General features: G+C 32.2%; 9 protein-coding genes across 10 annotated transcripts; 4 read left to right on the top strand and 5 right to left on the bottom strand.

The window, feature by feature from the left end:
• The first annotated feature begins 18,028 nt into the window (after positions 1-18,028).
• LOC134706319 (uncharacterized) lies at positions 18,029-23,253 on the top strand. The gene is made up of 6 exons (XM_063565158.1): positions 18,029-18,881; positions 19,949-20,121; positions 20,310-20,395; positions 20,979-21,070; positions 21,998-22,107; positions 22,758-23,253. The coding sequence occupies exons 2-6, from the start codon at positions 20,035-20,037 to the stop codon at positions 23,070-23,072; spliced, it is 690 nt and encodes a 229-aa protein (XP_063421228.1). The 5' UTR covers positions 18,029-18,881; positions 19,949-20,034; the 3' UTR covers positions 23,073-23,253.
• Positions 23,254-42,351: 19,098 nt separating this feature from the next.
• Positions 42,352-43,399, bottom strand: LOC134712808 (M-phase inducer phosphatase-like). The gene has a single exon (XM_063574705.1). It carries the CDS (start codon positions 43,325-43,327, stop codon positions 42,452-42,454), a length of 876 nt encoding a protein of 291 aa, XP_063430775.1. The 5' UTR covers positions 43,328-43,399; the 3' UTR covers positions 42,352-42,451.
• Positions 43,400-45,712: 2,313 nt separating this feature from the next.
• On the bottom strand, positions 45,713-55,215 carry LOC134712799 (mesoderm-specific transcript protein-like). 2 transcript variants are annotated; one of them, XM_063574687.1, is made up of 12 exons: positions 55,181-55,215; positions 54,097-54,293; positions 53,038-53,117; positions 52,130-52,207; positions 51,681-51,811; positions 50,490-50,554; positions 49,727-49,767; positions 49,335-49,402; positions 48,584-48,685; positions 48,234-48,310; positions 47,170-47,230; positions 45,713-45,979 (listed from the first exon to the last, which is right to left on the bottom strand). In XM_063574687.1, exons 2-12 carry the CDS (start codon positions 54,245-54,247, stop codon positions 45,856-45,858), a joined length of 978 nt encoding a protein of 325 aa, XP_063430757.1. In that variant the 5' UTR covers positions 54,248-54,293; positions 55,181-55,215; the 3' UTR covers positions 45,713-45,855. The 2 variants fall into 2 exon arrangements, with proteins under 2 accessions (XP_063430757.1, XP_063430763.1); XM_063574693.1 differs by lacking the exon at positions 55,181-55,215 and adding an exon at positions 55,115-55,137.
• Positions 55,007-65,630, top strand: LOC134712788 (alpha-L-fucosidase-like). Its single transcript, XM_063574659.1, has 8 exons — positions 55,007-55,571; positions 56,460-56,566; positions 57,562-57,692; positions 59,532-59,665; positions 61,357-61,454; positions 62,031-62,163; positions 62,581-62,751; positions 63,084-65,630. The coding sequence occupies exons 1-8, from the start codon at positions 55,144-55,146 to the stop codon at positions 63,340-63,342; spliced, it is 1,461 nt and encodes a 486-aa protein (XP_063430729.1). The 5' UTR covers positions 55,007-55,143; the 3' UTR covers positions 63,343-65,630.
• Positions 65,631-72,774: 7,144 nt separating this feature from the next.
• On the bottom strand, positions 72,775-73,245 carry LOC134699019 (uncharacterized). The gene has a single exon (XM_063560713.1). The coding sequence runs from the start codon at positions 73,243-73,245 to the stop codon at positions 72,775-72,777; it is 471 nt and encodes a 156-aa protein (XP_063416783.1).
• Positions 73,246-76,587: 3,342 nt separating this feature from the next.
• LOC134712795 (alpha-L-fucosidase-like) lies at positions 76,588-83,958 on the top strand. Its single transcript, XM_063574671.1, has 8 exons — positions 76,588-77,090; positions 77,389-77,495; positions 78,102-78,232; positions 78,708-78,841; positions 79,209-79,306; positions 80,081-80,213; positions 80,725-80,895; positions 81,251-83,958. The coding sequence occupies exons 1-8, from the start codon at positions 76,753-76,755 to the stop codon at positions 81,507-81,509; spliced, it is 1,371 nt and encodes a 456-aa protein (XP_063430741.1). The 5' UTR covers positions 76,588-76,752; the 3' UTR covers positions 81,510-83,958.
• A 9,100-nt stretch (positions 83,959-93,058) lies between these two features.
• On the bottom strand, positions 93,059-100,142 carry LOC134712782 (alpha-L-fucosidase-like). The gene is made up of 8 exons (XM_063574644.1): positions 99,568-100,142; positions 98,932-99,038; positions 98,354-98,484; positions 97,318-97,454; positions 96,696-96,793; positions 95,820-95,952; positions 95,188-95,358; positions 93,059-94,083 (listed from the first exon to the last, which is right to left on the bottom strand). The coding sequence occupies exons 1-8, from the start codon at positions 99,903-99,905 to the stop codon at positions 93,822-93,824; spliced, it is 1,377 nt and encodes a 458-aa protein (XP_063430714.1). The 5' UTR covers positions 99,906-100,142; the 3' UTR covers positions 93,059-93,821.
• Positions 100,143-102,211: 2,069 nt separating this feature from the next.
• On the top strand, positions 102,212-117,621 carry LOC134712775 (alpha-L-fucosidase-like). The gene is made up of 8 exons (XM_063574632.1): positions 102,212-102,631; positions 108,965-109,071; positions 109,783-109,913; positions 110,675-110,811; positions 111,475-111,572; positions 113,539-113,671; positions 114,638-114,808; positions 115,432-117,621. Exons 1-8 carry the CDS (start codon positions 102,282-102,284, stop codon positions 115,691-115,693), a joined length of 1,389 nt encoding a protein of 462 aa, XP_063430702.1. The 5' UTR covers positions 102,212-102,281; the 3' UTR covers positions 115,694-117,621.
• A 2,203-nt stretch (positions 117,622-119,824) lies between these two features.
• Positions 119,825-126,116, bottom strand: LOC134712767 (alpha-L-fucosidase-like). Its single transcript, XM_063574622.1, has 8 exons — positions 125,761-126,116; positions 124,968-125,074; positions 124,580-124,710; positions 123,896-124,032; positions 122,873-122,970; positions 122,308-122,440; positions 121,063-121,233; positions 119,825-120,782 (listed from the first exon to the last, which is right to left on the bottom strand). Exons 1-8 carry the CDS (start codon positions 126,105-126,107, stop codon positions 120,521-120,523), a joined length of 1,386 nt encoding a protein of 461 aa, XP_063430692.1. The 5' UTR covers positions 126,108-126,116; the 3' UTR covers positions 119,825-120,520.
• Positions 126,117-126,929: the final 813 nt, after the last annotated feature.

Genomic DNA, 126,929 nt, shown 5'->3' with positions numbered 1-126,929 from the left:
TATAAATTTCCTGTTACAAAACTTTGAATTTTTGAAAAAAACCTAAGGATTTTCGTATCCCAGGAATAGATTACCTTAGCTGTATTTTGCACAACTTTTGGGAATTTTGGCTATTCAATGCTCTTCAACTTTGTACTTGTTTTACTTTTAACTATTTTGATCTGAGCGTCACTTATGAGTCTTATGTAGACGAAACGCGCGTCTGGCGTATTAAATTATAATCCTAGTACCTTTGATAACTATTTACACCACAGGGTCGATGCCACTGCTGGTGGACGTTTCGTCCCCGAGGGTATCACCAGCCCAGTAGTCAGCACTTCGGTGTTGACATGAATATCAATTATATGGTCATTTTTATAAATTTCCTGTTACAAAACTTTGAATTTTTGAAAAAAAAAACTAAGGATTTTCGTATCCCAGGAATAGATTACCTTAGGTGTATTTTGCACAACTTTTTGGAATTTTGGCTATTCAATGCTCTTCAACTTTGTACTTGTTTTACTTTTAACTATTTTGATCTGAGCGTCACTGATGAGTCTTATGTAGACGAAACGCGCGTCTGGCGTATTAAATTATAATCCTAGTACCTTTGATAACTATTTACACCACTGAGTCGATGCCACTGCTGGGGGACGTTTCGTCCCCGAGGGTATCACCAGCCCAGTAGTCAGCACTTCGGAGTTGACAGGAATATCAATTATATGGTCATTTTTATAAATTCCACTGCATGAAATGATACGTTTACAAAATTTATTCTCATATTAAATTTCTAGTTTTAAATTTAACTTCTGATTTACGAAGAATTATTTAAGTAGTTTATGAAAATTTAATGCTTTTGTTAAATTTCAAATTTTCTTGAGTTTAATTCCGATTTATGGGTTTTTAAATTTGTTAATTATTTGAAAAATAATACAAGTTTAAATTTGTTATTTAAAAGATTTAAATCTAGTTTACCCTCATTAAACTTTTAGTTTACAGATAGGTTTATATTTTAACAAAAGTACTAATATAAGACAATTTAATTGAATTTAAATTGGATTAAGTAACAAGATTATACGAATGTATTTTTTTCAATAAATTTGAAATTTAATGCCAGTTTTCGTAGAGTGTTTATATCTTGTTTTATTACACAGGACTACTTCTCCTTCTTCTTCTTTGTGCCAACAAGGCTTCAATACTGGCGAATACATGGTGTTCAAAGTAAAACCGAGCGTTATTAAGAAGAAGAAAAGACAACATTACAATCCGGCTTATAAAAATTGTCCAAACAGAAAAAAATAGAAAGTTTCGTTGCAAATATATCAACAACTTACGTAAGGAAATATTCAAATTTTGATATCCCAAACCTTTTCACAATGACAACCAATGAGGGGTATAGTTAAACCAAGATAAAGGTCGTTCTCGGATTTCCATAGATATTTCTGGTTATTTGTCTCTATAACAGAAAATACAAAACTGACAAAGCAAATGACAAGAGCTTAAATATTTGCTTGATTTCATCGTTTGTTTTTATCGTGTTTTTTTTTAGAAATTATTCAGTTCTGATAAGTTTCAACAAATAAATTTATTGAATTATATATGTACAATACAATACACAAATAGATTTTTTTTTTTTTGAAAACAAGCAGTTTTGATTATCCCCCTTGTAATAAACTAAATATATTTTGACATTTATGACATTTTAATTACAATTGATAATATTTATAAAAATCATATATATACTTTTTTTTCCCGCAACAGTGTACTGTCTCAAGTATTTCGTAAATGTCGTATTACTTTAGTAATATTTATAATGGGATACACTCTAATCTTTTTGTCAACAATATCTGTTTCAGAGGATTTTTTTTTTTTAAATTAAGTATCTCCCCTAACATTGCATTGTCAAAGCTTAAAACAATACATATGAAATCTGTCTTCCTCTTCATATTTAATACAAGTTTAAAAATGGTTGGATAATTCTTTATAAATTTAACAAAATTTGCCGCACACTAGTATAAAAGGACAAAAAAAAAAGTGAGAGCTGTTTTAAGCGCAAATTTTTGAATATTCACGAAGTAAACGGGATTTTTCTGTATTCCGGTTGTATTTGCTCCTGACTTTTTCGTAAATCATATTAGAGGTTTCTCAACATCTTACGAACGGACGAAACCGTTATGGAGCAGTCATTGTGTGGAGTAAACTATTTCCAACGATATTGTAGAATGTTTAAAGACAACAATAAACAATTATATACTCTTATTGCAACCTTGCATTTTATTGTTGTGGTTCATGATCAAGATAAGTGTTCTGATTGATTTTCTGTTGTTGAATGTTACGTATTCATACGTTGAGTTCGTTTGTTTTCATGTCAAATATATGCGTTTGATTTATCTCCCTTACCCATTTAAAAAGAAATTGTTTCTGGTTTCTCGTTTTTTTTATATAGATTAGACCGTTGGTTTTCCCATTTGAATGGTTCTACAGTAACACTTGTAATTTTGGGGCCCTTTATAGCTTGTTGTTCGGTGTGAGCCAAGGCTCCGTGTTGAAGGCCGTAAAATGTCGAAGTGTATGGAAATTTTTTTGTCTATGTAAAATGGTTCTAGTATGATTGATTAATACAAAATCTCTTTGTTTTGTTTTGTTTGTCCGCTTTTTAGATAAAAATAAATAGTAGGATCGTTTGTGAATGATGAATTTGTTTGAATTTATTAGGTGTTCAGTTTACACAGATTGAAGCAGTCAAGGTTTGAGTTGTATAAATTGAAAAAAATAGAAGATATGGTATGATTTTCAATGAGACAACTCTCCACAACAGACCAAATGACACAACAATTAACAACTAAAGGTCACTGTACGGCCTTCAAAAATGAGCAAAGTGCATACCGCATAGACTTTTAAAAGACCCCGAACTGGCTATTGTAAAACAATAGAAATAAGAAAATACCGGCTTCATCTATGAACAAAAAATGAACGAAAAAAGTTAACAAACCAACAAACGACAACCACTCACTTGTAACAGGTACAGTTTGAGACACTATAACATGAGAACAAACTACACAAATCATTTGATGAAGGCTTAACTGATCAGATGGATATAAATAAAAATACTAAATAATCTGACAAAAACACAGATATATATGATGTTAATTTTCAAGAGAGTGTAAGAGTAGCCCGATTCGGTATGAATTTTGGTGTCTTCTCTTTTCTGTAGTTAAATCTAAGGTCTATGTTCTGCTTTATTGAATAATGAAAATGTAAATATACAGGACTGATAATGATTAACCAAACAGAATAATTGATTGCCAAGAAGGTACATTAAGATTTGTTGTGACGTGAAAAAGGTTTTTATTTCAATGTTGAAGGATTTTTAAAATATATTTTATCTTTAAAAGGGATAACAAGATTCTTTCGGAAAGTATGAGACAAAAAATAGATTTTTCAAATTTCGGTTACAATCTTTGTTTCCAAAAATGAAAAACAACACGACCATTGTCACTGAACTAGCCCACTTTTTGGTTTAAATGAAGCACACATTCGGGTGCGAGATTTTCTCGCTGTGTTTAAGACCCATCAGCTGTTTTCTGTTCTTTGATAGGGTTGTTGTCTCCATCTTCATTTTCAATTTTATTCGTGATATTTTATTATAGTTTCTTGTTTTTATGGCTCGCGGCTGACAAGTTGATCAATGTGCCAACTATATTCTTTTATTGTAAACGTAATGAGCCCTGTTGGTCACATGCAGATACAGAGTTGATGTTTCCAGTGTAACAGATCTAACGCCAAGTGCTGTATATGTAATTTAAAACTGTCTCGCGCAGTAGATCTAAGGGCCAATCTCTGTAGATCTGACGTCTACCACTGTAGATGTACTCTCCAGCGCTAGAAATGTCCATTGCAGTGTATGCAGGAATAGATGAAAATGGTTTTAACACCGCTATATATATTTATTTGTTTAAAAAGGATTCATTTTTTTTTTTGGGGGGGGGGGGGGGGGTCTCAGTAATTATCACATAAAGTTGCACTGATAAATCGTAAATTTTAAAATAGTTGTGTGTATTCGAATTAAAAATATGAGTGATACAGCACTAACAAAACTAAAAGTAATAATTAAAGTTATTATAAATCATTTACATTTAAAAAAAAAAATACCTGCCTAAAATACAAAAAAATGTATATATATAGAAACAAGTAGAACATAAAAACAGAAATAAATTTAAAAAACATGTCATAAAAGCTCAACGGAAAAAAATAAATAAAAAACAATAGAAATATATCAATACTAAGTGTATACATACGCCTTTACTTTAATAAAATCATACAAAAAGAGAAATAAGAATGGCCGTGAAATCAAAACAAGCCAAAGGCAAAACAATATACATTACTAAACATCATTTGCAAGTCAACTGGCTTTGTTTATTCAAACATTTATTTCAACATTTTCCTTTATTAATTTTCTTGCAAATGTAGCTTGAAAATAAATCATTTAAGGCGAAGAAGTGCAAATTTGGATTTAAGAGGTTAACTTTGGGGCAACAAAGTTATCTCGGATGCAAGGATGTTTTTTTCAAATTAAAAACCGGCTTATTCATAGAGGCGTACAGTTAAAGATCTATTTTACCCTTTTTTGCCCTGGAATTTTCACCTTGAATTTGAGCTTAAATAAGTTTCAAAACATTTATTGCCTCTCCCATCCCAACAAAAATACACTCAAGTACAGATCTGAGACTATTTGCAGTCAAAAGAATATTTCTAAAACTCTGAATGGTTTTAAAAAAGACCTGCATGTATGTTTTTGTTTGGTTTTGTTTTGATTATGCGGAAGACATTTCTAACGGAATTTCACAGTCGTTAGTCCAAAATTAATGAATAAATTAATAAGCGCACCCTCTTTTTTCGTTACGGCAAGTTACGCCAAGTTAGGGCGATTTTCGTTTGTTCGTATGGTCTAGTTATGAGGGTGCATTACCCAGACGGGTTAAAGTACAAACATATTTTACACAAATATGCATACAACTATGACGATGTGGTATGTTACGGATGGATAATCGGGCAATAACGAAGCCGTACATTGTACAGAAACATACATGTATATTGTATATAGATACATTCTTGTTTGTGTTAACTAGATTAATACCCATGTATATTTCCAGACATTTATATACCAAAATGGAGACCTATACCTATCATAATGATTTAATCACCGTTCTCATTTTCATAATAAAGTAAAAGATGCGGCCGTTTGAGACCAACTAATAATTCCCATTACAATTAACAATGAGCAAAACCTTTACTTAATAGTCAGCTATAAAAGACCCCAAAATGACTAATGTAAAACAATTCAAACGAGAAAACTAACGGTCTGATTTATGAACTAAATGTAAAAATTCCTTCATAACATGAATTTTCTTAATTATTAGCCTTGTATAAAACAATCCAATTTAAAAATTATAATCAATGAAAGGCATTTTCTTTTTAAAAAATAATTTGGATCCCAACCAATTTTAATAATTGAAAAATGGTAACGGCAGCATAAGAGCACATATTTCTTTTTCAAACTTTATGCACTTTTTATAAAGTTTTTTGTTAAAGATTTTTGAAAATATGCTATTTTTTAACTTTTCCATAAAATCGGGATTGATGTTAAGATTGTGGACTTGCTTTATTACGTTAAAATAATTGATATGAATTGTAATGTAAGTATAAGTCACTGTTTAAGAAAAATCAAATAAAATCAAATTCTGGGACTAATATATTGAGTTAGAATAATAGTCCCAGTATTAAAGTGCTTATAAAGAAAGATTATGAAAAGAAAAATAGCTGGCGATATACTACCTACATCTTTCACATATCAAGAAGCATTTGAGCATTAACGAAAATTGAGGGAGCGAAATTACCAAATTACAACAAACATATAGATATATATATTTACGTGTAATTGGGGAAAAGAGACAGAAACAAGACACGAAATATTTACATTTTTACTAGCAAAGATAGGAGATGTCCTCTGGCAGAGAGAACACTACGGGGACCTATAGTTGTTAATGTCTGTGTCATTTTGGTATTTTTTTGTGGATAGTTGTCTCATTGGCGATCATACCACATCTTCTTTTTTATATTGCTTAATTTTAAGGTTATAAGCAAAGACAGTCAATGTGATATTTTAACTTGTAAGCACGCTCGTCTTAAGAGTAAAGAGGTAAGCCTCAGATTTGTCCTACATTTCTTTCACTCATAGTATCAAACTAAATTTTAAAGTTTAAAAACATTTCGAAGAAAAAAAAAGCCAAAATATATACAAACAAACTTTTGTTTCATTTTGTAACATAAATTGTACTAGGCATTTAGTTTTTTCGTCTGATTTGTTTTACATTGTCATTTCGGGGCCTTTTATCTTGAACGAACGTCAGCTCACCCATCATCGGTGTTCAATGGATTTATTACTGCGGAAATATTGCGTTTTATGAGATCATCAAATAACAAAAAAGATACACTAAAAGAAATTGAAACTTTTAAATCAAAACTTCTCCAAAGGGGATACTCGGAAAAAGATATCAACCCCATTATAACAAATGCACTTCATAAGGAAAGAAAAGATTGTCTAAGGTACAAGCTTAAAAACAAAAGAGCAATGCCTCCATTAGTTTTAGCCACCAAATTTAATCCTTCCTTCAATGGACTAAATAAAGAAATTAAAAAACATTGGCACCTAATTGAACAAAATGATAGCACAAAAACCATGTTTCCAAAACCTCCGATCATAGCATATAAAAGACACAAAAACTTGAAGGATCTACTTACATCCTCCAAGTTATAGGATAAACCAAGTTATAGGATAAATCACAACATAACAGACAATAGTTATATCAAATCATAAACTGATTTAATTTAGAATATTATACATCAATACAAAGTTACCAGGTGTCGTATCCCGGTATGCAGAATTTTTAAATTCTATGCGTATGGATGCTTTGAACTTTACTTTGAAACTGATTATTTTATTAGTTAGAGGCTTGGGATACCTGATGAGGAAAAGCCTTGGTAGTTAAACCTTAACCGAAACACCTTAAAAAACAACAAATATTTATGATAAAATATTGAATTGAACAAAATAGATTATGAAATAAAGTCAAATACTAAGAATATGTATTGGTATATATAGGATTGGTTCTGGACTCGTTATATCTCATCCACTTTTCCTGGATTGGCAATACGCGTTTGTCCTCTCAGCATCCAAGCCAATTGTATTTATATATAATTCATATCAGTTTACTACATTTCATATGAAAAATGTGTAATTTCACATAATTTTTGTGTCGACTATATATTTGTAAATTGAACTCTTTCTTAGAATATGTTTTATTGTATTGCATACCATTGCATTGTATTTTATCTAATTGAATCATTGTTTGTGTTTATTGCTTGACCCTTATGGGCCATGTGGGTGTAATTTTGCAATAAAGATTAAATTAATGAATTTGCAAAGAGGCATCAGGTTCACGTGTTGTTTTACTCTTTTTTTTCTTTTTTGTTTAAAAAGAAAATAACTTCTTTAATCAGTATAGTTTGAAGATTTGTCTACCGAAGACGTAAATCGTTTGTTTTGTTGTATATTTGTTTTGATTTTGATCCAATGACCTATTACTTTTACTATAAAGAAACCACATATTGTGCACATTATCAACGCTTCAGTGTAAAATATTTGTTAAAATCATAGTAAATTGAGTGTGATAATTGGTAAAGGCAACGATATCCGGTCATCTCTTTGTTAAAATAATAAAATGACCTGATAAGCCGAAATGATCAGTTGGAATTGATTTTTTGGAAATACGAGATTTCAGATGGGTCATTTAGGTTTACATTTCCTCGTTAGAATATTATAAAGTCTTTTCATAATACAAAGCACACAAAAATATAACACATTTTTTTTAATATATACAACAATTATAATAATATCCAATTTGTATGTTTTATTACAATTGCAATGCTTACTTAATTAGTTAATCTAAATGGCTCAGCATAAAATTGTAGCATGTTCATGGTTCTCATACAAAAAATACAAAATAAAACAGATATAAAGCCAAGGCTCTGTGTTGAAGGCCGTACATTGACCTATTTATAATGGTTTACCTTTATAAAATGTTATTTAGATGGAGATGTGTCTCATTGGCACTCACACCACAGCTTCCTATATCTATAAATAAAATACAGGGAACAAACTTTTAACTAGAGAAAAGTTCATTCTGAAAGTGTAAAAGGAAATTGGGAATGTGTCAAAAAGACAACAACCCGACCAAATAAAAAACAACAGCCAGAGGTCACCAACAGGTCTTCAATGAAGCGAGAAATTCCCGCACCCGGAGGCGTCCTTCAGCTGGCCCCTAAACAAATTTTTACTAGTCCAGTGATAATGAACGTCCATACTAATTTACAAATTGTACACAAGAAACTAAAATTAAAATAATGTAAGACTAACAAAGGCCAGAGGCTCCAGACTTTGGACAGGCGCAAAAATGCGGCGGAGGTTAAACATGTTTGTGAGATCTCAACCCTCCCACTATACCTCTAACCAATGTTAGAACCAATAAAAGACTAAAAAAACAACATTGAAAGTAAGTTAACATTAACTGATGAAAAAAATAAAATGTTCTTGAACAGCCGAATCAAAACAAAATATGAGCTCGAAATGCTATATTAAGTATTCATTTCTTAGAAGTTGAAAGACGTCAAAGAGAAAATAAATGTGTATCCATTGTATATATAAATCTAAGTTTGTTTGTGATTAAGAAAATTTGAGAATTCAATGAAATTATGCATTTGTTAAAATAAGTCTGTATGTCTATTACAAAGATTTTATAAAGACCAAGATTCTTCTGCAATATTTTATATAAAACGATCCAAGTACTATACATTTAAAAGAAAATAGTTTCCAAATGGATAATATTAAGATAAATGATACATGTATATACATGTATTTACATACGCAAGGTATCGAAAGAAGTTTATCTTCCCTTGGAAATACGGCAATTTTGTTGCACTGGAGTTGCCAGACAGACACCCCCTCTCCCCCCCCCCCCCAAACCGAAATGAAACTTGCTATTTAAATCTTTTATCTTTGTGAAACAATAAAAACAGAAATATCTGCAATTGAAAACGGGGCTCGAATGCAATAACTTAACATTTGAATTGACTCTTACTACCACAAGTGATTAAAGTAAACTTTATAGTTATGTACGTACTTATTTAAAAAAAAAAATGACGGCCCCAACGACAAAAAAATTCAAGAATCAATATTTCTTTCAACATATTCAAATCAATATCATATAATATGTGCCTTAAATTTTATACATTTTAATAATCAATAGTGAAATAATGTTTATATATTCGTTCCAGTATTTAATGGACAAATAAAGGAAACTTTCCTTCCTGAAAGCTCACCATCCGCTCGTACAAATTTACAATAAATTCATGCAACAGGTAAAAATGCAGATGGCCCAAAAGGTTCAAACATTTCTTGGCTCCACACTTCTACTGGTCTCCCACAGTGATACCTGTATCTAGCTGGTAGAGCACGTACATGTAACCACTTTACCCTTGCAAATAAGTGAATGTTGTTATCACCTCTGACCAACAGGCTATGTAAGTAATAAGTCTGGATAATGCCGGGTGTAAGATCCCCAGTGCCGGTCTCAGTAATTATTTCCCCGTCTTTTGTATGCCAATAAGCCATTACAAATGATGAACGCTTGTGTCTAGAGTCCCATGAACCATATACCTATTGCCTAAACTAACTGCTGTGCATTTTCTACAAGATTCTGGAATTACAGCTTCCGACAAATCTGGATACATGACACTGTAAGTACGAGAAATAATACGGTGTTCGTCATATGTAAGACAGTGTCGTGATGCCTTTGAGTATTGATATGCACCAATGTGTGACCAGTCCTGGTTTAAAATTGGGGCACTTCGTTTTGCTAAGTAGAGAAGATGTCTAACCTCTTCATCAGCTATGTCTGCTACTGCTCCAAGGGTATCCATCTGTTGAAAGTGTTTTATTAGAGTAATTTCGTATTTTTGTGGTAGTTTTACAGATTTTACAAAGGAATCTCGAGTAAAACGTCCCATCATCTGCAATTCAACCGATCGATTGTTTTTCGGCAGTGAACCAAGATGACCATTATATCGTTCGAAGCTAAAAAGCCAAAACGAATAAACTGGCCCATAGTCTCTTATACAATCGCTCAAATGATAGTGCAAATGCATGTTCGGTGTTACTCGATCCTTGCCATACTTAGCTTCAAAGTCTTTGCAAAACTGTAGGATGCTATCCTCATATTGCCTTATATCTGCCTCTGTAACATACTTAGAAGCGATTGTATGACTTGCAAGTACGAATTTCCGCCAAATATCCAAATCTGCATTAGGTAAGACATCCTTTAGTGAAAATATGGAAAAAACATTTGTCCAATTCTTCCATTGCTCTGCAGTAAATCCACCGAAAGAGGAGGATATTTTTCTTGGTATAGCACCGATGTTGCTAGCAGCATTTACAGAGTCTACCCTTTCCTGTACCGTTTTCAATTCTTCTGGTAGCAAAATTTTTAATTCCAACCAAATTTTAATTAATTTCTTCGCTGTTCCCTGGTACAGATTATGCATCGGGTCTATAATTGACATCCGGATTAGATCAAAGTACTCCAGATCCCAAAGAGGAGAATATCTGAGACCGTATTTGCTTTCTAGACTGTCTTTTTCTGTTTGTGTTTTTGCTTGTCTTATGAGATGAACCAACTGTCGCTGATGAATTAAATCCTGGGGTATCCAATTTTCAACGTCAAAACCACCATATATTTTCCTACCGATATCACCAGGAAATGTTTTCATGCATTTCGAGCATCCTAAGGTAGCGCCATGGCCCAAAAATCCACACAATTTCCTTGTTGCAGGAATATCGCAGCCGACACACATCAATGCTAACTTGAAATTCTGTTTATCCTTTTTACTTTGAAAAGAATTCGACGAAAAACCGTATGTCCATACACTTTTAAGTTCATCTATAAGAGGGTCAAGGAATGTTTGTAGACTTGGTTCTTTTCCCATATCCGGTATTATACCGATGAGAACGACATTTTTTAATTTAAAACGTTCGTTTCTTGGTAAATTTAAAATAACAGCGTACATAACACCTACAGAATACTGAACATGCTCATATGGTTGGAACCAGTCCAAGTTTATCATTAATCCATAATGTCTCTCGCTACACAAAAAGTTGTCTTTCTCTGTACCTTGGAATTCTTTCCAAATTCGTCCATCGTAAACATCTGCAAAAAAACCTTCTTCTTGTCGTCTTGATCTCCATTTTTCACAGTTCTTTTCAAATTCAGGAAGGTGGACAAGACTTGAAACTGAAGATTCCAAAGACTTATAACAAAATGTTTTATAAGGATACAGCTTTCTGTTCTTTTGCAGCTGAACAACTTTCAAAAGAAGTTCTCCACATACTTTTCTCCTTCCGATCTGTGGATGATTTGGGAAGCGAATATTCTGACAGGTTTTTGAGACTTGTTGACCCTCGATAATGTGCATACAGTCTTCGTAATCATATAATTTGTAACACTTCTTGCATATGACATATTTAGTAAAATTATCTTTCTTGAAACCGATATCTCTATATAATTTGTATACAGAAGCAGGAAAAGCAGCGGATATTGTTGCAATTGCAACATTTTCCGCAGACAAAGCATTGAAAAAATCGCTGAAAAATGAGAGCAAACGCTGGATTGCTATATCTGGAATAATGTGACAGGCCTGCCATGTACAAACAAAAATTAATAAGGACATTAAAAGGGAAGGCATATTTGAGCGGCTACTGTCATGATCACCGATTATAGTCTGAAATTGACGTGCATCGTCCCCTGTGTTGAAATCAGAATCAATGTCTGCGATCGTTACATTGTCCCAAATTTCTTCTTCTTCGCTGTCGGATTCATCTGAGTCGTGGTTAAGCGCCTGCAAATTGCTTTTTAATTTTGCCTTTATAATTGAAATTAATGGTCGGTCATTTTCATCAGCTGATGATGCCAAATAGGGGCTTGCTGTTTCTTGGTTGTCATCTATCGAAGTTTCCTGACTTTTCAATGTCTTACTACTACAGTGCCATATACTGTTATTATAATATTTAAGCCGATGATTTTCGAAATGCTGCTTCCCAAATATGTCATTACAACCAGGACATTCTTTCTTTCCTCGTTTCCTCTGAAATTCCAAATGAGCCGTTGACACAGGCTGGTCTCTTTTTGACATTCTCGCTGAAAAAATAAAGACAGCTTTACTTATACTATTTCTCAGTGTAAATATTAAGAAACAGAGTGATGTTATTATAAATGTACATTGGTTCTTTGTAAAATAATAAATAGGGAAATACACTTTTTATCAAAGCATTTTCAAATGATAATTGAATTCAGATGAAATCACTGCAAAAATTTTAAAGAAATGGAAAACTAAAGTCTCATATTTTCATTTATTTAAAGGTCTGTGTACCCTTCAATCGTGAATATAATGTTAGAGTACTTAAGTTGCTAAAGTACCCAGACCGACCAATGCGACCATCCCGTTTTGTTTTGTCATAGTAAATGTTGAACTACATGAACTAGAGGCCTTGGTAATCCTGTTTGACCCTAAGTAAGATGGAGAAAAAACATCAAAATTTGAGCTTAAACTGATTTTCTTTTATCTTTATCACCATGGATATTAACCTATATACAAGGCCATTTGTGTCAATGTCGAGAGAAGTGGTGAGGCTTGCTAGTGTTATTTTCATGTCGTATGCTTGCTTTTGCTGTTCAAAAGACAACTGATAAGTTGTGTGTTTAATGATACAACAAAGAAAACGAACTTATGTTGATTGTACTGTTACATCATTGTTCCAGGTTGGGGGAGGATTTATCCGCTAACATGTTTAACACCGCCACATTCTATATGAATGTGCCTGTCCCAAGTCAGGAGCCTGTAATTCAGTAGTGGTCGTTTGTTGATGTGTTACATATTTGTTTTTCAAATCTTTTTTTGTACAAAAATAAGGTCGTTAGTTTTCTCATTTGAATTTAGTGCATTTGTAATGTCGGGGCCTTTTATAGCTGATTAAGTGGTATAGGCTTTTCTCATTGTTGAAGGTCGCATGGTGACCCATAGCTCTTAGTTTCTGTCTCATTTGGTCTCTTGCGGAAAGTTTTCTCAATGGCAATTATATCGGATCCGTAATTTTTTTTGCATGAACCCCTCAGGGGGTTCATGCTTATAAATTGGCGAGTTTTGGATGTGTCTATGGGCCAATCAATATCTCTCGACCGGAAGTCAGAATAAAATTCTCGGAACGTCTCGAAATTTTTCTGTCGTTTTTACAGGTCTTAACAGGTTGTTGTATTAAATTTTTGTTTGTTTGTTTGTTTTAATAGTTTAATCGTATAGCATTTGTTTGTTTGTTTTAATAGTTTAATCGTATAGCATCTACATATTTGTACTATATGGTCTGGTTTTGAAAATTGCATTCATTGTGTTGACCAACGATACTACACCTCTTGATTCATTTACGTTATAGATCACATTTCAAAAGCACACTATCGGTTTGCGTTCTCAAAAATTCCGTATAAAATGTCAATGAATCATGAGTCACAACATTTAATGTAGACCGTTTGACATTCGAATTCAACTATATGTTTAAGATATGTGTTGATGCAAATGCGTATTCTTTTCCTGAGTATCAATGAGATGCTTTCTATTTACTATTTCGTGCGCTAAGATACTACTTGCATGCAATACTATTAAATTTACTCGTGAAAGCTTATTTTCGTTTTTGTTATCTAAATTCAGGACATGACAGAAAGAGCTTCACATGTGACTTTCAAGCACGGTCATCATTTCTATTCTGACCTTGAGTTGTTTCTTTTTTGTTTCTTTTGTGAGTCCTATTATTAACTTTGACCTTTTCGAAAAGCTACGGATTGTCTACCCAAGGAATAGATTCCTTAACTTTGTAATGTATTTAGACTTTTAACTTTTTTATTCGAGCGTCACTGCTGCTTTTTTGTATCTACTGAAGTCGTGTCTGGCGTACATCATTTTAATTCTTGTAAAGAAAAGACCAAAATGACACAAACATTAACAACTATAGGTCACCGTACGGCCTTCAACAATGAGCAAAGCCCATACCGCATAGTCAGATATAAAAGACCCCAGTAAGACAATGTAAAACCATTCATACGAGAAAACTAACGGCCTTATTTAGGTAAAAAATGTCCGAAAAACAAATATGTATAACACATAAACAAACGACGACCACTGAATTACAGGCTCCCGACTTGGGACAGGCACATAAATAAATAATGTGGCGGGGTTAAACATGTTAGCGGGGTTCCAACCCTCTCACTAACCTGGGTATAACAGTACAACATAAGAACGAACTATAAAAATTAGTTGAAAAAGGCTTAACTCATCAGATAGACAAAAATTACAAGTGGACGTGGCCGGGTACTTATACATCCCGACACAAAAAAGACACAATGAACAGAGCCGAGAGTACTCGCAGTTACCTGACAGCTATTTCAAAGACACTAACAACTAATAAAAATATCATGCCTCTAAGAATATGTCTATATACCATTTTATATAAATTGGTTATTTTGAAAGTGTGTACAGGTATTCATAAACTTCTGAATTAAGATATTCTTCAGCAAGACTAAGTTTCTCTGTAGAATTTTTGAATTGATTTAAGTAAAATCGGGAATCTCCTTAAAATCTGAGATGTTTTATGAGACCATAATAAGTCTCTTCATAAGGGGTCCCACTCAATTGCATGCCACAGGTTTCACCGCATATAACATCTACCATGAGTAAAGACAGCTTCAAATACGAGTTGAGAATATAAAGGCATGCATGTAGGAAAAAAAATATGAAGATATGATAGATAAAATAAATGCATTCAGAATTCCACATTATAAAGCAAACTGAGTAGGTTTGCACAATTTGCATAAGTCATCCGGTTAGTAGAAATTATGATTTGGGGGGGGGGTAAATTTTAATGTCTATATAAAGAAGGGACATGACGAAAAATCAGAAGTATTCCCCTGCTGCCTCCCATCCCCCGAATGGAAGAAAATGACCGTTCCGTTAGATTGTAGATGAGATCATTTTTGCCATACCGTAAATGTAATTATGCGATTGCATAAACATTTGGGATTGCATTTATATTAATGCGATCTCATATATAATTATGTTATTGCATAAATAAAATTGTGCAATTGAAAAATTAATCAGGCGATTGCATAAGACGCCATTTGTGCCATCGCATAATTATGTTTGTCATCGCATAAATATTTATGCAATCGCATACATGAATTATGCCATCGCATAAATGAATTATGCCATCGCATAAATAATTTATGCGATTGCATTCAAACACGATTTTGATACTAGTCCCCCGCTATACAAACTCAACATGGTCCGTAACATATAAATGCATACCTGGAAAGTACAGGAAATAAAATACTTTTTTTATGTTTTTCTAAATAATTTGAAGACCCTTTTTCCCATAAAATCATAATGCATATTGATAAAAAAAAATATTAAACTTTTGCAAGGGCATTAAAGCCAGTCAAGGTCGTTACAAAACTGTAATAGTCAGCATCTGCATTCCAACTGAATAAAATTAATGGGTGTAATTACTTAATCTGATAAGATTAGATAACATGCTGTGCATTTAATTAATTAATATGTTTACTTTTGATATCTATATAAAAGAACGAGGTCCAGTTTGTTAGCCGCCCTGAGTAAAAACGACAAATCTAGGAAGTCAACTTTACAGTTATAGGACAAACGCCAGATTTTGAGTGTCTTCAGCAAAATAGCCTATATTAACAGCTAATTGGCAAACCATTAATTCAAACACTTGTTTATTTGTCATCACAGCTGGAAATCTTCGGATTACCACAACATCTAAGATAAGACCAGAAATAACCACATGTGTATTATGTATTGTAAAAGTACTGTTCTACATAAATAAATTGTTATCAAAATCAGCTAGTGGCAAAATCTTCTGACGTTTGAATTTTATATACACAAGGTCCCCCCTTTAATTTCCTTTTAAAGTTTTTGCAATGCAAAAAATTAAAAACAAAAATATGTGTTTTTAGTATTTTATCTTTATATTTATATATTAAAATTTCTAATATGAATTTCAATAAGAAATGACTGATTTTTCTAAAAAAAAAATTGTATACTGGAAGTTATCAAATCAAATGTTCTCATACAACATCCACACTTTTTTTGGAAAATATTTTCTCTAAATAATAGTGTCAATGGTTCTGAGACTGAATTTTTTTTCGCGCGAAAGTTTATAATTAGTTATTGTTTTCGATGGTACCAATTCAATATTTTACACTATAATGTATGGGGAAACTTTGGATTCAGAATATTTGTTCATTCTTATCATCTGAATGATCCGATTTTTTTTAATCAAATTGTTGGCAAATTCATCCCCCCCTTTTTTAAAGATAAATGGTCGTTCCCTAAACGCTAGAAAAGTTGTTCGAAAATTTGAATTCGGTTCTAGGTAATGAACATCTAAATGACATATAGTTTACAAGTGTGAACAAATATTTTGTACATGTAGCTAAACAAGGTGTATAGATGTGAACAGATTTAATGTGAAACTAGTGTACATGACACGCCATTATTCCGACAGCGCCGATTAGTCCGACAGCCCATTGGTCCGACAACCCATTAGTCCGACAACCCAATAGTCCGACAACCCATTGATCCGACAGCCCAATACTCCGAGAACCCATAATTTAGACACTTATCAAGTCAAGTATCAGGGTATCATGATTAACTAATTTCTTGCCTGTCTGTTTTATTACGTTTATGTAATAACATATTTTAAGAAATAACTCCGTATATATATTACACTAGACTAAGGTATTTCCGGAATACTTTCTATATATATGTTCCAGACCGTATGAGTATTTGGACCGTACGCGTAAAGGGTTTTCGGAATAGTGGGCTTTCGGAGTATTAGGCTGTCGGAATAATGGACTGTCGGAATAATAGTTGTCGGACTAATGGGACGTCACCGTGTACATTACATTAAACCAAATGTGAACATGTTTACTGTACATAGCGTTTGATGTGAACACGGTCTTAGTTTACAAGTCATCATCATTACAAATGTGTCTCTAACCAACACAAACAGTTTTAATATTTACTGTACATGCAGTTTTACAAATTTGCTATTTGTTGACTGCAACTAAAGTCGCCAAAATCTAGATATAACAATCCTTCTTTGAGGAACGGATTTATATCAATTCTTATTAATTCCAAATCCCTCTGTATTTCTCATGTTTCTTTTGTATGATTGAAACTTAAAATTATAAAATAAAAATTATGTAACAAAACTAATCCTTATCTAGCATGTCTAGTGATGTCATAACCAGTAAGATTCATTTTTGGGGTTATTTTCTCTTTTTCAACGTCAGCATTTCTGTTAAACCTTCATAGAATTTATTTAACTGACAGACATACATGTATCTTCTATACAATACGGCGCAGGATATTTGCGCTTTTTCATAAGAAATTTGAGCTTTTTCAATTAGACATTTGCGAGTTTTATAAAGGACAAATGTGCTTTTATAATATTTGCTTCTTATGACTTCCCCGTGCTATTTTAATTGGGCTTAGGTCCGGTAACTTTGGCCTTAAAATAATGAAATTTAATTTATCAATTTTCATTATTGCTTATAATTGAATAAAATTGAGATGGAAATGGTTAATGTGTCAAAGAGACAACAACCCGACCATAGAGCAGACAATGCAGCGAGAAATTATCTGCTTGATCAGAATATTTTTTTAGGAAAAAACTCGGTCCCTTAAAAGTTTATTATTTTTTTTAACATCTGTTACAATTTTTATTGACTTGATAATTGTACATAATATAATCAAATGAATAAAGGGAGATGATTACGCACTTTTTAATATGCGACCTTAATTTACTGAAAGATAGAAAAAGGAAAATAATCATCAAATATCAAATGTAGTATATGAATGATAAAAACATGTATCATAATAAATCAGTCTCTTTTTTAACCGTCAAATATCTATACATGATAATATTGAAAGATTTCTTGAACTGGTAATTAAACAATATTGTTCATGCAATGTATACAAATACTTTGATCTGTAAATGAGTAGCACAATGTTAATTTTGAAGCTCCTTTCTGAACCATTATCACAATTGTTGCAAATAATTATTTTCTCCGTCCCATTCACTAACTATTGTATGACTAACTAGAAAGGAGGAGTGCTTTTGTTAATATGTCAAATACGGAAGCTTTGATCCCTTATACACATAGAGATGAAGAACTTTGATGTCATCGAGGATCACTGTAAATTGCATAGGATAAATCTGTTTCTGGTCATGTGGCATGCAGTTGTAACAACTGCAAGTTGGCTATAAAGATCAGAATATATACACATATTCATTTATATAAAAATTTACTCTCTAAACACGAACTCCGAATTCTAAGATTTGCACATACCTCAAAATGTCAACTTTCAACTCTTTGATGTCTTCTGATGAGGATCCGGATATTGGGGACAGCAGCATGCATTTGTTCCTTGAGTCATCACAGACTTCAGAAGTCCCAGAGCAAGGAAGAAGCCCAAGTCCAGCACAGATATGGAGGCCACATTTTGAGAGTCCAGGTATAGCAAATAGCCCAGTCACAGTTTCATCAGGTGCTTGTGGAGGGCCACTAGATACTCCTCGCTCGTATACCCGACAAACCAGTACCCCTTTACTGGGTAGAGTGCAACAAGAAAACACTTCACGTATATCCAGCTCGTGTATTAAGGTACTTCACTTTATAACTTATGAACATATGTGTGTAACCAATTGAAGTAATAAATTGACATACTTCCACGATATATAATGACGATTGGGAATTGATAGGCATGAATGAGGCGATATTATAATTTTATCATTTTGTGGCGTGGTCATTTCCATTTTAGATTTGATAAGGATACTTTTATCAGTTTAATGATATTTCATTTTGATTGATGTGACAGCTTTTACGGTTCCTTGAATGAATGCTTTGGTTAAGGTTGTACCTAATACTACAGGGAGATAACTCCGAAATTCAATTAAACGTTTTAATAACTTTTTTTTAAATATTAGGCTTCTTAGTCAAACTGCTTTATAACCAATGAAATTTTTCTTATAAAATGGTTGATTCAAATTTTTGATTTTTTAAAATTTTTTGTCAAAGGGTCAAAGTAAACATTTTGTCAAAATTTTAAGAAAATTTAACGAGCCAAATTAATATTTATATTAGTCAAGGTGTTGGGTACGTACAACCTGGAGATTAAAAATGTATTATCTTAAGTGCTAGTATAAACGCCAATATATATATATATATATATACATAAAGGTCTTTCGCTAAAAGGAAACTAAGCTGGAGAAAATCTATTTCTTTTATTTGAAGGCATTACACGTTCAATTTTAAATATAACCGCTTCATATATTATATTTAACAAGGTTATGTCGCACATTTAATTGATAATTTTTTCAAAAAAAAATAAGAATTATATATTAACTGCACAGCCACAGTTTGTTTGCCCTGTCTGAAAAAAAGCGAAGTGCATATTGTCATATGAATTATCTCTTCTTGTACGAAATTAAAATTGACAGTATTTCAAACAAACTAAAAAAACGCAATTTATACTTAAGTTTTGTAGGCAATAGGGTTATGTACATGGTTATTTTTAAGATCTCATGCTATTCTTTTTTTCAATAACTTTCAATCATCATATTTATGTTCAAGTCTAATCCACGGTGCAATACTATAAATTGACACATGATTGGTGAATTATTAATAATACCAATGAAAGTTTAAATATATCAACATATTTGTATTTTCAGACACTTGAGAAGTTATTTGACAATCAAGGACATTTCTCCAAGAACAGTTTGTCAAACAAAATGCTCTTGTTGGAGAATGCCTTTCCATGTTAAAAACTTTGGAAAAAAGACCAGAAAATGGAAAGCAGCTGAATAAAAGTAAAAATGAGATTCACGTGCCTGCATATATAAAGGTATTTCATTTCTTACTGTTGTTTTATTTAATGTCACTTGGAATCAACTAGTAGCCTTAACCAATCAAATATTCAGTTATCAATATACATGTATGCATACAGTCATGATGATACAGTGTAATCAATTAACATACTTGTTTTCATTTTTTTTTATACATTACTCATCATTCGAAATAAACTTTTTACAGCAATCTGTACGTGACGGATTTAAACATAATAAGAGAGCAAATGGGTTAAAGTGGACCACAAAAACTGCAGCCGGTACAGTACTTAAGTGAGTATAACATGTATCTTAAAACAGCAATCGAATACCTAGTCCGAGATGACTTTGACATCTGAAGACCTTTTAAGAACTTGCTTGGGCAGTGGGACGGAAGAGCACACTCCTTATAGAAAACAGAGAAATTGCTGGCTTAGACTTAACGCGGCATATTTATTAAAAATTAAAGCAATCATATACCATCCGATTCCTCATTCAATGATGTGGATTATGGTCGTTCTATTGCGTCCAAGGAGTCGCTGTACCTATATGTTGCCAAACAAAAGTATAGCAATGTACGGATGGATGTTATTTTTTTTATTTATTTATTTTTTTTTAAATATTTTGTTATCAAATCAAAACGTTTCTGCCTTTTATGAACTGTATAGCCCGCCTTTTAATTAAGTGTCCCCTGTATGCAACGTAAATGCACCTACATGTATAGTGACAATTCTTTTTTTTTAATATAAAGGACAAGGAAGGCTAGTCCACATTTTTTCCTTCTGTTACAAGTATGTTTAAAGTATCAATAAACGAACTATATGAGTTTAATTTCAAAATAAGGAAATTGATGATGAACATATTCTTATATTCAAAGATGCAATTCTGAAGAAAATAAAGCAATGACAGAGGCGATTTTGATCTATGTGAAGGGTCAGCATCAAACTGTTGAAGAGGGTGTGATCAGGAGTAAGTACATCTATAGCTGCAGCACTTATACTTATAATATTTTGTAACAGTCGTTATAGGCGATCAAAGTTACCTATCCAATGCGTTTTATCACTTGTTTCCTAAAGTTATGATTGTATGGTGGATTGGGAATTACTTTTTTCAAACGACCCCCCCCCCCCCCCCCAAAAAAAAAAAATCCAACCAAACACCAAAACAAACAAAACAACAAAAACAATATCAAATAAACGCGCTTAGTAAAAAGTGAAAAGAATGATTCGATCATCCCCAAATTCCTCCATGAATATCATATGGCCGTCAATTTACGACAGTATCCGATTTCTTTCTTTACCCTAATTTATTAATTGTCATTACTACATCGCTTTTTTTCCGACGTAGTCGGTATAGTTTCGGTTTGTGTCCTTTGAACTTAAGGACGCTTAACTATGGCAACAGAATACACATGCTCTAAAATCCCTCAACTTTTAACTTTTTATATAAAAAAGAAGATGTGGTAATGCAAATGAGACAACTTTCCACTAGAGACCAAAATTACGCAGATATTAACAACTATAGGTTACCGTACGGACTTAAACAATGAGCAAAGCCCATACCGCATAATCAGCTATAAAAGGCCTCGAAATGACAATGTATAACAATTCAAACGAGAAAACTAACAGCCTAATTTACGTACAGAAAATGAACGAAAAACAAAAATGTAACATATACACAAACGAAAACCAATGAATCACTGGCTCCTGAAATATTGGCGGGATCCCAACTCTCCTCAGTTTGTTTATCAATGCGTAACATGTATGGATCTTTAATTCAAACTGTACTGGTGTTCGAGGCGTTATTCTGGTTTTTTTTTATTATTTCATGTAGGCTTTGGCACTGAAGTATTAATTTTAGGTTTGATATTTTCACATAGTTATTTTTTTTCTGCAGGTGGGATTGAAACGTATTTCAATTCTGTTAAACAGAAGGAGATAATGGAGTTAACAGGGAAAAAGAAAGAACATAATAGAAAAATGGTTCTCTATGGCCGAAAACACAGGGTATGTACTAAATAAATACTTGAGACAGTTTTAGTCATCTGGATAAGGAATAAACATCGGCGATAATTATTCTTAAGATAGGAATTTCAATAAAGATTGATTAAAGACACATTGAAACTTATATAACAGTAAGGAGATGTTTGATGCTTTTGATGAGTTCAAATGAATTAAACGTAATCAATTTGTTGTAGGCAGTTTGATTTAGAGATTTGAAGGTTCATGTATCATTTCCGTATATTATGGTTAATTCATGGTTTTCATAGGTAAATATTTTTTTGTAAATGAGAAAATTACCATTTTAACAAATCGCTTACTCAGAGACGGGTCCGGATTTTTCTGAATAAAAGGAGAGCGCCTTGTTTAAAATCTGTAAAAGAGGGGGACCCATTTTACCCTAAAATCACACTGTTTAATTTAATCCGAGTTAAGTGTCCCCGATGATACGCCTATGCTATATACGAAAACAACTAGTGTACAAGGTACCAATACTTAATAATTCGTTATTTATAGCGATTTCAATTTCGTTTGTTGATAGTGATGCAAGGGAAATAATCCAAATTATACATCAAGTGGTATTTACTTAAATTTTCATTTCACCATCTTCTGAGTTTAACATTTAAGGTATACTGTACATATGTATCGTTTTTCAGAAACTTATCAACCGAAGAAGAACCCTAAAAGAAAGAAAAATTGATCCAAAGGAGGAGGAAAGGTTCATGAAAGCATTGGAGATTGAAACCATGTCCTCAGAAGATTCCGATTCTGAGGACGATTCTATCTTCGTTACACGTCCTCTGTCGTGGGTGTCGACAGAGTTTAAACAGCTGATACAGCGTTTGGATAGAAAATACGATCGTATGTTAAATGCTATGGGGAAGAGATTAAAATCCAAAAGAACAGTCGGGGAGCCTTCAGATAGACCGTGTCCCAAAAAGCCCAAGGGACTGGAGTGGATGTTTGGCTAAGGTGATATGGAGTTTTGACCATCAGTCATTTCAGATACATGTACATGTACTAATAAACATTTTGACATGCATACATGGTCTTGTTTAACTTATTACGACGAATTAATTTGAACTTATGTTGCCGTCTCGTTTCATTTTATTAAATTGTGTTTATATTCAGTTTTAGCTAAACATGAAAAGAACCACGGGTCATTCTCCCTTAACGTAAAACCATTTGATATGCTTGGTGGGAAAGGGAAGCGGCGGATTGACACACACGCGCTGCACACAAACATATTTTCACTTGTGTACACAATTGTTTATTTTTTGTAAATTTTTTTTCGCTTGGATCTATTCTTTCAATAATGTACATGTTTATTTTTAAATGAAATGTAGCATGTGTATGTCATTGATTATGATGTGTTATTCATTTGTTTTGTCTTATCATTTTTGTCCACTAAAACTTTTAATCAATTCACAAAATTCATTACATTTATTTTTATGGTTTTTATAAATACGCTGACTTCTCGAAAAAAAGAAATCATAAATTTAATGTAAAAAATGAATATAGAAATATAATGAACACGTTTTCAGGTTTGATCAGAATGTGATGCCAAATATGTAACACTTCTTCAAACATGTAGCCATTTGAATGTGTATAATAAAGAATATGACCACATAAAATGTATTTACTTTATTATTTATACTTGTAAATAGCTTGTTCCGGGGCTTCTTGTGTAAATAAGAAAAATATAATTTCAGAGTTTTATATTGCAAAATGTACTTCTTGAGTATCGGAACTTTGATATAGGTGTGCTGCTCGATTTTGGTGTTTATCGTTGCAATTTCGTGATTCTAATTGTTTGATGTGAAAATGTTCTCAGTGCAGTCTTTTCTAAGATTCATAGTCCAGAGTCTTCTGATTACTGATTGATCGAATTACCTTTGCTGAGTCAAAGTGTCGGTGTCTTTTTTTAACGTTTTTTAACGTTTACAACATGTAACGCAAAATGCAACTCTTTTTTTTTCTTTTTTACCTCATTCCTGAACAAAAAACGACAAATGACATAAAGGCGTTTAGCAAGTCAAGATACACCTGAAGCTTGAAACTTTTACAGCCATATAGTACAGCAAAGGAGTAAGTTCGGTAAGGGCCATATTTGGCCCCAATTATGAAGTTCATAGTTACGTGACAATACATGTTTTAAGTTGCCTTAAAGACATGTTAGAAAGTTAAACAGACCTGTTTTTGTCAAAATTTAATTCTTACACGTTGATTTTTACATCCAAACAAGGTCAAAATAAGGGATTTTGGTGAAATTTGACAAATCAGCTAGATTTCAACCCAATGAAGGACCAGGAAACATAGAGCGCAGGCGTCGACAAGCTTAAGATTCAAATAAGACATGTGAAATGTATTTACTAACATTATTTTAAAAGATTTTTGTTGTCGACGTATGCGCTCTATGTTTCCTGTCCAATAATCTATGAAAATTTACCCATTTTCATTGATTTTTCGGGAAAAATCAATATGAGTACAACTTGTGACGTCATAATGAAACAGAGAAACGTAAAATTTTCAACAAAATAGTTTATATCCTTGCTAGTCAATGTATTTGCTGTTATTTATCGTGATATTGGTCGATAAATCTGAATTTGAAATTTACGCTGAAAAAGGGGGCCATTTTAGGACCTTATCGAACATACTCCTTTGTGCAAGAGGTTATGGCCTAAGTCTCACTTAACCATCTTTATAAAAATACAAACACTCTTGTTAATTGTGAATCTTGTAGATTTGTAAATCATCAAACTATCAACATATTTACACACACCCCTTCCCCTTTTAAACGCTTATAACAATCGTAAAAAAAACAACAAACGAACAAACACACAAACAAACAAAAAAGGAAGAAAGAAGTTACTTAGAACATTTGAAACAGTTTATTGCGGGTAATAAATTGATATTAAATATTAAATTTACTGGCAATTACATATGAATAATTTTCAAATTTACGAAAATTTAACAATATTTAATTTAGTATATAATAAGTTTATTCTCATTATTGCATTTGTAAACTTGAAATTTAATTTACAGTAAATGGTTTAAATCAGAAAAATAAAGACATTTGTTCTGCTTTAAATTTCTAATTTTATTAAATTTACTTAAATTTTCCCTAATTTAAATTTCTCATTTAAATAGGTTTACTGCAATTTAAAAGAAAATAAATTTTAGATTTATACAACTTTAAAAATATATGTAAATTGGGTTTATTCTTAAAAGTTTATTGGTTATATTAAACTTAAAGTAAATACGGTGTAAATAAGATATTTTCAAATGGATTATACTAATGATATATTTTGAAATTTTAAATTTATGTTAGCTTTTATATGGATATAATTTTCTAATAAATGCATCATTTCATGACTTTTAATTTTTGAAAAAAACCTAAGGATTTTCGTATCCCAGGAATAGATTACCTTAGCTGTATTTTGCACAACTTTTTGGAATTTTGGCTATTCAATGCTCTTCAACTTTGTACTTGTTTGGCTTTTAACTTTTTTGATCTGAGCGTCACTGATGAGTCTTATGTAGACGAAACGCGCGTCTGGCGTATTAAATTATAATCCTTGTACCTTTGATAAAGATTAATACCACTGAGTCGATGCCACTGCTTGGGGACGTTTCGTCCCCGAGGGTATCACCAGCTCAGTAGTCAGCACTTCGGAGTTGACAGGAATATCAATTATATGGTCATTTTTATAAATTCCCTGTTACAAAACTTTGAATTTTTGAAAAAAAAACTAAGGATTTTCGTATCCCAGGAATAGATTACCTTAGCTGTATTTTGCACAACTTTTTGGAATTTTGGCTATTCAATGCTCTTCAACTTTGTACTTGTTTGGCTTTTAACTTTTTTGATCTGAGCGTCACTGATGAGTCTTATGTAGACGAAACGCGCGTCTGGCGTATTAAATTATAATCCTAGTACCTTTGATAAATATTAATACCACTGGGTCGATGCCACTGCTGGGGGACGTTTCGTCCCCGAGGGTATCACCAGCCCAGTAGTCAGCACTTCGGGGTTGACAGGAATATCAATTATATGGTCATTTTTATAAATTTCCTGTTACAAAACTTTGAATTTTTGAAAAAAACCTAAGGATTTTCGTATCCCAGGAATAGATTACCTTAGCTGTATTTTGCACAACTTTTGGGAATTTTGGCTATTCAATGCTCTTCAACTTTGTACTTGTTTTACTTTTAACTATTTTGATCTGAGCGTCACTTATGAGTCTTATGTAGACGAAACGCGCGTCTGGCGTATTAAATTATAATCCTAGTACCTTTGATAACTATTTACACCACAGGGTCGATGCCACTGCTGGTGGACGTTTCGTCCCCGAGGGTATCACCAGCCCAGTAGTCAGCACTTCGGTGTTGACATGAATATCAATTATATGGTCATTTTTATAAATTTCCTGTTACAAAACTTTGAATTTTTGAAAAAAAAAATAAGGATTTTCGTATCCCAGGAATAGATTACCTTAGGTGTATTTTGCACAACTTTTTGGAATTTTGGCTATTCAATGCTCTTCAACTTTGTACTTGTTTTACTTTTAACTATTTTGATCTGAGCGTCACTGATGAGTCTTATGTAGACGAAACGCGCGTCTGGCGTATTAAATTATAATCCTAGTACCTTTGATAACTATTTACACCACTGAGTCGATGCCACTGCTGGGGGACGTTTCGTCCCCGAGGGTATCACCAGCCCAGTAGTCAGCACTTCGGAGTTGACAGGAATATCAATTATATGGTCATTTTTATAAATTCCCTGTTACAAAACTTTTAATTTTTGAAAAAAACCTAAGGATTTTCGTATCCCAGGAATAGATTACCTTAGCTGTATTTTGCACAACTTTTTGGAATTTTGGCTATTCAATGCTCTTCAACTTTGTACTTGTTTGGCTTTTAACTTTTTTGATCTGAGCGTCACTGATGAGTCTTATGTAGACGAAACGCGCGTCTGGCGTATTAAATTATAATCCTTGTACCTTTGATAAAGATTAATACCACTGAGTCGATGCCACTGCTGGGGGACGTTTCGTCCCCGAGGGTATCACCAGCCCAGTAGTCAGCACTTCGGAGTTGACAGGAATATCAATTATATGGTCATTTTTATAAATTCCCTGTTACAAAACTTTGAATTTTTGAAAAAAAAACTAAGGATTTTCGTATCCCAGGAATAGATTACCTTAGCTGTATTTTGCACAACTTTTTGGAATTTTGGCTATTCAATGCTCTTCAACTTTGTACTTGTTTAGCTTTTAACTTTTTTGATCTGAGCGTCACTGATGAGTCTTATGTAGACGAAACGCGCGTCTGGCGTATTAAATTATAATCCTAGTACCTTTGATAAATATTAATACCACTGGGTCGATGCCACTGCTGGGGGACGTTTCGTCCCCGAGGGTATCACCAGCCCAGTAGTCAGCACTTCGGGGTTGACAGGAATATCAATTATATGGTCATTTTTATAAATTTCCTGTTACAAAACTTTGAATTTTTGAAAAAAACCTAAGGATTTTCGTATCCCAGGAATAGATTACCTTAGCTGTATTTTGCACAACTTTTTGGAATTTTGGCTATTCAATGCTCTTCAACTTTGTACTTGTTTTACTTTTAACTATTTTGATCTGAGCGTCACTTATGAGTCTTATGTAGACGAAACGCGCGTCTGGCGTATTAAATTATAATCCTAGTACCTTTGATAACTATTTACACCACAGGGTCGATGCCACTGCTGGTGGACGTTTCGTCCCCGAGGGTATCACCAGCCCAGTAGTCAGCACTTCGGTGTTGACATGAATATCAATTATATGGTCATTTTTATAAATTTCCTGTTACAAAACTTTGAAATTTAAAAAAAAAAACTAAGGATTTTCTTATCCCAGGAATAGATTACCTCAGCTGTATTTTGCACAACTTTTCGGAATTTGGGCTATTCAATGCTCTTCAACTCTGTACTTGTTTGGCTTTTAACTATTTTGATCTGAGCGTCACTGATAAGTCTTATGTAGACGAATCGCGCGTCTGGCGTATTAAATTATAATCCTAGTACCTTTGATTACTATTAGTGAGACACAGATAATGCCCAAGCTTTTATATAACGTTATAAAGAATCATTGCCCAAGAACGGTTACGCCACCAAATTCACACTTGATTTGTGTTTTATGGTATTACGTTTCATAAAATTTGGTTGAGGCAAATACAATAAGAGAACGGAAACTAATTATTAAGACGTACGTATACGTACTTATGGACGGACAAGGGTAACTTATAATGCTTCCTCCAATAAAGTGGGAAATTCAGACGTTTTAACATTGAAAGAGTACACATCCGACAAACGCCAGACTATTCCTACGACCCCTATGATATCAAGTCGATCTGGTCTTGCCAATTTCAGGCTAAGATTGAGTGTAGTTGATTAGATCTAGCTAGTCGAATATAGATCGTGTAGAGATCGTGTATTGGTCGGAGCAATCGAATATGTATTCAATTAGTGGTCGGGTTGGAGTCGTGATGGAGCCATCAAGGAGTAAAGAATGGTCGAGTTAAGATCATGTACAGTCGGGTCGGGTAAAAGTCGTTAACATGCCAGATCAAGAATTTGGTCACGCTTGGTGGCGAAAATTTGGACAATCGGGATCATCGAGTTGATCTGATAGGCAGTGTGAAAAGTACGTTTATATACGTCCTAACAAATAATTTTTTTTTGCGTCAACCAAATTTTATGAAAGGTAAACACAATTAATGGTTTTATCATTAAAAAACAGATCATGTGCGAATTTGGGTGGTGTCTCTTTTACCGTTCTTTGGTATTGACTCCCTATAATGTTATATGCATTATCTATGTCCCATTTGCACATTATCCGTTTATTTTGTTCGATTCCTTAGTTCATAGAAGGTGTGAGTAAAATATATAAATTTAAAATATCTACATGGAATTAAAGCAGTTCGATTATTTGTGTGACGGAGCTTGAAGAGCGCGTAGAAGACGAGCAGAAGGTGTACATAGCAAAGTGCGCCGAGAGGTCTAGGTGATGCAGTAGCTGACACGGCGACCACTGTGTGGGCAGTAAAATCACAAAAATACTTAGTTTAAACATATTTTATTGCTGAATTAAAGCAAAATGGATTAGACACAAGTAAATCATACATATAAAGTCTTCTCCACAAAAATACTTAACTCACAGACACATTTAACATGAAAAGTTCCTAATCAAATGGTAAAATCAAAAGGATGAGAGACTTGCAGGAGCTCAACAAAGAAGACCCTAATAGTTATAAAAACTCCCTGAAAGATAAGTGGGACGCTGATTTGTTATGGAAGTTTTACTGCTCTTTTCTTGAAAACGACACCACAAAAGGAGACTTGACACTGGATTGGTACTGGATGTTAGATAGCAATATACACAAACGTTACCATCCTCTTTTCATTGCTTTCTAAAAAATTAAGCCTACTGTTTGTGGAATATATCACGGGTGCCATTCGGTTTATCTAGAGAAATGATCGTGAAAGAATATCTAACGGCGATCAAGTATTGAGAGATGATCGTGAAAGTTCTGGTAACGGATCGTGAAAGACACAGGGAGCACCTGAGATCACCCCTAGTTTTTGGTGGGGTTCGTGTTGTTTATTCTTTAGTTTTCTATGTTGTGTCATGTGTACTATTGTTTTTCTGTTTGTCTTTTTCATTTTTAGCCATGGCGTTGTCAGTTTGTTTTAGATTTACGAGTTTGACTGTCCCTTTGGTATCTTTCGTCCCTCTTTTAATGTACTTTCTTGTTCAGAATCTTTGAAAAAATCGCTTAATTTTCAAAACGCGGAACAAATCCGAACAAAAAAATATGTCTGTCAAAATGGTTTAACTTCCTCAACATAACTGTAAAATAAGATAGATAAAATATGCAGTATTTTATGAAGAAGAAAAAACACAAAAGGCGCAATGCATGTCTATGAAATTAATTACAAATAACACGCTTTCTGTACCTATAATGGTCATATTTCAGTCTATCGAGATATATTTGAAATTTCATCTTTGGTGTATCTGATAGTACAGTAAAATTAAGGTATGTTCTTCTCTTAAAAGCATTAATTTGTATATGAAAACCTTGAATTTGTTGAATATCCATCAAACTTGATCGTGAAAGATCAGGCAACGCATTATTTTGATCGTGAAAGATAATGTGTGACCAGACTTATTACTAGTAATCAGAAATCAGTATTTCTTTTACCATTTGATAAACCCTCAACTGGTTTAAGCTTGTGACTATTTTAATAAGAATGAACATTAAAGCTATTTTTTTTTTATTCAACACTTTACCTAGAAAGTTAAAAAAAAAACAACAACTAAAAACGTCTCTAAATAAGTTTGAAAGATTCAGCTCTGAGAATCTGTCAAGTTCAATTCAGGCAGACCGACACTATTTAGCCAATAATATGGATATGCATCGTTTAAACCAAAATAATTTCCATAAAAAAAAATTACAGCAAAACAGCATCTTTCATGAGTAATTTGAGATTGAACTATAACCAACATTTTGTGCAACAGTACTTTCTTAAGTTCTGTATATATAACGCAGATGTGGATTGATTTAACTATATACTACAGACTATAGAATACCAGAGCGCAAATGCTGTAATGTCACGTTTGCTTTAATTTTTGGAACGTCTATAATATCAAGGGTGTACTAGAAGTGTCAATTGCGCTTAGTGTATTTTTGTCCATCTGATGAGCTTAGACATTTCAATTGAATTTTATAGTTCGTTCTTATGTTGAACTTTTATACCACTGTCTCAGTTTATGGGAGGGTTGGGATCCCGCCAACATGTTTAACCCCGTCACATTATTAATGTATGTGCCTGTCCAAAGTCAGGAGCCTGTAGTTCAGTGGTTGTTGTGTGTTTATGTGTTGCATATTTGTTTTTCGTTCATTCTTTTTATACAAATAAGGCCGTTAGTTTTCTCGTTCGAATTGTTTTACATTGTCATATCGGGACCTTTTATAGCTGACTATGCGGTATGTGCTTTGCTCATTGTTGAAGAACGTACGGTGACCTATAGTTGTTAATGTATGTGTCATTTTGGTCTCTTGTGGATAGTTGTCTCTATGGCAATCATACCACATCTCCTTTTTTTTAAAATTAGGATTGTCAATGATTCATACAAAGAGTGCAAGGTCAGATGAACCATGACATACAGATCTCTACAAATATTCCTTAGACCAAATAAATGTGTTCCGGTCCTTACAATGCATTAGAAACTGACAAATGTAAAAGTTATGCTTGGCCAATTAATTCGAAACATAAGGTCTAAAGTATATGAACCCTGACAGACAGCCAGACATAGACATCTGACTATCATTCAATATATCAAAAGCAATTGACGTCATCATGGTCATATATGAAACATGCAGACAGACATGTACACCATACACTAAATACCATGGCGCTATAACATACAGGTATATATTCAAAAAGCTAAACAACATAAAACGAACAATGCCGAATGATGCATGATAGTGAATTCGATGTTATTTGATACCTCTCAATCATAACAACAGACAGTTATCCTAAAGTTTAACGAATCTGCGATACGGACTTGACCACAAAAATGAATCTTCATCCATGCATGAAATAAGGCATCTTCGGGGTCAGGTTAATCCTGTCTGACGGACATGTATTTTATAGGATCCAATATACAAAATGTGGGTATCCTATAGCTCGTGATAAGTGAGTACTTCACATGACAATAAAAAGCTTCATCCTACAATCAAACAACTATTTTACATTTCATTTTCTGAAAATATTAATACTTTGAAAAGCTTAAACCTATTGAGGATGTTGACCTATATAGCTTTTCTCAATACCAATAACAAATATCAACTATGATATAATTGAAGAATAATTTGAACGTCTTTGTTTCATCAGATCTTTCACGATCCTTTTCACGATCTTCAAAAATGCGGTACGTGATCTTTCACGATCCGAAAAATCATTTTTTGTGTAAATAGTTCTTTATTTACCAAGTTTCAGATTATGTTTATACAAAATAACTATAACAACCATTTGATTAATTCAAATAGAATGCCCTTATTCGTATAAAAGTAGGTTTTCTAGTCGAATTTGTGAAAAAGTCATGTTTGTTTACATTTTTTATGTCATTGAAATGTCTAGAAGCATCTGCCTTTTGTTGTTTTGTAATAAACATGTACTTTTGAAACTGGATATTCTCACATATCGATCATAATGTTGAACCATTTTGACAGACAGTTTTATTTTGTCGTAAATTTGTCTGTGTAATGGATTAAATTAGAATATGTATTGACCTTTGATATGTCTTCTCGATTAAATGTCTTTCACGATCCGTTACCAGAACTTTCACGATCGTCTCTCCATACTTGACCGCCGTTAGATTCTCTTTCACGGTCATTTCTCTCGATAAACCGAATGACACCCGTTTATATGTGCATATGTATGTAATCAGTATTTTCAATAGATCTGGTATCTAGTAGTTGAATGGTTAAAGATATTTCTTGTTTTTGTACAAAAATCTATCACAACAACCTGCTTGGTATGCTAAAAAAGATATTGCAAAATATTGCAAAAAAGGGTATAAAGACGTCACATATTTTCCCAAATTTTTGCCATAAATAATATTTCAATCCCCTGATGTGTTACCTTCTTCTAAAATTGTTAACATACATGCATATATATCAAGAATTTGACAAAAAATCATTGTCTTTCGTCTCATTTTTGTATAAAATTGCGTTATATACGTTTTTGTAAACATTCGACCGTACGGTGACATATACTAGTACTAGTAGTTGTTAATTTCTGTGTCATTTGGTGTCCTGTGGAGAGTTGTCTCATTGGAAATTATACTGCATCTTCTTAACTTTTTATGATACAAAAGTTCCTAAACAAACAGAAAATACGGACAGTCAAACAAATAATAGCCCATAAAACAGGTAAAATATAATACTGGTGGTCTTAAAAACCAACAGAATTACTGTAAAGGCTTATTTAGTCATCATCTGTATATTCATGGATTTTTAATGCACAACTACTTTCATATTTGAAAAATCCACTCAGGGGCCAATGCAAAATGCAGGATCTACATCGCTTCCGGAACACCTGATATCATCAAAGGTTTATTTGGGTTTCGTTTTGCTAAGTTTTTAGTTTTAAATGCTGTGGTATGTGTCTCTCTTATAAAATTCTACATCTCCTTGCAAAAGTACAGACGCGTACTGTACATGGAGGAGTTTGTGTACAGTTAAAAATAAATAGTTACTGTATAATATTTTGCGGGAGCAAAGTTATGAGAGTTAATCGGATTTTTAAAGAATCATGTAGCGTTCATGTGTACTCGTGTATGGTCGATTAGAGATCGAAGAAAGGTCGAATGTGGTCGCTTATAGATCGAGTCTTTGTCGATTTGGTCTGGGATGAAAAATTTATAGAAATAGCAGTGATCATGAAGCGATCGGGCATTGGTTGAGTTAATCTGGACAACATATCAAACAGGTTGACATTGGTCGGGAAATGATCGGACTTCAGTCGAGTAAAGGTCGAGATGATCGAGAACTAATCGGTCAAATATTTGTTTTCCGAACAAACTCGATCTCTACACGATCCTTTCCCGATAAATTCGACTGCTGTTTTACGAGTTCTCGATCTCTTCTTGAGTGACTGGCTTCTCGATCCTTACTCGAATGTTTTTGACATGTCAAAAATTCTCGGGTGAAAAGTCAGATAGATGACGACCAAGGTAGACCACCCCGAACATTCTTGTCGATTGAGTCAGACCAGTCTCCCGATCGTTTAATCTGCTTTGATCGCTATAGATCGAGTTGGTCTGATCGGCAGTGTGAACCTAGCGTTTGACATGTCAAAAATTCTCGGGTGGAAAGTCAGATCGATGCCGACCTGTCGAATAAGTCAGATCAGTCTACCGATTGCTTAATTTGTCTTGATCGAGATTAATCGAGTTGGTCTAATCGGCAGTGTGAACCTAGATCATTAAAGGGAAACTGCGTTAGATGAGAGAAGACACAACGGGCTTCACCAGAGACGGACATTTCAGTGGACATCAAAACACAAGGAATGTAAATGGGAAAATGATGAAAACGTTTATACTTGAAACCATCAAAATCAATGTACTAACTGACATAAAAAAAATATGGATAAATGATAACATCAAGTGCATGGTAAAATGAAAGAAAAGAACACCCGTCACCTATAAATCAAAGTACTGAAGTACTTAACATCGGGAAACCGCAAGTTTTTGTGGGTGGTCACAGGCACTTGTCTCGCATCTCTATACCTGAAATGAGATTAATGTACAGAGATATATATTTGTTTCTAAGAAAGTACATACAGAAGACCTTTAATTTCTCGTTTAATTTTTTTTAATTTGTCATGACAGGACCTTTGGTAGCATGATATGCGGTATAGGTTTGGTCGTTGTTAAATGTTGGATTTGCAAATGTTCAAAAATTAAGATCAATTTGAACATTTCATATAAAATTTATCAAGAAAGATTACGGATACAGTGCAAAACAAAAAAAGTAGCTTGTCCAAATGAGACAAACAAAACTTAATTGCATCGTTTGATATGTTTTATCATTTGATTTGGCCATATGATTAGAGACTTTCCGTTTTGAATTTTCTCGGAGTTCAGTATTTTAGTGATTTTATTTTTTGCACCTAAATATTTACCTTCCAGCAATTACATTTCTAAACAACCTTTTTGAATAGTCTTACACTAGCCATTTTTGGCTCTTTAGACCATGCTCTTCGGGGGGGAACAAACGTAAAGGCTCCGTGTAAAAGGCCGTACTTTTAATTGTTTACTTTTTTTACATTGTGACATGGATGGAAAGTTGTTTCATTGGCAGTCATATCATATCTCCTTATTTACAACGTAATTCATTAGTCTATAAAATGTATAATAATGTAAAACCTAGTACTGGTAAATGGGTTAACATTGTAGAAGACTGGTTAAATAGATTAGACTTTTTTTATTTCATACTTTTGAGCACGTTAAAAGAAACTCTATAAATATTATCCAAAAAAAGGATAGTTGACGAGGCTTATCAAACTATGCACTGTTTTATTGTTGAATATGAAAAACTCAATTCCTTTTCTAAGACTGAAAGAAATGGAAAAATGGTCGATACATCAAAAACTGATAGATTTGTTAGTAAATTTAAACTCAGTGGTCATTCTCTAGCAATTGAAAGGGACGTTATTCCAATATTGAAAGAAAACAACGCATGTGCCTATTCTGTAATAGGCAAGACAATGAGTATGGATACCAATGTTTTCTCAGTCTGTCAGTATGTAAATGCTATAAATCATTTAGGAATACCTATATACAAAAATCGAATACTTATTTTCATTTCAATTTGTTTAAATTGAAATTAGCTAAAACACTAAGGCATTTGAAATATAAAATTATTTTGTCAGAACACTCAAACTTTTTAAAAAATTTCTAATCTGGATAAATTGTCTATTGTTCTAGCCAGTGACTGTGATAGTATTATTATTTATAGTGCCAAAATCTGCAAATTTATTTTAGTTAGAAGACGTCGATGTTTTACATCGTTAAACATTTTGTCTTAACTGTAAATTTAAGTATTTTAAGGATTTTTTTTTAATCTAGCTGTACAGTGATATTTATTATTATTAATTTTTAATATATACATAATAGATATATATATGTTTTAATCCCGTCTACCATAATTATTTTTAGAATGGCATTAATATTTTATATTATTGTATGTATTCGTGTATTATGTTATGTATTGTAATATTAATGGTGAGACGTAAATAAACTATCTTTTTGTAGAGAAAATTAGTATGGCGTTCATTATCACTGAACTAGAATATATTTGTTAAGGGGCCAGCTGAAGGACGCCTCCGGGTGCGGGAATTTCTCGCTACATTGAAGACCTGTTGGTGACCTTCTGCTGTTTTTTCTTCTATGGTCGGGTTGTTGTCTCTTTGACACATTCCCCATTTCCATTCATAATTTTATTTGTTGTATGACCACACTTTTGAATAGCATGTTGCCAGTCATTCTAATAATCACCACAAAATATATTGATGATTGTCTTTTATTGAGAAAATCGGTATATTTCTATTTTTTTATTATTTTTTTTCTATATGTTCGTGGACATTAATATTTATGCATCTGTCAATACATATTTGTAGTCTTCTTTTTCGTGTGAATACCACTGTTACTCTTAATTATTGTCAGTTTACTGCTAGTATTTCAATTGTACTGTATACAGTATGCCATAATTATGTAATGTCATTTTTTTTTGTGCTATTAACTGTTGTCTATTGTTATAGGCCGTAAGGTGACAATTAGTTGCTAACTTCTATGTCAAATATAAAAGAAGATGTGGTATGCATGATAGCCAATTGGACACTTCTCCATGCATAACAGATCAAATGACACAAACATTAACAGGTCCCGAAATTACAAATGTTAAGCAGTCGGTTTTTGGTTGAAGTTGTTTCATTGTCTATCATACCACATCCTCTGGTATTAACATTGTGTTAAAAACAACTAGCAAATCTGCATAAAAATCGTCAGTATGCTCTTCTTTCTGGGTTTGCTTGTTAGTTTTGATTTAACTGATTTTTAAATATATGATTTGTTATTTACGGCGAGCCTATAATCACTAGCCCTGGTTTGTTTCGGATAAAAAAAAAAGTTGCCAGTCCCTTGGAAACAAAAAAAGCTGACCTTTTGGCACAGCAAACATTATAATGTAGAATGTAAATGGAGGGATTGTGGTTGCATGACTTTCGTGACTTTCAAAAAGTAAAGACACACAATCAGCTCAGTTGAGGTCTGGGTCTAGCGTGTCAGTAAATCACTGCTAGTAAATTAATCCCTTGTTTAATTTATGTTGATCATTGTTATTTTGCTTTGATTCTTTTCTAACATTTTCTAACATCGGACTCTGACTTCTTTTAAATTGATTTTCACTGTGCGTTTTACGATGTGTTTATTTTTATTTTCACATTGGCTAGAGACAAAGAGGATGATTGTGATCTCACAACAAATTTTATATCGCCACAATTAGCGACTGTCGTTCTTGTAATAGTCTTGTGTGGTTATTAAATATTTTAGTTCAGTGTACAGTCCATTTTGATGAACTAGTATACATAATTGTATATGGACCAGCTGAAGCCTGCCTCCAATTGAAGGATGTTCCCACTACGTTGCAGACCCATTTAGGGGCCTCTAGCTGTATTCTGCTCTTTGGCGGAGTCGTTTAAAATAATACTTGGTTCCATTCTCTATTATATTCTCTATTTTGTAATCTAATAGAGGAACAAGAAACTCAGATAAACCATGGAGGAATAGTATTGTCAATCATCCGCACCATGTTCTAATTGTGAACAATAACTATTTTTGATTATAAGGTTATAAAGCTGATTTTGAGTTCACTTTCATGGTGAAATGTCAAACATTGCATGAAATCATATTCAGTTTACGATTTACAACAGATAAAAACCATTAGGAATAGTCTATTGAACTGAATGGATACAAAATGAACATTGCAGTTTTTGTCGAAACTGTCTGATTCTTAATGTATAGACAATAGGATCACATATTGCATTAATAAACAGAAACTGGTTTCCATATTTCATTGCTGTAGTGGTACTTGGTGTGTTTTCATTCAGAATAGCAACTAATGATGTACAACATCTGGGAAGAATAGAAACTAGACCCAGTACAATGATGAACCCCAGAGTAAACACATTTCGCTTCATTCGTTTGGTTGATTCCTTTCCATGACCAGTTTGACCTTGTGAACCTTGTTGACTTTGTGAACTAGAAGATGCCGGTGCAATTGCAATTTGATTTTTGTTATGTCTCCTTATGACACGTGCAATTGTTAGAGCATAAAAACCAACAGTAAGGATTGTTAATAGCATTGCAGGGATTTCAAATGCAAGTATTCTTACTGTAGATGATAAAACAACACAGGTATTTTCATTTCGTACGTGTTCTGTTATTGGCGCCATACTTGGATAGATGTGTGCAACAACGAAAATCAGTGTTATTGCTTTACCACTGGTTAATTGTTTCAACACTCTGTTAGACATTTGAAGCGTGGCATTAAATCGTTCCAAGCATATCGTCAATTTCTGATAAATTGAAAATAATACTGTTCCTGCACATAATACTTTCACTATTGTACATAAACTGGTATATGTGTTGACTGCAAGAGTGTTTTTTAAATATTCCTCAACAATTATAAACATGAGAAATTCTAAACCAATAACAGCATTACTAATGCTTAGATATAACGCCAGACAGTAAAATCGTTTCTTGCGCAAGGTCGTCGATCGCAGTAAAATTATAAAGGATAACACGTTCAGAACTACAGCCAACGTTGCCAGAAAGAAACCAAATGGTGCCATCATATCCATGATACGATCAAAGCAGTATTCTTGGTAGAAAAAATCTAATGCCACATTCTTCAGGTTAAATCTTTTCTGTTTTCCGTCAGCCTCAACATCTGTACAACACATGCAAGAAAAAGGAATCGATTAATAACCACACGACGTCAGCTTCAAAATCTGTACAACACATGAAAGAAATATGAATCGATTAATTACCACACGACCAATGGCCAGTGTATAACTTGTACTTTGTCAATTTAAGAGTGATAGCATTACCAATGTTTTATAATCAGTATGTTCAAGAATTAAAAAAAATCTAAAAGGATAAGTTTTAAACAATGAATAACAAAGTATTTTGTGTACACGTTGAGAAGATAAACGTTTGTGCATTTATTGTGTTACAAAAACGATATAAAACATTTATAGAAACATTATTAGATTACCATTAAGATTAACGTAAAGATTTTGTTTTGTTTTGCCTGAAACAGTTTTTTTTTGTCGTTCGGTCGTTATTCGTTTTCTCACCTAGAAGCGTTTTCAGTTTTCCGTTGACTTATGTTTTTGAATAACCATTTCCGGAATCTCTCGACTTTCTTTTGCAAACTTTAAAATAACAAGCAATAGGAAAATAGCTCTTATGTAAAAATAAGTGACTAAGAATTACAACACCATGACACGGTACCAACGTTTCAACATTGGAAAACTGAACGAAAATGTATGAATGTATTGTACATTTACCTTGTTTTAGCTCTTATGGCTTGAAAACTCTCAGAATTAGACATCAATGTGTGTACTATATGTATTTGTATATAATGATTTAAGGCTTAGTACATTGAAAATACTTTGACGATTAAAACCAAAATTTAATGAAAATAAATATTTTATGTATCATTATTTTTCAACAAATCGAAATCTCAAATTCCTTTTTTCTAAACTGAAGATCTTTTTGTTTAATCGAAGTATGTTCAACAAAAATAAATAAACAGCATACTCAAACTTTACAGATACCTTGTAAGAGTAATATTTCCACAGTAGCTTGGAACGTTAAGATAGAAGATATTTAAATGAATACTATCCAAAAGATCGGTGAACTTTGTGGTTTGTTTTCTAGATTCATATTTATCACATACTTATCATCATGTATTTGAATGTATAATGACAGGTTTAATGTATAGCATAACTAAATTATAGGAATGATCATATACAATTAAAGCTTTTCCCCTCTTTATTATTATAGTGTTTTCGCTATTATTATGTCCCGTCATAGCCATTATCAGTTATTAACCTTATTTTCATTATGACTAAGTAGTTTAAATCAATATTAGAGACGTTCATTTGATTTTCTGGGAGTGGATGCGTGTGAAGGGGGGTATATTTTTTTTCACGTCGCTTAGCCTGTTATATTAAAAGAGGACGAAAGATACCAAAGGGACAGTCACACTCATAAATCGAAAATAAACTGACAACGCCATGGCTAAAAATGAAAAAGACAAACAGACAAACAATAGTACACACGACACAACATAGAAAACTGAAGAATAAACAACACGAACCCCACGAATAACTTGGGGTGATCTCAGGTGCTCCAGAAGGGTAAGCAGATCCTGCTCCACATGTGGTACCCGTCGTGTTTACTCATGTTATAACAAATCCGATGGACATCATTTTTTCTTTTCATTTATCCTGTTTAAGGAAAGTTTTTCCGTGTAACAAGACCAGGATAATCATTTCAAAACTATTTCCTTTCCTTATAAAATTGAATGATCGAACTACTAATATACGAAATTCTGCAATATCAAGATTTGACGTATGTTGCCTACTGAAACTGTATCCTATGTATTAAGGTCAACCCTATACTTTTTAGCAGTATAATTTGTAATTTTATATTAAAGACCTGCATAGTCAGGCTAGCACACTAAGACAATATTAGAAATACATAAACCAGCTTCTCGGAAACCATTTGAAACAATAAAATCAAATGATGCACAAGGAATGGTTCTCTGTTAATTTTGAGTGTTTGACGCATATCTAAAAATCAAAGACGCCAGTGTAATATTCACAATTTGACTATGTATACACATTTATATTAGAAATACATACACATAAAATTTAGAATGGAATTTGGGGAATTTGTCAAAGAGGCAACAAACCGACCAAAGAGCAAAAAAGCTGAAGGCCACCAATGGGTTTCAAATACAGCAGGGAAATTCCGCACCTCTTAACAAAAATGTGTACTAGTTCAGTGTAATGGACGTCATACTAAACTGCATTAGTTCCTACTCGGACTTTGTAAAACGTCATCAGTGTCTTGAGTAGAAAGTTGGTGAACCAGGGGTATGTCAAAGAAAAGTTCATCGGAAGGTACCAAGACCTGGTTGATAAATATTCCGTATCAACTTCACAAATAATACATGATGGTTTTGATGTATATATTCTGCGTACTGGTGTTGTTTGTCACCTTAACAACGTGTTTTATCGCTCTTTCATTTGTATTTGTTCTATTAATAATATGACTTTTTTCTGTTGGATTGTTTTATGCAATATTTGACGTGGCTCGGTACTTATACATCCCGTCAATGTATTTGTATTGTCTTTCATTTTTTGGTGGTGTGTTTTGTATATGCAACTTTTTGTGTTTCTTTGGTTCTTATAACGTGACTCTGTACTTTATAAGATCCCGTCACTACGATATTGTTCTATTTCATGTCATTATGATATATTTCTATTATGAATTACAAAATGCGTTGAACCATAAACGTCAAAATCATTCAAGCGCGTAGTGGAATCAGTTATTTGTGGATTCTTATAAATTCTATATATAACTTTTGGACTATTTTAAATCTCGGTCTATTTCTGAAATTTTCTTGCATACTTTTGATTTTTTAACCCTGTATGCTAACTTTGCCTATGTGACATTTTAAAAATTGTTTGTATGTACATTTAACGACAAATATATGTGAAGTTTAAAATTTTCTGACGTCAGACACGCAAATCAATGAATGTGTTTGTAGATAAATATTTTTGTGTTAAACTTTCCTTTATAAATTGTTACACGATGATGACTGCTGTTCCCATATTGTGACTATTTTATTTATTGTGTCTGTTTAGTTAACGCATCATTGTAAATATAACGGAATTTGATGAGACTGTCATCAAAGTGAGAGGGTTAGCGCTTAGAACCAGGTTTAATCCACCATTTTCTACATTTGAAAATGCCTGTACCAAGTCAGGAATATGGCAGTTCTTGTCCATTCGTTTTGAATGCTTTTTGTATTTTAATTTTGCCATGTCATTATGGACTTTCCGAATTGATTTTCCTCTAAGTTCGGAATTTTTGTGATTTTACTTTTTGTATATCTGAAACCACCTCGTACATTTAAACCTTACAGAATATTGACTAAATGATACTACTTATTTTGAGGTGTCTTTGTCCATCAGATATCCAATATGGCTGTTATAGAAACATAATAGAAAACATTTAAAAACCTTTTCTCACAAATCTCCAGACTAGCTAATTAAAGAAAATGCATAAATGATACTAGGGTGGTGAACACTATGTACTAAATATTCATTGTAGTTTAGCCGAATAATTCAATCAAAAATTCGCTTAGTCGTGTAATTCCTGTTATATTATATTACGTGTTGTATTTTACACTTTTAGTATGTAAGTCCCAAAGAACCATGACTATTACTTACTATCCACACTGATCTGTGTCCACACTTGTTAGGAAAAAAATGAAACAGATAAATATATTATATAGATAACCTTTAATATATAAATAATATGTGTATATAAATAACAAGAACCATAAAACACGGTTTAAATAAAACAAAGCACAGACAGTATTGTATCACAGATTATTCATAGCACTATTTCTAATTCACCAGTTTATCACAGTTCTAAAATCTCATAGCTTTCCTGGCATATCTTCGTTTTTCTCCAGCTGTCCATGATTTTGACTTGACACGGAAATGGCGCAAATCTTCTGAGTGGTCAGAATGAAGCATTGGTCGATAGCTGACTGGATCACAGAGATCTGCTTGTTCGTTGAAGAATGCCTTGTAACCACTATCTAGTAAATAAACTTCAGGAAAGTTCAGTGATGGATAGTTTTCTTTATTCAGTTCTCTGTCTTTGCTTCTCAGGAATCGTAACATTTTTGGACCTCTTTCGGACGAAAACTCACAGTGGAAGATGATGATCTGTTTATCTTTGGTTGGTTGCTGAAGCAGAGTTAAAATGGTCTCGTGCAAATACATATTTTCTGCTCCTCTGACATGCCCTCCTTCAAATTCATACGGATATCGGCAGTCGATGATCTTGTAGTCACTGATGACGTCATCGTATTCCCCGTTAACAACATCAGCAAGTGTCTGTGGAGTGATGCTTTTCAAATCAGAATGCTTTCCAGTAATAGTTGGTAAAGTATGTAATCTACTACCATCGGCAATGAAGTCGTCGTTCTCCTCAAGTTTTGTTACCACATCTTTTATATCGGTACAAAGTTTTGGTCTTTTTGAACATGTTGAATTGTCATTTTCTGTACGCTGTCTCTTTGCAGATTTCGTCAAGCTTGGTGTTAAAGTAATATGATCATCCATACCGAGACCAGAATCCTCGTCATCATCAGGAAACCGACTTCGTTTGATGTTTGGAGTCATCACAGACATAATGTCATTAGCCTTTACTGGAGTAGAATCAAAACTCAGAGTTGATACAGAGGCTGAGATGGAATCAAAGTCACAATCTGTGTCGAATAATCTTTTGGATAGCATTGTTGTTGTTTCTGTGATTTCTGTCTGTCAGGTTCAACTATCTGAATGTTTTATGTTGAATTTTAAATATTGTGATTTTTTTATATTAAATTTTTGAATTGACAATAAGTGATTTCGGTCGCTAATTGGGAATCGTGCTCAGCTCATTACTCAAGCAATGTAAGCAGAGTTCAACTCTTGGTCCACCTTGCAAAGCTTTTGTTAATTATATAATTAATTGCCAATCAATGCCTTTGATTGAATATGTTAGATCTAAAAGATTTTTAAATCATTACGTAGATTGCAATCATGACACAAAGTAAAAAATGTACCGGGGTATGAAAAATGTTCACGTAATGATAGATTTTGTATTAAGAAGAATTAAAAGCGTAAATAAAGAAAAAATTAAAAAAAAAATCAATGAATGCCGTCAAAAGTTTGTAATCTTCAATATCACAATGAAGCTTTATACATTATAAGAAAAAATATGTACGTTTAAAATTTAAAGTAGTAAAATAGTATTGAACTTTTAAAAGAAAAAAATGAACAAGGGTAGATAAAATTGAAATAAAAAAAACACCAATAAAACCATGGCAATACTTTCAAAAAGACAATAACACCATTAGTAAGTAATATTGCACTATCCGGTAATACATTCAACATACTTTTTATAAGTAACGACCAGTAACACATATCAAAACCGTGGAATTCATTATTGCATGTTAACTTTTTCGTTTCATTCTACTCAAATTACGTTTCCAAAGAAAAGAAAGAACATATATATTAAATTTAACGAAAATTTGTCACTGTGATTAACTGTTTACTGGCAGGCCAGTGGCAAGTAGTTCATGAATTTTAATGACGACTGTAAATAAGAGGAGTTCAAATCACAAACTAGATGAAGATTGAATGATTTTAATAACACAAAAAAAAATATATTGAATATTTCATTTAACTTAAAACTTCACAAAAGAACACTGTATAAAACTCCGACAGGAATTAATTGTGTCATTGAGGGCACGACCACACAGAGGGATGATCGCACAGAGTTTCTATGACCTGTGATGGCCTCTTTAACTTTTTTAAAGGGATAATACCTTCAATCCTTTGTTAAAATGTAAAAAAAGACGATTTTTAGACCGTCAAATCCAAAAAACACTAACTACAAAACTAAAGAATTAGCAACATGAACCCTTCTAAAACACAGTTGCTCTGTATGGAGATATTCCATACTGAACAGTCAACCAACTGGTGATTTCATAGGTATATATCTAGTGGATCCCATCAGTCCTTGATTTAATTGCATCCTTATTAAGCAGCAACCCTCTATGATGGACATCATGTAAGAAAACACAAGCTCTGGAATATGACATCATGTGTATCAAGTAATTCTCCATCCTGCTGCTGATCTTTGAATTTTATTCAGTCTCTGAAGTGAGTAAGCATGGGCTGATCCAGAAATTTGCATTTCAAGGGGCATGAAAAATATGCAAGGAGTCTACGGACTACCAAAGATTCCAATGAGATATATTTTCCTTTGCAGGTGAGTGATGCTGGAATGTTGCTTCATAAAAAAGGAAAGTTAACAATTTGGAAGATCAAATCATCCCCTTTCTCTTAAACCTTTGTTGAAAACTGATCCTCATTTTCAGTTTTTTGATGTAATAGCCAAAATAGGAGGCAGATTAGACTGATTTTGTGGTATCCTTTTTTCAACTTCAATGAGATAAAATCAAACTTTGAATTATTTAGTGAGAGAACATCATCTGTTGACCACCAGAGACTCTCTTTGATTCCAATTGACTTTTTTTTTAGCAGAACATGAATTTCAAGGTTACTGCTACCTTCTTTACATTCTTCACAAGAAACTCCTCACATGAGGCTGCAAAATGTACATTTGGTTCCCATGAGAGTTGTTTCATGCATAACATGCCCTCCAAAAGTAACAAATTTCACAAAAAGTTTTGTTTTTACAATTATGATTATCCCTTCCTTGTACAATATATTTGCATCTATATTGGTCATTCTTGATTGAATCGAAATAAGACTAATCCTTAAACCTGTTTTAACACAATTTGTGCACAAAATCCAGCTATCTGGCATGGCATGTTGTACACCAATTATAGTTGGGAAGTCTAATGTTTGTAATTGGTATGCACATTTTGTACTGCTCAAATTATTTTGGTAATATCTATTATCCTTTTTTTTTATTATTATTATCAGTCTATAGTAAAACTGAATGAGAAACTAGCATGTAGGCAAAAATACCAATATTGGTAACTGTGAAAAGAGGTCAAGTTAAGTTGACCATTGTCAGATGTCCATGTTCACCTTACAATTTTTTAGGCCAAGATAAAGTAGATTTTATTGATGGAAGAACAGTAAAAACAAATAGATATACTTTATCACTTTATTATGAAATATAAAAAAACTAATTAATATCACAGTCCAATGTTTGAATGCATATATTTAAAATATTGCTGCATCATTTTGGCACAAAAGTTTTTAACACCATCTCATCATTTTACCCACAGAAATGATCAGGGTAGTCATGACTTGGTTTTTATAATAAATGTTGAATAAGCTTCAATAAATGCTGTAGGAGTCTCCCATTGTGGATAATGACCTATCTTACGGTCAAGAACAGAAATACTATGCTGTGGTACTAATTTCCTGAAAAAATAAAACGTTTAACTTTATATTAGGTAATGAACAATGCATTTTATATTGAATGCATTTATCATATTTGAGGGTTAAACACATAATTTAAAAATAATTATCAACTCCAGAAGAAACTTTTGTACAATGTCAGAATGTTTTCCATCAGAATTAAAATTTCTTTTGGTATCAATAGATTATACCATAACTCAATAAATATTGTCATACAGTTATAAACTTGTTTATTCCTACATTGCTGATACTTATATATTGTAAAAAATTTGTCATTGGCAGAATCATGTGTTTATCAGACTGTTTATGACATCTTGACATTAAATTCATTATATGTGTCTTGATTGATATTTTTGTTTGGGAAAAATAATATAACAGTATTTGTAAAATGTAATTGGCTTTGAACTTACTTTCAGCTACACATGTACTCATTCATTGGTGCTTTGTGTCCTTAAGTGTTTGTGCTTCTATTTCTATTTACTTGTATGGAACTAACTTATAACTTTTAAATAGCATTGCAAATGCCTATATCAGGTTCTTTTCAAAATCACTTTATATACATAATGAATAAGGTATATAAATCTTCATTCAAGCTATAAATCAGTTATGGTTTAAACGGCACAAAAGTTGATTTCCATACAGTATAAAAAAAAAAGGAGATGTGGTATGATTGCCAATGAGACAACTATCCACCAAAGTTCAAATGAAGTGGATGCAAGCAATTACAGTCATCCCTAGCATAAGGCCTTCAACAATCAGAAAAAACAAATTCTGTATAGTCAGCTAAAAAAGGCACATCTTTCCACACAAAACAAAATTTTTTTTTTTACATTGTTGAAAGCCATGTAAATATTTTAAAAGCAGTTTACTTAATGTGATAAACCAGTAATTATTTTTGAATTTTATAAAGAAATGTTCATTTTATTTTTTATACAAATGTACAGTTGTCTGTTGTGTTTTTTAAAAAGTGTCTCATAAGTCTATTCTAAGGCTGGATATTTGATCTCTGTTTGTATTATGATTTGTTGTATATATATATATTGTCTGATCAAATATGTGACACTATAATAAAATAATTATTTATTTATTATTTTATTCATGTAGTGGTTCTATTTTTGCGATCATACCCAATTTCCAAATAGTTATATATTATATGATCATTTAAAGTCTCAGAAAAACATATAAATACTTACTTGTAGAAGTCAATAAAAGTATCTGGATTAACTGGATCTGCAGGGCCATAAATCATATGAACTGAAAAATACAAATACATTAGAAAGATTGTTGCTTAAAAGCTTTACAAACATTGAAGCTTATTTTTGCAAATTTAGTTTGTGCAGGAAAGAACTTTTTTGTTTAAACTAGTACAAAAATGGTATGACTTCAATTATTATTATAATTTCATATAAATATTTTGTTTGATTTTTTTTCTGAAATTCTTTCCATTAATATTGACTTGTGAATTGTTCCTTTCATTTGTTTTTATAAAACAAGTCATTAAATGTTTGTTTCTGAGTGGTTTATAAAACAAGTCATTAAATGTTTGTTTCTGAGTGTTTATAAAACAAGTCATTAAATGTTTGTTTCTGAGTGGTTTATAAAACAAGTCATTAAATGTTTGTTTCTGAGTGGTTTATAAAACAAGTCATTAAATGTTTGTTTCTGAGTGGGTTTTTTATTGTTAAACCAAAAAATCAAAAGGAAGAAAACTGAAATATAATGGCAATGTAAAGTAATACCATGAGTATCTCCCTTTCATATCAGGAATCCTACTTTTTTAATAGAACTTTAACCTGTCAAACATTTTTTTTTTAATTTCTTATCTTGACACATTAGAAGTGGTTTAATAATAATCATTAAATTAATGTAAAGAACATATTAAATATTAAATGCCATTACATGTGCATCATCATTGAACTTTACATATTGAAGACTTAAAGTCATACTGTCTTACTGTCTTTATAATGGTGAGGTTGATAACCAGATGTTTTATGTTCCAAACATTTTGTAAACAGGCACCCAGTCATTTGAATTGGACGGTTAAAAATATTTTTTGAACGCTATTTCCAAAATTTTTTGATTAGACTGAAAATTGAATCAAAGTGCCTCTTATAACAAACAAAGATTATTTTTCTAGCAATCATGGTCTATAACTCTTTATGAATTCAAGCTGCTACTTCAAAGTGGTTTAGCTCTTAGAAAAGAACAGCAGATACATAATATCAAGGATTAATATACACTAATTTTTTACTCATACCTTTAACTGGTGTATTTTTTAAGGCACCAACCCATCTGTCCTTGAACTCTGTTCTTTGGGTAATATATTGCATTAATCTAGAAAAACACATAAATAAAATAAAAAATACTATTGGAATTTGTTGTTATCTTCTTGCTCTTCAAATTCATACTTTAAGGTGAAAGATGCATTTCATGAATATCTTTGACAAGATTTTTGTAAAAATTTATACATGGTACAATTTGATCCAAATGTGCAAAAAATATAAATAACGACTTTTCATTGCAAAAATACAAGACATAAAAATTACAAATACTTTAAAAGGAAAAACAATCTTTTACCATCATCAAGTCTATGAAAACTGTTATTACCTGTGACTAATAACATGACCATTTTTGTGCATTATAATCACAAAGAAGTCCCACAAGTCATCTTCTATAGGAACTGTTTCGGGTCCAAATATCTCACCAAAGCTAAAAAAGTAAAAAAAATGTAAGGATGATTACTTTATATGAGAATGGTTTGCAAGTATTGCTTCAAAATTACCACAGGATATACATATCCAGAGTGTTACTGTCAATTAGTCTCTTAATGTCACCTGTAAAGAAAAATACAGTTATTTCAACCCATTAATGAATCAACCTTTTAACTTTAATGGGGGAGGAGGGTATGGTTTTTTGTCAGAGTAGGATTTTTTTTTCACACAAAGCATGAACATTTTTAGTTTTTTGACACTATCAATGATTTTTTTTTTTAATTTAACATTATAAGTAATGTGAAATCTGAATTCAGAATCTTTTTGTCATCTGCTTGATCAGAATAATTTTTTTTCTCCATCAAATTGGTGGATCAGAATATTTTTTTTAAGATAAAAAATATAACCCATCCTTGCAGTTAGAGGGTTGTTCCCGAAAGGCACACAATTTACACCTTAGTGTAAGTATAAGTTTACTGTTGTCATTTCAGGAATATTTGCATACAGATATCAGATTAAGAGTTCTTGTTACTGCAATACTCATCCAATCACTGATTATGATCATTAGCATAAATATAAAAATGCAATAACTTTTGAATTTACAGTACTTTGAGATATGTATATTATCATATTAAAGATTAACTCACGTTTTTTTAAATATAAAGAAGAACATAAGTCTTGAGGCTATTGGTCCAGCATAAGGATTCAAAAGTAACTAAAAATATAGAAACACCATGTTGTCAGTGGAGAACATGGATAATATAAAAAAAGAAGATGTGGTATGATTGCCAATGACACAAATATCCACAAAAGACCAAAATGACACAAACATTAACAACTATAGGTCACCGTACGGCCTTCAACAATGAGCAAAGCCCATACCGCATAGTCAGCTATAAAAGGTATATAAGTTTATTTTAATTGTACAAATTTGAAGAGGAGATACTCCTCTACTTAACAACTTATTATTCTTCTTCTTTAAAAGTACATAAATCATTATTATGATAAAAAATTAGTGTTAATTAAACAATGTACTTACTTTCTGAACGGGTCTAGGGGAATTAGTTTCTGGAAAGATACCTTAAAAGTAAAATATATATATAAGAAATATACACCAAACTGGAAATTATAATACATTATAAGTAATAATGATCATTTATTTTCTGGAAAATGTTTCTTCTAAAGAATGTTTCCCCCTGACTCAATTTTCTAAGGGTATTTGGCTATTATAAATAATCAAAATTTCTTGAAGTTTGCAATGATTGTAAATATAATATTCAGCAAAAAATCTTTTTATTTGGGGAAAAACATTAAACATCTCTTTCTTAAATAATATTTTAATATTAATCATTTGATGTAAAGAAAAAAATTATTAATCATTTAAATTCTGCAGATCCCTTATACTGTGGATTCATTTATTTTTGTGGGTATCAATTTTTGTGGATCGCTTAAAGCTTGCCTATTCATGGATTTAAGATTTCGTTATTTTGATGATCTCTGTATACAAAGCCTATTGAAAATATGATATTCTTTGAACAGTTGAATTCATGGTTCATCTTTACCCACGAAACCCATGAAAATTGGTATGCAATGAATAATAATGAATCCACAGAATTTCTTCAGTTTCCATTTTTTTGTGGATTTTATGGGACTGTTGAAATACAAATTTAAATGTTTTAAGGAAGTTCAAAACCTGAAATCACATATCCACAAAGGTGCATGTCTTTGAAATCTTTGAGAAATAAGAAGCCATAAATAAAAAAATAATCATGATATCTTGATTAAACATAACTTTTCATTACCTCCATTAGACAGACAAAGTGACTGTATTTCGGGAATTCTGTCTTTGTTTTCTTTATTATTGTATCTAAAATTAAATATATAGGTAACAAAAAGAGAGCTGTATTCCCATGACATGTCCTACCATTACTTTTTGTAAAATTAGGTGCATCTTTATATTAACATTCTAGTCATTGTATCAAACTGCTGAACTTGAGCTAATAAAACTTGACAATACATGTAGTACCAAATGAAAAACATGTCACTAATTCAATTTGATTTGTGAAAATAGAGGTCTTCAACATAACAAATGTAATCAAATTAATTGTTTTTTCCAATTAATGTTTTTTTTTTTTTTTTATCTTTGACCCATGTCATTTGTGAAAAAAAATATTTAAGTCAATTAAACCATCAAAAACCACTGAGGAATTAAATATATTATAATACCCAAAACAAAAACTTTAAAAAACTTAAATTTTCTGTTAAAGCACAAGCAAATACTTGCAGAAGATCTAATAACTTTATGTCTGATCGAATTTCCATTTGGATCAATGCATATGTTTAAACTACATGGAAAGACTATAATTTCCAAGATCGCAGATATGCTAAACGGAGTTGTCTCCCCTCTACCAATTAATTTGCACAATGTATCTACAACAAACTGAGAGTAAGTTTCTATTGGTGTATAAGATAGCTTTAACCTTATTATGATCAGAGTGTTTTCCTTATCAATATTAAAAGATATAATGAAATTTTAAAAACTGTTATAAAAGTTATATGACTATATGTACAGGTTTGCTTTCAAATTGTGAAAATTTTCAGTTTCCAGGAAAAAGTATGGTAGATAAACACAATTCTGTTAAAAGATATAAAACTAAAAAGATAGAATTTTAAAATAAAGTAAGAGATGATAGCTTACATCTAATACTTTTGGAAAATTAACAAACTGCAGGATTACTATTTCTCATCTATTATATTTAAAAATTATCTTGAGTTATCTCCCCATACAATTTTTTTTTTTAAATTAAGAGTCGTGAACTGAAAGCTTATACTAAAGAAACGGTGCATTTTGGTTGATAATTTTAATTCTCTTTAGCACATGGCATCTTTAAATAAAATAAAAATATAGTTGAGCAGTTTCCCTGAGTTTAAGGAGCCTCAAATTTTAAATAATTTTATGCAAATTTAGCACCTTTGACCTTATATGTATATACCTTGCTAGTAATTCTAATGCAACTGTATCTCCATAGTCATGTGCTAAGATATGAACTTTATTGACCTTAAGTTCCTTTAGGATTCTCTCTCCTATATCTGCCTGTTCCATTATAGTATATGTATGGTTATCCTGAAAATCAAAAGTTCAAAAATTTATATAAAATTAATTTTATGGTTCATATTTTTTTGCCATTCATTATAGATAAATTTCTATCAAAAATAAGGCTCAAAGAACTTTTATTATACTATCTAAATTTAATAACAAATAACAACGTTCACACATGTTAGCGTATGAATACACAACATCAGAGTGGGCTTGTCCCCATAAAAATTGACAGCATTGAAAATAAAAGTAATATTTTTAACCAATCAGAAGACAGTAAATACACCAAGTTTATTTATTAGTGAATACATGTATTACAACTTTTAACCACAATGATATACTTACAGGTTTATCACTAAAACCAAATCCAATGTAGTCATACATGATGACTTTGGAAAATTGTTCTTTAAGACCATCCAATATCTGAAATTAGAGTTTACATATTGATTTATTTTGCATGAAAATTCTAACAAATATAGACTGTTTATAAAGTTATAAATTTCACTTTAGAAACAGGATATACCACCATAACTCTTATAATACATGGTAAATCTAGAATGTGTCCATATTACACGGATGCCCCATCAGTAATATCATGTTTTAAATGTGTTACTTAGAAAGTGGTTTACCCTTAGTTCTACATTTGAACCATGAAAGATTGTGCATAAGGTAACAGGGTGTGTCTATCAATGGAAGGTCTCATTTTGTTCATGACATATACACTGAAATATCTCATCTGCTTTACTGATTATGATTGAATCTATGTTGAAAAGTCTTTTGAGAAACAGTCTGAAATAAGATGAACATTACCAATGATCCACCTTGATCAATGTAAATGAGGTCTTAAAACTTCATATACCTTTTACAAAAGGTCAAGGCTAATGGAATTTTGCAAGCTCTGCAACTATTGATCTTGGTCCTTTTTTTACTCTTTTTTTGTGTGAACTGATTGATTAACCTTAGTAAAAGTTCTTCAACAAGAAAAAAATATTCTGTATATAGAAATTTTTATGTCCACTTCACACAAATCAGTTTAGTGGACCAAGTTATGGAATGTTTAGTCAGGAAAAAGTAAGAAGATCATACAGTGACCTTTATATGCTAACTTGTATTTTATTTAGTTCCGGGAGGAGGGTTGTCTAAATTGCATTGGTAATAATACCAACTTCTTCTTATTTTCTAAAAGTCAAGATGACTGATTTGTAGATATCAAATTATAATCAAATGTTTGACAGACAAATGTTTAAAGGTACCTTTATCCAATCGTAACTAGATGTAGGATAACCATGGAGACAAAGTAAGGTACTCCCATCCTTTGACACTCCATCTTCCACTGAAAAAAGTACATGACTTGTATAAATCATTATAAATCAATATTTTCTTAAGATTCCCATATTTTACGATCACACAAAAAAACATATTTTTCATCAATTCATAAAATTAACAATATCAAAATCTTAAGATATAATATTTTTTTTATGAACAAGATAATTAGATTAATCTGTTGTGAGTATTCAGTAATTCAGTACTTTTACTTTTTGTTTCCATTACAGAGAATTGAACTGACTTTTGGGTAATAATAATAATAAATCAAACAATATTATTTACAATATCTGCATAGTTTCTGTTGCATAATCATCCTGAATTTAGATGTCTATCGTTGGATGTCAAAAAGATTAAAAGTTAAAAAAAACAACATTGTATATAAATATAACTAATGATTGGCTAAATTAATGGAATGTGCTCATAAACAATAAAACATTTCCAAATTGGAAGGAAAGCCTTCTATTTATATTGAGAATTAAGATAACCTAACACTAAAATATGAATATTATCAAAATATTTTTTATCAAAGCACATGAAAAAGGATGAATTATCTCCCTTTTTTTAGACATTGTTGCAAATATTTCTAAATTCTTTTAAATTAGGCTTATGCACTACATGTATTATACAATCCAATTACAAACAATCATCCCTCACAGCTTGCTTGATGTTGTTTTTTATAGTTAGAACAAATTTACTTGGATTTCTAGCTACTTTGTTCTATTTTCAAAGGAGTTTTCACACATATCCCTGTCCATTTTCTTATAAATTCAAATAAAAAAATTCTTGTTATTCAAAGTCAGATAATAAGTTTATATTTCTGAGGTAACATTCACTTTTAAAAAAATATAAGAGATATAAAATTTACAATCAATCTAGATTGGGCACAGGAGGATTGGCGGCAATTTTGCATCTACTGTACATTTTGGATATACTTCTTTGAAATAATCAAGTTTTCAACTGAACAAAAGGCCAATAAGTGTTATTACCCCTGTAAAATATCTGGTAGCCTTTGTATTGAAAATACTTCCCTCCTTCTTTCCATGCTATCACCTTAGGAGTCAAGTCTGGTTCTGGATACATAATAAATATCACACTTATGATGACAATAATCACAGCTAGCCATGTTTTTAAACCCATTTTCTTTCTATTTCAACACTGTTGTTTTCAGAACTTTTTTGTATAACTGAAATACAAGTCAATGTCTTACATTATTATAAATGATTTTATTAGTAAGCAGGATATGGTAGAACAGCTTTACTCCCAAAGTCAGTGGTACATGAGAACTGGACAATAATTTACAGAATTAAGGTTACCTAGCTACTTGGAAAGACTGCTATGATTCTGAAAACAGAAATAGGTTGTCTCTTTGACATATTCCCCATTTCCATCTAAATTGTGTTATATTAGAGGGTAGTAATGCCCTTTGACTTCAGGTGTCAAACAGTCATGTTCGGCTATGGTTAGCGTCAAATTGTTATAGTTTTATTGTGATTTGTGAAAATATCCTTATTGTAATTTTGTCAGAGGTCTCAAATACTTATCATTACCGTCATTTTTGTCAAAATCAGTCGATGCCATTATCCTCTAAAAGAAAGAATTCCATTTTATGGTCATACACCAAAAATGTCATTTGGCAAATTTTTACCGTTTATATATGTTATGAAGGTACCCCTATACCGACCTCATATTAGGTTATACTGTAAAGGATATATATTCAGATACAAGTGCTTGTGATATAAGCTATTTGTGAAATGATCCATGCAAAGAAGGTCTTTTAACAAGATCGACAAAAAATGCAAAAAATGCAGATTTGTGCATTTGCCTCATTTCGGTGAACTCGATATATGTTTGAGGTCCGTTGTGGCATACTGCTATTGACTCCTTTGTGGTGTGCGGGTAAAGTGGTAGGAAAAGTTCAGCTGTTCACAAAAAAAATCTCTGCCACGGCATATTTATAATCAAATTATAAATCTGCGTTGTTCATATGTTTCAAATTATTTGTACAATATCTTTTGACATGACCCTCTTATTATATGACTTTCAGTGCAGCCTCTGAACTGCATACAGTACCTGAGTTTACATATCATGTGACATGGTCTTTGTTTTCATCACGTGAAAACAAAATGGCCACTTACCTGGTTTGTTTTGTTTTGCTGTTTTCGATTGTTAATTCATTGAAATACGACCCAACATGGGAATCTTTAGATGCAAGACCACTTCCAGGATGGTATGATGAAGCTAAGTTTGGTGTATTTGTTAACTGGGGTATATATTCAGTACCAGCTTTTTCGTCTGAGTGGTTTTGGTGGCAATGGAAAGGGCAAAAGATGCCGGCTGTTGTAGATTACATGCAGAAAAACTACCGTCCAGATTTTACTTATGCAGATTTTGCAGCTATGTTCACAACAGAGTTTTTTGTTCCAGAGGAATGGGCTGAAATGTTTCAGGATTCTGGTGCAAAGTAAGAATACTACATGAACAATGAACAGGGTGTAACCAGATGTGATGGGAATGCTTCCCTTACTAAATAGACCTAGTAAATGTGGTATATACTTAGTAAGCCCTAATCCGTTTAGCTACGGAAGATCTTCTATAGCTCAGTTGAGTTCCTGTCGAGATAAAGCCGATTTTGTAAGAAGAATATTGATGATGATCTTCGGCTACATTGGCAAAATGATTGGTGCCCAACTAAAAAACTCTCTGATTAAACTTAAAAACTCTCTGATTAATGATGCCTGATGTAAATATATCCCAGTTTGTGAACCTGTGAGACTCAAGGTTGATATTTAGTGACCAATGAATAACTGATGTCATCCAACAATTACTTTTTAGCTCACCTGGCCCGTATATTCATTGTCGTCTGTCATCATGGTCATAGTTAACTTTTACAAAAATCTTCTCCTCTGAAACTATTGGGCCAAATTCAACCAAACTTGTCCACCATCATCATTAAGGTATCTAGTTTAAAATATGTGTCTATCATGACCCGCCCACTAGTTCAATTCTCTGTCAGTGTCTGTAGTGCAGTACATTTATAGGTCAGTGTCTCAAATGGCCAATAAGAGCGTTTACCTTACTTACTGATGACTTAGTGAACATGTACTTCATCTGTTGTTATATTGATACATTTTTTGTACCTTGTAAATCATTTATGTATTATAAAATTGATAAATCCATCTCTAAATGGTTTTTTTACTGTGGGTTAGCTCATCATTTTGATAATTAACATTCAAATCAAATGTGCATTGCACATTCTAGATAAAAATCAAAATAAGAAGATGTGGTACATGTACATGTATATACATGTATGTTTCTAGGTTGATTTGAATTCATTGCTTTTATATTATAGATATGTTGTATTGAGCAGCAAACATCATGAAGGTTACACTATGTGGCCATCTAAGTATTCCTTTAACTGGAATTCTAATGCTACTGGTCCTAACAGAGATCTTGTTGGTAAGATTTTTTTTTAACACTATGTACTATGATTAGGTATCGATGTAGGATGAAGTCTGTGTACGTAGATGTCAATGAACCACCTTGCAATAAAATTTAGTTAGTAGAGATCAACACACAGTCTTCAACATGTATAACAATAGTTTAGAAAATTTCCAGGGTCATGGAATGCACATAATATATGAATGATTTATGTGATTGATATAATTAGAAAATTTCAAGAAAAAAGTTTTTTAAATTTCTATTCTTTGTTTCTTTATCTTGTCTTATTTACATATTACATTTGTATATGGTGCTTTAGATATTTGGTAATTGTTACTATATAATTCGTGAATTTTTGTTAAAAGTTGAATTTGCACTGGATGCAACTGGAGATTTAAGAAATAAACTCTATACTTTTTGAATTATTTTGGTTCTTTACATTGAGCCAATTTGTACACTTTATACAAGAGCAATTTGTCACATTTCAGTTTGAGGAAATTTTTTAAATCCATGATGGCATCCATTATTTGGTATTTTTCGTTTTTAACTCGTACTGTACTACATGTACATATGTATTAAGTAATCATTGGCTGAACACAATTGTCTTTCACCCAATCTGATTTTGAAATTTTTGTTGATAATGAAGTGGAGGTCAAGTTTCGTTAATATTAAAGCAATTTCACATTTGCCTTCTATGAGTTATGGTTATTGATTGAGAAATGGCACTTTGTGTTGTTTCTGCATGTGTATAAATTGAAAATATTGCAACTGGTGCTTATATTTTAAAATTTTATTTAAAATAAGTTGTTATGGATAACAAATGTGGGTAAAGTTCAATATTAATGATTTTGCCAGCTTTTCCTTGTTTGAATATATACCTGAGCCTAAGGTTTTTTCTTTACTTGTATTGTGTATACTAAAAGTAATATAAAGTATTGTGTATACTAAAAGTAAAATAAAGTATTGTATATAATGTACATGTACACAATTACAATGTGAGATTTTTGTTACAGGTGAGTTAGCAGCAGCAGTGAGAGCTAAAACACAGATGAAGTTTGGACTATATCACTCAATGTTTGAATGGTTTAATCCAGTATATTTGAACGATAAAGATTCAGGATTCAAGAAACAAGACTTTGTCAGGGTATTAGAAACTAATTTCTATTTGAACCAATGCATGCATACATTAACATGTATAATACTAAAATAGATCCTCTGTATATTTTTTTTTATATTTATGAATTTATTTATCTGTTAAGTATATAAATATTTCATTTATTGATTGTTTAGCTTGGGGGGGGGGGGTTCAGAAGAAAAACCCTGCAGCATTCTATTTCTCAAATAACACTCCCTTATAATCAAACTTCAAGTCAAAAGTTTAGGAAATCAAACTACATTTTTTAATTAAAATATGTATGTTCATTTCCTTACCAAACATTGCCAAAATTTCATAACAGTCAGGCTGTGTGCCTTCTAATGTCAGCTGTGCCTGAAATGTTTGCTTTTAGTACAATAATTGTATTCACAATTGTACTAAAATCATCAACTAAAAAATAACAAATGCATTAGATTAAGTTAAAAGGAGATGAAAGCATATGAGACAAATATGAATATGCTTTATATACCTATATTGAGTTATTTTCTTTCAGAACGTCAGGTCATTCTTTTTCAGAATCAACCCGGACAATACCATGTTTCAATGGTCTATGCTCCAAGGCATAAAATAATGACCTGTGTAAGGTCATTATTTTCCTTTATAAACATGCAATCTATGATTTACTTCAAAATTTTATTTGTCTAATAGTTTTTTGTTGTCGATTTGGAAATATATTTTCTAAAGTTCAATGATCATAGATGTAAAAGAAACCGGCATTGTAGTCTCGCAATTTAATTTTTATAGAAACAAATAAATTGAAGTTTTTGTTGATTTATCGCTATAATAAAGAAACATTATCATATATGTCAGATGAATTTTAATGTACACTTTCATAAAATAAATCCAGATTTAACATATTCGTGTGTAAGATTTTGAAAATCTTATTGAGTCAAACTGAATAGGTTGATTGTTTTTTGGTTACTTGCTTAACGTCCAGTGGCAAATATTTCATGCATGTTCAGAACGATACACACTGAATAGGAAATCATACTGTGACCTACATGTATCCATATTCGTCTTCATGTCAGTTCTTATCTTTTTAAAATATATGTATATACATTTTACTCTATCAAATGATCAACTAATAAAATAATCTTATATTCAATTGAATAACATTTACGTAACTCACGAAAGCGTCAGGTGCGGAGGGTATATTTATCCTGATTATCTTTTAATAAAATGTATTACTATTCGAAAGACAATCTTTCTGAATTTTTCGATCGATTCAAGTAAAATGGTTAAATAAATAACAACTTTTCCACGATAGAAATAACATAACAAATAGAGAAAAAAAACATACCCCCTCCCCCCTTTCTATAAGCTAAGTGGTACAATAAATAACTTACAATATGTCTTGTATGTGTCATACACCGTTATCGGATGGTAACAATACATTTGTGTCTTACTTCATGCAGTTACAGTAATATTTTTATTGTGTATGGATAACAATTTTTAAAAGGTTTATATCTATTTTATCTAGTGAGTTTTATTTCACATTTTAAATGAGCCGCAGGGCATATTAAAACCTGAACGCATTAGAAAGGAATATCCCACTTTAGTGTTGTCGGTAAAAAAGGATACTAAATTTTACAAATCTTTATAAAATTAATATTTTTTGACGGTATATAAGTCAGATAATGCATACTTTAAGGTTTTTCTTGTCGTAGTACACACCTCGGGGTGTCAGGATTGTTCAATTGATCAATCCTGACACCCCTCGGTGTGTTCTACGACAAGAAAAGTGTTCTACGACAAGAAAAACCTTAAACTATGCATTATCTATAACATAAGTACCAGAAACAGTATATGATATTTAATTTTTTTCAGACTAAGACTATGCCTGAATTATATGAGCTAGTGAATGCATACCAGCCTGAAGTTATTTGGTCTGATGGAGACTGGGAGGCTAATGATACCTACTGGAATTCAACCAACTTCCTGGCTTGGCTATATAATGAAAGGTCGGTATTCACTTCAATTATGAGAATAACTATAGAATAGTATGTCACTATTGTTCAAGTTTTTAAAGTAATCTGAATTTTTGTAGTACAGTTATTTTGTTAATCACAAAAAATCTGGTAGAAATCTCATAACTACTGGACCAGGATTTAAATTAAATTAAAAGTTAAAAATCATTTGTTTAAGACTTTGTTTAGCATCCATTTTGACAATGAAGTTAGTTCATATTTTTTTCAGAATTATATTGCCCCTATGGTATCTCTCCTTTATTTAAATAATTTTATGAGGAATTCTTAATCAGTTTATCAGTTATGCATATGTCACCACTAACAATTGAAAATAAACATTTGTTAAATAAACAATTTATGAATTTTGAACAGTGATACACTACTGTTTCCTTTATTTACATGTATCATTGGATAAACTAAAATTTTACCAGCAGGTTTACCCATAAAGATTATTTTAATTACAATAAAATGTTTCTGTAAGACTTCCATTAACCAATGCAAGTCAGAAATATGACAGTTGTTGTCCAAAATTTTCACACATCACTGGTTATAGGTTATATCTGCATCCTTGTTATTTGGTTGGTACTTTGGACCTGTGTAAATTTCACTTTTGTTGCAGAAAGCTCGACATAGGGATAGTGATCCAGCAGTGGTGGCGGCCTTAGCTCACTTCTTAAAAGCTTTATATTTTAGAAGGTGGAAGAACTGGATGCAGCATACTTTGTATATATATGCCTCATGTAACGAAGTTTCTGTCAGTCACATGTCCAATGTCCTTGACCTCATTTTCATGGTTCAGTGACCACTTAAAAAAAAGTTCAGATTTTTTGTAATGTTGAATTCTCTCTTATTATAAGTAATAAGATAACTAAATTTGATATGTGCGTACCTTGCAAGGTCCTCATGTCTGTCAGACAGTTTTCACTTGACCTCGACCTCATTTCATGGATCAGTGAACAAGGTTAAGTTTTGGTGGTCAAGTCCATATCTCAGATACTATAAGCAATAGGGCTAGTATATTCGGTGTATGGAAGGACTGTAAGGTGTACATGTCCAACTGGCAGGTGTCATCTGACCTTGACCTCATTTTCATGGTTCAGTGGTTACAGTTAAGTTTTTGTGTTTTGGTGTGTTTTTCTCATACTAAATGCAACAGGTCTACTATATTTGTTGTATGGGATGATTGTAAGGTGTACATGTCTAGCAGGCAGATGTCATGTGACCTTGACCTCATTTTCATGGTACAGTGGTCAAAGTTAAGTTTTTGAGTTTTGGTCTTTTTATCTAATACTGTATGCCATAGGTCAACTATATTTGGTGTATGGAAATATTTTATTATCTTTATGTCAGTTGCGCAGGTTTTATTTGACCGTGACCTCATTTTCACGGTTCATTGCACAGTGTTAAGTTTTTGTGTTTTGGTCTATTTTTCTTCAACTATAAGTAATAGGTCAACTATATATGTTGCATAGAAGCATTGTTAGCTGTACATGTCTGCCTGGCATGGCTCATCTGACCTTGACCTCATTTCAAGGTTCATTGGTCTTTGTTTTGTTATCTTAATTAATGTTAAGTTTATGTGACAGTTGTAATAAAGCTTTATATTTAGGACTATCAACATAATATCAATGATTAGTACAGAAGGCGAGACATTTCAGCGTGTGCACTCTTGTTCCTTTTTGCAGCCCAGTTAAAGATACTATAGTGGTCAATGACAGATGGGGACATGGATGTCCCTGTAAACATGGTGGATTTTTTTCATGTACTGATAGATATAATCCAGGTATATACAATATTAATGTGTTATATGCTTATTTTCTTTAGTTTTCAATATAGCATTTTGAAGCTTTGTTTGTTTTGTTTTTTTTCTTATCTTTTTTCCCCTTATTTTGCCATGGCATTGTGAATTACTCCTCAACTTTGTAGTTTTGAATGTGCCTTGGTATCTTCTGCCTCTTGTTTTCATTTACTGTGGATTCATTTATTTTCTTAATTGGTATCAATTTTCGTGGATTGAGGAAAATCTACTTTTTTGTGAGTATTTGATTACCTGCCCTGGTTTTGCCAATCTCTGTATACAAAGCTATATAAAATGTGTAATTTGTTGAACATTTTGATTTCTACTCACGAAAACCAGGAAAATTGGTATCCAACGAATAATAATAAATCCACAGTACTATTCCAAGATAATTGAATGAAATTGAAACTGTTTATTTAAACAGCTGAAAAATTATTTACATGGAAGGTGATCAAAGAAGAATAGCAGTCATTGTTCAACTTCCAGTTTCACTTTTAGAAGAATAAGAATAATGGGTTTATTTGAAAACTAAATATATTTGTATTTTATGATTTTTAAAAGGCAAGTTGCAGAAACACAAATGGGAGAATGCTATGACAATAGACAAATTTTCCTGGGGATTCCGCAGAAATGCTAGGATTGAAGATTTCCTAACAATAGAGCAGCTTCTATCTCAGCTTATTTCTACTGTCAGGTAATAAATTAAGCACTTACGCATCCTTAAATGTTTTCATGCTAGTATAAAGTCCAAATATTTTATTCCTGTTAGAAAACAGTGTTTCTTGTTAGATAACAGTGGTAAAAGCACCACAATATTATGTTCTGTTGACAGATTTGCTGACATTGTCAACAGTTAGGTTAAGGTGTTTTAGTCCCATAACTTTGTCTAATATTATTGGAATTTTAAGAAACTGGACATATTATTTTCCTGATTTACTGACAGCATCCAGAAGACAATTTTGAAAATATTTTTCTCTTTTTGTGTATTTACTGATATAATGACCTCTTTATTTGCACAATCATTTTGATTACTTCATTTGCCCATTACATATCTCATTTAGTTCCAATAAGTATAAATTTATGTACAATATATTCCAATATCTGTATTTAGCTGTGGAGGTAATATGCTGATGAGTGTTGGTCCTACAAAATACGGAACAATAAGTCCTCTATATCAAGAAAGACTCCGTAGGATGGGACAATGGCTACGTGTAAATGGAGATGGGATCTATGGAACTAGACCCTGGGTCCATCAGAATGACACTGTAGTTAAAAATGTGTGGTATGTAGAAATTGTTTACTGATGTAGAATCAACCATATACAGTTGATCACTTGAGTAAACAAATATCTCAGCAAGACTCTACACATAGGAACTCACACTTTTCTGGAGAAATTGTATATATGCCTTTTACCTATTAAATCTCAAAATCTGCTCTTACAATGGCTAAAATGTGACAATGGAAATTTTGAGACAAACATTCAGAGGTGTTTTTTGTTATTTCTGTATGTAATGTTTTTATAGACATCAACTTGCATCGTGTTACCATAGTACCGGTAGTATTTGTTGTCTTTAAAATTCAAATTATATACAATAATCAAAACATTTTTTCTAGGTATACAATGAAGAAGGGAGCTACAGAAACTGATGTTTATTCTATACTTCTGGAATGGCCGGACAATAACTTGGTAAAACTTGGAGCACCTATAACATCTAGTGATACAACTGTCACCATGTTGGGATATCCTGACAAGTTAATGTGGACAGCAGGGGCTGGTGGGAAAGGCATCAATATACAGATACCACCCCTGTCTGTGAAAACTGTTCCATGTAAATGGGCGTGGACTTTCAAAATGACAGGTTTACAGAACTAAACAATGATTGTTAGGAAGATATTTATTTTAGATTTAAACTGTGTTTGGAGACAAAGATAAGACATTTCTTAAGCATTCCAACTAAAATTTCAAAAGCTCAGCTCGTAAAGAAACAGCATATTGGGAATTGCCTTGGAAGTTATAATCAATTAATCAAAAAAATATAACACAATGACACATTTTTCTTGTGTAATATTTATTCAGTTCCTATATTGCACTGTAGTCGAATTATCCACATTCAAATCCATAATTACACATTTATACACACTGTGTGCTAAAAAAAAGTTTTATATGTAAAAATTGGATATTTTATTGGTGTTTGACATTCCTTAGAAGCACATCACATAAACTATAGAAGTCAAATTTAAAGTTTGGTCCAAGGTCTTCTTTCATGTCCGAAGATAAAAAAAAGAATTTTAATTAAAATTTATGAAAAAAAGGAAAATAGGAAAACTTTACAAGCAAATTTGGTTTTCTCAATCACCTGAACATGATTATTAAACTTAAATGATGTGGCATAAAGCAATTACCAATCAGTCCATCAATCAAACTTGAAACAATGTTAATACATGATACTCAAAACAAAAGGCAATGGTAATTTGCCATGTTATATTATTGCAAGTGGGTTGTTCACAACTAAACTGTAGCATGTCATGTAAAAATGTTATAGTACATAACATAAGTTATATGCTATTTAATAGTAATTTTAGTGTTTGTCTTGCATGCATCAAAGGTTGCAGAATGTGTGACATAGGATTATGATAAAGTGGTAGCAGAAATGAACTCATTTCATTGATCAGTGAGCAAGTTCAAGTTGTCTTGTCAAATTTATATCATAGATACTTCAACCTTAAGGGCAAATGTATTTTGTGTATGGAATGTTTGTTAGGTCTACTGTCTTTCATGGTTCACTTGCTGTTGCCTTTATTTTTCATAGTTCTTTTGAGCCATGTTAAATTTACAGGGTTATCTCTGTTTAAAGAATTAAATTGATTGCATGGTTTATATTTTTTTAAACTGTATTTGGTGCATAATTTAATTGTAAGGTGGCCATTTCTGTAGAAGGGTTTATCTGACCTTGACCTCATTTGCACTGATTATCTATACTATTAAGTTTATGTGATACTTGTATTGAAAGCTTCATATTACAGACTCAACATTATATTCAATCATGATGATTATATGATATGAGAACCACAGGTCAGACATTTCACTTTCAGTGTGTCCACTATTTTTTATTGAGATTACATATTATATAATGCGTATTTCTGGGTCATAAAACAATATACTTGTTATTGGGTGATAAAACAATATACTTGTTATTTGGTCATAAAACAATATACTTGTTATTGGGTGATAAAACAATATACTTGTTATTTGGTCATAAAACAATATACTTGTTATTGGGTCATAAAACTGGACTATAGTATGTGCAAATAGAGAGTAAACATTGTATTTTATTGTGTTTATACTCATTATATGTATAGTTTTTTTGTATACACATTTGTAGTGAAAGTGCCATATTTAATTTTATATTATGTAAATTCATGATCTGAAGTGCTAGATAAAAGCAATGTCAAAATTCTAAGTGAAGAATATCATGACACTAAAAATTCATATGAGCATATATATTTTTTTTCATCTTTGATATCAATGGTACTATTAGTGCACCATAATACATATTAGTTGTCGTATAGACATAGAATAATGATATATAATATCATATATATTCAGATAAACTAAAACCTTGGGAAAAAAATAAGTTTGAATAAAATATGTTAGGTGAAAAAAATAAAGTGTGTATCTGAAGAAGAAAAAACATCATTTTTTATAAGGAATCTTAATATTCAGCCTGGTTTTCTATTTTATTTTCTTTCATGTTGTAAAATTTCAATGTTGTAAATATTAGAATGTAATTATAACAAGTCACAATTTGAAAGGTTACATATCTTTATTCTTAATATGCCGTTACAAATATGCAATATATAAAGAAAAGAAATTAATGACTTTTGCTATTGAATAAAAATTGAATGAAATTCTTGACCATTGGAGATTGCATTATTTCAAGTAAGTGCAAACCATACATTAATGCGGAGATGGTGATAGTTTCGATATATATCCATTACTATACATTCCATAGACTTATGTCATTATCAATTTCTTGTTGTTTTTTACTTATTTACATTATTGCATAATGCTAAAATCCTTATTGATTTTTTTTTACAAATTTACATTTTTGTATTTTGTTGAAATCCTAGCTTTTATTTAAATAAATGTTTTAACTCAAATATTGTTTGTTATAATGTCAATACATTTGTATATATATGTGCATTTTCTTTAACAAATAAGTATGTGAGAAACATAAAACCTTTGACTGTTCTTAGTGTGACAAGTTCCATCATTATATGTTAAAAAATTAATTGAAACATTGTTTGTTTGTTTGTCATTTGCAAACATAAAGAATCTATATGCTCAAAACTTGAGGTTAAAGAGGCATCTATAATAGTAATCAAAAGTACCAGGATTATAATTTAGTATGCCAGATGCGCTTTTCGTCTACATAAGACTCATCAGTGACGCTCATATCAAAATATTTATAAAGCCAAACAAGTACAAAGTTGAAGAGCATTGAGGATCCAAAAGTCTGTGTTGTTAAAGAACAACTTAAAAATTGAGTTTCATCTGCATAGATTACCATGTGCCCTCATAACATCTTGATAGTAAGGTCTGATCCAAAAAGGATGACAAACAATTGTGTTCCCATAATTCTACACCATTTGAGAAAATGAATTGTGTTACTTGAGTGCTTTGAACGTATTAAGCATTTATTTTAAAGTATAAAGTCATCATACTGATGCCAGTTGAAAATATATTTTATGTCCACACAGACAAGTAAAACCAACTGGATGAATCAACTTTAAACAGAAGTATGACCCAACGCACTACCATGTGTAAGATCACCTGCTCAGAATTCAAATGCATTCCCCATAATAAAACTAAAACGTCAGTTGAAAATGCAAAGCTGAAAAGATGATAAACATGCCAGATGGACTTCAATGGAAAGGTTGGATCTATTACAAAGTTAAAATACCTTTTATATAAAAATAAAGTGTATGATATGATTGAAATAGTTATCAAAGGTACCAGGATTATAATTTAGAAAATGAGATAACTATCCACCCTAGTTCAAATGAAGTGGATATAAGCAATCATATGCTAGTTATAAATAAAATTAACAGTACCAATTTTCTTGCACCAGATGCGCATTTCGACAATACATGTCTCTTCAGTGATGCTCGTGGCCAAAATATTTGAAATCCAAAGCTTATATAAAAGATGAAGAGCTATAATCCAAAAGGTCCAAAAAAGTATAGCCAAATCTGTGAAAGGAATCAGAGCTTTGCATGAGGGAGATACATTCCTTAATTCATAATAATTTCTAGTTAGTTATGAAATTGAAGTGTTCTAGTATTCCACTAATTTTAAGGGAAGACATCAAAAGATCAATGTAAGATAAAAAAAAAAAAAAAAAAAAAAAAAACTTAATTCAAATAGTTTGGGGGTGGGGGTTGAACTGCTGCAAGATTTGGTTATCTGACATTGATTTTTACATATATCCATATGGGTCAATAATTTTTTCCCAAATTAAGTTAAGAAGGGGGTAGGGGGTAAATGAAAAAACTATGTAAATTATGTTTTTTAACCTTCATTGAACTGTTGATGTCGTCCCTAAGGGTAACCATGAAATCTTTCTTCCTTGCAACTATGCTGGAGATGTTTTTCAGTTATGAATATACCTCCTTTTTGTTATTGCTATAAGGGGGACATGTTCTGGCATATTGTATCAGCTGTGATATGTAAATCCTGTATGTCAGGACAAAGGATATGTTATTAATTCAGAATGGGAAGTTTATCATACGACTGAAATCCTTAATTTTTCAAAGCTTTAGGTCATCCTTGTGTTCAATTTCAATAAACTGATCCTGATAAAAAGTTGCTATTCCTTTCAGTTAGTATTCTTTTTTTCACATATTTTCACCAATAAAGTTTTTTTTTAAACCTATAAATTTCAAATCAACATATCTATAAAAAAAAAATTAAATGATAAAGGATTACATATATTGCATATAAATTAAATCTTATCTGTTTAATCGAAGAGGATGACACAATATTCTTGCTTAGCAACTAATACTGAGCATATCAGTTCAGAGAGGAGGCATGCCTGAGGTTTCAGGATGTATTAATAAACGCACTAATGTTTTAAAACATCTTAATTGGGACAAAGGAGAAGAAAGCAACTGAACAGTACTTTGGCTAGATATTGCTTAGTCTTTTGAGTCCATACCTCATAAACTGGTAAAAATGACATTGAATAAGTACCATATTGTATCTGTTATCAGGGTCACACTTTGATCATAACGAAATGAAATTCACAGAAGGAATTTAAAGGAAATAGCAGAGGCTTATAAGCAGGGATATACACAACAGGATGTACTGTGTCAAAGATATTAATGACAGCAGCCATAAACCTCTGTCCGTGGAGACTGCCAGTAGGAGACACTCAGGTATAAGGCAATCACCAATGATGCATTTATAAAAGGCATGTGTGTGATAGCAAAGACAGTAATATTATAAGAAGGAGGAGGAACGAAATTCAAATTCCATTCTCAATTTTATTGGATATATCAACCAAGGATATTATGATCGTTATTGCTAAATGAGTTTCCTATATGGAAAGTTGAGGTTTAAGAGGGAAGATCAGTCCTTGTCTCAGACGATGGCTTGGTGTTCCAATGAAACTCAGCAGCATTGGCTTGCATAGTGCAGGGACTAAGCAGCGAGTGCCACTCAGATCGTTGACTTATATAAGAGGATATAGTGATAGAGGCAGAGACAAGACTATTAGACCGTTGGTTTTCCCGTTTGAATGGTTTTACACTAGTAATTTTGGGGCCCTTTATAGCTTGTTGTTCGGTGTGAGCCAAGGCTCCGTGTTGAAGGCCGTACTTTAACCTATAATGGTTTACTTTTTAAATTGTTATTTGGATGGAGAGTTGTCTCATTGGCACTCACACCACATCTTCCTATATCTAGTACCAGTGTCATTTTTGGTGTTACAATCAGGGGACAGACAACGATTTGGTTTAACATGAAAACCAAGATTTGACACAGCAGAAAAGCAAGAGACCGTATCTAGTACAGCAGGAAATACATTAAATAAAAGAAGAGAGCAGGTATATAATTGCAATAGGTATGCACTAGCAACGATGTCAAATAAGTTGGCAAGGGGCTAGAAACACGACCTTTGCCTAAAGCAAGATTTTGATTATGGAGGGATACTGAGCGAGTTTCCTACTATGATCTCCTAAAAATTCTATTCAAATCTCTATACATGGGGATTGATTGGTTGAAGATCAAATAAGCACTTTAGGTCCAATTAATTGATTAGTGTTTTAGGCCACTTTCAGCATTATGAAGATATTTCATGGCGGTCAGGTTTAATTGGTGAAGGAATCTGAAAAGAAACCACTGACCTTCAGTGGGAAATCTGACAATCTTTGTCAATTAAGATTGAAGTCGAGCACATCTACCATGTGCTTGGTTCGAACCAAAGCGTTAGTCTTCACAGGCTAGATTACTTACACCAATCGGACATTGAGGCCCCTGTATCATATGCAAGGACAAAATGTTGTTATCATTTCCAATAGCCCTAGGCCTGAAGGATGGTGTTTTCAAATGGTGACATGATAATTTACTGAAAATAATGGCGAGGTTGGACGGAGCAAAGACAGAACACTAGAATGCCTGTGGATTCTCGCAACAGCAACAGACTGCTGGAAGATGACTGCCGACATTCAGCAACGAACGTGTTTTCATCAGAAATAGCATCAACATTGCGTAAACCATATATTGTGTTCTGATCACAGGGGACACGGCAGACAGTCTAATTACTGGAACTGACAATCACGTGGGAAGAAAGGATGGATGAGGCAAACGAAAGAAAGATGGGAAAATACCAGCAGCTTGTAGACGATTAAATTCAACGAGAATGGAGGACGCGAGGACGTGGTGATTGATGATTGAAGTAAGGTGCTAGGTCTCTAAAGTGCAGACAGTATGAGAAGCGCTAGGGACCTAATGAGTTGTGGAAGCATAGAGGAAGAAGACTATTAAGCTTAAGATAATGCGACTGTCGTACAAGTGACAGATTTAGCGCTAAAAAACAGGTTCAATCCACCATTTTCTACATTTTAAAATGCCTGTACCAAGTCAGGAATATGACAGTTGTTGTCCATTCGTATGATGTGTTTTATCATTTGATTTTGCCATTTGATTGGGACTTTCTGTTTTGATGTTTCCTCGAAGGTCAGTATTTTAGTGATTTTACTTTTTCCAAAGTGTAGACAAGCAGGACTGTTTTCACAGTTGATATGAAGAAAAAGCGATGAGAGCTGGAGATTTATCACTAATGAATATGACAGAAGTATGCATAATAAACTGAAGATGATATGAGAGACTTAAACAACAGGCTCTGATGAATCACCATTCAGTGAAAGTACAGCAGTTACAACAGCTAAAAAAACGGGAGCAATGTTAACTATTCAGTTCCAGGTTCAGACACATGTATTGTCGAAATGCGCATCTGGTGCAAGAAAATTGGTACCGTTTATTTATTCAGACCGATCACCTGAGCAGGTGCACATCTTGATTTGATGTTGTTATGAAACAGAGCTGAAACAGACAAAGAAGGACGACTGCTCCTGATTATGGAAATGGATGAGCATTATCATGATGTTTGCAAGGTAAACCAAAAATAGGGTATACATTGGTTAGAGTTGATTTTTTTTCTATGTAGTATCCTAAATTCTATCCTATAAGAGTAGGGGCATTAAGGCCTTGTTTTGGCCCAAGAAAATAAAAGTTTTGATAACTATTTCAAATTGGCACATAATGTTTAACAATGCATAGAATCAAGAAATATAAATGAAAAACATAAAGATTTTTATCTGATGACGTCACAATTACGTCATATTGTGTACTACTTTCCCAAAAAACGATGAAAAATACAGAATTTATGCACTTTTCTATCTTTATTTCCGTTGTGAAACAACCTGCGCAGCCGAGAAACAACAAAATAATTTAACAGAAGCTTTATTATAACTACTAGTATTGGCACAATCTCACCAAATATAAAGTTGTTTCTTGGGTGCGCGCATACTTTTTCAATCTAAAATATACTTTAAATTTGATGAAAAAACAAGGAAAATTAACAAAATTAACAAAATGTACAAATTAAGTCTTGATTTGTTGTCATGGTAACTTGTTCGATGTCAAATTCGTTTTGTTTTTCATAGTCCCGAATACCTTAGTCAAGGTTTCAGTAAATTAAGAATATGTAAGATAACTTTTAAATTTGCAGTATTTTTTGGGCCAAATAAGGGCCTTATTGCCCCTACTCCTTTCATCTCTCAGATACTAGTATATTTGATAAAATCAAACTTAATGGGAAAAACTAAAAATGAATGAACAGGCAAAGTTGATGTATATGAAAGTGAAAAGAGGTTTTACACTGTATTTTTCTTCTCATCTTTAAGGAGGCTTTATTTCAATTGTACTAAACTTCTTCTTCTTCTCTGGATCTTTACACCCTTTGTAGGGTAACCATACTTCCGTATGTCGAACAGTTCCACCACCAAAGAAAATAAAAAATAATATATACATGAAGAATAAATTAACAATCGTAAAACAACAACATTATATATACACTATATTTACATTTTTTTTTAAGTCTTTATGTGTTTTTACAAAGGAGGTTTACATATTTTATTTTGAATTTTACATGGGAAGTTTACAGTTTAATACTTTAAACATGCAATTAAAGGAAAAATTTTGATTTTACTTTTAGCAGTTATTTTTTATATATTTTATTATTAATTTTTTAAAACTTTTTTTATTTTGTTTATTATTTTTGGTTACTAATCGATATTTAATATGATAACATTTACAGATTAGGTTACATATTCACTTTTTAGATAATTAACCAGATGAAATAAAAATAAAAAGATTTTGGTCTTTGCCCTTTAAAATTCTTCTTTTTATCTTTAAAGTTAATTTAACACTAAATTATTCGCTGTGTATTATGAGAACAATTAGTAAGATGATGTTTTTACAACTATTTATAGTTAATTCACAGAATATTTATGAACTGAAACTCTTAAGATTTAATAAGAAGGATTATACTGTTAAGTTTAGTATTAACTCGAATACATTTTTAAAATGTTTTGTTTAAAATTTTACATTGCTGTCCTCCCATCCTTGCCCCCATTCTCAGGCAGCCTTTTTCTTTGCTTGGTCTTTCATCACCAGTTGATATCGTGCGTTGTGTATGAGGAACACTAGTCTTCTTGATTGGAATTCTATTTGAGATATCAGGTCAGATGTGATTCTGTATATCTTTTGTATTTTTGTAATGTCCATTAATACTTGAATTGTCATTTCACATGTGGGATCTTCTACTCGCACATTCCCGTTTGTGGTTAGTAGGTTCTTAATTGTTTGTAATATTGGATCTCGCAGGTAATTCCACGCTTCACATTCTATAAGCAAATGTTCTAATGTCTCTTCTTTGCAGTCACAGGCTATACAATGATCTTCGGCTCCTTCTTTGTATATCTTATATCTTAAAGGTTGTAGAATATAAGTTCCAGTTAATAGTTTGATCTTGGTGGGTACTCTCTTGCTGTCTCTTGGAGATTGGTGCTTGATTCGTAATATTGGATGTATCTTCCCTGGCATGAATATATCACTGTTGAGGTATCTGAGGCCGTTATAGAGCTTAGCTAGAGATGATGTTCGTTCAATCCAGTAGGCATTGATACCTTCTTTAGCTTTATTTAACAGTTCATCCTTTTTCATCTGAATATCTAGCCACTCACTTGCATTTCCTAGATCGTATTTTAACATGATTGTTTTTACTTTAATAAACCAGCTGTTACTATTCATTGACTTGATGCACAATTGCCTCCTTGCTAGTTGTTTTTCTAAACTTTCGTTGGGTTGGGTACATACATTTATGAATAGGGTCATGACCTTTAAGTGTATTTGTGCTTCAACTGGTAGAATTCCCGTCAAGATGTTAATTGCCGGATCTGGTGTATTAGTTGAAAGTGACATCAGTTGTTTGAGCATTTTCTTTTGAAATTTCTCAAATTTCTCTAGATCCAGAGATTGTGGTGTTAATAGATCTATTCCATATAATAACACGGGCAAGATATAGATTTTAAACAGGTGTATTATAGTTTCCATATCTAGTCCATTTTCACCATGGAAGCCACTGCCAAGTAGAGCATAAGCACTTCTTCTTGATTTTTTTATATTCTCCTCAATATTTGCTATGATATTTTGCTTCAAAGAGTTCGTTCGGATTATTCCTTAATGCATAGCTGAGTCAACTCTCGGCATAATAGCTTCATTTAATGTATATTCTTCTAGTAGCGTGTCTTTCTTTGATGGCTTAGGTTTGATGTTAATAGCGACGCTTTTTTGGGGCTGTAGTTTATATCCTTCCATGCCAGCAAAAGTGTTTGCCATATTGATTTGTACTTGCATATCGGTCGTCTTTTTGCTCATGAGTGCGACATCATCTGCACATGCGCTAGTATTGCAGAGTATATTTCCGATTCTACATCCTAAATTTGATGTTTCCAGCATGTTAAGTAGAGGATTGATGTAAAGCTTGTATAGATCCGTACTTCGGACCCCTCCCTGGCGTACTCCTTGTAGTACATTAAATAGCTCTGAAGTTTTGCCATTCCATTTAACTGCACTTGTTGCATTTGTGTGCATACTCTGAATGATTGTCCAGTGTTTATCATAAATTCCAGCATGAAAGAGACGTTTCATTAGATGGGAATGTATGAATACATCAAAGGCTGATTTTGCGTCCAGCAGTACAAGTTCATATTCTTGATTGTTGTCTTTGGCTTCACGGTATATTTCTTCGACCGTAATGCTGCATTTGCCGGTCCTGAGCCTGCTGTAAATCCTCGTTGAGTTACATTTTGTGTTATAAGAACTGTTGGGTTGATCCTTAATTTCACAATTGTTTCTATCACTTTGTTTAACACAGGTAATACAGTGATTCCTCTGTAATTGGTTGCTATGTTTTTCTCGCCTTTGTTCTTAAACTTAAAAGGGAGTAATCCCTCCTTTAGCATGTCTGGTACCTTGCCTTCTTTGAATATTAAGTTTATGAGGTTCAGTAGCAACATTTCCAAATTTTTTCCTGCATGCAATATATGTTCGACAGTGATTCCGTAGATATCAGCTGATTTTCCTTTATTAATTGATTTGATAGCCTTTTGTAGTTCTTCTAGTGTGGCCGGTGGTATATTCTTATCTTTCACCATCTCCGTAATTAATCCTATTTCATATTCTACTTGCTGGTGATATTGTCTATTCTCTAAGACTGTAGATTCCTCTGGAGTTGCTAAGTTTCTAAAGTGCTGTTTGAAGCCTTCCATAATATTTTGCTCACCAGACATACATATGTCTCCTACGTGCAGATCCATGATAGTATTACCCCTGTGCTTTCTATTGCTCTTTACAAGTTGATGGAATAGTTTTGTATCCTTTGTTCTTGTTTCCATTATGCGTTGTTTCTCAGTATCTTTGACTTTAGCATTTTCAATTCGCACCTGTCGCCTAAATTCCTTTTTAGTTCTCAATCTTTGTTGGTATATATAATTTTCAGGGTCCTTTATTTTTCCTTGCTTGACCCACTGCGCATAATATTTACGCATCTCATCTAGGGCTAACTTTATATCTGCAGACCATACATTCAGTTTAGGTTTTGCGTTGTACCTAGGTTTGTTTGAGGCACATGTAGTGGCAGCATCATTTAGAAATCCATGCACCTGCTCTAAGACGGATGTAGCTTGTTCTAATGTTTCTAGCGGCATGTTCAATACAGAATCTGACTGTTCATTTGTAATGGCTACATATAGGTCAATATCAACTTTATCCCATTTGACAGCTCGGTTTGTACAGTCCTTAGTTAGATTTTTGCAATCAGCATCACTCGAGATTCCATATAATATTTTTATTTTTATAGGATGATGGTCTGACGTGTTGTTCATAATGCTATTCAACACTTGCTTGTGTGTTGGCTTGATTTTTCCAAGTTTATGTAGGAAGTAGTCCAGTTCTGAGCATTCTTCTCCATTGACCTCTACGAATGTCTTTCCTTCATTGTCGTATTTAAGCCCAGTCTCTTTTACAAATTTTTCCAGATAGTCCTTTCTCTTATTTATTCTATCGATGTTTCCTAAGTCTTCGTTTAGATCTCCTCCAATTATGATGTAATGTGTGAAATGATATTTTAGCACTATTTCATTAAGTTGGTCTATAGTGTCTTAAAATTCCTCATAATGGTCTCGACTTCCCGTTGATGGCAAATAAATTGATATTAATATCAGATTGTTATTATCTTTCCCCAAGACTTCCACGCATTGTATACGCGCTCTCTTCCGTCATCTAATGTTTTAATTATACTATCCAAATTCATTTTCCATATTATAGCTACTCCTCCATAACCTCTTAGCAAATATATCGGTGGGAGTGGATCATACTTATCCACCCCTTTAGCGGCATAGCTCACATTTGCATCAATTTCTCCTATCATTTTTAATTGTCCTTCAAATAACCAATGTTATTGAATAAGTACAAAGTCGTTTTGTCTAATCAGATCCCTAACCGTTGCACTGCATGATTTAATACTTTTACAGTTGAATGATACTATTTGCAGTGAAGTATTTGAGGCTTCTGTTGGTTGTGCTACCTGATCTGCCATTGGAGGCTTTGTTGGCCTAAAAAATGCTTTGGTGATTTGGGATTAACGGGTTGGCAACTAAGACTTGTTGATTGTGATTAGCTGACTCTATGTCAGAAACATCGGTTCTAGCACTATTGTTTCTGCTTTGCTCGTTACGTCTCCGGTCTTGTACCGTAACATGTTTTCTGTTATTCGGTTGTATGTACTGAGGCCTGCTGATTGATGTCAATTTTTGCGGTAATGATGGTATAGAGGGTCTTTCCTGTGGGGCAGTATTATGTACGAATGGCATCTGGGTTATGATGATAGGTGTCATTTGTCCTGTATTCTGGTGAGCATTATATATAAGCGGCGAAAAGTTGTACCGAACAGTATCGCTGTTGTTGATAGCATCAGAGCCTAAGACTTGTCCTCTATGGCCTTCATTTACATTATATCCTGATGTCATTATATTGCACCCTGGTTTAAAGCTTGTAGACTCTATTCTTGGCGGGTAGTTCATATTTACTTGTGCTACGCCATTGCAAACTTTGTTCTTGAGAGGGTTCTGGATGACCTCAGGGTTTGTAGGTACGCTCGTGCTTACTGTTGAGGCTATATTCATTGCAGCTCTACTATTTTCATGATGTATATCTAGTCTTTCATCAGTGATGTTAAGGCTCTCGGCTACTTTCTGTAGCTGATTTTCTACCTGGTCCATAACGAGATTTGTTAATTTTTCATGGAAGGCTAGTATTCTGTTGTTAATTTTTCCTTGCATTTGTTCATTTAATGGTGTTGAGTGCCCCATACCTTGCGTATTATTGATATTAGTACTAGTGTTCATGTCAAGTCTACGCTTCATTGTATTGACTAATGATTCCAATTCACAATTCTTGGATTCTAGGTACTGGCAACGAGTTTCCAGGAGCACTATTTTCGACTGTTCTTCTTTGAATATTTTTTCTTTTAACATGAATATACAATCAAGTCAACTATCATGTGCTAGGTTGGTGTCCATTAGAGAGAAAAAAATCAAACGTATGGTGAAATAAGAATCACGAGTCAACAGTAAAATAAGAGTTATGATACCAAGGGTGACATATCAAACTATAAGTTAAAGAGTGATAAAAAAAATCTTATATATTGTATGTCAAGAATGTTTCGAAATTGGGGAAAACCGGGTCCATTATTTAAATATATATATTCCAATTATTCCTTAACATTAAAGAATTATTGACAACAAACAACAATAAAATTAGAATAAGAAATTACTCATTGTTAAAAAATAAACATGCAAATTTGTGTATTTGTCTTATTTCGGTGAACTCGATGAATGTGTGGTTTATGTGTCCGTTGTGACATACTATACATGAATTATTTTAATATGGTTTGTAGATAAAACTACAGGGATATTCAAATCATCTTTGCCACGACTATTAAGAATCGAGTTGATATCTATACTGTGTTTTCATATATCAGAAATCTCTTGTACAATTTCTTTTGACATGACACTCTGCCTTGAAGCATAGCCTCTGGTCTGCATGTAATACCTGAGTTTACATAAATGTATCATGTGACATAGTAGTAAAAACAAAATGGCCACTTACCTGGTTTGTTTTGTTTTGCTATTTTCGTTTGTTAATTCATTGAAATACGATCCAACATGGGCATCTTTAGATGCAAGACCACTTCCAGGATGGTATGATGATGCTAAGCTTGGTATATTTATTCACTGGGGTGTATTTTCTGTACCAGCCTTTTCGTCTGAGTGGTTTTGGTGGCAATGGAAAGGCCAACCAATGCCGGCTGTTTTAGACTACATGCAGAAAAACTACCGTCCAGATTTTACATATGCAGATTTTGCAGCTATGTTCACAACAGAGTTTTTTGTTCCAGAAGAATGGGCTGAAATGTTTCAGGATTCTGGTGCAAAGTAAGAATTATTCCTATCTTCATGAAGAAAAGTGTTGAATTAAATTTTGTAATTTATATTACAAATCATCATAAGGACATGTTTTTAATTAAAAGTCAACATTACTCATTAAGACTGACGGTAGCAATCCCAGAGTGAGAGTTAGACACGGGGTTCTGCAGAACCCTTTACATTTTTTTTCAATATAAAACCAGTTGTTCAGCATTTTTGCTAAATATTTATTCATCATCTTGATACATGATTTATCATACATTCTGATGTTGATGTTTTTTAATCAGTTTATTTACTGCATTTATAGATATATTGTTTTGACAAGTAAACATCATGAAGGTTACACCAACTGGCCATCTAAGTATTCCTTTAACTGGAATTCTAATGCTACTGGTCCTAACAGAGATCTTGTTGGTAAGATTATTTACTACTTTACTGCATGTTACATGTATATGAATAAAGAGAGATGTGGATAGGAGTTCACCTGAAAATATAATATTAGACATATGCATCTATTGATGAGGGGGGATAGGACCTTTATCGGGACTCCGGGATCGGGTGTTTTTAAGCTTGGGATTTCAGGATTGACCCTTTCGGGATCCGGGAATTTTTTAAGACCGGATTTCGGGATCAGGAACTTCCTACCCCCTCTCATTGATGATTACTACACACATGTTCAAAATGTATCAACAATAGATAAGAAAATTCAATATATCGGGAAATACACATGCTACATTTATGAATTATGTGATAAATGAGCATTTCATAACGTTAAAAAAATTGGAATTTTTATCATACATGAACCTGCTACTTTTTTGGTAAATAAAAAGACAGAACATTTTATCTGTGGAATATATGGCTTATGATCCTCGATCATGCTTCAATGATCTCTAAATGTAAATGATAAATATTTTTCATTTATTATTAGTGGTATTTTAAAAATTACATAATGTATACCCTCCATTAAATGTAACATGAATAATGTAAACAGTTTAGTTTGTGTATTGTTAATTTTTACAGGTGAGTTAGCAGCTGCAGTTAGAGCTAAAACACAGATGAAGTTTGGACTGTACCACTCACTGTTTGAATGGTTTAATCCAAGATATTTAGATGACAAAGGTTCAGGATTTAAGAAACAAGACTTTGTCAAGGTAATGTTTTACAAACTAATCAATATTTTTGTTTCGTCAATTATGATGTCTACATGTCAATCAATTTTAAATAAAACTCATATATTTTACAGGTAAGGATACAAAAAAAACCATTTGAATATATAGTACAATTGACATGGACAACAGGTCAAGTAGAATTAATCAAGATTTATAAAAAAAAATGTTCCCAAATAAAAAATAAACAATAGTTGGGGAAACAAATATAGAGAAAACAGATCATCTGATCTAAACGAAATGTTAAAAAATATAACAGCCTATATATTCCTTGTTCAACTTTGTCTAAAACATTGCAGCCTTTGTTGTTTTACTATATTATGTTACTTATATACATGTATAACAGAAATGAATTATTTTAGCATTAGAATCATGGATATGTATAGATAAAAGTACATTTTTTGATTTTGAGTACACTGTAAGTATCTGTAACAGTAATATCTAAATGATCTTTTTTCAGACTAAGACTATGCCTGAATTATATGAACTTGTGAATGCTTACAAACCTGAAGTTATTTGGTCTGATGGAGACTGGGAGGCCAATGATACATACTGGAATTCAACCAACTTCCTGGCTTGGCTTTATAATGAAAGGTTGGTATCAGCTTCAGTTATATGAGTAACCACCGAATAAAATGTTACAAGTTATGAAAACTGTGTGCAAATAGGCCACAATTTTAAAGAAATTCAAAATTCATGAACTCATCAAGCCAACAAGTACAATATATGTTAATCTGAGATAGGCCCACATGGTACCTAAGTTTTTTAGGCAAAGGGAATTCTTAAATCTATTGAGTAGATATCAGGTGTCATTTATGTCTCACAAATTGTTACCAGATAAAGAAGATGATTTTTTGATGTATTTCTCAATTTTATATAAATAAAAATGTTCACACCAAGTTGGTAAGATTTTTGTAATTATAATGGTACTAAGTAACATCATTTTTGCTCACTTTTGCAGTCCTGTGAAAGATACAGTAGTGACCAATGATAGATGGGGATCTGGGTGTTCCTGTAAACATGGAGGATTTTATACATGTTCTGATAGATATAATCCAGGTATTTATACTATTATGGTATATGTGCTTAATTATCTCCTACTTATATGGTTTTCATTACTTTTATAAAATTGGATACTGTGAAAGATTAATTATACCTGGGATTACTAAGTCCACTATAAGAGTTAAAACATAGAGTCAAATCTAGTAATCATGTATCCTATTAGTCTAAATAAGTATAGGATACTTGTTCAAATAATCATGGCGTCTTGAAAGGCTATTATACTTTTTTGCCTAGACGCCTAACTAAACTTGGAAAATTTTGACAGACCCAAATTTCTTTTGTTTTATATTATCTGGAAATTAAGGTCCTTCAATTTTTACCAAGTTTGGTGCAAAACTAAACTTTGTAGTCCTGAAAAGAGTCATCTTAAGGAGAAATCAGCTAAATATTTTAATAAAGCAGTAAATTATCTCTCAAAGTCCAACTGAACATACGAGTTAGCTGTGGTGACGTCGATGTAAGGCTTCAAAGCAAAAAAGTATAAAAGCCTTTCAAGACGTTATAATTGTTTGAACAAATATCCTATAAGTTTTGGAAATTCATTTGGATTTTCCTGACGGACAGAAAGCTTAAGTATGAAGTAAACTCACAAAAGTGACTTGAATTATAAAGTATGAATATTAAAATGGAAAAAATTCATTACATGTATTGAGGTAAAAGGACAATATCAACCAAGTTATGTGCATTGTATATGATGTATTGAGGAAGTAAAGAAGAATGTGGAAAAAAACTGATTACCAAATTGAATTTAAGTTTTTGTTTTGTTTTAAGGCAAGGTGCAGAAACACAAATGGGAGAATGCAATGACAATAGACAAATTTTCCTGGGGATACAGAAGAAATGCTAGGCTTGAAGACTACCTTACAATAGAGGATCTTCTTAAACAGTTTATTTCTACCGTCAGGTATTAAATAAATTTAGTACTTGGTATTCCTTGATAAATGTTTTTATGCCAGTATTAATTTCACTTTGTCTCCCAGACAAAGATGAAAGTCAACAAGTTAGAGGTGGGATCCTTTGTGGGTTTTATAGAATAAGGAGATAGATATAGGAAGATGTGGTATAAGTGCCAATGAGATAACTCTCCATCTAAATAACAATTTATAAAAATAAACTATTATAGGTCAAGGTAGGGCCTTCAACACAAAGCCTTGGCTCACACGTAACAACAAGCTATAAAGGGCCCCAAAATTACTAGTGTAAAACCATTCAAATGGGAAAACAAACGGCCTAATGTATGATTGCCAATGAAATAACTAATTTCCTGCTTTGTCATCATTTAGACATTAAAACCTCAATGGAATTTAAAGAAACTTAACTCAGCAGCAGTTCTATATTTTTTATTTACTCATAATAGGACTTATTCTTTTTTATCCAATCAAGTATTTTATTAAGTTTCCAATATTTCCATTTAGCTGTGGAGGCAATATGTTGATGAATGTTGGGCCTACAAAATATGGGAAGATTAGTCCTATTTATGAAGAGAGACTCCGTCAGATGGGACAGTGGCTACGTGTAAATGGAGATGGGATCTACGGAACTAGACCCTGGGTTCACCAGAACGACACTATAGTTAAAAATGTGTGGTAGGTAGAAAAAGTATACTGATGTTCAACCAATCAATAAGATTTAATAAAAAAAATATATATTTTCACAAGAGATAATTAACTTTCGAGTTTAATTTCATGTTTAGATAAACAATGTTTGTTAAATACTTATTCTGTGAAATTGAATCCATGTATTTTGTCCACTAGCAGTTGAATACCACTTATAAATCTGCTCTAACAATGCCTATGATGATATAACAATATATTTTTTTTCTTCAATACTTGTGTATTTTTAAAAAAAATGTTTTTTCTAGACTGACTTCCATCTTGTTTTCATGGTTTTTGTAGTCTTAAAATTCTTGTAGTATATAATAGTGAATACATCTCATTCTAGGTATACAATGAAGAAGGGAGCTACAGAAACTGATGTTTATTCTATACTGCTTGAATGGCCAGACAATAACTTGGTCAAACTTGGAGCATCTATAACATCAAAGGACACAACTGTCACCATGTTGGGATATACTGATAAAGTGACATGGACTGCTGGTCCTGGTGGGAAGGGAATCTATATACAGATACCACCCCTGTCTGTGGAAACAATGCCATGTGAATGGGCGTGGACATTTAAAATGACAGGTTTACAGAACTAATCAGAATTGTGCTCCTTTTTTCAAGCAATATTGGTAAACTCCAAAATAGCCAGAGACCTGTAAAATGTAAAAGACAATTTTTTGTTGGAATTCCTATCTGGGTAGTGAAAAATAAGATACATGAGGGTTTTTTTTTCAAATCTTGTATGATGAAACAAATGTTTTCAAACGTGTAGAAAGATAATTCATTTATTGTCTGCAATATGATATAAACATTATTGTATGGATATAAGCATTCTTCCTTGTATATACTTCTGCTTTTAAGTCTATTGCATACTTAAAATTTAAACAAGGGTTTTAAACCATGTCTAAAATTTATCATTTTAAGTTAATGAAAACATGTGTGATAGATATGTCATTAGATATAATTCATTTTTATACCCCCACTTTAAAAAAGGGGGGGTATACTGTTTTACCTCTGTCTGTCAGTCCGTCCGTCAGTCCGTCAGTCAGTCCGTCCCATGAAACTTTCATCACATTTTTCTCAGGAACTACAATACATGGATTTCTGAAATTTGGTTTCAGGGTTTATCTAAGACAGTTATACCGTGTGATGTGTTTTCAGATTGATCACTTGACAACTTCCTGTTTACCGAACACTGGTATGATTTTACACATGATAGCCAAGTTGAAAATTTTTGTCACAATTTTTCTCAGGAACTGCAATACAAGGATTTCTGAAATTTGATTTCAGGGTTTATCTAAGTCAGCTTTACGGTGTGATGCGTTTTCAGATTGATTACTTGACAACTTCCTGTTTACCAAACACTTGTATGATTTTACACATGATAGCCAAGTTGAAAATTTCCGTCACATTTTTCTCAGGAACTACAACACAAGGATTTCTGTAATTTGGTTTCAGGTTTAATCTAAGTCAGCTATACAGTGTGATGCGTTTTCAGATTGATCACTTGACAACTTCCTGTTTACCGAACACTTGTATGATTTTACACATGATAGCCAAGTTGAAAATTTTCGTCACATTTTTCTCAGGAACTACAATACAAGGATTTCTGAAATTTGGTTTCAGGATTTATATAAGTCAGTTATACCGTGTGATGCGTCTTGCATATTTTTACACTATTAATATTATCCACTTGTGGCGGGGGTATCATCAGTGAGCAGTAGCTCGCAGTTTCACTTGTTTAGTTATTTTTTTGTATATCTTAATGGAATTGTGCTGTGTACAAATATTATCAAAAATGTGTGATATGTCATTTAATATTATAAAGTGTCTTTTTATGTGATTACATATCGTGGGAATATTTGTTACTTGGTCAGAAAAAAAAACTGACACTAGACTCTATGAATGAATAGTGTGTAAAATTTCGTTTTATATTATTTATGCTCATAATAATGTGGCTACCCATTTGTATTGAAAAGTGCAATATACAATCTTTATGAATATAAGATATTTAGTGCTTTGAATTTTCCTACATAATTAATGCAGAAGAAATATATGAAAACAAAAGATATAAAAATTCTTATAGTTCTGTGTGAATATAAGAATATAATGACTCTTAAAGATCATCTGCCCAAAATCTTAATATTTCTTGATCTTTGGCATTGATATTATTTGTTGTACAGCCTTAAAGGGTTTTAAGACTGAGAAAGAGGTAAATTAAATAACTAGAACTATTGTTTGTAGATGCAGCAGGATTTTTTTCTGATAGATTTTTGATATTTTATATCACTATTAAAAATGTTAAAATTAAACTCTCAACAAATTATGTCCAAAATATGTTGGTTGAAATAAATAAGAGGTGTATCTGAAAAAAAATGCATAAATAGTTGTGAGGGATCTGATTCAGCTTGGTAGCTTTTGTTTTTATAAATTGTTTAATTCCATTCATCTTGTTAACTTTTGATGTTACAAATGATAAAAATGTAAGTAATTTAGCACAGTTAACCCTACTGTGGTAAAATGTAACAAGTAGCAAATAAAAAGAGTATTATTATTTTGCTAATCAATGAAAACCATTGAAATTCTGAACCATTTGAGTCTGCATCACACTGTGGATTCATTTATTTTTGTGGGTACTAATTTTCGTGGATTGTGAAAAACTCACATATTAGAGGATATTTAAATTCGTTGTGTTGGAAAAGATTGCATGCATTTCTTTGGAAAATTTGTATTTCGTTGAACATTTAAATTTGTGGTTCCCCTGTTCCCACCAAATCAAGGAAAATTGGTATCCAACGAATATTAATGAATCCACAGTAGGTGCAAAAAGGACTTGACCATGGAGATGTTCGTTATAAAAAAAAACAATCAATGAGAAACTCAAATCAATACGTATACATGGATAAGGAACCAATCTTGTGTGAATGTATGTGCATACTTATACATTCCTATGACATTTCTGTCATTATTTTTTTTTTATATATATTACTTTTACATTTTTGTATTTGATTGAAATCCTTATTTTATTAAAATAAATGTTAACAACTGAAGACTTTTTGTTTTTCACGAATTCAGTCTGCAAATACCAAGTCTTGAAGTAAAATAAGTAAAAAATAAGATGCATGTATGTCATATGCAAACATGATCAATTTAGAGGTTCATAAAACTTGAACTTTAAGAGGCTTAGACAATCTGTGTTATGAAAGTACCAATCAGACATTTGATTTCTCTCTGCATATATTTCCTTGTGCAGTCATAGCCTTATGCTATTAAGGTTTGAAACAATAAGGATGTCCAACTGTAGTGCTTTCATATATGTCAGAAAATAATGTCCATTAAAGGCGCAATGGCTTGCACGTTTGACAGTACGATGATGTCAGTTGAATGTAGGTGTCGGATTCAAACACACAATTGAAAGCAAAAGGAATAACAAACTCCAAACAGAAATTTGGCAGTCTAAGAGGTTAAGCATCCTGTTCAATATTCATTCATTGCCAATCATGCAATTCCAATATACGTTGCAAGAAAAAGGTCAAAGACATTATCATGTTAGATGGACCCCAATGGAGATATCGATTTATAATGTCTTGATTAATATATGAAACTTAAATAATCTCTAAGAACAATCATGGAGCTTATTACATGTCGATCTTTTTTACCCATATCTTGATTTTAAAATGGGAATATACATCTGTATACTTTATTGCCATGATAGAAGTATTTCTGGACTCATTAGGTCCTATCTCTAATATTACATTTTTATATGAGTTAGCAAATGATTTTCGAGTATTTTCATGATTTAGCTTTGGTTCAGTAAATTCAAACAGAGGCTCTGGTGGAGTAGCTATTCTTGTAAGGAACAAATTTGGGTTTAAGACTTATAATTTATTTGTTGATAACGACAGAATTTGTGCTGTCAAATTATCCAAGCATGGTTATGAAAGTTTATGTATCATGGGTACTTTACTACCGTCAACAAATCTTTCAGCTGAAGAGTATTTACAATATTTTCAAACTGTGTGTAGTATTTATGATAGAATGTCAGTTGATTGTGTAACAGTAATAGATGGTGATTTTAATACTGATATTGCAGTAACAAGTTTAAGTAGTAAATCAAAAAATGTCATAGACTTCATTACAAAAAATAATTTATCTCCTGTCCCATTGATGTCCGGTCGTAAAGGCCATGATTTTACATTTAGGTCTAAAGATATGACACGTAAAACTATGATTGATTATATTTTCATTCCAGAATTCTTTTGTAATGGCTTTTCAAATTTAGAAGTCAGAAATGACTGCAGACCATTTAATGTTTCAGATCATTATCCTTTTTTGATTTTCTTGGATATGAACTTGCTATGTAATACATCAAATAGATCTCATCTTTATCGTAAAGGTCTAATGTGGTCGAAATGTGATGAATGTGAGAAGAAATATTATCAAACAGAACTAGACAAATTACTAAATTTTGAAGTTTTACCTTTGAACTCTTGTGAAATAAACGAAAATTATATAGAACATATAAACTCAAAGATTGTAAATGTTGTGCATATCGCTGCAAATTCTTGTATTCCCACTGGAAAATTTAGACACTATCTAAAACAGTACTGGAAAAGTAACAGCTTAGATTATTACCACAATAAGTAACAACAAGCTCGTAAAACGTGACTGTCAATGGGACAGACACGAAACAACGACAATATTTTTTATAAACAGTATAAAGATCAAAAAGAGAATTTCGAAAGCATAAACGTAATGCAGAGCGATTGTGGGAATCTGAAAAATTTGCTGATGTGCAAAAAGCAGCCGAAATGGACATATAGGACAATTTTATCGTGTAGTGCGAAAGCATAGACAACAAAAATCGCCAGCAGCTTGTTTGAATTATGATGGAAATACAGCTACTAATAACGGGGATATTTGCAAGTTGTGGAGTTATTTAAGCGATTTGTATACTCCTAATGAACACGAAAATGACAATTTTGATCAATCTTTTTATATGGATGTCACAGAAAAAAATCGTGAATATAGCAGTCAAATTAGCAAACCGTTTAATGCTTTTTTCGATGTGTCCTACACTGAAGATGAAATATATGAGCAAATTAAAACTTTAAAATGTGGTAAGGCTCCAGGACCGGATTATGTATACAACGAACATATAATATACGGTGGTAATACCTTGTTGAAATGGATTTGTTATATTTTTAATATTATACTTAAATGCGAATATATTCAATTACTATATCGACATGGCATAATTATTCCGTTATATAAAGGAAATAACAAAGACAAGAGTAATCCGAATAGTTACAGAGCTATTGTCCTAACATCCGTATTTGGAAAATTACATGACAAAGCAGTCCTTCATCGAATAAATAAAATGCTTACTGCACTTAATAAGACTTTTCCTGATCCTTTACAGTTTGGATTTGTTCCTGAACATGGTTCTATCCCCGCTTTATACACACTCAAAGAATGTATTAACGTGTTTATGAAAAGTAAATCTAAACTTTATGTTGGGTTTCTAGATCACGAGAAAGCGTTTGATTAGATCTGGCACGACGGACTTTTTCTGAAATTGAAAGAAATCGGTGTAACTGGTAAATTATGGAATATACATTTTATGTCTTACAAATCTGCTAGTGCACATGTGCAATATAATGGACTTACTAGTGACAATTTCTCCATTTCCCACGGTGTAGGGCAAGGGAGAGTACTCTCATCTTTGCTATTCTCCTTACATATAAATGACTTAATATTACAGCTGATTTCGACAAATTGTGGAATACGAATTGGTTATTTGAACATTCCTGCATTTCTTCTTGCGGATGACACATTCTTCTTAGTGCTTCGCCAAAAGGTCTACAATGTTTTCTCGACTGTGTACAAACTTATGCTTGTAAATGGAGACTTAAATATAACGGAACAAAAAGTTGAGTCTTGGCTTTTAATAATAATACAGATATTGACATTAAGCTTGGAAATACAAAAATAGCGTGTAAAACTGATACAATTTATGCTGGTACATTGATAACTAACAGTAACAAAACGTTTGAAAGGACAAAAAATGCGGCTAAGAAGTTAAAGAAAAATCAACACTCATTGTCTAGTGCTGGAGGCCTTACACCGATTACATACACGTTAATATGGAAGCGTTTTGTTCTGCCTACAGCATTGTACTCTTGCGAAGTATGGGGACAACTCTCAAATTCTGAAATAGAACTTTTAGAAAGAACACAACGATATGCTGCGCGATATATACAGTGTATGGACAAATATTCACCAACGGACTCAACTATAAGCAACCTTGGTTTATGGTCATTAGAAGCTGTAATTGACAAATTCAAACTTTTATTCTTTGGGCGATCATGTAGGAGTAAATCGGCCACAACTCATAAAATATTGTTCAACATGTGCATCAGTCAATTTATTCTGGATGAAAATGCCGAACACTCTATAACCTATAATCTTATAACAACTCTTGTTAAATACGATCTTTTTTGTTTCCTTGAAACCTATGTAAATGAGGATTATATACCAGAAAAAGTGCTGTGGTCGAAAATTGTCCGTCAGTCAATTGAAATTTATGAAGAGAACATATGGAAAAGTCATTTAGAAAATAGAAACGAACTCAAAAGGTATTCCAAAATTCATCCTACCCTCTGTGAATATGGATTAATTCGGTTGACAGTTTTATATCCTGATGCAAAACTCGAACTTCTAGTTCTTGTGGCTTTAGGATCGGCAGCCATCAAGAAAGCGACATGTACTCTATGTAACAAACAGTCTTTTGATATCGTCAAACATATAATTATGGAGTGTCATGTTCTATTAACAGAGAGAAATGTTATGTTTTATAAAATTGTAGATGAACTTCCCATTCAAAAATCTGTGGACATTTTTAATTTAGACGACGATGACCTTCTTGAAGTACTACTAGGAGCTGTAAATGATTAAGTATACGATCTCGATCCCAAAGATTGGTCTAGAATGATGTATTACATGGCAAAACATGTTTACCCCATGTTTAAGAAATTCACACATGTATTATTTGAAAACAGGTTTAATTTTGAATTTAGAATTTTGAATAGACTTTGATTGAAAAACATTGTGTTTTTGTTGTGTATACAAGAATATGTCATTATGTGTATTGTGTGTTTATCTAAATGTGTTTTTTTTTTTGTTGTTTTTTTTTTGTTGTTTTTTTTTTTCATTCGGTATTTATCTCGAAATGTATGATATTTTGATTATTGTGTAAATAATTATTAATTTCCTTTTGTATGCACAATCTTCATATACATGGAGGAAATAAAGATTCATTCATTCATTCATCTGTATGCTGTATTGCCATGATAGAAGTATTTCTGGACTCATTAGGTCCTATCTCTCTGAACTAATCCCATGCAATACAGTGATTACATAAAGCAAAAGATAAAGACAATGTGTAATGCTGAGCTGTAGGCATTTTACAAATTAGACTGAGTATTGCTAGCACAATGAAAATGCATTAAATCGATACGTCTACAGGACAACACTCTCTCAAAATATGTTGAAGTCTTTTCAAACACCTTATCTGTTTTCGATATTTTCCTAAAACGTACATGTGTTGTCTTTTCAAAAATCAATGACACAATATTTTCTTATAGCTTAGGAAGGAAGAATAAAATATTGCTGTATTTTCAACTATTATTTACTCTTCATAAGGCGTGTTCGTCTTTTAAAAGATCTTCAAACACTTTGCTTTTAAAAGTCAAGGAGGTTAGCAGTATCCTTTAACTTGACTTTCTGCTATATAGCTGATGTTCTTTCACTGAATAATTCAAATTTGGTGACTATGTTGAACGCATCTATCCCATCGAAATTGAGATAAAGAATATAACAGACACAATAAAGTGTGCCTCACTTTTTGACTTACATCTAGAGATTGACAATGAGGGTCGGCTGAAAACAAAACATCACCACAAATAAAGGCACCAGTAGTAGTTCGCTGTTTAAAGTCAATCGATGAGAGAAAACAAATGCAGGTTACAAACTAAAACCGAGGGAAACACATTAACTATAAGAAGAAAACGACGGAAAACAGAAACACTAAAATGCAACAAAAACAAGTGCGAAAATAAAAAGACACGAACAACTGCCGAAAGAGATTATTTCAGTTTCTCAATTGTGAACTTTCTATTGCTATGTAGCAACATTCCGCCAGTCCTTACATATAGAGTATATATCTCCCAGTTGAAACGATATTCCAGTTTTAGTATTTTCTTTAATGATTTTCTTAATGGAGGGATGCTTCTCTCAAGGTGAATATTAAACCAAGAGTTCCAAGTGCTCAGTGCTGAATCTGAAATTATCATTTGGTAAATTTTAAGATAAAAAATAAGCTACTTAATTCAAAATATGATTGTTATTAGAAGTTTGAAGCAAATATATGCACATGATATTTTGGTTTATGCACAGTTTTGATTTAGATGAAAACCGAAATGGTTAGAAAATACTAATAATAACACCATTACAAGCACATATACCTTTGACAATATAAACGTCACAACAATTTTGTGATATAGATCAGTTCATATGACGTGCAGTGTATATTTCGTTTTTGGTGTCCTGATGTGCTGTTGTAAATTCATGGCAGGTGTCTGTTGTAATTCTGCGTTTTACAAGTTATATTATGTGTTTATGTGTCTCTGTGTTGAGTGTTCTTGCGTTTGTCACATAGTGTTGTCATTTTCGCGGTATTTCTAACATAGCCATGTAAGCGGGATGTTTGGTAAAGAAGAAAACCAGGTTCAACACAATATTTTTTTTTCTAAAATGTACCAAGTCAGGAATATGGCAGTTGTTATTTGCAGTCCATTTTTATGCATGTTGGTGGTAGCTTTTGTTGTAGTTCAGTGCTTCTGTTGTTTCGTTGTTTTCCACTAATGATTGATGTGTTTTCTTCGGTTTTAGTTTGTTACCCAGTTTTCCATCTGCTAAATCGAATTATGACTTATGAAAAGCGGTATACTACTTCGGCCTTTTTTTTTTACACTTGGTTGACCTTTATGGTATATCCGTTTTACAGATAGTTACGGATATACGCCGAATGGTGTAGCTGCAATCCCGTCCCCTTTTCCTGAATGTGACCTTCCGAATCCTTTCGAATCAAACATATAACCGGGATTGTACTTTCAGGAGCAACACGATGGGTGCTACATTTTGACCAAATCTGTCTTCCCTTCCAGAGCACCTGAGTTCACACCAAGTTTTTGGTTGGGTTCATGTTCTTTGGTCTGTAGTTTTCAATGTTGTGTTTTTTGCACTATTGTTCGTTTGTTGGTTGATGTGAATTCAGTTACAGGATTTCGAATATTTCAATCCTTTATAAGTTGATTTAGAATACATATATATATTATAAGTAAGCAATGGATGTGGTGGTTAAATTTGAAAGATGCTTTTTGTGCTTCTCTGTTAAATATTTTTGTTGGTTTTGTTCTAGTTGAAATTGTGACACAGTGATGCCTGTTGAACACTATTTTGACATTTTTGCCGATTATGCTGCTTTGTTCACGCATTGTAGTAATATATAATGGAACTTGATGAGACTATCATACAAGTGAGAGGTTAATCGCTATAAAACCAGGTTCAATCAACCCTCATCTACATTTCAAAATGCCTGTACCAAGTCACGAATATGACAATTGTCCATACACAAAAATACTGAACACCGAGGAAAATTAAAAAAGGAAAGTCCCAAATCAAATGGCAAAAACAAAAACTCTAAACACACCAAACAAATGGATAACAACTGTCATATTTCTGACTTGTTACAGGCACTTTCTTATGTAGAAAATGGTGAATTGAACATGGTTTTATACAGTGACTGTAAGGTCATGTTAATTCTTTGTTTTAACCAGATTTTATCCACTTGTTTTACTTAAGGAAATGTCTGTACCAAGTCAGGATATGACAGTTGATTTTCATTCGTTTGATGTGTATGAGCCTTTGGTTTTGCCATTTGATAAGGGAATTTCTTATTTGAATTTTCCTTGGAGTTCGGTATTTCATATTTTTTTCTCATAGAAATTGACTCAAATTGACGACTCAAAGTTACGTCTTTTGGAATATTGACTACTATAGATCATCCCCCTAATGCTTACAAGAAAAGGGCGAACAGAGATGATTTGTATTTCAATCAGATTTTAATCTGAGATAAATGCGTGGCAAAATGCTAACGACTTAAATCTTGTATTATAATTAAAACAAAAATCATTTTTAAAATGAAAGTTTAAACTTGTATATGTTCCATCTGTGCTGCCCTTTCCTTTGTCCATGAGCTTTCACAACATATTTCACATGAGCACATCAATTGGTGTTATTTCTTACAAAACACAATCGTCAATTGTGTACTAGTAAATCTTTTGTCCTGATAGTTCCATATAGATAACTGATGCTATAAGCCATTGGCTCAAATAATTCAAAATAAATGCATTTTTTAAAATTGAATTTGAAATTTTAGATGGAACATGTTTCAATTATATCTGCACACAACACACATTAGACAACTATTTCCAATCGTCACGACCATTGAAAAGGTTAAAACACAGCAAATCATTTTGCGTCAAATATAACAGATTGTATACTCATTGTGAAGACATAAAACACTTCATGAAAACTGAGGTCAATTATAGAAGAGCCCAGGTACTTGGAACATTAAGGTTTTTTTTGTGCTACTAAATCTAATATGAGTATTGCTTCAACTGAGAAGGTAAGATGAAGGGTCAACATTACACTTATTTTAAAATTGTTTAAAACATTTGATAAGATTTAAATAGTCTGAAATTAATTCTTTGTAGTTAATATATACATTGAGTGTGCTTTTAAAACACTCATCTTTCTTTTAGTAATACTGCTTCAGAATAACAACACAATCGGTAAAATGGCAAAAAAATGGCAAATTCTATTTGAATTGAACATGCTTAGAATAAAAAAGAGAACAATACTCGCATTTAAATATTCAGGCAAGATGTGTATTTTCGATTTTTCAATTCAAGAAGCGACAACACCCCTTCTTTTCAATGTTTTCTATTCACCAATCGTTTTACATATAAGCCATCCAAATCTTAGTCTCGATTATCATTGAAGAAATTTTCCAAATGCAAAACTGATGCATTCAAATCATCAATTTGATATCATTCTCGAACAATAAGATGGAGAAACAACATAAAATACAATAACATTTTTTTTAAGTTAATGGTACATAAGGAATAAGTAATTGGTCTGTCTCTGCTGCACGTTGGTAACGTTCTTTTTAATTCACTGTCCCTGGATACAAAATCCAATAAGCGACCATGGCTAGTTTTAATTTAAAATATAACTTTAACAAGAGTGCTCAAAATATTGTATATTACAAGCAAACATTCAGTCTTTCGAGTGTAAAACAAAACGTAATAAGGTAGGGAATAAGGAGCTCACACCCACCAAAATACTCAAGACATACCGTAATTATGATTGATTAACTAACACAGTACCTTCACTTACCAGTCCAGTGATCGGGACAATTTAATCAAAAAGTTGATTATACTATTCGTATTTGTGTTTTGAATTTTTTTATTTCACAAAAAAGAATATTTAAATCTTTATTAACAAAACATATATACATAATAATGAACATTAAATTTTAAAAACATCAAATTATCGAAGTAAAATAAACAAATCATAGGATGCAGGCAAGAAAACATAACTAACAACATTTAAAACAAAACTTTACAACCTTTTGCGTATTTTCATGCGTATCGATATTAAACGTGGTTTTTAATCAACACAAATCACTTGGTACCTTATAGAAATGAACATTGAAATAGATAATGAACTCATTTTCAGAAGTATTCAAGTTTACAACCATCATAACGTGGAAATTATAATACTAAAAGAGTTTCAAATATATTGTCAAATAGGTTATTGTATAGATATTTTCATTTTTTGTACTCAGGAGTATAACCAAACAATAATAGTTTAAGAAGTGGTATAAGGTGCCAATAAAGAGTGCTAGGGATGCATTCCATCTTTTTTATCTGGCAAGTTAAACACGTATAATGCTATTAAATATTCCGTGGTATAGAAATGTGAAAAATACATAGGGACTATCGTAAGCCATAAATTGACATTACATATAAACGTAGGATTGAACATAGTTGTAGTTCCAGTTCCGCTATAAAACCTAATTTTTAAACTCGTGTAAAAACCTATTAAGTATTAGTAGTCGAAATGGCTTCATTATATGGAGGGTTTGAAGACGTCTCTTATCTAATTATATTACTGTGAATAAAAAAACACAACGATGAACAGCTCGGAACGAAAATAATAACAACAAAGTGTTCAAGAAAGGAATGTTGAAGTAAAGGATGATTGAATGGATGTTTTCTTCTAAACTCCATTTAATGATATAGTAATACAAAAACTGTATCGATGAAATAATGGGATGCTCGTTTATTAACAGTTATTCTTTATTGTGCAATTTATTTTGTATACCAATGCACTGCATATTTGGCTGATTTACTTTGAGCATTTTTCAAAACTCTTCATATAAAAATCTAGTTTTCTATTGATGTTCTTTTAGAAAACAATACACATTTACTAATTCATATTATTTCTCGCGTTTTAAATCAATATCCATTGCAAACCTGAAAAATTATAGGAAAATGTAATTGATAAGATGATGGTTTTATCAATTGATGATACCTCATTCCCTGTTTTGCTACCAGCAAATACGTTCAAAAATAGTGTATGTCATAAACAAGTTCTTCTTTCGTTTGAGACCTTTTCAAAGTTGATATAATAATAAGTTGCATAGCTGGTTGATTCTTCAGTAACAGACTGGTGGTAACTGGAGACAGAGTCATGTTTAATTATTTGTTAATAATAGACTAATTGTCTATAAAAGTCAATTTAAATATCCATGCCCACTGAGTAGGCAGTTTATTCCATGATATCATTGGCACATCTATATAAATTCCTTGATATTCAGTTCCAGGAATCCAAATAAATTGTCCCTGATAACCAAGCATGGTTACTAATGTGACTGGTGTTGCTAAAGGTTCAAATAACTTCAACACTGAGTGCTCTGGCCATGACAACACTATAGCATAAACAACAGTTCCTTCATTATTAGTTTGTCGCATTGTATACCTGTAAAAAATAATATCTGTTAATTTTCAAAGTTACGTGCTTTGTGTAAGTTGACTGGTTTAATGATAATTGGATATGAAACTGACAAGGAACTTAAATGGCCACCATTTTCTTAATTTGAAAATGTCTGTACTGAGTTAGTAATATGACAGTTATTATCAATTCGTTTGATGTGGTATTTTCTTTTGATTAGGGATTTTCCGATTGAATTTTCGTCAGAGTTCAGTATTTTTGTGATTTTACCTTTTAAATGGGTACTAAAACATGATTTAAAGAAAAACTGACTGGGAATCACGAGAGAAAAATATATATTCTGTAACAAAGTTCGTAGAATGTCCACCATTTTCTACATTTGAAAATGCCTGTACCAAGTCAGGAATATGACAGTTCTTGTCCATTCGTTTTTGATGCGTTTTGTTATTTGATTTTGCCATGTGATTATGGACTTTCCTAATTGATTTTCCTCTGAGTTCAGTATTTTTGTGATTTTACTTTTTTCAAGGTCATATATGTTTAAAGGATTTCCAGAATTTTGAGAGTAGCATTTTTCCAATTTTCTTGCCTATGTTTAATTTGAAAAATGTTCCCGCACGAATCAACTTCAAATTTCGAAAATATACTTAAGTGTAAAGCTGAAATATGATGACATATGCATAAATTATTAGTTGAAGATATGGAATCAGATAACCAAGATTCATAATCAGTAATAAATGCTGACTTTAGCAATAAGCTATGAAACTACTGTCATTATTTATAGCTACTTAGTTTTGAATAAAATCAGATAGATACCATATCTTTAACACGCTGTTGTCTTATTTTTTAATTTAATATTTTCTTATGATTTATAACTAATAATTCAATACAATCAAGTTTATTAACATATTGGTTGTATTTATGAGACGACTATATCTATCAATATTTCATAAATATTCAAAACGATCACATTGCCAAGTCTCCGCTACTCTATCAATATGCATTTAACCCTTTTTTTGAATATAGTGATGTTCCAAAATAGATAGCACCCAATTTACACTGAATCTTAAAGTTTAAAATGAAGTTCAACAACGAATATGTATATTCAGCATTAATAAAGTTTAACCATACCAAACATCTTTGGTCAAACTATCATTCTGATGACTCCATGGTACAGTTCCATATACAGCCTCCTCATTCACTTTCAGCCAGCTACCAAACTGTCGAAGTCTTTCTTCAAATATAGGCATAATTATTCCATCTTTGGTTGGACCAACATTCATTAACATATTTCCACCACAACTGAAAAAAATATGTATTTTAATTTCTTGGTTACATTTATTTATCCAGGGTGCATTTGTTTGTTTGTTTGTTTTTCTCCCGTTACATTATAATGATGTTATCTAATCTTATCATATTATTTGTCTGTTTGCACTTACACTTGCCACAAGGGTTTCCACATAGTAAGTTAGTTTTATGTTATTTGCAGGTACCAGCGTTTATCTTGATTATAATGTTCTCCATTTTACGAATTTTGCTTTTTGATATCTGCTATATCCATGTTCCTGTATATTACAAACGTTTGCTTTGGGTTTTTTTTGTAATATTAGAACCGAAAATTTAAAAAGACATGCATTTTTTTATATCATACATTTTGTTTAAAAAAAACAGCAAGATATATATAACAAAAGTGAAGTCTATACAAAGGCAGTAGTCTAAAAATACTTCATCATTTGTAAAGGCTAGATTAGTTAAATAGTTACCTGATTGTCGATGCGAAAGTTGTAATAATCTCATGCACAGATAGGTAATCTTCTATATTTGCATTTCTACGATATCCCCATGACCTCTGATCTATTGTCATACAGTTCTCCCATTTATGCTTCTGCAATGTACCTGTAATTACATTGGGAAAAACTATAAGAATTCAAAAATAAACAATCTCTTCAAGAACGAAGAATAAAAGGGTGGAAAACTTATTTGCCGGACTGATGGATGGACAGAGAGACAGACGGACAGAAAGACGGAGTGCAAACATAAAGTCAACTTCGACTTCGTCGGTAGGGGACTACTTATGTTAGGTTAGATATTTGTTAAAATGATGAGATGCGTTTACATGTTTAAGTATGGAGAAGAATGAAATTTTTACTAAGTAGGTGTATATAACTTTAAATCTATATTCATTAGATTACTTAAAAGTTTAAAATGTTCGAAAAAAATAGCGACATGTCAAGACTTATTTGTTGACGGCTTTTTTTTTATTTATGCCGTTCGTGTTTAAGCATAAAAATGACAAAAAAATAATGAAAATGGGAAATTACTTGCATATATTCTGTTTAAAGAAAACGGTATTCGCGGTATTGAAGCAACTATTGTATTAAAATTTGTTTAAGTCCCCGTTTCTCTATATGCCGTGTGAAATAAAGAAACATCTCAACAAACTTGATAATCTATACAAATCGTATGCCTTGATTTAACAAAGGAATGATGTTGTTAGCACTTTGATATTGGAATCCCAGTAATGGTAAAAATCCGTGAATTATTAAAACAGCACATAACTTTACTATATATATATATACATCTTTAATGTGAAAAAAAATATACTAGAGAAGCATTAGTCTCTTCATAATAGTACACACCTGGGTTATATCTGTCTGTGCAGGTGTGATACCCGCCATGTTTACACAAACAAACATCACACCAACGGTCATTGGTTACAACTGTCTCTTTCACTGGACTGAAACAATTGTAGAATATAAATTGTGTTCAAATTAATCAAAGGGTTTTAAACACTTCTGTGTCAACCTGTCCATTAAAACCAATTAAATAATTAGTAGCTCGTCAAGTCTAGTGGGAGGTTATGCTAGCCATAAAACGATATTCAACCCACCATTTTTTTCTTAACATGCCCTGTACCTAGTCAGGGATGTGACCGTTGTTTTCAAATAGTTCTTTTCTATGTGTGTAAGCGTTTTGTTTTTTGTTGCACTTCGGTGTTCATGTTGTTCCTTTGTTTTCCTCTTACAGTTGATGTGTTTCCCTCGGTTTAAGGTTGTAACCCGGGTTGTTAACTTCTCTTAATCGATTTATGACTTTTGAACACCGGTATACTACTCTCGATACTACTGTGGCATTTATAAACTGATTCACAAACTGTGTTACATGCCTGGTATCTTTGATTTTCCCGCGTTTAATTAGATATGTTAACGTCAGCGATATGTCCGGCAAACATCGAACAATTCCAAATTAGATCTAACTTACCTTTCGTTGTAAAGCCATGTAAGGAATTCCCTGGATGTCCAATAGGATGCAGGTCCTTTTTTCTCACACAAATCAGACCAAAGCAGCTCTGGTTTATATTTACTGACCAGTTCATAAAGTTCGGGCATGATCTTAAACTAAATTAAACAAATGAGAAAAATTAATCTACGCACTTAAACAAATGGATCATTATATGGTCTTATATGGAATAGATTTAACATTATCCTAATGTGCAAATATGAAATAATTTGCTTCCATATAAGCCAAGAAATGGTTGACGAAAATATTCCATGTACAATAATCTGCAATGAGTGTTGAAAAATTTCAAACTATCAGCAAAGAAGTGGCCGCATAGCAGATGTATAATTTCTTACACACTATAAATTCACATTATCAAGCTCTAGACCAAACATAAATATCTGTGGACAATGAGTAGTGCAAAATTTCAACCTATCGGCAAAAAGGAAGTAGCTTCACGGCCATCTAAACATTGCTTACACGCTACAACTCAGCACTATAAAAGTGCTCCAGATCAAATATAAAAACATTACCTATGATAAGAGCCAAATAAACAAACGAAAGTGTTCTATCCAAAACCTTTAGTTTATTTTTTTTTTGACTGACAGCAAAGCGGTTACTCGACCTGTTTTGTTGCCATAGCTCTATGAAAGGCCCCGATATGATTGTCTAAGGTATTTCGGCAAATAAAACCTGATATAATGAAACACTTTCACAGAAAAGAGGGGAGCGAAAGATACCAGAGGACATTCAAACTCATAGAACCTGCACGTGTGTGGGTTTAATGTAAAATGTAGTATTTAGCTTTTTATGGGAATGTAAGCGGGAAGTTTATACGTATAATATATATCAGGTAAAGCTCTTTCAATTCATGTCATTGAGGTGGTACACTTCGAAAATTGCAGATCGACAGTGAAATAACGAAAAGTTCATATTTGTAAAACTAAACACATTTGCAGGTTGCATGATTTGTTAAAGCATTTTACTGCATATAACACTATAAGAATGCGAAAAATACCTTCACAAAATCGTTTGTTGTGAAATTGGCTTCCTTGTCACTGAGATAAAGTGGATTAAACCATTCAGAAAGGCAGTGGTATAATCCTAATTTTAAATTCGTTTTTTCTCGAATAGCACTAGAAAATTCGCCTGAAATAGAAACATCACAATGCATAAATTATCGAGTCTTGGTGTTTATATGTCTGATTTTATAAATTCAATTAAAAGCTAATTAAACAGGATAACAATAGTGCAAACGAATCATCTTGTTGTTGAATAGTTCTCCGCATGCTTTTGTAGATTTACTGTAACTTTGAAACAATCATAATAGTTAGACCGTAAGTTTCTCGTTTGTATTGTTAATACCTTTTTGATTTCGGTCAATTTTATAGCTGACAATAAGGTATGGGCTTTGTTCATTGTCGAAGGCCGTGCCGTGCTCTATAGCTGTTAATTCCTGTGTCATTTTGGTCTCTTGTGGAGAGTTGTCTCATTGGCAATCATACCACATCTTTTTTATATTAACCTTGATTACTGCTTATACACAACTACTTTGTTTGAGAGGAGCTGTGATCAGCCGTTTCCGAATACACTTACCAACTAAATCTCTATTAGGACCCGTGGCATTGGAGTTCCAGTTGAAGGAGTATTTTGAGGGCCAGTTTGTAAACCCTTCGCAGTGTTTGCTGGTTAGGACAACATACCTGAAAAATATGCAAATAAACATGCCCTGGTGTCATAAATCATAATTACTTAACATAAACTGATTAGAACATACTCAAGGGATATCTTTTATCATGTTTATATTGTTACAACTTTAAAAGTACACACAAAGAGCTGAGATATTGTAAATCTTAGTAGAGATTGAAAATCAAATTGAGAATGGAAATGGGAAATGTGTCAAAGAGAAAACAACCCGACCATAGAACAGACAACAGCAGAAGGTCACCAACAGGTCTATTATTTGAAATTAATTCATTGAACCCGCCAATCCGAGTGTCCAAATAATAATTATACCATTCTTGCCCTAATGTCCATACAGCCGGGACGAGTAATTGATTTATTATGTGTTGCTTACCGTCCAGTGGCAAATATTTCATGCATAATCGTCTTTTAATTGTCAAGTGTAATACAGTATAAAGGTTATAGTATGGTTCAAGTTATTTCAAGAAATTTAATATTATGAATCATAATTGTCTTGTATTTTTTTCAAATTTATGATAACTGACTTACCGTGCACCCGAGGCCTGTAAAATATCAGCCCACTCCCGTGGGTTGAAAAACTCCACAGTAAACTGTGAAGCAAAGTCAGCATATGTAAAATCCGGTGGATAATTCTTGTCCATATAAGATACAACATCTGGTATTTTCTGCAGTTTCCAATAATTCCAAAACCATTCCGAATGAAAACTTGGAACTGAAAATACACCCCAATGGATAAATATACCAAATTTGGCTTCATCGTACCATTGTGGTAAAGGTCTAGAATCTAAAGATTTCCAGTCCGGTGTGTATTTTGCAGAATAAGCTTGTATAAAAAATATGTAAATTGCCAATTGTTTTATCGACATCCCTGAGAATATGTAAAGATGATCACTATCCGTTTATTTGTAAACAGCATTAACCATCTTTAAGTCTATAAATAGCATGACCGTTACACACGTATACATTACATGTAACAATCCAATAAAACTTCACATGAATATTTTGTTGTAATTCTACACTAAAATGTACACAGTCATAACAATAAAATTGGTTGATAAATAACGTATAAATCAGGTTAAACCTTACAGGTGAGATCAGGTGAAAACCATTGTTAACACTGCATGATGTTTTACCCTAGAGGCCTATAATTTTATTGTCAAATCGAAAGTTGCTTTAATATTCATTAAAATTACAATGCAGTGATGTTAAAGTATCAACAGTCAATGGCCATTTGCCATTCTGGAGTGTGTGTGTGTGTTTGTGTGTGTTGGTGTGTGGTACCCGGTAGTGGGGGTGGGGTTTTGCCTTGTATATATATAAACGGAGGGGTAGTAATTTAAAGTCTTCCAAAGACAAGTTGCAGGACGATATAAAGTATTTATATGATCTTAGGATCTTTTGTATTGTTTTACATTGTCTTATCGGGGCCTTTTATAGCTGACTATGCGGTATGGGCTTTGCTCATTGTTGAAGGCCGTACGGTGACCTATAGTTGTTAATGTTTGTGTCATTTTGGTCTTTTGTGGATAGTTGTTTTATTGGCAATCATACCACATCTTCTTTTTTATATTAGGGACCGACCATCTAAAAATATTCTGATTCCAAATTTGATTGGGGCCTTCGGAAAAATCTAGTCAAGCCTCGAGGGTCTGGCAGATGACTCTGAATGCAAATCTCCCAATATCTTAAAGTGTTCTATCTGGAAAAAAAATAATCCGATTGATCGCGTCGAAGAAAACCTTTTTGCGGACGGTCAATGCCTTTTTATCCTCAGACCTGGATTCGGATCCCCTTTTAAAAATGTCTGGAACCGCCCCCGTCCCTTATATTTAAAGGTTCCGAATTTATTGCTTTGGTAAAATAGAACAAAAATGTCCATGTTCACGGATCACGAAAATATGAAAATATAAAAAGAGTATCCCCAATCAATCTTGATAATAGAGATTCAGAAGCTGGTTGTTTGTGTTGTAGATTGGTTCAATCAATATAGTCCGAGATTACTCTTACGTCCATCGGCTGTTTTGCAACACAAGCTGGGGCCGTGGGACACGTCAGAGTTAATGGACTATGTTCAATTAAGCTACAATCAATTACATTACTGGCTCATTACTTGTTTACGTGTTGAATTTTCCCAGGTTCTAAATTAAATCATTAAAAGCAATCACATTTTAACTTTTTGTATTGTATCATATAATATTTCATATAAGTGTTTTACTGGCGTGAAATACCACGGAACCACGTCTTTGTTTTATCTTGAGACTTAACTCAGAGACTATTATATATAGTATATATGTCTGACATGTCTCGCCTTCTTCGATGATTGGATTTATGGTTAAAGTATGAATATGAAGGTTTTACTACAAATATCACATATAAAATTGAGAATGGAAATGGGGAATGTGTCAAAGAGACAACAAACCGACCAAATAAAAAAACAACAGCAGAAGGTCACCAACAGGTCTTCAATGTAGCGAGAAATTCCCGCACCCGGAGGCGTCCTTCAGCTGGCCCCTAAACAAATATATACTAGTTCAGTGATAATGAACGCCATACTAATTTCCAAATTGTACACAAGAAACTAAAATAAAAATAATACAAGACTAACAAAGGCCAGAGGCTCCTGACTTGGGACAGGCGCAAAAGTGCGGCGGGGTTAAACATGTTACATTATCAATGATCCAGAAAATAAGGCCACTAGACAGACACGCACACGTACATTTTAGAATCATACTAATACTATACACCCAATAGTGTTAGCTAATTTGATGATATCAAAGCATATAACGAAAATTGAACATTAACCAACGAACCATAGAAATAAGGTCACGGTCAGTTTAATCTTGCCAGATAAAATACAAGTCCTAAACTCTGTCGACTGTCAATAAAGTTTATTCATTCATTGTTATTATTTATATTATTTGAATGCGTTTGTCTCATGACCCATTCTCTCCGTTGTTTTTTTTTATAATTTAAATACCTTTAGAAATAAGGAATCATGTTGCATGTTTCATACCAATGAATTGTATATTTCTTGTTTATACTTATCAGTTTTTGATCAAACTGTAGTAAGGAAATAACTTAAAAATATATTCATTTATCGATTAGTTTCTTCCCGTATAGAAAACATTGTGATTGAAATATAACCAATTCTACGCTCTATGGATTTTTAAATGAAAAAGATATTACAATATAAAGGGACTATTTTTACATGTGATAAATCATGTGAGCTTTTAAATTGTAAAATGGCGATACACTGGTTGTTGATATTTATAATTTGTTGCATAGGATTGCATTTAAGTAATGCAAAATATACTCCTGATTGGGAGTCTTTGGATTCTAGACCGTTACCAAAATGGTATGACGAAACCAAATTTGGAATTTTCATAACATGGGGTGTATTTGCTGTTCCAAGTTTCTCCTCTGAATGGTTTTGGCCACACTGGAAAGCAAAACACCCAAATCAGGATATTGTAAATTTTATGAAAAGGAATTACCGACCTGATTTTACCTATGCTGACTTTGCTGCAGATTTCACAGCAGAATTCTTCAATCCAGACGAATGGGCAGATATATTTAAAGCATCAGGAGCAGGGTAAGACGTTTAATATGGGAAATACAGAAATATCATCGAATCAATGTGGATGAAAAAAACCGCTATCAGTTGTATACATAGCATAGCATATATATATATATATGGCGAGGGAAGAACCAAAAATTTGCGAAAGCAAATTTACAGATCTAACATTGTTGGGTTGATGTTTAGACGAGTTGTATATACATTATGTACACAGCCATGTATCACCATCATTGATGGCGATCCGATGGATACATCTGTTGTAGGGTTGTCACTGACTCAGACGTACTTATGAATATAATTATTTTCTGTGACTGTATCTTACATTAATTTGTAGGATCCTTTACTATAGATAATTTAGCTGATCTGTAACAATAACATCTTCTTGCCTTATATATCATGTACTGTAATACGCCGCTAGATTAAAACTGACGTGGAAAGGTAACATATGGCCACCGAAAGCTCTTTTTTTGAGAGCCCAGTTGGTCGTGTGGTCTAGCGGGACGGCTGCAGTGCAGTCGATTTGGTGTCACGATATCACAGTAGCATGGGTTCGAATCCCGGCGAGGGAAGAACCAAAAATTTGCGAAAGCAAATTTACAGATCTAACATTGTTGGGTTGATGTTTAGACGAGTTGTATATATATAATATATAAACGAGTCTAAATTGAAAACTACGTTCAAACCTATGACTGCGTTGGATAAAAACCGCAATCTTAGGCCGTGTTCACATTGACCTAAATTAGGTGTTGTGTTAGTGTAACTCACACGTAAACTAAACACAATTGCGTTCCCATTGATAAAACTCAATGTTTACATGTAGTTTAAATCATGTTTTATCTACACACAGTCGATAGTCAATGTAGGCCTTGTTTAGGTTAAGTGTACACAAAACTAGGCATTAAGGACATTAGCTGTATCGTGTATATATTTAAGGAGGAAACTATTTTTGAGTAAAATTGATATTTTTGATAATTATTAGTATAGTTCTTTACAGAAATTGTTGTCTTAATTTTACAGATATTTTTTATGTTAAATTTTTTTAACGTACTTTATTAACCCCTGATCAAGACTCTAAGCAGCATCATTGCCGAACCCATAATTGACTTTCGGGGGGGGGGGGGCTATTATAGTTGAAAACAAAACATAATGTTTCCAGTTTTTGGCCATGATTTTTTTTTGTTTCTTTCACCCTCAGTTGCCACTTTATACAATGCTAAATTTGATTTCGACTTTTCATCAATTTTTTTCGTGAAAAGATCTATAGCCCACGCCCCCTACCCCTCGACCCCCCCGCTCCCCCTCCAAAAAAATGAAATAAATAGTTGCTGCCTAATTCATTTGAAAAGGTCTTCCCGAATCGACTTGACGTACACAGAAATATTCGCGACTGGTCTTTTCTCAAACAACGATTCACGCATAAATGCATGACTAAAAAAAGTGTGAGGTAAATGATGTTTGTCTAGTATCTCAGATCCATAAAATAACACTTGAAATAAAATAAAAACGTTACCCTATTCCTTAACCAAATACTCCTTGGAGAAGAAATACCATTTGAAACAAACAGAAAAGATAAAAATGTAGTGATCCCTAATATCTTTTTTTCGGATGTAACTCGGCACGCTGCTGCAGCTAACGTTTTTTTATGCGTAATCGAGACGTCACTAGTTTATTCAAACTACTAAAATTATAAAAATGGCTGTCATAAAGTAGCAACATCTTAACTCAAAAAAGGGGGACAGTTATTTTTTTATCTGAGTCAGATTTTTTTCCCGCGCGTACGTTTTTATTCCGGTTTTTGTTCGATGCTGGTGAACAAATACTTTTTTCAGTATTAACCACTATAATGTATATGGGGAAACTCTTGATTCAGAATAATTTTTTTTATCATTTGTATGAACAGATTTTTTTTTTTATCAAATTGGGGATCGGAATATTTCCACCCCCCCCCCCCCCCCTTTTGAAGTCAAATGATCGTTCTCTAACCGCTAGAAAAAATGTCCGAAAACTTTGAATTCAGTTCTACGTATTTAACATTTAAATGACATATAGTTTACAAGTGTGAACAAATCTTATGTACAGGTAGCTAAACAAGGTGTATAGATGTGAACAAATGTAATGTAAAACCAGTGTATATTACGGTAAACTAATTGTAAACATGTTTACTGTACACGGCGTTTGGTATGAACACGGCCTTATACGTGTGCATGTCAAACAAATTTCGTTGTAGAAGGGTCTAAAAACAGCACAAACAACATTTTCCAAAAGACCAAAAGAGTGAAAAAGTATATTTAAACCAAACGCATTTGACTAACAGGTCGAACAACTGATGTTCTTTAACCCTGCTGACTGCCATTGGCGATTGCCAAATAAAAGTGATCACAGGTTGTAACAAAATGGATCTTATTATAAATTTCATACGTCACAGAAAAAAAAAATTGTTAACTTGTGGACAGGATGTTGTGCCACAAACATTCGGTGTCAATATTTCTTTAGTACACCATATCCGGATTTCGATAATAAATGTCTCTTCAGTGATGTTAGGGATCGAAACGGTATTTGGAAGGCCATATAAAAAGCACCCTCATTTTTAGAGAAAGTACCCTCATTTTTAGATTAACTCTTGAATTTTAAGAGTCAATATATAGGATGAACGGATCATATAAACCGGAGGGAAAATATGATACATGCCCAAACAAAAAATATAAACGAGTCTAAATTGAAAACTACGTTCAAACCTATGACTGCGTTGGATAAAAACCGCAATTTTTATACGTGTGCATGTCAAACAAATTTCGTTGTAGAAGGGTCTAAAAACAGCACAAACAACATTTTCCAAAAGACCAAAAGAGTGAAAAAGTATATTTAAACAAAACGCATTTGACTAACAGGTCGAACAACTGATGTTCTTTAACCCTGCTGACTGCCATTGGCGATTGCCAAATAAAATTGATCACAGGTTGTAACAAAATGGATCTTATTATAAATTTAATACGTCACAGAAAGAAAAAAAAATTGTTAACTTGTGGAAAGGATGTTGTGCCACCATCATTCGGTGTCAATATTTCTTTAGTACACCATATCCGGATTTCGACAATAAATGTCTCTTCAGTGATGTTAGGGATCGAAACGGTATTTGGAAGGCCATATAAAAAGCACCCTCATTTTTAGAGAAAGTACCCTCATTTTTAGATTAACTCTTGAATTTTAAGAGTCAATATATAGGATGAACGGATCATATAAACCGGAGGGAAAATATGATACATGCCCAAACAAAAAATATAAACGAGTCTAAATTGAAAACTACGTTCAAACCTATGACTGCGTTGGATAAAAACCGCAATTTTTATACGTGTGCATGTCAAACAAATTTCGTTGTAGAAGGGTCTAAAAACAGCACAAACAACATTTTCCAAAAGACCAAAAGAGTGAAAAAGTATATTTAAACAAAACGCATTTGACTAACAGGTCGAACAACTGATGTTCTTTAACCCTGCTGACTGCCATTGGCGATTGCCAAATAAAATTGATCACAGGTTGTAACAAAATGGATCTTATTATAAATTTAATACGTCACAGAAAGAAAAAAAAATTGTTAACTTGTGGAAAGGATGTTGTGCCACCATCATTCGGTGTCAATATTTCTTTAGTACACCATATCCGGATTTCGACAATAAATGTCTCTTCAGTGATGTTAGGGATCGAAACGGTATTTGGAAGGCCATATAAAAAGCACCCTCATTTTTAGAGAAAGTACCCTCATTTTTAGATTAACTCTTGAATTTTAAGAGTCAATATATAGGATGAACGGATCATATAAACCGGAGGGAAAATATGATACATGCCCAAACAAAAAATATAAACGAGTCTAAATTGAAAACTACGTTCAAACCTATGACTGCGTTGGATAAAAACCGCAATTTTTATACGTGTGCATGTCAAACAAATTTCGTTGTAGAAGGGTCTAAAAACAGCACAAACAACATTTTCCAAAAGACCAAAAGAGTGAAAAAGTATATTTAAACAAAACGCATTTGACTAACAGGTCGAACAACTGATGTTCTTTAACCCTGCTGACTGCCATTGGCGATTGCCAAATAAAATTGATCACAGGTTGTAACAAAATGGATCTTATTATAAATTTAATACGTCACAGAAAGAAAAAAAAATTGTTAACTTGTGGAAAGGATGTTGTGCCACCATCATTCGGTGTCAATATTTCTTTAGTACACCATATCCGGATTTCGACAATAAATGTCTCTTCAGTGATGTTAGGGATCGAAACGGTATTTGGAAGGCCATATAAAAAGCACCCTCATTTTTAGAGAAAGTACCCTCATTTTTAGATTAACTCTTGAATTTTAAGAGTCAATATATAGGATGAACGGATCATATAAACCGGAGGGAAAATATGATACATGCCCAAACAAAAAATATAAACGAGTCTAAATTGAAAACTACGTTCAAACCTATGACTGCGTTGGATAAAAACCGCAATTTTTATACGTGTGCATGTCAAACAAATTTCGTTGTAGAAGGGTCTAAAAACAGCACAAACAACATTTTCCAAAAGACCAAAAGAGTGAAAAAGTATAAAATATATATACATTCTTGAATACGTTACATTTTAAGATAGATTTTTGTTATATTATTTATATAACCTCGCTGGGCTTCCAAAATGTTGTATATATGACTTTTTTGGCACTAATGGTCTGGGCTGGAGGAAATATTTGATTTTACAAAATAGCATACAGTTAGACCAATCAAAACGTTTAAAATAATACATATTACAAAATAGCCAATGTCAGTTGTTTGTAAAGTTTGCTTTCAAAATGTTGTATGAAAACTTGAAAATCGTTGTATAATGGTTTTGGGAATAAAATAAATGTATGTTTCTTTATTTCTGTGAAAATAATTTAAGTCCTTAGATAATCCGGAAATGTCAAAGTTTTTATTTCACTGCTATTTACAAAAATGTCCAAGTTTCAAACATGTTGGTCTGGTGATATTCATTAAGGTGGCTCCTGGGTACAAAAGTTTCAGCAAAAAACTAAACCTTTATTTTTTCATTTCAAGTTTTATTTAATACACTTTTAGTTATTACTTATTATTATGATATGGTACAAAAATCAACCCAAAAAAATGATTTGGTTTGGTCCTAGATGACTTTTAAAATGTTTATATCGCTGAAAAAGCTCAAAATTATCTCCCTTTGGTGCAAAAATGCCATTTTTTTAAATTATATTAGAAATATCTTTTTTTAACTTATCAGTGACCTATATTTTTTAAAACTGTTTCCAAATGAGCTGTACATAAACTAAATAATTGTAAAATTTAAGCAATTTCAGTAATTATTTTTTTTTTATTTCGATATTACATCTATTTCTCCTAATAGTTCAACATTAAAAAAGGACATTTACCAAAATGTATGCTTCTTCCAGAGGTAGATTGTGAGCTTAAATGAACGGTGACCCCATCTTTTTATTTCATTTTTCTTTTAAGTATATGATAAAGTTCATTTATAAAAAAAATATAGCGAAAAGATTTATACCCAGGAGCCCCCTTAAGTATTGTGGCCAATGGCGCATGTAGTCGTTGGTTACCGTTTGTTATAATTATTCATCATTAGTATTGTTAGCTTAAACTTGGCCGTTATTTTTTTCTCGGTTGGTTTGTTTCTCCTTTTGTTAACCGGGTAATAGGGTTTTTGGTCTTTTGTGCATATATGTTCATTGACAATTATATTTAAGTCTGCATACTTGGTGATCTTGTATTTAAGATTCAAATTGCCATGCAGTTTAATAAATAAATACATAATGCTATCAACATGCTTTGCTGTAACTTCCGCGGGTTTTATTATTGTTCTTTTGGGGGAAAGGTGTTATATTTGTTGTTCATTTTATTTTTACTGTTTTTACAAAACTGCAACTTATTAAGGCAGACAGCTGTCAACGCTATTGCTAAAAAGAAAAAGACCAACAGTATACATGACATAAGAACAGAAAATTTAAGAATCAGCAAAACGAACCCCTTACAGGTGGCACTCGTCATGTTGTTGGTGTACGTACACATCCGATGATAAATCTAATACGGTAGTTCACAATCGGAGAAAATGGGACTGGTTTGTTGTAACTACAATTGGAACATATCCGTCGTAGACGTTATTTGAAAAAAAATTGAAGGCAACAGTAGTATACCGCTATTCGAAATTCATAAATCGATTCAGAAAAACCAAACTGGGTTACAAACTTAAACTGAGGGAAACACATCAAATATAAGAGAAGAAAAAATATTAAACTGTGATATTGTTTAAATCCAAGGTAAAAATCCTCTTTTTTTTGCAATTTTTAGATATGTCGTTTTTACGACTAAACATGGTGGAGGATTCCCCAACTGGCCGTCGTCTCATTCTTTTAATTGGAATTCAAAAGCAGTAGGACCTAACAGAGACATTGTTGGTAAGTAAACACTACTTTATTGTATAACCAGAAAACATGTCTATAAGTCTAAGTTAGTATGTCCTACATGTGATAGGATATTATGAACCTACTTCCATTGGTCTATACAAAATAAATGTCAACAATAACAAATTGTTAGCTTTAAATGTATTTGATGAATTAATTTAAATCATTCATTATCAATTTCATCGTTTGTTGAAAATGTTTAAGATGTTTCCTGAAACCGTGCTAGCCGTACGGTGACCTATAATTGTTAATGTTTGTGTCATTTTGGTCTTTGTGGATAGTTGTCTCATTGGCAATCATACCACATCTTCTTTTTTATATACTGTTTGTATAAAGATACATACTACTACTAAAAGGTTTACTAATCTTGTAAGTAATAAGTCCGCTTAGTAACCTAACATGGAACCCTACTAACCGAATATTGAATAAACACGACTCAATGCGGTTGCTTTCAACCAATCATATTCCTAGAAATGTATAGGAGGTAAGATAATAACCCTTACAACACTCAAGATGTAAAGTCCAACACTGAAGATATAAAGTATAAATCTGAACTATAGTTTTAAAGATCAAAATCCTAGCGCAAACGATATAAAGTAAAACGCTGACAATAAGACTTTTGTATTTTTTTATTTTGGTCGGGTTGTTGTCTCTTTGACACATTCCCCATTTCCATTCTCAATTTTATTTATTTGTTATTTTTAGGCGATTTGGCTGAAGCGATACGAAACAGAACGGATATAAAGTTTGGAACATACTACTGCCTTTCAGAATGGTTCAATCCACTTTATCTTAAAGATAAGGAGTCGAATTTTACAACCCAAAATTTTGTAAAGGTATGTTCCAGTATTGTTTGATTTGCGGATATAAGATTGATGTGTTATAAAATAAGCATTAATGAAGTGCATACAACGTAGGCGTTTATTTCATTAAGCAAGATATGTATCTGGGTTGTTAAACAAACAAATTTGCATTTCTACTAGCAAAAAGAAAAATCACAAAAAAAAATGAACTCCGAGGAAAATTCAGAACGGAAAGTCCCTAATCAAATGACAAAATCAAAAGCTCAAACACATCAAACGAATGGATAACAGCTGTCATATTCCTGAATTGATACAGGCATTTTCTTATGTAGGAAATCGTGGTTTGAATTGTTAGCTAGCTAAACCTATTACTTGTATGACAGTCGAATCAAATTCCAATAGAATGACAATGCGTTAACAAAACAAACAGACATTATAGGCAAAAATGTGAAAAAATTGTACACCAGTGAATATTGCGTTATATAAAATCACTATGAAAATATGTAACAAGGAAGCACAAAAAGACACGAATCAAACTTTACAACCTCATGCATTGTTTATCTATTATACGATTTTAAGTACTGGGACGGAATAAAGCAAGCTCTCCATCAATTTACAGTCTAAAATATTGTCATCATAGTAATGCTTCCATACTGGCATGTCAATTGTTTCTTTTTTCAATCGAATTACAAACCCTTGCAACGCCAATCTTTGTTAATTAACTCAATATCAATCATTTTGTTTCAATTTATAAAAAATATCGTTATATCAAGCCAATCTTTCATGTTTTGTAGACAAAAACCATGCCAGACCTGTATGAACTTGTACGTAATTATAAACCTGACATTGTATGGGCTGATATGGTTGATGATATGGGACCTTCCTCATACTGGACTGCTAAAGAATTCCTTGCTTGGTTGTTCAATGAAAGGTATTGTTTATTCTTTACTTCTCATTGGTTATTGTGAAATATTTTTGCCACACTATTTTTCTGCGAACAATTCATTTTTCTGAGTCACCGTTTTTAACCTTGTTTTTTCAGATTAATGAGATTGTATAGCATCTTTATACATCACTATCGTCTCAATGCACGTATGACGCAAAAAACTTCAATCCTGGTATCTATCATGAGCATTATTTCTTCAAATGTTTGGGTTTCAGCGTTCCTGGTGAAGGTTAACCAAGAAAATCGCCTCCTACCCACAAACTATATAATGTTCAATACGTCCATTTGTTACATAATAAATCACGTAGAAATAAACATGTTGTCTTATAAAATTTTGATCCTGGTATCTATGAGTTAATTAGGAGGGTGTGAGTTATATTTTTTAAACTAAATCCAACACTCAATGATTCAAACATCAAATTCTCTGAAAATGACATTACTAAGATGCATGATTTTTTATTGACAACATATTTGTTATGCTTGGGATATCTGTGTAACTGGAGAGCATGTTTCTACTCTACAAATTTATATAGTCAACACCGGGTTTCGAACCCCGGTCGCCTGCGTGACAGTCAGTGCGATAACCCACTGAGCCAGTCAATTTTTTTTTAGATTTCTGTTATCTATTTTTTACTTATTTACTTACAGTCCAATGAAGGATACTGTTGTTACAAATGACCGATGGGGCCCAGATTGTAAATGCAAACATGGTAGCTACAAGACATGTACAGATAAATTCAATCCAGGTAGGTTTATAGTGATAATTAGGACTTATATTTCATTTTTATTTGCAGAATATCGTTACACATGGATTACAGTGCCGCGAGAGTAAATGTTGTTGTTCAGTATGCACACACTGCAAAGCAATTAGTTTTTGTTATATAATTGGGGGAGGAGTGAACATTTTACCAAAAAAAAAATGAAATTCAATAGCATTTTGAACACCAACAGCAATAGTGATATTGAATCCTTCAAATCAAACTGACTAATATTTGAAAAAACATATCAAAAAAGAATGATAGAAAAATGTTATCAGCTCTCGAACTCGAACTAGTAAATTTAATTTTAAATTATAAAAATACAAAAAGAATAATTCCTCACGGAGAGTAAGTAACAAAACATCTTCGCAAACCAGAAGACATTCATTAGTTAACACACAGAACAGAACGCAATAAGTATGACAAGTTAGTCTGTGAAGTTGTGAGATTTGTTTCTATCCAATCTCAACATCTCAATGTAGCAGACAAATAATGACATAAAGAGGATTACTATAAGTTGTTGCAATGTCTGTGTTGCAATCCTTCTTATTAATAGATCAATAGATATAAACAACTAAATATCAAGCATTAACCAATTTAATGATTCCGATATTTTTTTTAAAGCTCTCTTATTCAAATCCTGTTTAAATTCTCTAAAAACATACTGTGATAGTTGGAAGCTAAATGTCAATTTAAATAAAACTAAATTATGATCTTCAGTAAAGGTAAAAAAGATTTTAAAAAGTTTAAATTTTTTTATGATAACAAAGAAATTGAAATTGTTGAGAAATATAAATATCTGGTTATTATCATTTACTTTAATGGAAATTTTAAACATGCTGCAGAACACTTATACAAACAAAGCCTAAAGGCACTTTTTTCTCTGCATTCTAAGACATTTGGATTCAATACTATAGATCATAAACTAAAATTAAAACTTTTTGATACTCTTATAAAACCCATAAGTACTTATGGATCTGAAATATGGATTAGTGACTACAATATAAAAGACTCAAATATTGATAAATTACCTTTTGAAAAAATTCATAATAAATTTTGTTAAAATATTTTAGGAGTTCACAAGAGAAGTTCAAATATGGCAGTGAAGTGTGAATTAGGAAGACAACCTACTTTGAATCATATACTAACCCTAGCCCTTAAATATTATGATCGACTTAAACAGCTTCCATCTGACAGATTGCTTAGTGAAACATATAAATTAGATCATTCATTATAAACTGATGGACACAGATCTTGGCACAAATTTATCTCTAACTCTATTGAAAAATATAATTTAACAGACAATAATCTCAATTTAAAGAACTTAAAGGAAAATATTAAAAACCAACATTCTAATAACACTTTGCATAATCTAGAAAAATTACGTTCAATTGAACAAGACAATAAATTACATTTCTATGCCAATATTTATTCAGAAGAATTTAAATTGCAAAATTATCTATTTTATAAATGTTCTCCTAATATAACAAGAAATCTTACAAAATTAAGAATTAGTTCCCACCCTCTTTTGATTGAAAAGGGTAGATATTTCAGACCAAAAATTAAGAGAGAAAACAGAATATGCTCTAACTGCAATCAAATAGAGGATGAAAAACATTTCCTTATTTATTGCAAAAAATTTGAAAATTATAGAAAACAACTATTTAATAAACTAAATTTTAATTCACAAGATCTGTGCCCTGAAAAAGTTAATGAAACCATTATTAGTTTACTTAACCCACAAAATATTGATGATACCAAAAATATATGCCATTACATACAATTATGCTTTGAATCTTTGTAATTTTATTCATTTAACCTTGATTTGATATTTTGTCATACATAATATATATTTATTTATGTGATGTAATATCATGTTAATGTGGGGGAAGACATCATTATACTTGTATTGATTTTCCTGATTTAATAAAAACTTGAAACTTGAAACTTTCAGGTGTATTACAGAAATTTAAATGGGAAAATTGTATGACAATAGACAGAAGGTCTTGGGGATATCGCAGAAATTCCAACATTGAAGACTACCTGAGTGTTCATGATATCATTTCAACTTTTGCGTCTACAATCAGGCAAGTAAAATATCACCATGGTCAGACTGTTACTACTTATCAGGACTCCGATTACCATTTACTATTTCTCATCTGTCTTAAAATGTTGTATATGGACCAGAAACTTTATATCAATAGAAAACCAAAAAAACATAAGGCGCACATGTTCATATGTATACAAAGTCAATGGACAATTATGAAATTACTGCTTATATAAAAATACAAGATCTTTCATCACATTTTTAAGGGTCTTTTTAAACATATGACCCTAAATAGACACACATTAAAACAACAACAGTCATGGAGAATATTTTAGGTTGTTTTAAAAGACATCGACACGTTTAAGAATATATATAATAGGCAGGTTCTCATTATTTTTCAATTTATTATGAGCTGTATTTGCTTTATTAAATGATATTTTAATTTGGATGTAATTTAGAATTATACATATGGAATGACTGTACTACTTTTTTTCCATAGAAAGACTTCATAATTGTCAAATTTGAATTGAGTATAAGTTTTAACCAATTTATGATTGCATATACCTAATGCAATAGTTTTCAGTCATTCTTTTCTGCTGATAACTATAAGAAATTCCCACCAATGATGAATGTAGGACTAACTCGAGTGACTTGTCCTGTCCAATCATTTGATTTTGGTTTCTTGATGGTCATGTTGCACTTATTTGTTTTTATATATTTTTTATTTGATACGATATGCTTGTTTGACTAAAGCTTTATTATAAATGTGCCCATGTAATTTCATGAGGAATTTAAACACCAAAGATAAAAAAACAAACGAAGATCATCATTACCATTATGGATATGATGGAGCGTTATTGAATTTGCCATTTCTGTAAAGTCTGTCATGTTACTGCCCTTGACTGTTGTTATCTGCACTTTTAATCCCTTTATATTATACTTGTACTGATCTTTAAGAAGTCATTTTTCCATTTAAAAAAAAGACTAAATTTACCTTTTATGTTAGTTGTGGTGGTAACATGCTTATGAATGTCGGACCAACAAAGGAAGGGAAAATCATGCCAATATTTGAAGAAAGACTCCGTCAGTTTGGCCAATGGTTGAAGGTAAATGGAGAGGGAGTTTATGGTACGGTTCCATGGAGTCATCAGAATGATACAGTAACCAAACATATATGGTAGGAGTATTATTAAATTGCACTACATAAAAGAAACGAAGACATATAAAAACAAATTAACGAAACAAATACTTATTTGATACATTAATAAATATTGACAAGACAAAAAGAAGTAACAGTACTGTAAAAGTGGAAAGGTATAGGAGTTGTTGCTATCCCGAATTCCTGAAGAAGAAAAAAAATTCGCTCAATCCAAAATTCCCGGAAAACTACTTCATTCTTTTCGGATCCTAAAAATAACATCATAAATTCAGGATACCCGATAAGCGTTAACCTTGATTTTCCTCTTAAGTAAAGGCCCAATTCCGATATCGCAATAAAAGACATTCCACGCCTATTGTGGTAAATATGTCTTCTTTAGACTTTTAGATTTCAAGGAAAAGTTGAATATACTTTATACTGGTTTGTTTCTTCACTCCTGGCACCCAAATGATTGTTGAATTAAAATATTTTGAATGATGGTAAAAAAAAGAGTAATTGGAATGTTGGTAAAAATAAAGTAATTGGATGAGCATTGTAAAATACTAAAACATAAATAAGTACATCTCTTGGCTCACTGCATGAATGATATACTTGATCTATTATTGGACGAATCTCTGATTTTTTTTTTTTTAATTTTACAGGTATACTAAACGGAAAATGGATAGCAAAGGAACTGTAGTTTATGTATTTCTTCTTTCTTGGCCTACAGACACAGTTTTCAAATTAGGAGCTCCGATCACATCACAACAAACAGAAGTCAGCATGCTCGGTTACCCAGACAAATTTATTTGGAAAGCTGGCCCAGGAGGCCAAGGAATTTATGTCACTATACCAATTATACCATGGAACAAATTACCATGCGAATGGGCATGGGTACTTAAAATGACTCATATAACAAATTAGACTATAAGTTGGATATGATTAATGGTTTGGATGTGTCTAGTCATATCAATGTATTTGTGCCATAAATAACAGTTGTCATCAGAGCATAGTACAGGTCTTTAAAGCATAACTTTGTTTAAAATAGAAATTCGTTTGAGATAACATAAAAATTATAAACTTTGACCATTGAATGGTTAAATGGATAACATATGATCTTTTCAAAACATGACGTTGTTTATATTTTTATTATGTTTCTTTGTGGAACTTTTTATAGTTTTTGTGGAACTCTGATAGTTTTTACCTTCCCAATATTTCTTCCATTCATTCTTTTTCGTGCACTTTGTAAAATACTTGTTAACAATTTATATTTGCTGAATTGTCGTATTTGAATCTCAGTTTATATCTTTTCATGTAAACCGTCCATGTGGTATTTATCTACGTTATAAGTTCATAAATATTTGTCAGTACATTATCCAAATGTATTAGTTACTTAATTTCATAAAAAAAGGGGACGTTGTAATTTTCTGGCTATGGGTAAACCATCCGATCAGGTTATCAAAAAATGAATAGTTTTTATATATATAAAAAAAAAAGGAGTGTCTCCATATCTCGACAATACTGATTTTAAATTATCCAACCTTTTATAAAAAAAAAAAACTAGCAGAAAAGAGTACAATTTCCAAGGTTGAATTGATTAAAAAAATTACTTGAGCGTCGGAAACGGAGACTTTTTTTTGGTATTTGTTCTTGAAATTATAATTTGTCTTATTTTGTTTGTATATTTTTTGTCGTGTCTGTGACCTTTGTATAGTGTTCTGACAATGTCGGTTAGCAGATTAACATTTTCTTTATCAATATTTCTTTAATCTGTTTTTATATTTACTGTCTCTTTGTATTAACATTTTTAACATTTGCATTAATATTTCTTATTTTTCTTGGTCATTGATATATTATATATCGTTTCTGTGTGTGGAACATGTTTAATAATCTAGTGTGTTTCTGTTGTGTCGTAGTTCTCTTTTATTTGATGCGTTTCCTTCAGTTTTAGTTTGTTACTCGGATTTGCCTTTTTCTATCGATTTATGAATTTCGAACCGTTGCCTCTGTCTAGCAATATGCAGTTTGCTATTTATATACGTATACTGAATAATTAGTAATTTGCAGTTTACTATCCATATACTGCATAGTTTTTGTATTGTGATCTTTTTTTACTACACTATGCAATAGTTTATAAATATTTGGTATATGGAATTATTTTATGATGTACATGCCAGTCTCGCAGATTTTATTTAACCTTGACCTCATTTTCACTGTTCGTTTAACAGCGTTATTATTTGAGTTTTGGTCTGTTTTGCCTTAAATTTTAAACAATAGTCAACAAAATTTGTTGTATGGAAGGATTGTAAGGTGTATAGTTCTGTCCGGCAGGTATCATCTGCTCTTCAGCTCTTTTTTCATGGTTCATTGATTAATGTAATTTTTTAATGGTTAAGTTTTTTTTCGTAGATACGATAAGCAATAGGTCAAACATATGTAATGTTAAGATCGATTGTAAGGTGTAAATGTCCATCTGGTATGAATGATATGGTTCATCTGACCTTGGTCCCATTTTCATGGTTCATGCATTGGTTAATGATTACTTTTCCTGGACAAGTCTGTTTCTTAGAAACTACTAGAACACACCCGTGGTATCGCAGGTCCGTGACTGAATTAAAGTATATAACTATGCGTAAGCCTTATTTTAGTTTAAGTTTTTTTATCTGATGAAGTTATGCCGATTATACGATACACAGTTTTCTCTACTTTCAAATCTTTCTGTTTGAACCCGTCGAACTGGAACTTATCAATTATTGGTTATATTAATTATTTGAAAAACAAAAGGTCCTGGAATGGAGTATTTTTAATCAACGGCATTGTCAAATATTAGTCCTAAATAAAGTTGAATTCTTTGTTTTGCTGTTTTGCGTCATGCCGGCCAACAAATTGAAAACTGTACCTATACGCCTTATTTTTAGTCCAGATTTTAGTATTCGTATTGTTATCTTAGAAAGTCTAAACTGATTAAAATTTGACAATTTAGTAGTTCTACCCTGTGGATACGACCAGTGTATATAGCATATTAATCCTGAATACACCGTTTGGTGGTGCGCCTGTCAGATGCGGAACGTAAAAATAAGGTAATCGGTAACAGGTGAATATACTATTGGTATCGGTATCGGACTCGATCCGGAACTTCTTAATTATTGGCAATATAATTACGTGTAAAACAAAAGGGCCTGGAGTTGTATAATTTTTAATCTACACCTTTGTACTATATTAGTTATATATAAAGTCGAATTCTTTGATTCGTCGTTTTTACGTGATGACGGCTGACAAATTGGACATCGTAATTTTAGTATTATAGATATGCAATATGTCAACTATATTTAGTGTAATGAATGAACTCATTATAGATACCACATTAAAAAAAAATGAATTTTGAAATCGCATACTATTTATCCAATTACCATGTACTGTCTGGTAGCTTTTATCTTACCTTAACCTTGTTTTCAGTATTCATTGCTCATAGATCAATGTTAAGTTTTTTGATACGATCAGCGATATGTCAATAAAATTGAGAATGGAAATGGTGAAATTGTCAAAGAGACAACAACCTGACCAAACAGCAGAAAATATCACATGGCCATGAATGGGTCTGCAACACAGCGAGCTAATTCCACAACCGAAGGCTTGCTACAGCTGGCCCCTAAACAAAAGTGTGTACCAGTTCAGTGATAATGGTCGTCATACTAATAAAACAACCATTTTTAGCTTATGGCATGTTTGACATATTTGTCTGGCAGGGTTTTTCTGATTTAGACTTCATATCATATCATTACGTCATTATACGTCAATGTTACGTTTCAGGGTAGCGTCTATTTCTCAGATAAGAAGAAAACCATTTTGAATAAAAAATATTTCTTGTCATCAGAGATACCAGAGGCACAGATAAATTCATAGATAGAAAACTAACTGACAACGCCCTGTCTGAAAAAGAAATAAGAGAAACAGACAAATAATAGAACACTATACACAACATAACAAAACTAGAGAATAAGGTGTACACATATAATAGATACAAGCTCTACTGAGCTTTTAATCGACAGACAAGAATTAACAATACAATCAAATGCAATAAGTTAAACAAACCATACATGACGCACTTAAATACACCATGGTAATATTAATTAGAAATAAGCTAAATATCGAAATCTAAATATTAGTTTGGCAGATAAGCATGATTAGAAAGTTTATGAAAAGCAACACATGATCAAGATTAAATATTGATGTGATCTTAATTGATATATGAATTAAACAAAAAATCAATAAGCTGCACAAACATTGCACTGCCATTTCACTATTTTAAATATTTTTTACTATCGTATAAAACCGTTTTTTCTAAAACCACCAGGTAGGTTATCCATAAAACATCAGCTGAATAGTTATAAGATTGATGTAAATAAAATAGGTATTTCTACAGTGTTGGTAAATATTTACAATCTTTGTTAAAACTAAATGGTAACAATCTAAAAGAAATTTGAAACCATTTAATAGGCATGCTACCCATACGTCTAACATTCCGTGATGGAACTGTAGCTCGTACATATAGTTTATCATACATACCGACGAAGTCTTCGTTTATAAATAGTTAAGCCCTTTGTTCGTTTTTCTTATTACAAGTGCTAGTGTTACAAATAAAGGCAAGAGTAGTATACCGCTGTTCAAAACTCCATGGACAAAAAACAAAATCGGGGCAACAAACCAAAACCGAGGGAAACGCATCAAATATAAGAGGAGAACAACGACACAACACTGAAATGTAACACACACAGACACAGACCAAGCATCAGACAAAATCCCACGAGAATAACAAATATAACATCAAAACCAAATACATGAATTTGGGATAGACAAGTACCGTGACACGTCTTATGGCAATGTGAATTTACACTCAAAAATAAGTGAAAGCAAACGACACAACGTTAAAATGTAACACACACAGAAACGAACAATACAAAACAATCCGCGCTAAAAGCCAAAAGTTTGGATTGAGTAAATTGAGATAAAAAAAAAAAAAATTCGTAAGATATCAACCAATTCGCTTTAAAACTTAAGATCACTTGTAAAAATACTTACAACGCACAATGATTTAACAACCTAATTTACAACACTCATTATAAGATATTCAAATCAATTAATATACAAGCATACATATAAATACAATATTTCAAATTTGCGCTACGATTGTGTGTAATTTTATTAATCGCACACTTCAAATTTCGTTTGGAAAAACTCAATCAGGGCTTCTATTGATATTCTACAAAACAATATATTATATATATATAAACATTTTAAAACAATTCTAAATATCTAATAGTTTGTGTAACATGTCTATCGCGCCGTTGAATATTGCGCAATAAAACTAAAAGATAGCTATATAATATATCATTATCTCATTACTTCCATTACAACCACTTCGGATTTGTCGTCATCTTTTACTTAAAATCAGCCGATCTATGTTGAAAATGTTCAGTGCAATTTGAATTTATATCGCAAACCAGACAGGTGACTAAATCGAAATTTTCATAAAAGAAGCTTTGCAATTTTTTGCTGAAGATCACCACACTGGTCATGAAAAAACACTTTGAGTTGTTTGCGCACATATGTGATTATCATACTACAGGTACATTTGGTAATATATCAGAGTTAACACAAAGGTATCTTCGGTTATCTTGTAAAAGTGACCTGCAACCAAGGTTCAAATAATGATGAGACATATCCATATCAGTAATCAAATAAATTTGAAATCTAATTTGTTATATGAGTAAGTTTAAGTACCCATGCCCATTCGCATGGTAGTTTGTTCCATGGTATAATTGGTATAGTGGTATCAATTCCTTTGCCTCCTGAGCCAGCTTTCCAGATAAATTTGTCTGGATAACCGAGCATGGTAACTTCTGTTTGTTGTGATGGGATTGGTGCTCCTAAATTTAGAACTGCGTCTGTAGGCCAAGAAAGGAGAAAGACATAAACCACATTCCCTTCGTTCTCATTGTGTCGTTTGGTATACCTGTAAAAACAATATAGACATAAAAGATTTAAGAGATTCATTCAATCAAATATCAATTAGTCTATCCATACAGAGAGCAAATAATTTCCTTTTTCATTTTTATACTACTTTACCAAATAATTGCTTTTATTTAGCTGTGTTTTTACAATTAATTAAATCTAATTTTTTTTTCAATTTCAACAATCATGTAAGAAACGAAAAAAAGAAAAAGAAAAGTCAGTATAATCATATTTAACAATCAAGTTTTTATTTGTGGAATTCAATCTAATGATACTCCTACCATATATTTTTAGTTACTGTATCATTCTGGTGACTCCATGGAACCGTACCGTAAACTCCCTCTCCATTTACCTTCAACCATTGGCCAAACTGACGGAGTCTTTCTTCAAATATTGGAATGATTTTCCCCTCTTTTGTTGGTCCTACATTCATTAGCATGTTCCCACCACAACTATAATAAAAAGGAAAATTTAGTTGTTTTTTTAATTGAAAAAATTACTTCCTGTAAAAATATCATTATGTATTAATGTATTAAATAATGAAATATAAGATGCGGATGATGACATTCAAATACGGTAACACGATTGACTTTTGAAAAAATGCTGCGTCCTATGCTTTCCCATTTCGCAATGATTATGACTATGTTCTACGTGTTCCCATTCATGTTGTTTCCCATAGGTTTCCATGATCACACACAAATAGAAGGTCAATGATAAACATTTAAACTACAAGCAGTAACGACTATAATGATACTTGAAATATGAGATGCTTCTGTCAAGTTTATCGTACCAAATAAGATCTCTGGAAAAGTAATAAATGCAACATCACCATCAAGGAACCCAAAATAAATACTTAGAACGGAAAAGACTAATCCAACATTTATAAATGGTGGGATGGTGTTATATTTATGAGCTTTAACTCACAATGGTCAGTTTATAAATGTTGGTTATATCGAAAGTCTGTTGATGAATGTCCAATTGTGTCATTATGAGTTTTACGGCTGTGTTTAAAGTTAACAAAAGTGATGTTTATTTTGTTTACTACTATTTCATGAAGTATTTTCAATCATAAATTGGTTATAACTTGTTATAAATTCAAACATCACAGCAATGAAGACTTATATGACAGTTTATATATATATATATATTCTCAAATATGTCGATGAGTTTTTGCACAGCGACACGCTTTGTCTATGATTTTCGTTGTGTTTAAATGTATGCCTTTTAATTGTAAAATGTTAAAAACCTTTTAAAAATATGAGGTAAGACGTTGTATTTAATTGAAGCAGTATTTTCATGACTACCCGCTTATGTCGACATCTGTGAGCCTTACGTTTATCTGGTTTCCATTTGTTACAAAGTTTCTTGTGCATTGACTACACTCGTGAGAACCGCTAATAATAACAAAGATGTTATGGTGAGCGGCGTCCAGATAACTAGTAAATGCATCTTTAATCAACCGCAAATATTAAGTTATCACAAGTGAACAATTGCTTACAATCTGACCATTGGTATATTTTACTTGCCTGATTGTTGATGCAAAAGTTGAAATGATTTCATGAACACTCAGATAGGCATCGATGTTAGAATTTCTGCGATATCCCCATGAGTGCGTGTCTATAGTCATACAATTTTCCCATTTGAATTTCTGTAAAACACCTAAAAGTTGAACAAAATACAATTTTAAAATGACCTCTTTTTTGTAACACCGAAAAACAAAAATTGCAACAACTTATACTAACGTCTCGTAAGATAATAAATTCAAAACAGGAAACAAGTATTGTCAAATCAGGCCTTTTATAGCCGACTATACGATATTTTTTCTACCCTTCATTTTTTTATTCTTCAATATTACTGATGCTGTTGGTATTCAAGAAAGCTATTGGATTCCATATTTCGTTTCCTTTTGTCAAATATTTTAACTCCCCCTCGCTCCTTATTGACAAAATATTATGTTTTTGCAGTGCAATCCTACCAAACGGCAACCTTTCTAGTTGGAATTTACACTCGTAGCACCATAATACATGTGTACAGATACTATCTGCCAATAAACAGAGATAAAACAGTCACAATTACCACATATACACTAACCTGGATTGAATCTATCTGAACAGGTCTTGAAGCCTCCATGTTTACAGAAACATTCTTGACACCATCGGTCATTTGTAACAACTGTATCCTTTACTGGGCTGTAAGTAAAAAGAAAAATCACAAAAATTCTGAACTCCGAGGAAAATTCAAAACGGAAAGTCCCTAATCTAATGGCAAAATCAAGTGATAAAAAACACCAAACGAATGGACACAAACTGTCATATTCCTGACGTGGTTCAGACATTTTCAAAAGTGGTTATTTTGATTTTACAGATACTTAAACCTCTTAGTTGTATGACAGTCGCATCGATTCGATAAGATAAAAGTGTGAAAAATTAAAAAAAGTAATCCAAAGCTGTTTGACAATACCACAGACAATCACCACCACCACCCGGAATCATCTGGAAATTGTTTTAGAACGAACAAGAAAAAACAACAATGAACAAGACTTGATCAAGATAGTCTTACTACGTACAGTCATGGAAAAGGGGGCTAATAAATGTATAGTTCGCACACACACCTCTTTGAATAACAAATTAAAAAAAAAATCACTGATGGCGTAAATTTTTAATGACATTTATGCGGTTTCAGATATCTTTGTATCTTCAATACAAGAACATACCTCGTTGGAGCAAAGTGTCCCAGCTATTTTTTTTGTATTTCGCGCCCTGGGTCTTTGTCAGTATCAAATAGATTTTTTATAGAGTATGATTTATACCTTCTCGAGGCAACCTATTTGTTATTACTTTTGTTATGGTCATTATAACAAATGGAAATACATTTGAGATGTTTTGCGTCCGCAGCACTTTTCTAGGTTTACCTTAACCAGGAACGCTAGAATCTAAATATTTGAAAGTCAAGGATGAATAAATACGTTGAAAAGTGAGGAGCTAATTATTCACATTAATCTCCATAGCCAAGGTTGAAGGAGTTGAAGCAGCAGCTGAAGAAAGAATGGTCATTATAAACAAAGCGGAAACACATTTCATCATAACTAATGAGGAGTCAACAATTTAAGATTACCTTTCGTTGTACAACCAAGCAAGAAATTCTTTTGATGTCCAGTATGAGGCAGGTCCTAAATTATCCACCGTGTCTGCCCATACAATTTCTGGCTTATATTTGCTTACTAGTTCATAAAGGTCTGGCATGGTTTTTGTCTTAAAAAAACATGAAAGATGAGTTTGATATGATGAATAGCTTTATAAAATAAAACAAAAATATTGATATTGCCCTGAATAATTACAGTATGACTTGATTTGCTTGAATTTTAACTAAATGGGGGAAAATGTGTATGCTTTTTAAAAAGTAACCGAAACAACTCACATGCCAATGCAATGTGGAGGCATTATTATGATACCAAGTTTTCAGAACTGAGCTTGATGGTCGAAATGCAACATTACTTGGCTTAGAAACCTAGATAAATGTATAAGCATGCTTAATGGAATTTGTACATACTCTGTATGCCCTTCATAGAGCCATATTATTTTGTTATATGAAACATCAATCTTATATATGCTCTTCAACTTTGTACTTGATTGGCTTTATAACTATTGTATCTGAGCGTCACTGATGAGTCATATGTAGACAAAACGCGCGTCTGGCTTATTTAATTATAATCCTGGTACCTTTGGTAGCTATTTTTTTCAATTACAATCCTGGTACCTTATAAAACCACTTATATAAACAAATAATACTAGAATATACCTTTACAAAATCCGTGGTTGTGAAATTTGAATCCCTATCTTTTAGATAGAGTGGATTAAACCATTCTGAAAGACAATAGTATGTTCCAAACTTTATATCCATTCTGTTTCTTATCGCTTTAGCCAAATCGCCTGAAATAACAAGTAAAGTCTTTAAAAAATTCCCTGTTTTTAGCGTTATAAGTTATTTCTTCAGCGCTGAAATTTACATCTTATTATAGTTTAAATTTCAGCTTGATGCTTTACATCTTTGAATTTTTTTTATATAAAAACAAATTGGTGAATTATGTCAATTTCTACCTTTTCCCGTTTAGAAAAGGTTTGAAATGAAATATTCAGAAACCATCCAAACTCTGTTACTGTTATGCAATAAAGCAGCGTTTACTTACCAACAATATCTCTGTTCGGTCCTACTGCTTTTGCATTCCAGTTAAAAGAATGAGAGGACGGCCAGTTTGGAAATCCTCCACCATGTTTAGTTGTAAAAACAAGATATCTAAAAATAGTAAAAAGACACTTACATTCTTCTTTTGATTTAAACAATAAGGTACTTTACTTTAATATTTTGGTGTGCAAAACAGTACTAAAAGATAAATGCTCCGCATATTGGCAGAAAGGTTTAACGAACTTCCCGAAACTACGAACATACAGGTTCATAAAATCTGAATACAGCTGTGAACACTTCCGGAGCACCTGAGATTACCCCAAATATTTTATTGATTTGGTTTGCTTAGTATTTAGTGTTTCTATTTTGTGTTATGTTAACTGTTGGTCTTATTCTTCAACAGCTATGTCGTTGGTAGTTTTCTGTATTAAAAAAAGGTTGTAATTGTATTGGTACACATCCAGGCTAGTATGAGAAAGCTGTACACATTTTAAAACTTTTTAAAACTTCGTTTATAAGTAAAATACGAGTAAACAGAATTTTGTTTTGATAAAATTTACTTCTTGGTACTATCTAATGATAAAGAAGCTTCTGTCCAAGTTTTGTAGAAATACAGGGTAGTTTTGAAATTATTGAAATTTCAAAAACGTTTTCTTGCACATCTCGTTCACGAAGTTAATGCCAAGTTATGCTATCCTTTAAATGTAAATGCTTTACAACTGACAGCGAGTTTTTTGTTCATGCAAATAAGGTCAATACTATTTCTTTATTTCACACATTATGCTATTACGTCTTACCCAGCTCCTGATGCTTTAAATATATCTGCCCATTCATCTGGATCGAAAAATTCTGCTGTGAAATCTGCAGCAAAATCAGCATAGGTAAAATCAGGTCGGTAATTCCTTTTCATGAAATTTACAATATCTTGATTTGGGTGTTTTGCTTTCCAGTGTGGCCAAAACCATTCAGAGGAGAAACTTGGAACAGCAAACACACCCCATGTTATGAAAATTCCAAATTTGGTTTCGTCATACCATTTTGGTAAAGGTCTTGAATCCAAAGACTCCCAATCTGGAGTATATTTTGCACGACTAAAATGTAATCCTATGCAACAAATCAATATCAACAACCAGGGTATCGCCATTTTTACAGTTTAAAAGCTCACATGATTTGTCACATGTAAAAACAGTTCCTTTATATTGTACTACTTTTTAATGTAAAAATCTTTGGAGCGTAGAACTGGTTATAGTTCAAAGTTGTAAGGGAAGAAAATAATCGATAGATAAATGTACTTTACAGTTGGTTTCTTACAGTTCGATCAAGTATGAAACAAGCAGTGTATTACTTATTTCTAAAGGTAATTATAAAAAAAACACAGGAAAATAAATAAAACTACGAGACAAACGTATTCAAATAATATAAGTAAAAATAATGAATGAATAAGCTTTATTTACAGTCGACAGAATTTTGAGCCAATAATAAACAAAAGCTCTACTGAGCTTTCAATCGACACACAAGACTTACAATACAAACAAACATGCAATAAGTTAACCAACACACTAATGACACACTTTAATTCAGTAGAAATTAGCATAATAAGCTAAATATTGAATCAAAAATAATTTTTATTTGCAGATAAGCAGGATTATAATGGTGATAAAAAAGGGTATAAAAACAAAAAAATATTATGAAACTGCACAAACACTTGCATTCAATACAGAGTCATAGCTTTACGATATGTTAAACTATCGTTATTTAGCATATTTCTAAAACCACTATCGCCAATCAATATAAAACCATCAGGGAGAGGATTCCATCAAACATCAGATGCATTTTTAAAAGAGTTCTTATATAACTTCAGTTGATGGTTAAATTCTATGATATCATTTATGTGTGCATTTTTCTGTGCTGAGTGTTCATGATTGTGCTGTATTTCTATCACGTAGTATTGTCATTTTAGCGATTG

Source organism: Mytilus trossulus, chromosome 1 (assembly GCF_036588685.1).
Source record: "Mytilus trossulus isolate FHL-02 chromosome 1, PNRI_Mtr1.1.1.hap1, whole genome shotgun sequence".
Taxonomy (NCBI): Eukaryota; Metazoa; Mollusca; class Bivalvia; order Mytilida; family Mytilidae; genus Mytilus; species Mytilus trossulus.
The sequence above is the reverse complement of the archived record's forward strand: the minus strand, read 5'-3'. Positions and strand labels throughout refer to the sequence as shown.

Excerpts from the sequence above, each read along its gene's own strand:
- LOC134706319 (XM_063565158.1), top strand. The coding sequence starts at position 20,035 with ATGTTAAAAACTTTGGAAAAAAGACCAGAAAATGGAAAGCAGCTGAAT. Across the intron at positions 20,122-20,309 it reads ACGTGCCTGCATATATAAAG|CAATCTGTACGTGACGGATT; the intron begins GTATTTCATTTC and ends AACTTTTTACAG. Across the intron at positions 22,108-22,757 it reads TCTATGGCCGAAAACACAGG|AAACTTATCAACCGAAGAAG; the intron begins GTATGTACTAAA and ends ATCGTTTTTCAG.
- LOC134712808 (XM_063574705.1), bottom strand. The coding sequence starts at position 43,327 with ATGCTATCCAAAAGATTATTCGACACAGATTGTGACTTTGATTCCATC.
- LOC134712799 (XM_063574687.1), bottom strand. The coding sequence starts at position 54,247 with ATGGGTTTAAAAACATGGCTAGCTGTGATTATTGTCATCATAAGTGTG. Across the intron at positions 50,555-51,680 it reads GCATTAGAATTACTAGCAAG|ATACAATAATAAAGAAAACA; the intron begins GTATATACATAT and ends ATTTAATTTTAG. Across the intron at positions 45,980-47,169 it reads ACTTTTATTGACTTCTACAA|GAAATTAGTACCACAGCATA; the intron begins GTAAGTATTTAT and ends TTATTTTTTCAG.
- LOC134712788 (XM_063574659.1), top strand. The coding sequence starts at position 55,144 with ATGACTTTCAGTGCAGCCTCTGAACTGCATACAGTACCTGAGTTTACA. Across the intron at positions 59,666-61,356 it reads GCTTGGCTATATAATGAAAG|CCCAGTTAAAGATACTATAG; the intron begins GTCGGTATTCAC and ends TCCTTTTTGCAG. Across the intron at positions 62,164-62,580 it reads CAGCTTATTTCTACTGTCAG|CTGTGGAGGTAATATGCTGA; the intron begins GTAATAAATTAA and ends ATCTGTATTTAG.
- LOC134699019 (XM_063560713.1), bottom strand. The coding sequence starts at position 73,245 with ATGAAACGTCTCTTTCATGCTGGAATTTATGATAAACACTGGACAATC.
- LOC134712795 (XM_063574671.1), top strand. The coding sequence starts at position 76,753 with ATGGCCACTTACCTGGTTTGTTTTGTTTTGCTATTTTCGTTTGTTAAT. Across the intron at positions 77,496-78,101 it reads TCCTAACAGAGATCTTGTTG|GTGAGTTAGCAGCTGCAGTT; the intron begins GTAAGATTATTT and ends TAATTTTTACAG. Across the intron at positions 78,233-78,707 it reads AGAAACAAGACTTTGTCAAG|ACTAAGACTATGCCTGAATT; the intron begins GTAATGTTTTAC and ends ATCTTTTTTCAG.
- LOC134712782 (XM_063574644.1), bottom strand. The coding sequence starts at position 99,905 with ATGTCGATAAAACAATTGGCAATTTACATATTTTTTATACAAGCTTAT. Across the intron at positions 96,794-97,317 it reads ACATGGCTTTACAACGAAAG|TCCAGTGAAAGAGACAGTTG; the intron begins GTAAGTTAGATC and ends CAATTGTTTCAG. Across the intron at positions 95,953-96,695 it reads CACAGACAGATATAACCCAG|GTACATTGCAGAAGCATAAA; the intron begins GTGTGTACTATT and ends ATGTAATTACAG.
- LOC134712775 (XM_063574632.1), top strand. The coding sequence starts at position 102,282 with ATGGCGATACACTGGTTGTTGATATTTATAATTTGTTGCATAGGATTG. Across the intron at positions 109,072-109,782 it reads ACCTAACAGAGACATTGTTG|GCGATTTGGCTGAAGCGATA; the intron begins GTAAGTAAACAC and ends TGTTATTTTTAG. Across the intron at positions 114,809-115,431 it reads ACAGTAACCAAACATATATG|GTATACTAAACGGAAAATGG; the intron begins GTAGGAGTATTA and ends TTAATTTTACAG.
- LOC134712767 (XM_063574622.1), bottom strand. The coding sequence starts at position 126,107 with ATGGCGATACCCTGGTTGTTGATATTGATTTGTTGCATAGGATTACAT. Across the intron at positions 124,033-124,579 it reads CAACCACGGATTTTGTAAAG|ACAAAAACCATGCCAGACCT; the intron begins GTATATTCTAGT and ends TGTTTTTTTAAG. Across the intron at positions 120,783-121,062 it reads ACAGTAACTAAAAATATATG|GTATACCAAACGACACAATG; the intron begins GTAGGAGTATCA and ends TTGTTTTTACAG.